A 144179-nucleotide genomic window follows, 5' to 3' on the forward strand; every position below is an offset into this window, starting at 1 on the left:
ATGGAAGAAGACAGCAAACCATCTCGTGATGCCCAAAGGAGGCTAAATCCCAACATGAAAGAGGTGGTTAGAGCTGAAGTTTTAAAGCTACTCGATGTAGGAATCATCTACCCAATTTCAGATTCTAAGTGGGTGAGCCCTGTGCAAGTTGTTCCAAAGAAGTCCGGAATCACCGTTGTGAAGAATGAGAAGAATGAGCTAGTTCCTACACGAACTGTCACTGGTTGGAGAGTTTGCATTGATTACAGGAAGTTGAACACATCCACTAGAAAAGATCATTTCCCCTTACCTTTTATTGATCAAATGCTTGAACGTTTATCTGGCCATGCTTACTATTGTTTTCTTGATGGTTTTTCAGGTTATAATCAAATTCCCATTGCTCCGGAAGACCAAGAGAAAACCACATTCACATGCCCATTTGGTACGTTTGCTTATAGAAGGATGCCATTCGGTTTATGCAATGCCCCAGCAACTTTCCAAAGATGCATGATGTCAATCTTTTCAGATATGGTGGAACGATTCATTGAGGTATTTATGGATGATTTTTCAGTTTTTGGTTCCTCTTTTGATAATTGTCTTCACCACTTGTCTCTAGTGCTTAAAAGATGCCAGGAAACAAATCTGATTTTGAATTGGGAGAAGTGTCACTTCATGGTGAGACAAGGCATTGTACTAGGCCATGTGATTTCAAGCAAGGGAATCGAAGTGGATAAAGCCAAGATCGACCTCATCTCAAATCTTCCACCCCCTACCTCTGTTAAAGGAATTAGAAGCTTTCTAGGTCATGCTGGATTCTATAGAAGGTTCATCAAAAATTTCTCAAGCATTACAAGGCCATTGTGTAATCTCCTTGCTAAGGATGCTGTTTTTGAGTTTAATGAAGCTTGCATGGAAGCTTTTTCTACCTTGAAGAGGGAGCTAACTTCAGCCCCTATTATCATAGCTCCGGATTGGTCTTTACCATTTGAAATAATGTGTGATGCCTCTGACTTTGCTATTGGTGCAGTTTTAGGTCAAAAGAAGAACAAGCTGCCCCATGTGATTCATTATGCTAGCCGGACCTTGAATGATGCTCAAATCAACTACTCCACAACAGAGAAGGAGTTGCTTGCTGTGGTTTTTGCTTTAGAAAAATTTCGTTCTTACCTTGTTGGTTCTAAAGTAATTGTTTATTCTGACCATGCAGCCCTTAGATACTTGCTCACTAAGAAGGATGCCAAACCACGCTTGATTAGATGGATTCTCTTGCTGCAAGAATTCGATTTGGAGATTCGAGATAAGAAGGGATGTGAGAATGTGGTAGCTGATCATTTGAGCAGAATTGTGGTTGAAGAAAAAGGAGGAGCTGTGCTACCCTTGAATGAGACTTTCCCTGATGAACAACTATATGCTGCCCAAATCAAAGAGCCATGGTATGCTGATTTTGTTAATTATCTTGCTTGTGGTGTTCTTAGAAATGATCTAACTTCTCAGGATAAGAAGAAGTTCTTTTCCATGGTGAAACATTATGTATGGGATGAACCTTTCTTATTCAAGCATTGCCCGGATCAACTCATCAGAAGATGTGTTCCAGAAGAAGAGCAAGAAAGCATACTTAGGCATAGCCACGAATTGGCCTGTGGAGGTCACTTTGGAGCTAAGAAAACAGCACTTAAAATTCTGCAATCTGGTTTCTTTTGGCCCACTCTATTTAAAGATGCATTTAATTTTTGTGTTAAGTGTGATAGGTGCCAAAGGATGGGGAACATAAGTCGCAGGAATGAAATGCCATTGAATAACATACTTGTTGTGGAGCTCTTCGATGTGTGGGGTATTGATTTCATGGGACCATTCCCATCTTCCTTTGGTTATACTTACATACTTGTTGCTGTTGATTATGTGTCTAAATGGGTGGAAGCCATAGCCACCAAAACCAATGATTATAAGGTGGTGCTGAAGTTCTTGAAGGATAATATTTTCACAAGGTTTGGTACTCCAAGGGCTGTCATTAGTGATGGAGGCAGCCACTTCTGTAACAAGCCATTCGAAGCACTCATGAAGAAGTACAACATCACCCATCGAGTCTCTACACCATATCATCCGCAAACTTCTGGTCAAGTGGAAATAAGCAATAGAGAAATTAAGCACATCCTGGAGAAGGTGGTGAACAATACAAGGAAAGATTGGGCAGCCAAGCTCAATGATGCATTATGGGCTTATAGGACAGCATATAAGACTCCCATTGGAATGAGCCCTTATCGTCTTGTGTTTGGGAAAGCTTGTCACCTGCCAATGGAGCTTGAACACAATGCTTTTTGGGCCATCAAGAAGTTAAATTTTGATCTAGACAAGGCAGGCCATGCAAGAAAGTTTCAGCTGAATGAATTGGAAGAAATTAGACATGAGTCTTATGAGAATGCAAAGCTTTACAAAGAACGAACCAAGAGTTACCATGACAGAAACATTCAACGGAAAGAGTTCTCCAAAGGTATGTCAGTTCTTTTGTTTAACTCACGTTTGCGTCTCTTTCCAGGAAAATTGAAGTCTAGATGGCAAGGCCCATTCACCGTGGTCAATGTTTCTCCCTATGGAGCTGTGGAGATTCAAAACCCTAAAGATGGCTCGACTTTCAAAGTAAATGGACAACGTTTAAAGCCATTCTATGAGGGAGTTTCAGCTGGCATCCAAACTGGCCATGTGGTAGATCAACTTCCCTTCGTACCATCAACTTAGCTGATTGCACAATGTCTTGCCAAGACAGTAACTAAGGCGCTTCTTGGGAGGCAACCCATGTGTTCAAGAAGAAGGTGCTTGGTAGCAATCGACCTAATCGCATCAAGGGGGAGCATTTCAAATCCTTTCTCTTTACTTGTTATTATTTTAAATTTCTGTTTTTTTTTTAATATAAAAATTTAAAAAAAATAAAAAAATTTAAAAATTTTAAAAGATTTTTCATATGAGCTAACTTATGGTAACTCCAGTGAGCACTTCCGTCAATACAGTGTCTAGGAGTTCTTTAGGCGACACCTTCGGTGTCTAAGAAGTTTGGGTTTTAAGCGGGACCATTGTGACCCCTCCAACCTTCCCGGATCCCCTGGCTGTGTTTTCTGAGGCCCTTAACTGGTCATCCATGAGTTGCTTATATATTCATTTTTTTTATTTTTTATTTTTCCTAAACCTTCTTCTAAACTTTTCCCTTTATCATTTGTTTGTTCTCAATCATCTTTTGTATGCTTTCACATTGAGGACAATGTTCAATTTAGGTCTGGGGGGAAGGTTTTCAATTTCAATTTTCTTATCCATTTGTGTTTTCAATTTTCGTTCTCTTGTCACAATTTTTTTTATTTTTTTTTATTTTTATTTATTTTTTATTTTTTTATTTTTTTTAAAGAATGTCATACAATCAATGCTATGGAGCTGCTATTTGAGGTTTTCATATCAGAATTTTGCACTTCACAAAGCTTTTGCTCTTAGAATTCTGGTGGCTAAAGTACCACGCTCAAATTCTTGAAGGAAAATAGTGGAGACTACCCTAGTGAGCTATATCGAGCCTAATTGCTTTCTTGAGAGGGTTTAAAGTGTTCTATTTCTCATCCATACTTATTTTCTTCAATTCACTCTAATTGATCTCATTATTCCATTTTGATTGAATACTAAAGATGATTCTCTTTTGCAGATATCATGTGCTTGCTCTCATTCATGAATGAACTCATTGAAGTGATGCTAGGCTATGTGTGCATAACCATTCTATGTGCTTTCTTTTCACCCTACCTATATGTGTGTTCCATCAACCCTCTTGAAGCCAAACACTTAAAGCCTTTTCTTCTATCACCCTCATCATTTCCCTACCTTTGTATCTCAATCTGAGATACTTGACCTATTGTAGCCATACCCTATAGCTTAGAAATATACCAAGGTGTGCCAAGATAAAGTTTGAAGCAAGGAAGTTGCAGCCATGTACCTAAATAAAGATGATGTGAATCTGTGCAATGAAGTTAATGAAGATGCAGATCAAATCAACGAAGATGAAAGTGTTTCGATTTGATCTAAGTGTGAAAAATAAAGTCTATGCCAGGAGATACCATGAAGTTTGCTGCCATGCCAATCTAAATCAATGATGCCTTGCAGATTAATGAAGCATGCAACCTTGGTATGTTCTTAAGTTATTTGTTTTTCCTTCCAATTCTTCCATTTCCCCTAAACCTTAGCCTTTCATTACAACATTGTGAAAGACCTAGCTGATCTTTGAGGATGTATTCATGGGTGCTGGTAAGTATGTGTGTATCTCTATTCTTAGTATTTAATTCCTTTCATGAGATCTAACCAAATTTGTGCTTCTATTTCATACACTCACTTATGCTTTCTTGAGAGAATTAAAACATAGGTTCTGAGTGATTGAGTGTTATCTGTGAGAATTAGAGTCGAAGCATGTTCTCTATTCAAGGTTTGAGTGTGCTTGCTTTGAAACTGTGTGCCTTTGAGCTATAGCTTCCACTTGTACACACTGATTGATGACCTATCTTGGCAACTCTATGGTGTTGGAGGTATGACTAAAACTTTCTTTCATTTTCATTAGTTGATTTCAAAGTTGTTTTTCTAACCATTTTGTTTTGTAGAGTTAGAAAAACGTTTGTGGGTATCGTATCTGTTAAACCCTCAGGAGACACAACTCCTCCTACTAGGGATGCCTAGAGGTTTAAAGGCTTGTTGCATACGCTCAATGCAATCGAGTTACCTACGAAAGTGGTCTAGTTAACTTCTTGTTTTGTTTTTATCTTTGTTTCTCTTTTGTTTTGCTCGAGGACTAGCAAAATCTAAGTTTGGGGGTGTGTTAAGCTCATAATTTCATACATATACATGCCCAATTTACTTACTTCTTTTGCTTAGTTCCTATAATTCTAAGTTATTTCCCTCCCTTTGTGTGTTTTGTAGGCCAATAGAGCAAGAGAGCATAATTCATGCAATTCAAGCATGTTAAGGCCTAATTTGGATGAATGGAAGAAGAGCTTAAAAGACAAACTCATTTTGGCTACAGCCCCCTGCCAGTCCAGTTCCGTAGGTCATATTGCAAGCTTTGTTTCAGCAACCTACACAGCTCGGATGAGGCAGCATTCTTCATGAAAGTTGTTCCAATGGGTGTGTACTATAACATATCCAAAAGTCAGCCCCATTGGATAAATATGGAGTCTGTTACCTAGCAAACACAGAGCCATGCTCAGGATGGATTTTATCAGCGCGCAAAATGAGTTAGCAATTTGTTTTGGCCTTAACTTCCTCCTCCGACCTTGGATTGGCCCAAATGACATATGGCTGGAAAGAAGACATTCTGAACTTCAATTTCGAGTGCTTAAAGTCCTAATTTGATTAAGAGAAGCCCAAGTTGTAAGCCCTTGAAGTTGCTGGTTATGCTGACCTCAGCATGTGCTGGTTGGATGCTTGGTCATGGTGAGCTAGGTATGAGCTATCATTTCTGGTTGGAAGCTTGGTCATGGTGACATGAAGATGAGCTAGGGCTGCTGGTGGGATCTATTGGTGAAGTGCATCAACCAATTCAGATTTTATAATGCAAGTGTTGTATGCATTAGTGAAGTGCATCAACCAATTCATCTTTTATAATGCAAGTGTTGTATGCATTAGCCATATTGAATTCAGATTTGTCACTCCCCTCTCCCTATAAATACCACATCCATTCCACATTCAAGACACAACAAATCCTGAGATTCACAACCCCCACAATTCACTCCAACCATCCTCAAACACTCTCAAAATCCCAAACACTCCAACAATCACCAAAACAACTCCAGCAAACCTCTCTTCCATTTCCCTACGAATTTCATCTTCCTTAGCCATCACCACTCACTCAAACTCATCCCAAATCACCTCCATATCCTTCATACATCTTTCTAAAAGTGGGGAAGCTCTTGGAGAAGCATTAGAAGTGGAGAAGCACTTGGAGAAGCCTTGGACACCACAAGAACTTCAGAAAAAGGGTTTTTCTACTCTTATTGTATTCATTATGTTTTCTCATTTCTGTTCAAGTCTCTTTTCCATTATGAGTAGCTAAATCCATAACTAGGGCTTCGATGTAACCTAACATGAATATTCTGGGTTTATAAGTTTGGAGTTTCAAGTTTGATTCATGATTCATGTTCTTATTCATTATGCTTATAAGTTAACATGCTTGTTTGAATGATTGATCACCATTAGAACTTGTTTGTTAACTATCTTGGTTTGAATTAAGAGTATACACCATGCTTTAATTCGAATTGAACTATGAATAGGAAGAGTATGTATGGACATTCGACAACAGGGATTAGATACATACTTGGTTGTTTAAAATGTTCTTCTATGCTTAATGGGTTCCTAATGCTTAATTTTAGGTTAGACAACAAATGATCAAATTAGGGAATTAGGAACACAAGGTTAGGACCAAACACCATGGCCTAATCATACTTTAGCTAGAATCAATCTTTGAATCTGAATTAGACTTGTTACTTGAATCTTTATAACCCAGAATTGAATTGTTATGGTGATTCGAATGCCCTAGTCTCAAAATCTGTTTTCCAACTCTTAAAACCACTCTTTGTTACATTTGTTTACTTGTTTTTGTTTGCAATTTCATTTTGCTTCTTTTGTTCAACAATCACAACCACTCTTGTTTTAAATTCTGTTTTAGACATAACCTCCTACTTTCTTGAATTTGGTAATCTAAGTACATAACTAGTTTTAACTTCTCAGTCTTCGTGGGTACGACCTCGTACTTGTCTTGCTATACTACTAATTGCCCCGTACAATTGCGAGTTAACATAATATTAACAACACGGCACCACCTCAGAGAAGTTTGAGGCCGAACCATGGTGGTATGAGGAGTTTGGGAAGATAGGGTTTGGAGGAGCCCGTGTCTGGGCATTTGGTGGTGCAAGGGACAACTCAAGGTTAAGGTCATCAACAAGCATATCTGGGGATGCCATTGATTTTTCTGTCTGGGCTTTTTGATGGTTTTTCTTGAGTTTGCAGGTTGAAATCCAGGATGCTCCTTCTTTCAACCGAGAAGTGGTTTAAATAGCCATATGCTCATAAGGGAGCCGACACCACTTTGCATTTCCTGCGCAATTTGCGGTTGCGTCCGGTTAAAAGGGGAAGCATTTCTACTTTCGCTTTGCTTTCTTTTCCTCCCTGTTTTCTGGTGCATTATGTTTTGATTTCTTTTCAGTTTGTCGTTTTTGTTTTATTTCAGTTGGGGAAGTGTGATTTGTGTCGTTTTCGTTTGTCGCATTCCTTTTATTCCGGTTTGGGGAAGTGCGTTTTGTTTTTCTTCTTTGTCTTTTGCAACTTTCTTTTCTTTTTATTTCCGGAAACGAGAAATTTAAAATTAAAAATAAAATAAAATAAAATAAAATACACGGAAAGGGCAAAGACAACCAGGCACACCACTAATACATTAGAAATTATTCTTTCACAGTGCTCGGTGTCTCGGCCATTGGACCTTTGAGCTTAGCCCTATGGCTATCCTCTTCCGGGGCTTCACGCACAGCCTCTTGGGGCTCATCACTCGAGCTCCCAAAGATCGCACTCTTAGCTTGAGCGTACCTACTCTCGCGATCTGTTTTCTTGCGTTTACCCGGTTGGTCCAGGTCCTCCAGCTGCTTTCTCATGTCATGGGCGTAAACACTTACCATCTTTGAGAGATTTTTGTTCTCTTCCCGCAACGCCTCCAGCTGGTGTCGATTCACCTCCACTATCCTTGCCCTTTCCCTTTTTAAGCTTTTAATAATACTCTGGCATTCTTCCACCATACTTCGCTCCGCCGCCAACTGACCTCTCAGCACCTCCACCTCATGGGACTTCGCAAGTAGGCGATGACCCACACTTGCGACTGTTGCGGTGCTTTGCACGCTTAGTGCCAGAGCATCGCTCACGACCCGGTTGTCATCCCTTGATCCCAGCACCCGTATATCCTTGGGAGTTACTAGATTTCTAGCAACTCCAAGGGCGACATCGTTGTCCAGTAGTATCGAGTCGTTCACTGTCACGTGCCCCCGTGCAGAGGCAAAGTAGGGCATCCACACTGGTGCCACTGCTTGGCCCCGAGTCTGAGTCGGTGGAGCTAGGTTGAGATCCAGCGAGAATGGGTAGGAAGAAGCCATTTGAACTTTCTTTTCTTTTGTTCTTTCTTTCCTCTGTTGTGTGTTTCTACGTTTGTGTGTTTTTCCCCAACTCTTTCTCTTCTTCTTTTATAGAGTTAGTTTTTACGTAACCCTAGCCACTGCGCTTCTGCGTTTTGCGCGGCCCTTACGGCCTATCCCCTTAGGTCACCCCACCTGATCCCCAACCCCTTTAATTACAGTTCCGCCTTTCAGCGTTTTTGAGAAACGAAAGTCGTCACGCCTTCCTATGAAGCCAATAATTCTGGCTTGGGACCGTGAGAGAGACCTCTGCTTGTCGACACGTCTCTCACTTTGTTTCCCGTGACTCACAGGTGTCGAGACTTCAGGGCCCACTTTTTCTATTTTACTGAGTCCTCGCTCTTTGTGCTTCTGACTTGGTTTCTTTGTTTTATTTACTTTCTTCGCTTTTGGGCTTTCGTTTGGGTTGAGCTTTCATTTGGTTTGTGCGTTTCATTGGGTTGGATTTCTGCATGTGTAAGACTGTTGTTAGGGCTTACTGTTTTATTTGTTTCTGTTTGGTTTCGTTTTTGTTTTTGTTTTTGCAACCGTGTTGTAGTTGTTTTTCGTGTTTGTTCCTGTATTTACTTGCTTTATTCCCTTTAATTCTTGTTATAACGTTGTTGATGCCTGAATTCTTTAACATTGAGGACAATGTTTGTTTCTAAGTTTGGGAAGGGATAGCAAGTCTTTTTCGTTTCACTTAAATTCTTACTTTCTTTTATTTTGTTTTCTTTTCTGTTTTGAGTCTTTTTTGTTCTTAAGTCACTTTCCGGACATATATGATGAGATTGTGATGAATGTTTAAATGACTTGATTGAAAATGCTTTTAAAAAAAAAATTAATAATTTGTTATTCACTAAATGGCATCGTTCTAGCATGATATGTTTGAAACCCTCTATGCACTTGCCATTTGTTTCATAATTCTCCAGTTGAGGGACTTGCATGATCCAAAGAATTGTATCAAGCATGAATTAGACTTGTACAACCATATAATGTGAGCTTTGAGCCTTGTGCTTCAATTCATGAGTGTTATACACATATTCTTATTTTTCTTGTCATCTGAGTTGTTGTTTGATCTCATTATTCATTGATTTGGTTGAGCACTTAAAAGTCACTCATTCTTGTGCAATTTGATTACATGACATTTGAGAAATGATATTAAGGCCCTCTTTGGACCGTTTGTGCCTTTCAAGCTAACCCTATGCATGCTTAAGCATGATTTTCCATTGTTAACCACCTTGAGCCTATATGTATGCCTTTTCTTTCAAGTAACCAATTATTACTTCTAGCCTTAGCCTGAAAAACAAGAATTTACCTTTCTAAGGAACTCGTGAGCTTTAATGTAGATGTGTTTTTCATGCTAAGTTTGGGAAGGGTTATTACATTCTAATGAAAAAAAAAAAAGAGTACTTCACTCAAGGGTGAAAGAAAAGAGAAAAGTTGTGGTTAAATGGCAATGGTTTCAAATTCAATTCCATGTTTCTTGGTTGTTCGAATGGAAGGAAGGAGTGTGAATCGTAATTAGTGGAGGTATAAGGCTTTGTGGTCTATTTGATCACCTAAAAAAAATGAGTGAAAATCTCAAGCGTGATGTTTCAAAGCCTTTTAGTCAACGATTATATGCTCTTACATTGTGAGTTTTGTGTGAAATCCAATCGCTAGAAGTATGGAATACACCAACCACTCCAATTAGGAAAGAACTGCCGTTGAACATGAGTTGTCCAATTTCTCACACCTATTGATTTCGGATCGAGCCCCAAACTTGGGCAACATCATAATATGGTGGGAGGAGTCATTTGGTGAGTTTTGAGTGAAATCCAATCGCTAGAAGTATGGAATACACCAACCACTCCAATTAGGAACGAACTGCCGTTGAAATTGAATTGTACAATTTCGAACACCTATTGATTTCGGATCGAGCCCAAAACTTGGGCAACAACATAATATGGTGGGAGGAGTCATTTGGTGAGTTTTGAGTGAAATCCAATCGCTAGAAGTATGGAATACACCAACCACTCCAATTAGGAACGAACTGCCGTTGAACTTGAATTGTCCAATTTCGAACACCTATTGATTTCGGATCGTGCCCAAAACTTGGGCAACATCATAATATGGTGGGAGGAGTCATTTGGTGAGTTTTGAGTGAAATCCAATCGCTGGAAGTATGGAATACACCAACCACTCCAATTAGGAACGAAATGCCGTCGAACTTGAATTGTCCAATTTCTCACACCTATTGATTTCAGATCGAGCCCCAAACTTGGGCAACATCATAATATGGTGGGAGGAGTCATTTGGTGAGTTGTGAGTGAAATCCAATCGCTAGAAGTATGGAATACACCAACCATCCAATTAGGAACGAAATGCCGTTGAACTTGAATTGTCCAATTTCTCACACCTATTGATTTCGGATCGATCCCCAAACTTGGGCAACATCATAATATGGTGGGAGGAGTCATTTGGGGAGTTTTGAGTGAAATCCAATCGTTAGAAGTATGGAATATACCAACCACTCCAATTACAAACGAACTGCCGTTGAACCTGAATCGTCCAATGTGGAACACCTATTGATTTCGTATGGAACCCCAAACTTGTGCAACATCATAATATGATGGGAGGAGTCATTTGGTGAGTTTTGAGTGAAATCCAATCGCTAGAAGTATGGAATACACCAACCACTCCAGTTAGGAACGAACTGCCGTTGAACTTAAATTGTCCAATTTCTCACACCTATTGAGTTCGGATCGAGCCCAAAACTTAGGCAACATCATAATATGGCGGGAGGAGTCATTTGGTGAGTTTTGAGTGAAATCCAATCGCTAGAAGTATGGAATACACCAACCACTCCAATTAGGAACGAACTGTCGTTGAACTTGAATTGTCCAATTTCTCAAACCTATTGATTTCGGATCGAGCCCAAAACTTGGGCAACATCATAATATGGTGGGAGGAGTCATTTGGTGAGTTTTGAGTGAAATCCAATCGCTAGAAGTGTGGAATACACCAACCACTCCAATTAGGAACGAACTGCCGTTGAACTTGAATTGTCCAATTTATCACACCTATTGATTTCGTATGGAACCCCGAACTTGTGCAACATCATAATATGATGGGAGGAGTAATTTGGTGAGTTTTGAGTGAAATCCAATCGGTAGAAGTATGGAATACACCAACCACTCCAATTAGGAACGAACTGCCGTTGAACTTGAATTGTCCAATTTCTCACACCTATTGATTTCGTATGGAACCCTAAACTTGTGCAACATCATAATATGATGGGAGGAGTCATTTGGTGAGTTTTGAGTGAAATCCAATCGCTAGAAGTACGGAATACACCAACCACTCCAGTTAGTTACGAACTGTCGTTGAACTTAAATTGTCCAATTTCTCACACCTATTGAGTTCGGATCGAGCCCAAAACTTGGGCAACATCATAATATGGCGGGAGGAGTCATTTGGTGAGTTTTGAGTGAAATCCAATCTCTAGAAGTATGGAATACACCAACCACTCCAATTAGGAACGAACTGCCGTTGAACTTGAATTGCCCAATTTCTCACACCTATTGATTTCGGATGGAACACCAAACTTGTGCAACATCATAATATGGTGGGAGGAGTCATTTGGTGAGTTTTGAGTGAAATCCAATCGCTAGAAGTATGGAATACACCAACCACTCCAATTCGGAACAAACTGCCGTTGAACTTAAATTGTCCAATTTGGAACACCTATTGATTTTGGATCGAGCCCCAAACTTGGGCAACATCATAATATGGTGGGAGGAGTCATTTGGTGAGTTTTCAGTGAAATCCAATTGCTAGAAGTATGTAATACACCAACCACTCCAATTAGGAACGAACTGCCGTTGAACTTGAATTGTCCAATTTGGAACACCTATTGATTTCGGATCGAGCCCAAAATTTGGGCAACATCATAATATGGTGGGAGGAGTCATTTGGTGAGTTTTGAGTGAAATCCAATCGCTAGAAGTATGGAATACACCAACCACTCCAGTTAGGAACGAACTGCCGTTGAACTTGAATTGTCCAATTTGGAACCCCTATTGATTTCGGATCGAGCCCAAAATTTGGGCAACGTCATAATATGGTGGGAGTAGTCATTTGGTGAGTTTTGAGTGAAATCCAATCGCTAGAAGTATGGAATACACCAACCACTGCAATTAGGAACGAACTGCCGTTGAAATTGAATTGTCCAATTTCTCACACCTATTGATTTCGGATCGACTCCAAAACTTGGGCAACATCATAATATGGTGGGAGGAGTCATTTGGTGAGTTTTGCATGAAATCCAATCGCTAGAAGTATAGAATACACCAACCACTCCAATTTGGAACGAACTTCTCTTGAACTTGAACTGTCCAATTTCTCACACCTATTGATTTCGGACCGAGCCCCAAACTTGGGCAACATCATAATATGGTGGGAGGAGTCATTTGGTCAGTTTTGAGTGAAATCCAATCGTTAGAAGTATGGAATACACCAACCACTCCAATTAGGAACGAATTGCCGTTGAACCTGAATTGTCCAATTTCTCACACCTATTGATATCGGATCGAGCCCAAAACTTGGGCAACATCATAATATGTTGGGAGGAGTCATTTGGTGAGTTCTGAGTGAAATCCAATCGCTAGAAGTATGGAATACACCAACCACTCCAATTAGGAACGAACTGCCGTTGAACTTGAATTGTCCAATTTGGAACACCTATTGATTTCGGATCGAGCCCAAAAGTTGGGCCACATCATAATATGGTGGGAGGAGTCATTTGGTGAGTTTGGAGTGAAATCCAATCGCTAGAAGTATGGAATACACCGACCACTCCAATTAGGAACGAACTGCCGTTGAACTTGAATTGTCCAATTTGGAACAACTATTGATTTCGGATCGAGCCCAAAACTTGGCCAACATCATAATATGGTGGGAGGAGTCATTTGGTGAGTTTTGAGTGAAATCCAATCGCTAGAAATATGGAATACACCAACCACTCCAATTAGGAACGAACTGCCGTTGAACTTGAATTGTCCAATTTGGAAAACCTATTGATTTCGGATCGAGCCCAAAACTTGTGCAACATCATAATATGATTGGCGGAGTCATTTGGTGAGTTTTGAGTGAAATCCAATCGCTAGAAGTATGGAATACACCAACCACTCCAATTAGGAACGAACTGCCGTTGAACTGGAATTGTCCAATTTCTCACACCTATTGATTTCGGATCGGGCCCAAAAGTTGGGCAACATCATAATATGGTGGGAGGACTCATTTGGTGAGTTTTGAGTGAAATCCAATCGCTAGAAGTATGGAATACACCAACCACTCCAATTAGGAACAAACTGCCGTTCAACTTGAATTGTCCAATTTCTCACACCTATTGATTTCGGATGGAACCCCAAACTTGTTGGAAAAAATGGCTCACCTAAAAGGATACAAAGTTTTTGGCGCTCAAAGGATGATTTTGAATCTGCCTAAAAGCGACCGGTCGCTGGACATTTGCGACCGGTCGTTTTGAAGCAGATTCGAAGTCTCGTAAGTAATCGACGAGCGACCGGTCGCTAGTTCTTTGCGACCGGTCGCAGGCACACGAGCGACCGGTCGCTGGACATTTGCGACCGGTCGCTTAGAAGCAGATTCAAAGTCTGGAGGGAAAACTTCTGGCGACCGGTCGCCCATTCCTGACGACCGGTCGCTCCAGTCGTGCTGTGATGCTTTGCTTACGTATTTTCAACTGTCTTTTCAATGGCTATCGCTTTCCACGAGTTTGCAGGTGCTTAATGGATCACTTCTGAGGTAAAAGAGGGTTGACTACCTGCTGGATAGTTGGGAGAGCACTCATGGCTAATTGGTTATCCTATTTTGATTAATCTCCTCTCCATTTTCTGGTTTAATGGAGGTGGCTGAGTGGGATTGTATTACCTACCTAATCTGACCCTTAGTCTAAGTGGTGACTAAAAGGAAAGAACGTGGAGGACAATCAGATATCCTATCTCTTGTCCATTGGCTTGTGTAGGTAATGGGATGAAGTAAGATAACACAAGGGAGAAAGAATGTTGAACTAATGTAGTGGCAAAAGCTGGAAACAAGTTAGAGTTTCTTTTTGAGAGCTTTGTTCAGAAAAACCAAGGGGAGAGCAAGAGAGTTCTCTAAGTGTATCAAGGTGTTGAGCAAAGGTGTGAGAGAAACAGATTGTGAGGGTAGTGTTCTAAGGGGGTTTCCTTTGTAAACCAAAGTTGTAACCTATCTTCATTAGTGAAATTTCTCAAGGTGATCACCAAAGAGGATGTAGGCAATTTGCTGAACCTCTATAAACACTTGTGTCATTTGTGCTTGGTTAATTTCTGTGTGTGTGTGTAAGACTCATCCATCATTGAGTTCTTTGTCCAAAGTCCATCAACAACAAGATCTTAAAAGCGCAGTGAGTTAGTCATTCTAATTCACAACAAAACTTGTGCAACAACATAATATGGTGGGAGGATTTATTTGGTGAGTTTTGAGTGAAATCCAATCGCTAGAAGTATGTAATACACCAACAATTCCAATTAGGAACGAACTGTCGTTGAACTTGAATTGTCCAATTTCTCACACCTATTGATTTCGGATAGAGCCCAAAACTTGGGCAACATCATAATATGGTGGGAGGAGTCATTTGGGGAGTTTTGAGTGAAATCCAATCGCTAGATGTATGGAATACACCAGCCCCTCTAATTAGGAACGAACTGCCGTTGAACTTGAATTGTCCAATTTCTCACACCTATTGATTTCGGATCGAGCCCAAAACTTGGGCAACATCATAATGTGGTGTGGGGACTCATTTGGTGAGTTTTGAGTGAAATCCGAACGCTAGAAGTATGGAATACACCAACCACTCCAGTAAGGAATGAACTGCCGTTGAACTTGAATTGTCCAATTTGGAACACCTATTGATTTCAGATCGAGCCCAAAACTTGGGCAGCATCATAATATGGGGGGAGGAGTCATTTGGTGAGTTTTGAGTGAAATCCAATCGCTAGACGTATGGAATACACCAACCACTCCAGTTAGGAACGAAATGCCGTTGAACTTGAATTGTCCAATTTCGAACACCTATTGATTTCGGATCGAGCCCAAAAATTGGGCAACATCATAATATGGTGGGAGGAGTCATTTGGTGAGTTTTGAGTGAAATCCAATCGCTAGAAGTATGGAATACACCAACCACTCCAATTAGGAACGAACTGCCGTTGAACTTGAATTGTCCAATTTCTCACACCTATTGATTTCGGATCGAGCCCAAAACTTGGGCAAAATCATAATACGGTGGGAGGAGTCATTTGGTGAGTTTTGAGTGAAATCCAATCGCTAGAAGTATGGAATACACCAAGCACTACAATTAGGAACGAATTGCCGTTGAACTTGAATTTTCCAATTTCTCACACCTATTGATTTCGGATCGAGCCCAAAACTTGGGCAACATCATCATATGGAGGGAGGAGTCATTTGGTTTGTTTTGAGTGAAATCCAATCGCTAGAAGTATGGAATACACCAACCACTCCATTTAGGAACGAACTGCCGTTGAACCTGAATTGTCCAATTTCTCACACCTATTGATTTCGGATCGAGCCCCAAACTTGGGCAACATCATAATATGGTGGGAGGAGTCATTTGGTGAGTTTTGAGTGAAGTCCAATCGCTAGAAGTATGGAATACACCAACCACTCCAGTTTGGAACGAACTGCCGTTGAACTTGAATTGTCCAATTTCGAACACCTATTGATTTCGGATCGAGCCCAAAACTTGGGCAACATCATAATATGGTGGGAGGAGTCATTTGGTGAGTTTTGAGTGAAATCCAATCGCTAGAAGTATGGAATACACCAACCACTCCAGTTTGGAACGAACTGCCGTTGAACTTGAATTGTCCAATTTGGAACACCTATTGAATACGGATCGACCCCAAAACTTGGGCAACATCATAATATGGTGGGAGGAGTCATTTGGTGAGTTTTGAGTGAATTCCAATCGCTAGAAGTATGGAATACACCAACCCCTCCAATTAGGAACGAACTGCCGTTGAACTTGAATTGTCCAATTTCTCAAACCTATTAATTTCGGATCGAGCCCAAAACTTGGGCAACATCATAATATGGTGGGAGGAGTCATTTGGTTAGTTTTGAGTGAAATCCAATCGCTAGAAGTATGGAATACACCAACCACTCCATTTAGGAACGAACTGCCGTTGAACCTGAATTGTGCAATTTCTCACACCTGTTGATTTCGGATCGAGCCCCAAACTTGGGCAACATCATAATATGGTGGGACGAGTCATTTGGTGAGTTTTGAGTGAAATCCAATCGCTAGAAGTATGGAATACACCAACCACTCCAATTAGGAACGAACTGTCGTTGAACTTGAATTGTCCAATTTCTCACACCTATTGATTTCGGATCGATCCCAAAACTTGGGCAACATCATAATGTGGTGGGAGGAGTCATTTGGTGAGTTTTGAGTGAAATCCATTCGCTAGAAGTATGGAATACACCAACCACTCCAATTAGGAACGAACTGCCGTTGAACTTGAATTGTGCAATTGGGAACACCTATTGATTTCGGATCGAGCCCAAAACTTGGGAAACATCATAATATGGTGGGAGGACTCATTTGGTGAGTTTTGAGTGAAATCCAATCGCTAGAAGTATGGAATACACCAACCACTGCCATTAGGAACGAACTGCCGTCGAACTTGAATTATCCAATTTTTCACACCTATTGATTTCGGATCGAACCCCAAACTTGTCCAACAACATAATACGGTGGGAGGAGTCATTTGGTGAGTTTTGAGTGAAATCCAATAGCTAGAAGTATGGAATACACCAACCACTCCAATTAGGAACGAACTGCCGTTGAACTTGAATTGTCCAATTTGGAACACCTATTGATTTCGGATCGAGCCCAAAACTTGGGCAACATCATAATATGGTGGGAGGAGTCATTTGGTGAGTTTTGAGTGAAATCCAATCGCTAGAAATATGGAATACACCAACCACTCCAGTTTGGAACGAACTGCCGTTGAACTTGAATTGTCGAATTTGGAACACCAATTGATTTCGGATCGAGCCGATAACCTGGGCAACTTCATAATATGGTGGGAGGAGTCATTTGGTGAGTTTTGAGTGAAATCCAATCGCTAGAAGTATGGAATACACCAACCACTCCAATTAGGAACGAACTGCCGCTGAACTTGAATTGTCCAATTTCTCACACCTATTGATTTTGGATCGAGCCCAAAACTTGGGCAACATCATAATATGGTGGGAAGAGTCCTTTGGTGAGTTTTGAGTGAATTCCAATCGCTAGAAGTATGGAATACACCAACCACTCCAATTAGGAACGAACTGCCGTTGAACTTGAATTGTCCAATTTCTCACACCTATTGATTTCGGATCGAGCCCCTAACTTGGGCGACATCATAATATGGTGGGAGGAGTAATTTGGTGAGTTTTGAGTGAAATCCAATCGCTAGAAGTATGGAATATACCAACCACACCAATTAGGAACGAACTGTCGTTGAACTTGAACTGTCCAATTTGTCACACCTATTGATTTCGGATCGAGCCCAAAACTTGGGCAACATCATAATGTGGTGGGAGGAGTCATTTGGTGAGTTTTGAGTGAAATCCATTCGCTAGAAGTAGGGAATACACCAACCACTCCAATTAGGAACGAACTGCCGTTGAACTTGAATTGTCCAATTTCGAACACCTATTGAATACGGATCGAGCCCAAAATTTGGGCAACATCATAATATGGTGGGAGGAGTCATTTGGTGAGTTTTGAGTGAAATCCAATCCCTAGAAGTATGGAATACACCAACCACTCCAATTAGGAACGAACTGCCGTTGAACTTGAATTGTCCAATTTCTCACACCTATTGATTTCGGATTGAGCCCCTAACTTGGGCGACATCATAACATGGTGGGTGGAGTCATTTGGTGAGTTTTGAGTGAAATCCAATCGCTAGAAGTATGGAATACACCAACCACTCCAATTAGGAACGAACCGCCGTTGAACTTTTATTATCTAATTTGGAACACCTATTGATTTCGGATCGAGCCCAAAACTTGTTCAACATCATAATATGGTGGGAGGAGTCATTTGGTGAGTTTTGAGTGAAATCCAATCGCTAGAAGTACGGAATACACCAACCATTCCAATTAGGAAAAAACTGTCGTTGAAATTGAATTGACCAATTTCGCACACCTATTGATTTCGGATCGAGGCCAAAACTTGGGCAACATCATAATATGGTGGGAGGAGTCATTTGGTGAGTTTTTAGTGAAATCCAATCCCTAGAAGTATGGAATACACCAACCACTCCAATTACGAACGAACTGCCGTTGAACTTGAATTGTCCAATTTCTCACACCTATTGATTTCGGATCGAGCCCCTAACTTGGGCGACATCATAATATGGTCGGAGGAGTCATTTGGTGAGTTTTGAGTGAAATCCAATCGCTAGAAGTATGGAATACACCAACCACTCCAATTAGGAACGAACCGCCGTTGAACTTTTATTGTCCAATTTGGAACACCTATTGATTTCGGATCGAGCCCAAAACTTGTTCAACATCATAATATGGTGGGAGGAGTCATTTGGCGAGTTTTGAGTGAAATCCAATCGCTAGAAGTATGGAATAGACCAACCATTCCAATTAGGAAAAAACTGTCGTTGAAATTGAATTGAGCAATTTCGCACACCTATTGATTTCGGATCGAGCCCAAAACTTGTTCAACATCATAATATGGTGGGAGGAGTCATTTGGTGAGTTTTGAGTGAAATCCAATCGCTAGAAGTACGGAATACACCAACCATTCCAATTAGGAAAAAACTGTCGTTGAAATTGAATTGACCAATTTCGCACACCTATTGATTTCGGATCGAGGCCAAACTTGGGCAACATCATAATATGGTGGGAGGAGTCATTTGGTGAGTTTTTAGTGAAATCCAATCCCTAGAAGTATGGAATACACCAACCACCCCAACTAGTAACGAACTGCCGTTGAATTTGAATTGTCCAATTTCTCACACCTATTGATTTCGGATCGAGCCCCTAACTTGGGCGACATCATAATATGGTGGGAGGAGTCATTTGGTGAGTTTTGAGTGAAATCCAATCGCTAGAAGTATGGAATACACCAACCACTCCGATTAGGAACGAACCGCCGTTGAACTTTTATTGTCCAATTTGGAACACCTATTGATTTCGGATCGAGCCCAAAACTTGTTCAACATCATAATATGGTGGGAGGAGTCATTTGGCGAGTTTTGAGTGAAATCCAATCGCTAGAAGTATGGAATAGACCAACCATTCCAATTAGGAAAAAACTGTCGTTGAAATTGAATTGACCAATTTCGCACACCTATTGATTTCGGATCGAGCCCAATACTTGGGCAACATCATAATATCGTGGGAGGAGTCATTTGGTGAGTTTTGAGTGAAATCCAATCCCTAGAAGTATGGAATACACCAACCACTCCAATTAGGAACAAACTGCCGTTGAACTTGAATTGTCCAATTTCTCACACCTATTGATTTCGGATCGAGCCCCAAACTTGGGCAACATCCTAATATGGTGGGAGGAGTTATTTGGTGAGTTTTGAGTGAAATCCAATCGCTAGAAGTATGGAATACACCAACCACACCAATTAGGAACGAACTGTCGTTGAACTTGAACTGTCCAATTTCTCACACCTATTGATTTCGGATCGAGCCCAAAACTTGGGCAACATCATAATGTGGTGGGAGGAGTCATTTGGTGAGTTTTGAGTGAAATCCATTCGCTAGAAGTAGGGAATACACCAACCACTACAATTAGGAACGAACTGCCGTTGAACTTGAATTGTCCAATTTGGAACACCTATTGAATACGGATCGAGCCCAAAACTTGGGCAACATCATAATATGGTGGGAGGAGTCATTTGGTGTGTTTCGAGTGAAATCGAATCGCTAGAAGTATGGAATACACCAAACACTCCAACTAGGAACGAACTGCCGTTGAACCTGAATTGTCCAATTTGGAACACCTATTGATTTCAGATCGAGCCCAGAACTTGGGCAACGTCATAATATGGTGGGAGGAGTCAATTGGTGAGCTTTGAGTGAAATCCAATCCCTAGAAGTATGGAATACACCAACCACTCCAATTAGGAACGAACTGCCGTTGAAATTGAATTGTCCAATTTCTCACACCTATTGATTTCGGATCGAGCCCCTAACTTGGGCGACATCATAATATCGTGGGAGGAGTCATTTGGTGAGTTTTGAGTGAAATCCAATCGCTAGAAGTATGGAATACACCAACCACTCCAATTAGGAACGAACCGCCGTTGAACTTTTATTGTCCAATTTGGAACACCTATTGATTTCGGATCGAGCCCAAAACTTGTTCAACATCATAATATGGAGGGAGGAGTCATTTGGTGAATTTTGAGTGAAATCCAATCCCTAGAAGTATGGAATACACCAACCATTCCAATTAGTAAAAAACTGTCGTTGAAATTGAATTGACCAATTTCGCACACCTATTGATTTCGGATCGAGCCCAAAACTTGGGCAACATCATAATATGGTGGGAGGAGTCATTTGGTGAGTTTTGAGTGAAATCCAATCCCTAGAAGTATGGAATACACCAACCACTCCAATTAGGAACGAACTGCCGTTGAACTTGAATTGTCCAATTTCTCACACCTATTGATTTCGAATCGAGCCCCTAACTTGGGCGACATCATAATATGGTGGGAGGGGTCATTTGGTGAGTTTTGAGTGAAATCCAATCGCTAGAAGTATGGAATACACCAACCACTCCAATTAGAAACGAACCGCCGTTGAACTTTTATTGTCCAATTTGGAACACCTATTGATTTCGGATCGAGCCCAAAACTTGTTCAACATCATAATATGGTGGGAGGAGTCATTTGGTGAGTTTTGAGTGAAATCCAATCGCTAGAAGTATGGAATACACCAACCATTCCAATTAGGAAAAAACTGTCGTTGAAATTGAATTGACCAATTTCGCACACCTATTGATTTCGGATCGAGCCCAAAACTTGGGCAACATCATAATATGCTGGGAGGAGTCATTTGGTGAGTTTTGAGTGAAATCCAATCGCTAGAATTATGGAATACACCAACCACTCCAATTAGGAACGAACTGCCGTTGAACTTGAATTGTCCAATTTCTCACACCAATTGATTTCGGATCGAGCCCCAAACTTGGGCATCATCATAATATGGTGGGAGGAGTCATTTGGTGAGTTTTGAGTGAAATCCAATCGCTAGAAGTATGGTATACACCAACCACTCCAATTCGGAACGAACTGCCGTTGAAATTGAATTGCCCAATTTGGAACACCTATTGATTTCGGATCGAGCCCACAACTTGGGCAACATCATAATATGGTGGGAGGAGTGATTTGGTGAGTTTTGAGTGAAATACAATTGCTAGAAGTATGGAATACACCAACCACTCCAATTACGAACGAACTGCCGTTGAACTTGAATTGTCCAATTTGGAACACCTATTGATTTCGGATCGAGCCCAAAACCTGGGCAACATCATAATATGGTGGGAGGAGTCATTTGGTGAGTTTTGCGTGAAATTCAATCGCTAGAAGTATGGAATACACCAACCACTCCAATTAGGAACGAACTGCCGTTGAACTTGAATTGTCCAATTTCTCACACCTATTGATTTCGGATCGAGCCCCTAACATGGGCAACATCATAATATGGTGGGAGGAGTCATTTGGTGAGTTTTGAGTGAAATCCAATCGCTAGAAGTATGGAATACACCAAACACTTCAATTAGGAACGAACTGCCGTTGCACTTGAATTGTCCAATTTCTCACACCTATTGATTTCGGATCGGGCCCCTAACGTGGGCAACATCATAATATGGTGGGAGGAGTCATTTGGTGAGTTTTGAGTGAAATCCAATCGCTAGAAGTATGGAATACACCAACCACTCCAATTAGGAACGAACTGCAGTTGAACTTGAATTGTCCAATTTCCCACACCTATTGATTTCGGATCAAACCCCAAACCTGTGCAACATCATAATACTGTGGGAGGAGTCATTTGGTGAGTTTTGAGTTAAATCCAATTGCTAGAAGTGTGGAATACACCAACCACTCCAATTAGGAACGAACTGCCGTTGAACTTGAATTGTCCAATTTGGAACACCTATTAATTTCGGATCGAGCGCCCAAAACTTGGGCAACATCATAATATGGTGGGAGGAGTCATTTGGTGAGTTTTGAGTGAAATCCAATTGTTAGAAGTATGGAATACACCAACCACTCCAATTAGGAACGAACTGCCGTTGAAATTGAATTGTCCAATTTCTCACACCTATTGATTTCGGATCGACTCCAAAACTTGGGCAACATCATAATATGGTGGGAGGAGTCATTTGATGAGTTTTGAGTGAAATCCAATCGTTAGAAGTATGGAATACACCAACCACTCCAATTAGGAACGAACTGCCGTTGAACTTAAATTGTTCAATTTCTGACACCTATTGAGTTGGGATCGAGCCCAAACCTTGGGCAACATCATAATATGGTGGGAGGAGTCCTTTGGTGAGTTTTGAGTGAAATCCAGTCGCTAGAAGTATGGAATACACCAACCACTCCACTTAGGAACGAACTGCCGTTGAACTTGAATTGTCTAATTTCTCACACCTAATGATTTCGGATGGAAACCCAAACTTTGGCAACATCATAATACGGTGGGAGGAGTCATTTGGTGAGTTTTGAGTGAAATCCAATTGCTAGAAGTGTGGAATGCACCAACCACTCCAATTAGGAACGAACTGCCGTTGAACTTGAATTGTCCAATTTCGAACAACCATTGATTTCGTATCGAGACCAAAACTTGGGCAACATCATAATATGGTGGGAGGAGTCATTTGGTGGGGTTTGAGTGAAATCCAATCGCTAGAAGTATGGAATACACCAACCACTCCAATTAGGAACGAACTGCCGGTGAACTTGAATTGTCCAATTTCGAACACCTATTGATTTCGGATCGAGACCAAAACTTGGGCAACATCATAATATGGTGGGAGGAGTCAATTGGGGAGTTTTGAGTGAAATCCAATCGCTAGAAGTGTGGAATACACCAACCACTCCAATTAGGAACGAACTGCCATTAAACTTGAATTGTCCAATTTCTCACAACTATTGATTTCGGATCGACCCCAAAACTTGGGCAACATCATAATATGGTGGGAGGAGACATTTGGTGAGTTTTGAGTGATATCCAATCGCGTGAAGTATGGAATACACCAACCACTCCAATTAGGAAGGAACTGCCCTTGAACTTGAATTGTCCAATGTCTCACACCTATTGATTTCGGATCGAGCCCAAAACCTGGGCAACTTCATAATATGGTGGGAGGAGTCATTTGGTGAGTTTTAAGTGAAATCCAATCGCTAGAAGTATGGAATACACTAACCACTCCAATTAGGAACGAACTGCCGTTGAACTTGAATTGTCCAATTTCTCACACCTATTGATTTCGGATTGAGCCCAAAACTTGGGCAACATCATAATATGGTGGGAGGAGTCATTTGGTGAGTTTTGTGTGAAATCCAATCGCAAGAAGTATGGAATACACCAACCACTCCAATTAGGAACAAATTGCCGTTGAACTTGAATTGTCCAATTTGGAACACCTATTGATTTCGGATCGAGCCCAAAACTTGGGCAACATCATAATATGGTGGGAGGAGTCATTTGGTGAGTTTTGAGTGAAATCCAATCGCTAGAAGTATGGAATACACCAACCACTCCAATTAGGAACGAACTGCCGTTGAACTTGAATTGTCCAATTTGGAATACCTATTGATTTCGGATCGAGCCCAAAACTTGGGCAACATCATAATATGGTGGGAGGAGTTTTTTGGTGAGTTTTGAGTGAAATCCAATCAATAGAAGTATGGAATACACCAACCACTCCAATTAGGAACGAACTGCCGTTGAACTTGAATTGTCCAATTTGAAACACCTATTGATTTCGGATCGAGACCAGAACTTGGGTAACATCATAATATGGTGGGAGGAGTCATTTAGTGAGTTTTGAGTGAAATCCAATCGCTAGAAGTATGGAATACACCAACCACTCCAATTTGGAACGAACTGCTGTTGAACTTGAATTGTCCAATTTATCACACCTATTGATTTCGGATCGAGACCAGAACTTGGGCAACATCATAATATGGTGGGAGGAGTCATTTGGTGAGCTTTGAGTGAAATCCAATCGCTAGAAGTATGGAATACACCAACCACTCCAATTAGGGACGAACTGCCGTTGAACTTGAATTGTCCAATTTGGAACACCTATTGATTTCGGATCGAGCCCAAAACTTGGGCAACATCATAATATGGTGGGAGGAGTCATTTGGTGGGTTTTGAGTGAAATCCAATCGCTAGAAGTACGGAATACACGAACCACTCCAATTAGGAACGAACTGCCGTTGAACTTAAATTGTCCAATTTCTGACACCTATTGAGTTTGGATCGAGCCCAAAACTTGGGCAACATCATAATATGTTGGGAGGTGTCATTTGGTGAGTTTTGAGTGAAATCCAGTCGCTAGAAGTATGGAATACACCAACCACTCCACTTAGGAACGAACTGCCGTTGAACTTGAATTGTTCAATTTCTCACACCTATTGATTTCGGATGGAACCCCAAACTTGGGCAACATCATAATACGGTGGGAGGAGTCATTTGGTGAGTTTTGAGTGAAATCCAATTGCTAGAAGTGTGGAATACACCAACCACTCCAATTAGGAACGAACTGCCGTTGAACTTGAATTGTCCAATTTCGAACAACTATTGATTTCGGATCGAGACCAAAACTTGGGCAACATCATAATATGGTGGGAGGAGTCATTTGGTGAGTTTTGAGTGAAATCCAATCGCTAGAAGTATGGAATACACCAACCATTCCAATTAGGAACAAACTGCCGTTGAACTTGAATTGTCCAATTTGGAACACCTATTGATTTCGGATCGAGGCCAAAACTTGGGCAACATCATAATATGGTGGGACGAGTCATTTAGTGAGTTTTGAGTAAAATCCAATTGCTAGAAGTATGGAATACACCAACCACTCCAATTAGGAACGAACTGCCGTTGAACTTGAATTGTCCAATTTATCACACCTATTGATTTCGGATCGAGACCAGAACTTGGGCAACAACATATATGGTGGGTGGAGTCGTTTGGTGAGTTTTGAGTGAAATCCAATCGCTAGAAGTATGGAATACACCAACCACTCCAATTAGGGACGAACTGCCGTTGAACTTGAATTGTCCAATTTGGAACACCTATTGATTTCGGATCGAGCCCAAAACTTGGGCAACATCATAATATGGTGGGAGGAGTCATTTGGTGAGTTTTGAGTGAAATCCAATCGCTAGAAGTATGGAATACACGAACCACTCCAATTAGGAACGAACTGCCGTTGAACTTGAATTGTCCAATTTGGAACACCTATGGATTTCGGATCGGTCCCAAAACTTGGGCAACATCATAATATGGTGGGAGGAGTCATTTGGTGAGTTTTGAGTGAAATCCAATCGCTAGAAGTATGGAATACACCAACCACTCCAATTAGGAACGAACTGCCGTTAAACTTGAATTGTCCAATTTGGAACACCTATTGATTTCGGATCTAGCCCAAAACTTGGGCAACATCATAATATGATTCGTGGACTCATTTGGTGAGTTGTGAATGAAATCCAATTGCTAGAAGTATGGAATACACCAACCACTCCAATTAGGAATGAACTGCCGTTGAACTTAAATTGTCCAATTTCTCACACCTTTTGAGTTCGGATCGAGCCCAAAACTTGGGCAACATCATAATATGGTGGGAGGAATCATTTGGTGAGTTTTGATTGAAATCCAATCGCTAGAAGTATGGAATACCCCAACCACTCGAATTAGGAACGAACTGCCGTTGAACTTGAATTGTCCAATTTCTCACACCTATTGATTTCGGATCATGCCCAAAACTTGGGCAACATCATCATATGGTGGGAGGAATCATTTGGGGAGTTTTGAGTGAAATCCAATCGCTAGAAGTATGGAATACACCAACCACTCCAATTAGGAACGAACTGTCGTTGAACTTGAATTGTCCAATTTGGAACACCTATTGATTTCGTATCGAGCCCAAAACTTGTGCAACATCATAATATGGTGGGAGGAGTCATTTGGTGAGTTTTGAGTGAAATCCAATCGCTAGAAGTATGGAATACACCAACCACTCCAATTAGGAACGAACTGTCGTTGAACTTGAATTCTTCAATTTCTCACACCTATTGATTTCGGATCGAGCCCAAAGCTTGGGCAACGTCTTAATATGTTGGCAGGAGTCATTTGGTGAGTTTTGAGTGAAATCCAATCGCTCGAAGTATGGAATACACCAACCACTCCAATTAGGAACGAACTGCCGTTGAACTTGAATTGTCCAATTTCTCACACCTATTGATTTCGGATCGAGCCCAAAACTTGGGTAACATCATAATATGGTGGGAGGAGTCATTTGGTGAGTTTTGAGTGAAATCCAATCGCTAGAAGTATGGAATACACCAACCACTCCAACTAGGAACGAACTGCCGTTGAACTTGAATTGTCCAATTTCTCACACAAATTGATTTCGGATCGAACCCAAAACTTGGGCAACATCATAATATGGTGGGAGGAGTCATTTGGTGTGTTTTGAGTGAAATCCAATCGCTAGAAGTACGGAATACACCAACCACACCAATTAGGAACGAACTGCCGTTGAACTTGAATTGTCCAATTTCTCACACCTATTGATTTCGGATCGAGCCCAAAACTTGGGGAACATCCTAATATGGTGGGAGGAGTCATTTGGTGAGTTTTGAGTGCAATCCAATCGCTAGAAGTATGGAATACACCAACCACTCCAATTAGGAACGAACTGCCGTTGAACTTGAATTGTCCAATTTGGAACACCTATTGATTTCGGATCAAGCCCAAAACTTGGGCAACATCATCATATGGTGGGAGGAGTCATTTGGTGAGTATTGAGTGAAATCCAATCGCTAGAAGTATGGAATACACCAACCACTCCAACTAGGAACGAACTGCCGTTGAACGTGAATTGTCCAATTTCTCACACAAATTGATTTCGGATCGAACCCAAAACTTGGGCAACATCATAATATGGTGGGAGGAGTCATTTGGTGAGTTTTGAGTGAAATCCAATCGCTAGAAGTACGGAATACACCAACCACTCCAATTAGGAACGAACTGCCGTTGAACTTGAATTGTCCAATTTCTCACACTTATTGATTTCGGATCGAGCCCAAACTTTGGGCAACATCATAATATGGTGGGAGGAGTCATTTGGTGAGTTTTGAGTGAAATCCAATCGCTAGAAGTATGGAATACACCAACCACTCCAATTAGGAACGAACTGCCGTTGAACTTGAATTGTCCAATTTGGAACACCTATTGATTTCGGATCAAGCCCAAAACTTGGGCAACATCATCATATGGTGGGAGGAGTCATTTGGTGAGTATTGAGTGCAATCCAATCGCTAGAAGTATGGAATACACCAACCACTCCAATTAGGAACGAACTGCCGTTGAACTTGAATTGTCCAATTTCTCACACCTATTGATTTCGGATCGAGCCCAAAACTTGGGCAACATCATAATATGGTGGGAGGAGTCATTTGGTGAGTTTTGAGTGAAATCCCATCGCTAGAAGTATGGAATAAAGCAACCATTCCAATTAGGAACGAACTGCCGTTGAACTTGAATTGTCCAATTTGGAACACCTACTGATTTCGGATCGAGCCCAAAACTTGGGCAACATCATAATATGGTGGGAGGAGACATTTGGTGAGTTTTGAGTGAAATCCAATCGCGTGAAGTATGGAATACACCAACCACTCCAATTAGGAACGTACTGCCGTTGAATTTGAATTTTCCAATTTGGAACACCTATTGATTTCGGATCGAGCCCAAAACTTTTGCAACATCATAATATGGTGGGAGGAGTCATTTGGTGAGTTTTGAGTGAAATCCAATCGCTAGAAGTATGGAATACGCCAACCACTCCAATTAGGAACGAACTGCCGTTGAACTTGAATTGTTCAATTTCTCACACCTATTGATTTCGGATCGAGCCCAAAACTTGGACAACATCATAATATGTTGGCAGGAGTGATTTGGTGAGTTTTGAGTGAAATCCAATCGCTCGAAGTATGGAACACACCAACCACTCAAATTAGGAACGAACTGCCTTTGAACTTGAATTGTCCAATTTCTCACACCTATTGATTTCGGATCGAGCCCCGAACTTGGGCAAGATCATATTATGGTGGGAGGAGTCATTTGGTGAGTTTTGAGGGAAATCCAATCGCTAGAAGTATGGAATACACCAACCACTCCAATTAGGAACGAACTGCCATTAAACTTGAATTGTCCAATTTCGCACAACTATTGATTTCGGATCGACCCCAAAACTTGGGCAAAATCATAATATGGTGGGAGGAGACATTTGGTGAGTTTTGAGTGATATCCAATCGCGTGAAGTATGGAATACACCAACCACTCCAATTAGGAAGGAACTGCCCTTGAACTTGAATTGTCCAATGTCTCACACCTATTGATTTCGGATCGAGCCCAGAACCTGGGCAACTTCATAATATGGTGGGAGGAGTCATTTGGTGAGTTTTGAGTGAAATCCAATCGCTAGAAGTATGGAATACACCAACCACTCCAATTAGGAACGAACTGCCGTTGAACTTGAATTGTCCAATTTCTCACACCTATTGATTTCGGATTGAGCCCAAAACTTGGGCAACATCATAATATGGTGGGAGGAGTCATTTGGTGAGTTTTGTGTGAAATCCAATCGCTAGAAGTATGGAATACACCAACCACTCAATTAAGAACGAACTGCCGTTGAACTTGAATTGTCCAATTTGGAATACCTATTGATTTCGGATCGAGCCCAAAACTTGGGCAACATCATAATATGGTGGGAGGAGTCATTTGGAGAATTTTGAGTGGAATCCAATCGCTAGAAGTATGGAATACACCAACCACTCCAATTCGGGACGAACTGCCGTTGAACTTGAATTGCCAATTTGGAACACCTATTCATTTCGGATGGAGCCCAAAACTTGGGCAACATCATAATATGGTGGGAGGAGTCATTTGGTGAGTTTTGAGAGAAATCCACTCGCTAGAAGTATGGAATACACCAACCACTCCAATTAGGAACGAACTGCCATTAAACTTGAATTGTCCAATTTCTCACAACTATTGATTTCGGATCGAGCCCAAAACATGGGCAACATCATAATATGGTGGGAGGAGTCCTTTGGTGAGTTTTGAGTGAAATCCAATCGCTAGAAGTATGGAATACACCAACCACTCCAATTAGGAACGAACTGCCGTTGAACTTGAATTGTCCAATTTTTCACACCTATTGATTTCGGATCGAGCCCAAAACTTGGGCAACATCATAATATGGTGGGAGGAGTCATTTGGTGAGTTTTGAGTGAAATCCAATCTTTAGAAGTTTGGAATACACCAACCACACCAATTAGGAATGAACTGTCGTTGAAATTGAATTGACCAATTTTTCACACCAATAGATTTGGGATCGAGCCCAAAACTTGGGCAACATCATAATATGGTGGGAGGAGTCATTTGGGGAGTTTTGAGTGGAGTCCAATCGCAAGAAGTATGGAATGCACCAAGCACTCGAATTAGGAACGAACTGCCGTTGAACTTGAATTGTCCAATTTCGAACACCTATTGATTTCGGATTGAGCCCAAAACTTGGGCAACATGATAATATGGTGGGAGGAGTCATTTAGTGAGTTTTGAGTGAAATCCAATCGCTAGAAGAACGGAATACACCAACCACTCCAATTTGGAACGAACTGCCGTTGAACTTGACTTGTCGAATTTCGAACACCTATTGATTTCGGATTGAGCCCAAAACTTGGGCAACATGATAATATGGTGGGAGGAGTCATTTAGTGAGTTTTGAGTGAAATCCAATCGCTAGAAGTACGGAATACACCAACCACTCCATTTTGGAACGAACTGCCGTTGAACTTGAATTGTCCAATTTCTCACACCTATTGATTTCGGATCGAGCCCAAAACTTGGGCAACAACATAATATGGTGGGAGGAGTCATTTGGTGTGTTTTGAGTGAAATCCAATCGCTAGAAGTATGGAATACACCAACCACTCCAATTAGGAACGAACTGCCGTTGAACTTCAATTGTCCAATTTCTCACACCTATTGATTTCGGATGGAACCCCAAACTTGTGCAACATCATAATATGGTGGGAGGAGTCATTTGGTGAGTTTTGAGTGAAATCCAATCGCTAGAAGTATGGAATACACCAACCACTCCAATTAGGAACGAACTGCCGTTGAACTTGAATTGTCCAATTTGGAACACCTATTGATTTCGGATCGAGACCAAAACTTGGGCAACATCGTAATATGGTGGGAGGAGTCATTTAGTGAGTTATGAGTGAAATCCAATCGCTAGAAGTATGGAATACACCAACCACTCCAATTAGGAACGAACCGCCGTTGAACTTGAACTGTCCAATTTCTCACACCTATTGATTTCAGATCGAGCCCAAAACTTGGGCAACATCATAATATGGTGGGAGGAGTCATTTGGTGAGTTTTGAGTGAAATGCCATCGATAGAAGTATGGAATACACCAACCACTCCAATTAGGAACGAACTGCCGTTGAACTTGAATTGTCCAATTTCTCACACCTATTGATTTCGGATCGAGCCCCAAACTTGGGCAACATCATAGTATGGTGGGAGGCGTCATTTGGTGAGTTTTGAGTGAAATCCAATCGCTAGAAGTACGGAATACACCAACCACTCCAATTAGGAATTAACTGCCGTTGAACTTGAATTGTCCAATTTCTCACACCTATTGATTTCAGATCGAGCCCAAAACTTGGGCAACATCATAATATGGTGGGAGGAGTGATTTGGTGAGTTTTGAGTGAAATTCAATCGCTAGAAGTATGGAATACACCAACCACTCCAATTAGGAACGAACTGCGGTTGAACTTGAATTGTCCAATTTCTCACACCTATTGATTTCGCATCGAGCCCAAAACTTGGGCAACATCATAATATGGTGGGGAGGTGTCATTTGGTGAGTTTTGAGTGAAATCCAATCGCTAGAAGTATGGAATACACCAACCACTCCAATTAGAAACGAACTGCCGTTGAACTTGAATTGTCCAATTTCTCACACCTATTGATTTCGGATCGACCCCAAAACTTGGGCAACATCATAATATGGTGGGAGGTGTCATTTGGTGAGTTTTGAGTGAAATCCAATCGCTAGAAGTATGGAATACACCAACCACTCCAATTAGGAACGAACTGCCGTTGAACTTGAATTGTCCAATTTGGAACACCTATTGATTTCGGATCGAGCCAAAAACTTGGGCAACATCATAGTATTGTTGGAGTAGTCATTTGGTGAGTTTTGAGTGAAATCCAATCGCTAGAAGTATGGAATACACCAACCACTCCAACTAGGAATGAACTGCCATTGAACTTGAATTGTCCAATTTCTCACACCTACTGATTTCGGATCGAGCCCAAAGCTTGGGCAACATCATAATATGTTGGGAGGAGTCATTTGGTGAGTTTTCAGGGAAATCCAATCGCTAGAAGTATGGAATACACCAACCACTACAATTAGGAATGAACTGCCGTTGAACTTGAATTGCTCAATTTCTCACACCTATTGATTTCGGATCGAGCCCAAAACTTGGGCAACATCATAATATGGTGGGAGGAGTCATTTGGTGAGTTTTGAGTGAAATCCAATCGCTAGAAGTATGTAATACACCAACCACTCCAAATAGGAACGAACTGCCGTTGAACTTGAATTGTCCAATTTAGAACACCTATTGATTTCGGATCGAGCCCAAAACTTGTGCAACATCATAATATTGTTGGAGTAGTCATTTGGAGAGTTTTTAGTGAAATCCAATCGCTAGAATTATGGAATACACCAACCACTCCAATTAGGAACGAACTGCCGTTGAACTTGAATTGCCCAATTTCTCACACCTATTGATTTCGGATCGAGCCCAAAACTTGGGCAACATCATAATATGTTGGGAGTAGTAATTTGGAAAGTTTTCAGTGAAATCCAATTGCTAGAAGTATGGAATACACCAACCACTCCAATTAGGAACGAACTGCCGTTGAACTTGAATTGTCCAATTTCTCACTCCTAGTGAGTTCGGATCGAGCCCAAAACTTGGGCAACATCATAATATTGTTGGAGTAGTCATTTGGTGAGTTTTGAGTGAAATCCAATCGCTAGAAGTATGGAATACACCAACCACTCCAACTAGGAACGAACTGCCATTGAACTTGAATTGTCCAATTTCTAACACCTATTGATTTCGGATCGAGCCCAAAACTTGGGCAACATCATAATATGGTGGGAGGAGTCATTTGGTGAGTTTTGAGTGAAATTCAATTGCTAGAAGTATGGAATACACCAACCACTCCAATTAGGAACGAACTGCCGTTGAACTTGAATTGTCCAATTTCTCACACCTATTGATTTCGAATCGAGCCCCAAACTTGGGCAACATCGTAATATGGTGGGAGGAGTCATTTGGTGAGTTTTGAGTGAAATCCAATCACTAGAAGTACGGAATACACCAACCACTCCAATTAGGAACGAACTGCCGTTGAACTTGAATTGTCCAATTTCTCACACCTATTGATTTCGGATCGAGCCCCAAACTTGGGCAACATCGTAATATGGTGGGAGGAGTCATTTGGTGAGTTTTGAGTGAAATCCAATCACTAGAAGTACGGAATACACCAACCACTCCAATTAGGAACGAACTGCCGTTGAACTTGAATTGTCCAATTTCTCACACCTATTGATTTCGGATCGAGCCCCAAACTTGGGCAACGTCGTAATATGGTGGGAGGTGTCATTTGGTGAGTTTTGAGTGAAATCCAATCGCTAGAAGTATGGAAAACACCAACCACTCCAAATAGGAACGAACTGCCGTTGAACTTGAATTGTCTAATTTGGAACACCTATTGATTTCGGATCGAACCCAAAACTTGTGCAACATCATAATATTGTTGGAGTAGTCATTTGGTGAGTTTTGAGTGAAATCCAATCGCTAGAAGTATGGAATACACCAACCACTCCAATTAGGAACGAACTGCCGTTGAACTTGAATTGCCCAATTTCTCACACCTATTAATTTCGGATCGAGCCCAAAACTTGGGCAACATCATAATATGTTGGGAGGAGTCATTTGGTGAGTTTTCAGTGAAATCCAATCGCTAGTAGTATGGAATACACCAACCACTCCAATTAGGAACGAACTGCCGTTGAACTTGAATCGTCCAATTTCTCACACCTATTGAGTTCGGATCGAGCCCAAAACTTGGGCAACATCATAATATGGTGGGTGGAGTCATTTGGACAGTTTTCAGTGAAATCCAATCGCTAGAAGTATGGAATACACCAACCACTCCAATTAGGAACGAACTGCCGTTGAACTTGAATTGTCCAATTTGGAACACCTATTGATTTCGGATCGAGCCCCAAACTTGGGCAACATCATAATATGGTGGGTGGAGTCATTTGGACAGTTTTCAGTGAAATCCAATCGCTAGAAGTATGGAATACACCAACCACTCCAATTAGGAACAAACTGCCGTTGAACTTGAATTGTCCAATTTCTCACTCCTAGTGAGTTCGGATCGAGCCCAAAACTTGGGCAACATCATAATATTGTTGGAGTAGTCATTTGGTGAGTTTTGAGTGAAATCCAATCGCTAGAAGTATGGACTACACCAACCACTCCAACTAGGAACGAACTGCCTTTGAACTTGAATTGTCCAATTTCTCACACCTATTGATTTCGGATCGAGCCCAAAACTAGGGCAACATCATAATATGGTGGGAGGAGTCATTTGGTGAGTTTTGAGTGAAATTCAATCGCTAGAAGTATGGAATACACCAACCACTCCAATTAGGAACGAACTGCCGTTGAACTTGAATTGTCCAATTTCTCACACCTATTGATTTCGGATCGAGCCCCAAACTTGGGCAACATCGTAATATGGTGGGAGGAGTCATTTGGTGAGTTTTGATTGAAATCCAATCACTAGAAGTACGGAATACACCAACCACTCCAATTAGGAACGAACTGCCGTTGAACTTGAATTGTCCAATTTCTCACACCTATTGATTTCGGATCGAGCCCCAAACTTGGGCAACATCGTAATATGGTGGGAGGTGTCATTTGGTGAGTTTTGAGTGAAATCCAATCGCTAGAAGTATGGAAAACACCAACCACTCCAAATAGGAACGAACTGCCGTTGAACTTGAATTGTCCAATTTGGAACACCTATTGATTTCGGATCGATCCCAAAACTTGGGCAACATCATAATATGGTGGGAGGAGTCATTTGGACAGTTTTGAGTGAAATCCAATCGCTAGAAGTATGGAATACACCAACCACTACAATTAGGAATGAACTGCCGTTGAACTTGAATTGTCCAATTTCTCACACCTATTGATTTTGGATCGATCCCAAAACTTGGGCAACATCATAATATGGTGGGAGGAGTCATTCAGTCCCCGGCAACGGCGCCAAAATTTGTTGTTAATATTATGTTAACTCGCAATTGTACGGGGCAATTAGTAGTATAGCAAGACAAGTACGAGGTCGTACCCACGAAGACTGAGAAGTTAAAACTAGTTATGTACTTAGATTACCAAATTCAAGAAAGTAGGAGGTTATGTCTAAAACAGAATTTAAAACAAGAGTGGTTGTGATTGTTGAACAAAAGAAGCAAAATGAAATTGCAAACAAAAACAAGTAAACAAATGTAACAAAGAGTGGTTTTAAGAGTTGGAAAACAGATTTTGAGACTAGGGCATTCGAATCACCATAACAATTCAATTCTGGGTTATAAAGATTCAAGTAACAAGTCTAATTCAGATTCAAAGATTGATTCTAGCTAAAGTATGATTAGGCCATGGTGTTTGGTCCTAACCTTGTGTTCCTAATTCCCTAATTTGATCATTTGTTGTCTAACCTAAAATTAAGCATTAGGAACCCATTAAGCATAGAAGAACATTTTAAACAACCAAGTATGTATCTAATCCCTGTTGTCGAATGTCCATACATACTCTTCCTATTCATAGTTCAATTTGAATTAAAGCATGGTGTATACTCTTAATTCAAACCAAGATAGTTAACAAACAAGTTCTAATGGTGATCAATCATTCAAACAAGCATGTTAACTTATAAGCATAATGAATAAGAACATGAATCATGAATCAAACTTGAAACTCCAAACTTATAAACCCAGAATATTCATGTTAGGTTACATCGAAGCCCTAGTTATGGATTTAGCTACTCATAATGGAAAAGAGACTTGAACAGAAATGAGAAAACATAATGAATGCAATAAGAGTAGAAAAACCCTTTTTCTGAAGTTCTTGTGGTGTCCAAGGCTTCTCCAAGTGCTTCTCCACTTCTAATGCTTCTCCAAGAGCTTCCCCACTTCTAGAAAGATGTATGAAGGATATGGAGGTGATTTGGGATGAGTTTGAGTGAGTGGTGATGGCTAAGGAAGATGAAATTCGTAGGGAAATGGAAGAGAAGAAAGCTGGAGTTGTTTTGGTGATTGTTGGAGTGTTTGGGATTGTGAGAGTGTTTGAGGATGGTTGGAGTGAATTGTGGGGGTTGTGAATCTCAGGATTTGTTGTGTCTTGAATGTGGAATGGATGTGGTATTTATAGGGAGAGGGGAGTGATAAATCTGAATTCAATATGGCTAATGCATACAACACTTGCATTATAAAAGATGAATTGGTTGATGCACTTCACTAATGCATACAACACTTGCATTATAAAATCTGAATTGGTTGATGCACTTCTCCAATAAATCCCACCAGCAGCCCTAGCTCATCTTCATGTCACCATGACCAAGCTTCCAACCAGCTACAATAGCTCATGCCTAGCTCACCATGACCAAGCTTCCAACCAGCTCATCCTGAGGTCAGCATGACCAGCAACTTCAAGGGCTTACAACTTGGGCTAGGCTGAATCAAATGAAGACTTTAAGATGTCCATTGTAAAGTTCAGAATGTGTATGATCCAACCACACAAGTATTGGCCCAATCCAAGCTCGGAGGAGGAAGTTAAGGCCAAAACAAATTGCTAACTCATTTTGCTGAAACAAAGCTTGAAATATGACCTACGGAACTGGACTGGCAGGGGGCTGTAGCCAAAATGAGTTTGTCTTTTAAGCTCTTCATCCATTCATCCAAATTAGGCCTTAACATGCTTGAATTGCATGAATTATGCTCTCTTTCTCTATTGGCCTACAAAACACACAAATAGAGGCAAATAACTCAGAATTATAGGAAACTAAGCAAAAGAAGTAAGTAAATTGGGCATGTATATGTATGAAATTATGAGCTTTAACACACCCCCAAACCTAGATTTTGCTAGTCCTCGAGCAAAACAAAAGAAAAACAAAGGTAAAAACAAAACAAGAAGTTAACTAGCCCACTTTCGTAGGTAACTCGATTGCATTGAGCGTATGCAACAAGCCTTTAAACCTCTAGGCATCCCTAGTAGGAGGAGTTGTGTCTCCTGAGGGTTTAACAGATACGATACCCACAAACGTTTTTCTAACTCTACAAAACAAAATGGTTAGAAAAACAACTTTGAAATCAACTAATGAAAATGAAAGAAAGTTTTAGTCATACCTCCAACACCATAGAGTTGCCAAGATAGGTCATCAATCAGTGTGTACAAGTGGAAACTATAGCTCAAAGGCACACAGTTTCAAAGCAAGCACACTCAAACCTTGAATAGAGAACATGCTTCGACTCTAATTCTCACAGATAACACTCAATCACTCAGAACCTATGTTTAATTCTCTCAAGAAAGCATAAGTGAGTGTATGAAATAGAAGCACAAATTTGGTTAGATCTCATGAAAGGAATTAAATACTATGAATAGAGATACACACATACTTACCAGCACCCATGAATACATCCTCAAAGATCAGCTAGGTCTTTCACAAGGTTATAATGAAAGGCTAAGGTTAGGGGAAATGGAAGAATTGGAAGAAAAAAACAAATAACTTAAGAACATACCAAGGTTGCATGCTTCATTAATCTGCAAGGCATCATTGATTTAGATTGGCATGGCAGCAAACTTCATGGTATCACCTGGCATAGACTTTATTTCTCACACTTAGATCATATTGAAACACTTTCATCTTTGTTGATTTGATATGCATCTTCTTTACTTTATTGCACAGATTCACACAAAATTCTTATTTAGGTACATGGCTGCAACTTCCTTGCTTCAAACTTTATGTTGGCAAACCTTGGTATATTTCTAAGTTACTAGGGTATGGCTACAATAGGTTAAGTATCTCAGATTGAGATACAAAGGTAGGGAAATGATGAGGGTGATAGAAGAAAAAGGCTTTAAGTGTTTGGCTTCAAGAGGGCTAATGGAACACACATATGGGTAGGGTGAAAAGAAAGCACATAGAATAGTTATACACACATAGCCTAGCATCACTTCAATGAGTTCATTCATGAATGAGAGCAAGCACATGATATCTGCAAAAGAGAATCATCCTTAGTATTCAATCAAAATGAAATGATGAGATCAATTAGAGTGAATTGAAGAAAATAAGTATGGATGAGAAATAGAACACTTTAAACCCTCTCAAGAAAGCAATTAGGCTCGATATAGCTCACTAGGGTAGTCTCCACTATTTTCCTTCAAGAATTTGAGCATGGTACTTTAGCCACCAGAATTCTAAGAGCAAAAGCTTTGTGAAGTGCGAAATTCTGATATGAAAACCTCAAATAGCAGCTCCATAGCATTGATTGTATGACATTCTTTAAAAAAAATAAAAAATAAAAAAAAGTGACAAGAGAACGAAAATTGAAAACACAAATGGATAAGAAAATTGAAATTGAAAACCTTCCCCCCAGACCTGAATTGAACATTGTCCTCAATGTGAAAGCATACAAAAGATGATTGAGAACAAACAAATGATAAAGGGAAAAGTTTAGAAGAAGGTTTAGGAAAAATAAAAATAAAAAAATAAAAAAAAAGAATATATAAGCAACTCACGGATGACCAGTTAAGGGCCTCAGAAAACACAGCCAGGGGATCCGGGAAGGTTGGAGGGGTCACAATGGTCCCGCTTAAAACCCAAACTTCTTAGACACCGAAGGTGTCGCCTAAAGAACTCCTAGACACTGTATTGACGGAGGTGCTCACTGGGGTTACCAAAAGTTAGCTTATATGAAATTTTTTTTTATTTTATTTAAATTTATTTATTTATAAAAAGGAACAGAAACTTAAAATGACTAAAATAAAAACAAAACAAGTAAAGAGAAAGGATTGAAATGCTTCCCCTTGATGCAATTAGGTCAATTGCTACCAAGCACCTTCTTCTTGAACACATGGGTTGCCTCCCAAGAAGCGCCTTAGTTACTGTCTTGGCAAGACATTGTGCAATCAGCTAAGTTGATGGTACGAAGGGAAGTTGATCTACCACATGGCCAGTTTGGATGCCAGTTGAAACTCCCTCATAGAATGGCTTTAAACGTTGTCCATTTACTTTGAAAGTCGAGCCATCTTTAGGGTTTTGAATCTCCACAGCTCCATAGGGAGAAACATTGACCACGGTGAATGGGCCTTGCCATCTAGACTTCAATTTTCCTGGAAAGAGACGCAAACGTGAGTTAAACAAAAGAACTGACATACCTTTGGAGAACTCTTTCCGTTGAATGTTTCTGTCATGGTAACTCTTGGTTCGTTCTTTGTAAAGCTTTGCATTCTCATAAGACTCATGTCTAATTTCTTCCAATTCATTGAGCTGAAACTTTCTTGCATGGCCTGCCTTGTCTAGATCAAAATTCAACTTCTTGATGGCCCAAAAAGCATTGTGTTCAAGCTCCATTGGCAGGTGACAAGCTTTCCCAAACACAAGACGATAAGGGCTCATTCCAATGGGAGTCTTATATGCAGTCCTATAAGCCCATAATGCATCATTGAGCTTGGCTGCCCAATCTTTCCTTGTATTGTTCACCACCTTCTCCAGGATGTGCTTAATTTCTCTATTGCTTATTTCCACTTGACCAGAAGTTTGCGGATGATATGGTGTAGAGACTCGATGGGTGATGTTGTACTTTTTCATGAGTGCTTCGAATGGCTTGTTACAGAAGTGGCTGCCTCCATCACTAATGACAGCCCTTGGAGTACCAAACCTTGTGAAAATATTATCCTTCAAGAACTTCAGCACCACCTTATAATCATTGGTTTTGGTGGCTATGGCTTCCACCCATTTAGACACATAATCAACAGCAACAAGTATGTAAGTATAACCAAAGGAAGATGGGAATGGTCCCATGAAATCAATACCCCACACATCGAAGAGCTCCACAACAAGTATGTTATTCAATGGCATTTCATTCCTGCGACTTATGTTCCCCATCCTTTGGCACCTATCACACTTAACACAAAAATTAAACGCATCTTTGAATAGAGTGGGCCAAAAGAAACCAGATTGCAGAATTTTAAGTGCTGTTTTCTTAGCTCCAAAGTGACCTCCACAAGCCAATTCGTGGCTATGCCTAAGTATGCTTTCTTGCTCTTCTTCTGGAACACATCTTCTGATGAGTTGATTGATCGGTTCATAATTGTATATTATTTCTTACCCTTCTAGCTTATGATTTGGTTATGTTTTTGAGTTAAACTTGTGCTTTTAATCCTTTTTGTGTTTATCTTTCAGTTAATTGAGCTTTAGGTAACAATGATGGCTTTGGAGAACATAATTCATGCAATTCAAGCATGTTAAGGCCTAATTTGGATGAATTGATGAAGAGCTTAAAGACAAATTCATTATGGCTACAGCCCCCTGCCAGTCCAGTTCCGTAGGTCATATTGAAAGCTTTGTTTCAGCAACCTACATAGCTCGGATGAGGCCACATTCTTCATGAAAGTTGCTCCAATTGGTGTGTACTATAACATATCCAAAATTCAGCCCCATTGGATAAATCTGGAGTCCGTTACCTAGCAAACACAGAACCATGCTCAGGATGGATCTTATCAGCGCGGAAAATGAGTTAGCAATTTGTTTCGGCCTTAACTTCTTCCTCCGACCTTGGATTGGCCCAAATAACATATGGCTGGAAAGAAGACATTCTGAACTTCAATTTAGAGTGCTTAAAGTCCTAATTTGATTAAGAGAAGCCCAAGTTGTAAGCCCTTGAAGTTGCTGGTCATGCTGACCTCAGCATGTGCTGGTTGGATGCTTGGTCATGGTGAGCTAGGTATGAGCTATCATTTCTGGTTGGAAGCTTGGTCATGGTGACATGAAGATGAGCTAGGGCTGCTGGTGGGATTTAGTGGTGAAGTGCATCAACCAATTCAAGATTTTCTAATACAAGTGCATCACCCATTTCAGATTTTCTAATACAAGTGCATCAACCATTTCAGATTTTATAATTCAAGTGTTGTATGCATTAGTCTTATTGAATTCTGATTTTCACTTCCCCTAGGCCTATAAATAGGGAAGTTCTCTAAGCTTGTAATAACACCCCAAGGGGGGGGAGCTCTCAAACACTTCTCTAGAGCTCCCTTCCCTTCTCTCCCTCAAATTCTCTTAGTTTCCCTTTGTAGTTCTCAATTGTTGTAATAAGATCATTCTATTAAATTTTCTTTGTACTAAATATCAAACACTTTTCCTTTCTCTTCTTCTAATTCTCTAAAGCTTTCAAACACATGTTCTTCCAAAATCCTCAAAGTTCTCAAACATCTCTCTACTTCCCTTCTCTTCCAAAAGTCTCCATGTCTCAAACACTTCACAAACACATTTCTCTTCCTTCCCTAAGTTCTCAAATTCTCCAAGTTCACAAACATCCTCCAAGTTCTCAACCACTCTCTTCCAAATTCTCAAAGTTCCGAAACACTCTCTTCCAAAATCCACAAAGCTCTCAAAACACCTCTCTACTTTCTTCTCCAAATCCTCCAAGTTCTCAAACACTCTCTTCCAAATTCCCCATGTCTTAAACACATTCCCTTCCAAAATCCTCAAAGCTCTCAAACACATGTTCTTCCAAAATTCTCTAAAGTTCCCAAACACTTTCTTCTCCCTCCTCAAAGTTCTCAAACACTTCCTTTCTTCCTCAAAGTTCTCTTAGTTTCCTTAATGTTTTCTTAGTTGTAATTTATTTTTCTTTGTTATGTAAATTCTTTTCTTAAGTTTTCAAGTTGAATTAGTTTCCAAGTTTCAATTATGGTTTTTGTTCTTATTCATTATGCTTATAAGTTAATATGCTAGTTTGAATGATTGATCACCATTTAGGCTTGCATGTTAGCTATCTTGGTTTGAATTAAGAGTATACACCATGCTTTAATTCGAATTGAACTATGAATAGGAAGAGTATGTATGGACATTCGACAACAGGGATTAGATACATACTTGGTTGTTTAAAATGTTCTTCTATGCTTAATGGGTTCCTAATGCTTAATTTTAGGTTAGACAACAAATGATCAAATTAGGGAATTAGGAACACAAGGTTATGACCACACACCATGGCTTAATCATACTTTAGCTAGAATCAATCCATTAATCTAAATTGAACTTGGGAACTTATTTGCTTGAGTTACTTATTTCTTTCTTCCTTGTTTTATGTTCTTTGTTTTTGTTTCTATTTTGTGTAGGGAAACTAAATTGGATCATTCAATCACCAATCCCTGTGGAATCGACCTCGCACTTACATATGCTATACTACCAACGGTTCGTGCACTTGCGAGTATCACAAGTTGAGGATGCAGCTTAATCCATTTTGGTGGAGCTAAATCTACGCAACATTGATCTGGGCAATGCTTGAATAAGAAAGGTTCATCCCAGACATAATGTTTCACCATGGAAAAGAACTTCTTCTTATCCTGAGAAGTTAGATCATTTCTAAGAACACCACAAGCAAGATAATTAACAAAATCAGCATACCATGGCTCTTTGACTTGGGCAGCATATAGTTGTTCATCAGGGAAAGTCTCATTCAAGGGTAGCATAGCTGCTCCTTTTTCTTCAACCACAATTCTGCTCAAATGATCAGCTACCACATTCTCACATCCCTTCTTATCTCGAATCTCCAAATCGAATTCTTGCAGCAAGAGAATCCATCTAATCAAGCGTGGTTTGGCATCCTTCTTAGTGAGCAAGTATCTAAGAGCTGCATGGTCAGAATAAACAATTACTTTAGAACCAACAAGGTAAGAACGAAATTTTTCTAAAGCAAAAACCACAGCAAGCAACTCCTTCTCTGTTGTGGAGTAGTTGATTTGAGCATCATTCAAGGTCCGGCTAGCATAATGAATCACATGGGGCAGCTTGTTCTTCTTTTGACCTAAAACTGCACCAATAGCAAAGTCAGAGGCATCACACATTATTTCAAATGGTAAAGACCAATCCGGAGCTATGATAATAGGGGCTGAAGTTAGCTCCCTCTTCAAGGTAGTAAAAGCTTCCATGCAAGCTTCATTAAACTTAAAAACAGCATCCTTAGCAAGGAGATTACACAATGGCCTTGTAATGCTTGAGAAATTTTTGATGAACCTTCTATAGAATCCAACATGACCTAGAAAGCTTCTAATTCCTTTAACAGAGGTAGGGGGTGGAAGATTTGAGATGAGGTCGATCTTGGCTTTATCCACTTCGATTCCCTTGCTTGAAATCACATGGCCTAGTACAATGCCTTGTCTCACCATGAAGTGACACTTCTCCCAATTCAAAATCAGATTTGTTTCCTGGCATCTTTTAAGCACTAGAGACAAGTGGTGAAGACAATTATCAAAAGAGGAACCAAAAACTGAAAAATCATCCATAAATACCTCAATGAATCGTTCCACCATATCTGAAAAGATTGACATCATGCATCTTTGGAAAGTTGCTGGGGCATTGCACAAACCGAATGGCATCCTTCTATAAGCAAACGTACCAAATGGGCATGTGAATGTGGTTTTCTCTTGGTCTTCCGGAGCAATGGGAATTTGATTATAACCTGAAAAACCATCAAGAAAACAATAGTAAGCATGGCCAGATAAACGTTCAAGCATTTGATCAATAAAAGGCAAGGGGAAATGATCTTTTCTAGTGGATGTGTTCAACTTCCTGTAATCAATGCAAACTCTCCAACCAGTGACAGTTCGTGTAGGAACTAGCTCATTCTTCTCATTCTTCACAACGGTGATTCCGGACTTCTTTGGAACAACTTGCACAGGGCTCACCCACTTAGAATCTGAAATTGGGTAGATGATTCCTACATCGAGTAGCTTTAAAACTTCAGCTCTAACCACCTCTTTCATGTTGGGATTTAGCCTCCTTTGGGCATCACGGGAGGGTTTGCTGTCTTCTTCCATTAAAATCCGGTGCATGCACATGCTTGGACTAATTCCTTTGATGTCTGCTATGGTCCACCCAATGGCTGTTTTATGCTCTTTTAGAACTTTAATTAAGCTCTCTTCTTCATGTGAGGAGAGACCTGCAGCAATTATAACAGGGAGAGTTTCGTTAGCACCCAAATATGTATATTTAAGATTATTGGGAAGAGGTTTAAGTTCTAGCTTTGGTGGGATGACAATGGATGGCTCCAATTTCGTGGATGATGGTCCAAGAGGCTCAATTGGTGGCCTAAAGGATGGTGGGTATGGCGGAAACACTTCTCAGGCAGCCACCACTTCTTGGAACTCCGGTTCACAAAGATCTTCCTCTTCTTGTGTTAAGACAGCTTCTAGAGCATCATTAGACTTTCTCTGCAAAATTATGGAAGAAACCTCATGATCCACAACATCAATTGAAAAGCAAGAATCAAGAGAGATAGAAGGTTGAGATAGAGCATTAAGCATTTTAAATTCAACAGTTTCACCCAAAACAGTCATGGAGAGGGTGCTATCTTTCACTTTGATGATTGTGTCTGCAGTGGCCATGAATGGCCTGCCTAGGAGAATGGGATCAACACGATCTCCATTTGGATTGTCTTCCATGTCCATCACTACAAAATCAGCAGGGAGAATTAGTGTATTAACTTGAACTAGAATATCTTCTACAATACCTTTTGGATATTTTATAGAATGATCAGCTAGTTCAAGTCGCATTGAAGTCTTCTTCATCCCTTCTAAGCCAAGCTCTTGATAAACTGAATATGGCAAAACATTGATGCTTGCTCCCAAGTCCAACATGGCTCTTCCAACCTTCTTGCCTCCAATGTTAATGGGAATGTCAAAGCTGCCAGGATCATCTAGTTTTGGTGGAAGCTTCCTTTGCAACACAGCACTTACATTCTGGTCGAGCTTTACTCCTTCATTTGGAGCGAAATTGAGCTTGTGAGTTTTCAAGTCCTTGATGAATTTTCCATATGCAGGAATCTGTTCAATAAGATCAAGCAAAGGCAAATTGATATTAACTTTACTCAAAATATCATAGCCTTATCTTGCTTTGCTTTCTTAAGACGGCCTGGAAATGGAATCTGTGGAACATATGGAGCGGGTGGCACGTATCTATCTTCTTGAAGATGTGGTGGCACAAATTTGTCATCTCTTTTATGCAATTGGAATTGATCGGATTTCTGAGAATCTGATTTGGCCTTAGGAGCAGATTGAGAAGTTTTGAGTTGTTCTCCTTCCGTGGCCATGGTCTCCTCCTCTTCATCTTCTACAATCACAACATCATTTGAAAGATTAGAATCATCTTTATTATCAATGATCTTACCTGATCTGAGCACATGAATGGCCTTGGCTTCTGGGTTCTTTGGATTGATCTCAGTTTGGCTTGGCCATTTCCCAGGCACTCTTTGAGTTATTTCAGCAGCTATTTGGCCTAATTGGACTTCCAATTTGGAGATGGCAGCTTGTGTAGTTTGCTGAAAATTGGATTGGTTGATTGCCATCTGCTTCACTATATCTTCCAATGATGATGATGATTGTTGTGGCCTTTGGAATGAAGGGGGATTTGCTTGATTCTGGGTATTTCTCCATGAAAAGTTTGGATGATTCCTCCAACCTGGATTATAACTTTGAGAGTATGGATCATTTCTTGGACCTTGGTTGTAGGAATTTACCAACTTAGCTTGTTCTTGCACAAATTCTGGATATCCAGCCCCAAGTGGACAAGCTGTGGTAGCATGGTCATGAGATTCACAAATGCTACACACTTCCTTCGGAGGGCTTCTTGAGTTTAATGCAAGAAGAGCATCTAGCTTTTGTTCCAGTTTTGAAATCTGCATACTAGAAGCATCATTAGAACCACTAATAACACGTTTACCTCTTGTATCCGTATGTTGGGTCTCCATTGCTATCTCCTCAAAGAGTTCGTACGTTTCTTCTGGAGTTTTGGTTTTAAAAGAACCACCTGCAAAATTGGTGACTATATTATGACTAGAAGGAGTTAGTCCTTTATAAAACATACGCATTTGAAGCTTCAATGGAATCCCATGATGAGGACATTGGTTGAGCAGCCCATTGAATCTCTCCCATGCTTCACAAAACGATTCATCATCTTGCTGTGCAAATAACAAGATCTTGTCCCTAAGCATGTCGGTCTTTTGCGTGGAGAAGTATTTTTCCAGGAACTTCTTTTGAATGGCAGACCATGTAGTGAGTGAACCAGGCTTCAAAGAATTCAACCAATACTTCGCCTTATCCTTTAAAGTGTATGGAAACACTCTCATTCGAAGTTGATCTTCTGTCACACCTGTCAAGGGAAAAGAACTCACAACATTAAAAATATCCTTTATATGAGTTAATGGATCTTCATTAGGTAAACCATAAAAGGAAGGCAACATATTAAGATGAGAAGATTTAAGCTCATAGTTTCGAGCTACAGTGGGCAGCGAAATGCTTGAAGGAGATGCTGGAATTGTTGGGATATCAAGTTCTCCCATGAACTCAATGGCAGCCATCATTTCTTCTTCTTCTTGGTCTGAACTTGCTTCCGAATTTGAAGGTGAAGAACCAGGAAGTTCAGTGTGGAGAGCAAGACTTGTAAATGTAGCAAGAGCTTGCTCTTTTGCAGTTGACAACTCCCATTCTAGACGATTCTGAATTTCAGAGGTCACTCGTCTGGGTTGCAATGATGGTCCTGCGTTCAAAGATCTAGAACGTTGGAACGAAGACCTCACTTGTTCAAGTAATGGCTTTTTAGACATAAACTACCTGAAACAGAAAATTAGATTAATTAGAAACACTAAAAAGAATAGGGTAACCTTGGGCACATAACCAGGGAAGAACTTTCGTTCAGTCCCCGGCAACGGCGCCAAAATTTGTTGTTAATATTATGTTAACTCGCAATTGTACGGGGCAATTAGTAGTATAGCAAGACAAGTACGAGGTCGTACCCACGAAGACTGAGAAGTTAAAACTAGTTATGTACTTAGATTACCAAATTCAAGAAAGTAGGAGGTTATGTCTAAAACAGAATTTAAAACAAGAGTGGTTGTGATTGTTGAACAAAAGAAGCAAAATGAAATTGCAAACAAAAACAAGTAAACAAATGTAACAAAGAGTGGTTTTAAGAGTTGGAAAACAGATTTTGAGACTAGGGCATTCGAATCACCATAACAATTCAATTCTGGGTTATAAAGATTCAAGTAACAAGTCTAATTCAGATTCAAAGATTGATTCTAGCTAAAGTATGATTAGGCCATGGTGTTTGGTCCTAACCTTGTGTTCCTAATTCCCTAATTTGATCATTTGTTGTCTAACCTAAAATTAAGCATTAGGAACCCATTAAGCATAGAAGAACATTTTAAACAACCAAGTATGTATCTAATCCCTGTTGTCGAATGTCCATACATACTCTTCCTATTCATAGTTCAATTTGAATTAAAGCATGGTGTATACTCTTAATTCAAACCAAGATAGTTAACAAACAAGTTCTAATGGTGATCAATCATTCAAACAAGCATGTTAACTTATAAGCATAATGAATAAGAACATGAATCATGAATCAAACTTGAAACTCCAAACTTATAAACCCAGAATATTCATGTTAGGTTACATCGAAGCCCTAGTTATGGATTTAGCTACTCATAATGGAAAAGAGACTTGAACAGAAATGAGAAAACATAATGAATGCAATAAGAGTAGAAAAACCCTTTTTCTGAAGTTCTTGTGGTGTCCAAGGCTTCTCCAAGTGCTTCTCCACTTCTAATGCTTCTCCAAGAGCTTCCCCACTTCTAGAAAGATGTATGAAGGATATGGAGGTGATTTGGGATGAGTTTGAGTGAGTGGTGATGGCTAAGGAAGATGAAATTCGTAGGGAAATGGAAGAGAAGAAAGCTGGAGTTGTTTTGGTGATTGTTGGAGTGTTTGGGATTGTGAGAGTGTTTGAGGATGGTTGGAGTGAATTGTGGGGGTTGTGAATCTCAGGATTTGTTGTGTCTTGAATGTGGAATGGATGTGGTATTTATAGGGAGAGGGGAGTGATAAATCTGAATTCAATATGGCTAATGCATACAACACTTGCATTATAAAAGATGAATTGGTTGATGCACTTCACTAATGCATACAACACTTGCATTATAAAATCTGAATTGGTTGATGCACTTCTCCAATAAATCCCACCAGCAGCCCTAGCTCATCTTCATGTCACCATGACCAAGCTTCCAACCAGCTACAATAGCTCATGCCTAGCTCACCATGACCAAGCTTCCAACCAGCTCATCCTGAGGTCAGCATGACCAGCAACTTCAAGGGCTTACAACTTGGGCTAGGCTGAATCAAATGAAGACTTTAAGATGTCCATTGTAAAGTTCAGAATGTGTATGATCCAACCACACAAGTATTGGCCCAATCCAAGCTCGGAGAAGGAAGTTAAGGCCAAAACAAATTGCTAACTCATTTTGCGCGCTGATAAAATCCATCCTGAGCATGGCTCTGTGTTTGCTAGGTAACAGACTCCATATTTATCCAATGGGGCTGAATTTTGGATATGTTATAGTACACACCCATTGGAACAACTTTCATGAAGAATGCTGCCTCATCCGAGCTGTGTAGGTTGCTGAAACAAAGCATGAAATATGACCTACGGAACTGGACTGGCAGGGGGCTGTAACCAAAATGAGTTTGTCTTTTAAGCTCTTCATCCATTCATCCAAATTAGGCCTTAACATGCTTGAATTGCATGAATTATGCTCTCTTGCTCTATTGGCCTACAAAACACACAAATAGAGGCAAATAACTCAGAATTATAGGAAACTAAGCAAAAGAAGTAAGTAAATTGGGCATGTATATGTATGAAATTATGAGCTTTAACAGTAGTATGGAATACACCAACCACTCCAATTAGGAACGAACTGCCGTTGAAATTGAATTGTCCAATTTCTCACACCTATTGATTTCGGATCGAGCCCAAAACCTGGGCAACATCATAATATTGTGGAAGGAGTCATTTCGTGAGTTTTGAGTGAAATACAATCGCAAGAAACATGGAATACACCAACCACTCCAATAAGTTACGAACTACCGTTGAACTTAAATTACTCAATTTTTCACACCTATTGATTTCGGATCGAGCCCAAAACTTGGGCAACATCGTAATATGTTGGGAGGAGTCATTTGGTGAGTTTTGAGTGAAATCCAATCGCTAGAAGTATGGAATACACCAACCACTCCAATTAGGAACGAACTGCCGTTGAACTTGAATTCCCAAATTGCTCACACCTATTGATTTCGGATGGAACCCCAAACTTGTGCAACATCATAAAATGGTGGGCGGAGTCATTTGGTGAGTTTTGAGTGAAATCCAATCGCTAGAAGTATGGAATACACCAACCACTTCAATTAGGAACGAACTGCCGTTGAACTTAAATTGTCTAATTTCTCACACCTATTGATTTCGGATCGAGCCCAAAATTTGGGCAACATCATAATATCTTGGGAGGAGTCATTCGGTGAGTTTTCAGTGAAATCAAATCGCTAGAAGTATGGAATACGCCAACCACTCCAATTAGGAACGAACTACCGTTGAACTTGAATTGTAAAATTTCTCACACCTCTTGATTTTGGATCGAGCCCAAAACTTGGGCAACATCATAATATGGTGGGAGGAGTCATTTGGTGAGTTTTGAGTGAAATCCAATCGCTAGAAGTATGGAATACACCAACCACTCCAATTAGGAACGAACTGCAGTTGAACTTGAATTGTCCAATTTGGAACACCTATTGATTTCGGATCAAGCCCAAAACTTGGGCAACATCATAATATGGTGGGGGAAGTCATTTGGTGGGTTTTGAGTGAAATCCAATCGCTAGAAGTATGGAATACACCAACCACTCGAATTAGGAACGAACTGCCGTTGAACTTGAATTGTCCAATTTGGAACAACTATTGATTTCGAATCGAGACCAAAACTTGGGCAACATCATAATATGGTGGGAGGAGTCATTTAGTGAGTTTTGAGTGAAATCCAATCGGTAGAAGTATGGAATACACCAACCACTCCAATTTGGAACGAACTGCCGTTGAACATGAATTGTCCAATTTCTAACACCTATTGAGGTCGGATCGACCCCAAAACTTGGGCAACATCATAATATGGTGGGAGGAGTCATTTGGTGAGTTTTGAGTGAAATCCAATCGCTAGAAGTATGGAATACACCAACCACTCCAATTAGGAACGAACTGCCGTTGAACTTGACTTGTCCAATTTCTCACACCTATTGAGTTCGGATCGAGCCCAAAACTTGGGCAACATCATAATATGGTGGGGGTGAGTCTTGAGTGAAATGCAATCGCTAGAAGTGTGGAATACACCAACCACTCCAATTAGGAACGAACTGCCGTTGAAATTGAATTGTCCAATTTCTCACACCTATTGATTTCGGATCGAGCCCAAAACCTGGGCAACATCATAATATTGTGGAAGGAGTCATTTCGTGAGTTTTGAGTGAAATACAATCGCAAGAAACATGGAATACACCAACCACTCCAATAAGTTACGAACTACCGTTGAACTTAAATTACTCAATTTTTCACACCTATTGATTTCGGATCGAGCCCAAAACTTGGGCAACATCGTAATATGTTGGGAGGAGTCATTTGGTGAGTTTTGAGTGAAATCCAATCGCTAGAAGTATGGAATACACCAACCACTCCAATTAGGAACGAACTGCCGTTGAACTTGAATTCCCAAATTGCTCACACCTATTGATTTCGGATGGAACCCCAAACTTGTGCAACATCATAAAATGGTGGGCGGAGTCATTTGGTGAGTTTTGAGTGAAATCCAATCGCTAGAAGTATGGAATACACCAACCACTTCAATTAGGAACGAACTGCCGTTGAACTTAAATTGTCTAATTTCTCACACCTATTGATTTCGGATCGAGCCCAAAATTTGGGCAACATCATAATATCTTGGGAGGAGTCATTCGGTGAGTTTTCAGTGAAATCAAATCGCTAGAAGTATGGAATACGCCAACCACTCCAATTAGGAACGAACTACCGTTGAACTTGAATTGTAAAATTTCTCACACCTCTTGATTTTGGATCGAGCCCAAAACTTGGGCAACATCATAATATGGTGGGAGGAGTCATTTGGTGAGTTTTGAGTGAAATCCAATCGCTAGAAGTATGGAATACACCAACCACTCCAATTAGGAACGAACTGCAGTTGAACTTGAATTGTCCAATTTGGAACACCTATTGATTTCGGATCAAGCCCAAAACTTGGGCAACATCATAATATGGTGGGGGAAGTCATTTGGTGGGTTTTGAGTGAAATCCAATCGCTAGAAGTATGGAATACACCAACCACTCGAATTAGGAACGAACTGCCGTTGAACTTGAATTGTCCAATTTGGAACAACTATTGATTTCGAATCGAGACCAAAACTTGGGCAACATCATAATATGGTGGGAGGAGTCATTTAGTGAGTTTTGAGTGAAATCCAATCGGTAGAAGTATGGAATACACCAACCACTCCAATTTGGAACGAACTGCCGTTGAACATGAATTGTCCAATTTCTAACACCTATTGAGGTCGGATCGACCCCAAAACTTGGGCAACATCATAATATGGTGGGAGGAGTCATTTGGTGAGTTTTGAGTGAAATCCAATCGCTAGAAGTATGGAATACACCAACCACTCCAATTAGGAACGAACTGCCGTTGAACTTGACTTGTCCAATTTCTCACACCTATTGAGTTCGGATCGAGCCCAAAACTTGGGCAACATCATAATATGGTGGGGGTGAGTCTTGAGTGAAATGCAATCGCTAGAAGTGTGGAATACACCAACCACTCCAATTAGGAACGAACTGCCGTTGAACTTGAATTGTCCAATTTCTCACACCTATTGATTTCGGATCGAGCCCAAAACTTGGGCAACATCATAATGTGGTGGGAGGAGTCATTTGGTGAGTTTTGAGTGAAATCCAAACGCTAGAAGTATGGAATACACCAACCACTCCAATTAGGAACGAACTGCCGTTGAACTTGAATTGTCCAATTTCTCACACCTATTGAGGTCGGATCGACCCCAAAACTTGGGCAACATCATAATATGGTGGGAGGAGTCATTTGGTGAGTTTTGAGTGAAATCCAATCGCTAGAAGTATGGAATACACCAACCACTCCAATTAGGAACGAACTGCCGTTGAACTTGACTTGTCCAATTTCTCACACCTATTGAGTTCGGATCGAGCCCAAAACTTGGGCAACATCATAATATGGTGGGGGTGAGCCTTGAGTGAAATGCAATCGCTAGAAGTGTGGAATACACCAACCACTCCAATTAGGAACGAACTGCCGTTGAACTTGAATTGTCCAATTTCTCACACCTATTGATTTCGGATCGAGCCCAAACCTTGGGCAACATCATAATGTGGTGGGAGGAGTCATTTGGTGAGTTTTGAGTGAAATCCAAACGCTAGAAGTATGGAATACACCAACCACTCCAATTAGGAACGAACTGCCGTTGAACTTGAATTGTCCAATTTCTCACACCTATTGATTTCGGATCGAGCCCCAAACTTGGGCAACATCATAATATGGTGGGAGGAGTCATTTGGTGAGTTTTGTGTGAAATCCAATCGCTAGAAGTATGGAATACACCAACCACTCCAATTAGGAACGAATTGCCGTTGAACTTGAATTGTCCAATTTCTCACACCTATTGATTTCGGATCGAGCCCAAAACTTGGGCAACATCATAATATGGTGGGACTGAGTTTTGAGTGAAATCCAATCGCTAGTAGTATGGAATACACCAACCACTCCAATTAGGAACGAACTGCCGTTGAAATTGAATTGTCCAATTTCTCACACCTATTGATTTCGGATCGAGCCCAAAACTTGGGCAACATCATAATATGGTGGGAGGAGTCATTTGGTGAGTTTTGATTCAAATCCAATTGCTAGAAGTATGGAATACACCAACCACTCCAATTAGGAACGAACCGCCGTTGAACTTGAATTGTCCAATTTGGAACACCTATTGGTTTCGGATCGAGCCCCAAACTTGGGCAACATCATAATATGGTGGGAGTAGTCATTTGGTGAGTTTTGAGTGAAATCCAATCGCTAGAAGTATGGAATACTCCAACCACTCCAATTAGGAACGAACTGCCGTTGAACTTGAATTGTCCAATTTGGAACACCTATTGGTTTCGGATCGAGCCCCAAACTTGGGCAACATCATCATATGGTGGCAGGAGTCATTTGGTGAGTTTTGAGTGAAATCCAATCGCTAGAAGTACGGAATACACCAACCACCCCAATTAGGAACGAACTGCCGTTGAACATGAATTGTCCAATTTCTCACACCTATTGATTTCGGACCGAGCCCCAAACTTGGGCAACATCATAATATGGTGGGAGGAGTCATTTGGTGAGTTTTGAGTGAAATCCAATCGCTAGAAGTATGGAATACACCAACCACTCCAATTAGGAACGAACTGCCGTTGAACTTGAATTGTCCAATTTCTCACACCTATTGATTTCGGATCGAGCCCAAAACATGGGCAACATCATAAAATGGTGGGAGGTGTCATTTGGTGAGTTTTGAGTGAAATCCAATCGCTAGAAGTATGGAATACACCAACCGCTCCAATTAGGAACGAACTGCCGTTGAACTCGAATTGTCCAATTTCTCACACCTATTGATTTCGGATCGAGCCCAAAACTTGGGCAACATCATAATATGGTGGGAGTAGTCATTTGGTGAGTTTCGAGTGAAATCCAATCGCTAGAGGTATGGAATACACCAACCACACCAATTAGGAACGAACTGCCGTTGAACTTGAATTGTCCAATTTCTCACACCAATTGATTTCGGACCAAGCCCAAAACTTGGGCAACATCATAACAAGGTGGGAGGAGTCATTTGGTGAGTTTTGAGTGAAATCCAATCGCTAGACGTATGGAATACACCAACCACTCCCATTAGGAACGAATTGTCGTTGAACTTGAATTGTCCAAATTCTCACAACTATTGATTTCGGATCGAGCCCAAAACTTTGGCAACATCATAATATGGTGGGAGGAGTCATATGGTGAGTTTTGTGTGAAATCCAACCGCTAGAAGTATGGAATACACCAACAACTCCAATTAGGAAAGAACTGCCGTTGAACTTGAATTGTCCAATTTCTCACACCTATTGATTTCGGATCGAGCCCAAAACTTGGGCAACAACATAATATGGTGGGAGGAGTCATTTGGTGAGTTTTGAGTGAAATCCAATCGCTAGAAGTATGGAATACACCAACAACTCCAATTAGGAACGAACTGTCGTTGAACTTGAATTGTCCAATTTCTAACACCTATTGATTTCGGATCGAGCCCAAAACTTGGGCAACATCATAATATGGTGGGAGGAGTCATTTGGTGAGTTTTGAGTGAAATGCAATCGCTAGAAGTATGGAATACACCAACCACTCCAATGAGGAAAGAACTGCCGTTGAACTTGAATTGTCCATTTTGGAACACCTATTCATTTCGGATCGAGCCCAAAACTTGGGCAACATCATAATATGGTGGGAGGAGTCATTGGTGAGTTTTGTGTGAAATCCAATCGCTAGAAGTATGGAATACACCAACCACTGCAAGTAGGAACGAATTGCCGTTGAAATTGAATTGTCCAATTTGAACACCTATTGATTTTGGATCGAGCCCAAAAGTTGTGCAACATCAGAATACGGTGGGAGGAGTCATTTGGTGAGTTTTGAGTGAAATCCAATCGCTAGAAGTATGGAATACACCAACCACTCCCCTTAGGAACGAACTGCCGTTGAACTTGTGTTGTCCAATTTCTCACACCTATTGATTTCTTATCGAGCCCAAAACTTGGGCAACATCATAATATGGTGGGAGGAGTCATTGGTGAGTTTTGAGTGAAATCCAATCGCTAGAAGTATGGAATACACCAACCACTCCAAGTAGGAACGAACCGCCGTTGAACTTGTATTGTCCAATTTCGAACACCTATTGAGTTCGGATCGAGCCCAAAACTTGGGCAACATCATAACATGGTGGGTGGAGTCCTTTGGTGAGTTTTGAGTGAAATCCAATCGCTGGAAGTATGGAATACACCAACCACTCCAATTAGGAACGAACTGCCGTTGAACTTGAATTGTCCAATTTCTCACACCTATTGATTTCGGATCGTGCCCCTAACTTGGGCAACATCATAATATGGTGGGAGGAGTCATTTGGTGAGTTTTGAGTGAAATCCAATCGCTACAAGTATGGAATACACCAAACACTTCAATTTGGAACGAACTGCCGTTGAACTTGAATTGTCCAATTTCTAACACCTATTGAGGTCGGATCGACCCCAAAACTTGGGCAACATCATAATATGGTGGGAGGAGTCATTTGGTGAGTTTTGAGTGAAATCCAATCGCTAGAAGTATGGAATACACCAACCACTCCAATTAGGAATGAACTGCCGTTGAACTTGAATTGTCCAATTTGGAACACCTATTGATTTCGGATCGAGCCCAAAACTTGGGCAACGTCATAATATGGTGGGGGGAGTCATTTGGTGAGTTTTGAGTGAAATCCAATCGCTAGAAGTATGGAATACACCAACCACTCCAATTAGGAACGAACTGCCGTTGAACTTGAATTGTCCAATTTGGAACACCTATTGATTTCGGATCGAGCCCAAAACTTGGGCAACATCATAATATGGCGGGAGGAGTCATTTGGTGAGTTTTGAGTGAAATCCAATCGCTAGAAGTATGGAATACACCAACCACTCCAATTAGGAACGAACTGCCGTTGAACTTAAATTGTTCAATTTCTCACACCTATGGATTTCGGATCGAGCCCAAAACTTGGGCAACATCATAATATTTGGGGAGGAGTCATTTGGTGAGTTTTGAGTGAAACCCAATCGCTAGAAGTGTGGAATACACCAACCATTTCAATTAGGAACGAACTGCCGTTGAACTTGAATTGTCCAATTTCCCACACCTATTGATTTCGGATCGAGCCCAAAACTTGGGCAACATCATAATATGGTGGGAGGAGTCATTTGGTGAGTTTTGAGTGAAATCCAATCGCTAGAAGTATGGAATACACCAACCACTCCAATTAGGAACGAACTGCCGTTGAACTTGAATTGTCCAATTTGGAACACCTATTGATTTCGGATCGAGACCAAAACTTGGGCAACATCATAATATGGTGGGAGGAGTCATTTCGTGAGTTTTGAGTGAAATCCAATCGCTAGAAGTATGGAATACACAAACCACTCCAATTAGGAACGAACTGCCGTTGAACTTGAATTGTCCAATTTGGAACACCTATTGATTTCGGATGGAGCCCAAAACTTGGGCAACATCATAATATGGTGGGAGGAGTCATTTGGTGAGTTTTGAGTGAAATCCAATCGCTAGAAGTATGGAATACACCAACCACTCCAATTAGGAACGCGCTGCCGTTGAACTTGAATTGTCCAATTTGGAACACCTACTGATTTCGGATCGAGCCCAAATTTGGTTAACATCATAATATGGTGGGAGGAGTCATTTGGTGAGTTTTGAGTGAAATCCGATCGCTAGAAGTATGGAATACACCAACCACACCAATTAGGAACGAACTGCCGTTGAACTTGAATTGTCCAATTTGGAACACCTATTGATTTCGGATCGAGACCAAAACTTGGTCAACATCATAATATGGTGGGAGGATTCATTTAGTGAGTTTTGAGTGATATCCAATCGCTAGAAGTATGGAATACACCAACCACTCCAATTAGGAACGAACTGCCGTTGAACCTGAATTGTCCAATTTCTCACACCTATTGATTTCGTATGGAACCCCAAACTTGTGCAACATCATAATATGGTGGAAGGAGTCATTTGGTGAGTTTTGAGTGAAATCCAATCGCTAGAAGTACGGAATACACCAACCACTCCAATTAGGAACGAACTGCCGTTGAACTTGAATGGTACAATATCTCACACCTATTGATTTCGGATCGAGCCCAAAACCTGGGCAACATCATAATATGGTGGGAGGAGTCATTTGGTTAGTTTTGAGTGAAATCCAATCGCTAGAAGTACGGAATACACCTACAACTCCAATTAGGAACGAACTGCCATTGAACTTAAATTGTCCAATTTCTCACACCTATTGAGTTCGGATCGAGCCCAAAACTTGGGCAACGTCGTAATATGGTGGGAGGAGTCATTCGATGAGTTTTGAGTGAAATCCAATCGCTAGAAGTACAGAATACACCAACAACTCCAATTAGGAACGAACTGCCATTGAACTGAAATTGTCCAATTTCTCAAACCTATTGAGTTCGGATCGAGCCCAAAACTTGGGCAACATCATAATATGGTGGGAGGAGTCATTTGGTGAGTTTTGAGTGAAATCCAATCGCTAGAAGTATGGAATACACCAACTACTCCAATTAGGAATGAACTGCCGTTGAACTTGAATTGTCCAATTTGGAACACCTATTGATTTCGGATCGTGACCAAAACTTGGGTAACATCATAATATGGTGGGAGGAGTCATTTAGTGAGTTTTGAGTGAAATCCAATCGCTAGAAGTATGGAAAACACCAACCACTCCAATTAGGAACGAATTGCCGTTGAACTTGAATTGTCCAATTTCTCACACCTATTGATTTCGGATCGAGCCCAAAACTTGGGCAACATCATAATATGGTTGGGGGAGTCATTTGGTGAGTTTTGAGTGAAATCCAATCGCTAGAAGTATGGAATACACGAACCACTCCAATTAGGAACGAACTGCCGTTGAACTTGAATTGTCCAATTTGGAACACCTATTGATTTCGGATCGCGACCAAAACTTGGGCAACATCATAATATGGTGGGAGGTTTCATTTAGTGAGTTTTGAGTGAAATCCAATCGCTAGAAGTATGGAATACACCAACCACTCCAATTAGGAACGAACTGCCGTTGAACTTGAATTGTCCAATTTCTCACACCTATTGATTTCGGATCGAGCCCCAAACTTGGGCAACATCGTAATATGGTGGGAGGAGTCATTTGGTGAGTTTTGAGTGAAATCCAATCACTAGAAGTACGGAATACACCAACCAATCCAATTAGGAACGAACTGCCGTTGAACTTGAATTGTCCAATTTCTCACACCTATTGATTTCGTTTCGAGCCCAAAACTTGGGCAACATCATAATATGGTGGGAGGAGTCATTTGGTGAGTTTTGAGTGAAATCCAATCGCTAGAAGTATGGAATAAACCAACCACGCCAATTAGGAACGAACTGCCGTTGAACTTGAATTGTCCAATTTGGAACACCTATTGATTTCGGATCGAGACCAAAACTTGGGCAACATCATAATATGGTGGGAGGAGTCATTTGGTGAGTTTTGAGTGAAATCCAATCGCTACAAGTATGGAATACACCAACCACTCCAATTAGGAACGAACTGCCTTTGAACTTGAGTTGTCCAATTTGGAACACCTATTGATTTCGGATCGAGCCCAAAACTTGGGCAACATCATAATGTGGTGGGAGGAGTCATTTGGTGAGTTTTAAGTGAAATCCAATCGCGAGAAGTATGGAATACACCAACCACTCCAATTAGGAACGAACTGCCGTTGAACTTGAATTGTCCAATTTCTCACACCTATTGATTTCGGATCGAGCCCAAAACTTGGGCAACATCATAATATGGCGGGAGGAGTCATTTGGTGAGTTTTGAGTGAAATCCAATCGCTAGAAGTATGGAATACACCAACCACTCCAATTAGGAACGAACTGCCGTTGAACTTGAATTGTCCAATTTGGAACACCTATTGATTTCGGATCGAGCCCAAAACTTGGGCAACATCATAATATGGTGGGAGGAGTCATTTGGTGAGTTTTGAGTGAAATCCAATCACTAGAAGTCTGGAATACAACAACCACTCCAATTAGGAATGAACTGCCGTTGAACTTGAATTGTCCAATTTGGAACACCTATTGATTTCGGATCGAGCGTAAAACTTGGGCAACATCATATTATGGTGGGAGGAGTCATTTGGTGAGTTTTGAGGGAAATCCAATCACTAGAAGTCTGGAATACAACAACCACTCCAATTTGGAATGAACTGCCGTTGAACTTGAATTGTCCAATTTTGAACACCTATTGATTTCGGATCGAGCGCAAAACTTGGGCAACATCATAATATGGTGGGAGGAGTCATTTGGTGAGTTTTGAGGGAAATCCAATCACTAGAAGTCTGGAATACAACAACCACTCCAATTAGGAATGAACTGCCGTTGAACTTGAATTGTCCAATTTGGAACACCTATTGATTTCGGATCGAGCGCAAAACTTGGGCAACATCATAATATGGTGGGAGGAGTCATTTGGTGAGTTTTGAGGGAAATCCAATCATTAGAAGTCTGGAATACAACAACCACTCCAATTAGGAATGAACTGCCGTTGAACTTGAATTGTTCAATTTCTCACACCTATTGATTTCGGATCGAGCCCAAAACTTGGGCAACAGCATAATATGGTGGGATGAGTCATTTGGTGAGTTTTGAGTGAAATCCAATCGCTAGAAGTACGGAATACACCAACCACTCCAATTAGGAACGAACTGCCGTTGAACTTTAATTGTCCAATTTGGAACACCTATTGATTTCGGATCGAGCCCCTAACTTGGGCAACATCATAATATGGTGGGAGGAGTCCTTTGGCGAGTTTTGAGTGAAATCCAATCGCTAGAAGTATGGAATACACCAACCAATCCAATTAGGAACGAACTGCCGTTGAACCTGAATTGTCCAATTTGGAACACCTATTGATTTCCTACGGAACCCCAAACTTGTGCAACATCATAATATGATGGGAGTAGTCATTTCGGGAGTTTTGAGTGAAATCCAATCGCTAGAAATATGGAATACACCAACCACTCCAATTAGGAACGAACTGCCGTTGAACTTGAATTGTCCAATTTCTCACACCTATTGATTTCGGATCGAGCCCAAAACTTGGGCAACATCATAATATGGTGGGAGGAGTCATTTGGTGAGTTTTGAGTGAAATCCAATCGCAGAAGTATGGAATACACCAACCACTCAAATTAGGAACGAACTGCCGTTGAACTTGAATTGTTCAATTTCTCACACCTATTGATTTCGGATCGAGCCCAAAACTTGGGCAACATCATAATATGGTGGGAGGAGTCATTTAGTGAGTTTTGAGTGAAATCCAATCGCTAGAAGTATGGAATACACCAACCACTCCAATTAGGAACGAACTGCCGTTGAACTTGAATTGTCCAATTTGGAACACCTATTGATTTCGGATCGAGACCAAAACTTGGGCAACATCATAATATGGTGGGAGGAGTCATTTGGTGAGTTTTGAGTGAAATCCAATCGCTAGAAGTATGGAATACACCAACCACTCCAATTAGGAACGAACTGCCTTTGAACTTGAGTTGTCCAATTTGGAACACCTATTGATTTCGGATCGAGCCCAAAACTTGGGCAACATCATAATGTGGTGGGAGGAGTCGTTTGGTGAGTTTTAAGTGAAATCCAATCGCGAGAAGTATGGAATACACCAACCACTCCAATTAGGAACGAACTGCCGTTGAACTTGAATTGTCCAATTTGGAACCCCTATTGATTTCGGATCGAGCCCAAAACTTGGGCAACATCGTAATATGGTGGGAGGACTCATTTGGTGAGTTTTGAGTGAAATCCAATCGCTAGAAGTACGGAATACACCAACCACTCCAATTAGGAACGAACTGCCGTTGAACTTGAATTGTTCAATTTCTCACACCTATTGATTTCGGATCGAGCCCAAAACTTGGGCAACATCATAATATGGTGGGAGGAGTCATTTGGTGAGTTTTGAGTGAAATCCAATCGCTAGAAGTATGGAATACACCAACCACTCCAATTAGGAACGAACTGCCGTTTAACTTGAATTGTCCAATTTCTCACACCTATTGATTTCGGATCGAGCCCAAAACTTGGGCAACATCATAATATGGTGGGAGGAGTCATTTGGTGAGTTTTGAGTGAAACCCAATCGCTAGAAGTGTGGAATACACCAACCATTTCAATTAGGAACGAACTGCCGTTGAACTTGAATTGTCCAATTTCCCACACCTATTGATTTCGGATCGAGCCCAAAACTTGGGCAACATCATAATATGGTGGGAGGAGTCATTTGGTGAGTTTTGAGTGAAATCCAATCACTAGAAGTATGGAATACACCAACCACTCCAATTAGGAACGAACTGCCGTTGAACTTGAATTGTCCAATTTGGAACACCTATTGATTTCGGATCGAGACCAAAACTTGGGCAACATCATAATATGGTGGGAGGAGTCATTTCGTGAGTTTTGAGTGAAATCCAATCGCTAGAAGTATGGAATACACAAACCACTCCAATTAGGAACGAACTGCCGTTGAACTTGAATTGTCCAATTTGGAACACCTATTGATTTCGGATGGAGCCCAAAACTTTGGCAACATCATAATATGGTGGGAGGAGTCTTTTGGTGAGTTTTGAGTGAAATCCAATCGCTAGAAGTATGGAATACACCAACCACTCCAATTAGGAACGAGCTGCCGTTGAACTTGAATTGTCCAATTTGGAACACCTACTGATTTCGGATCGAGCCCAAATTTGGTTAACATCATAATATGGTGGGAGGAGTCATTTGGTGAGTTTTGAGTGAAATCCGATCGCTAGAAGTATGGAATACACCAACCACTCCAATTAGGAACGAACTGCCGTTGAACTTGAATTGTCCAATTTGGAACACCTATTGATTTCGGATCGAGACCAAAACTTGGTCAACATCATAATATGGTGGGAGGATTCATTTAGTGAGTTTTGAGTGAAATCCAATCGCTAGAAGTATGGAATACACCAACCACTCCAATTAGGAACGAACTGCCGTTGAACTTGAATTGTCCAATTTCTCACACCTATTGATTTCGGATCGATCCCCTAACTTGGGCAACATCATAATATGGTGGGAGGAGTCATTTGGTGAGTTTTGAGTGAAATCCAATCGCTAGAAGTGTGGAATACACCAACCACTCCAATTAGGAACGAACTGCCGTTGAACTTGAATTGTCCAATTTGGAACACCTATTGATTTCGGATCGATCCCAAAACTTGGGCAACATCATAATATGGTGGGAGGAGTCATTTGGTGAGTGTTGAGTGAAATCCAATCGCTAGAAGTATGGAATACACCAACCACTCCAATTTGGAACGAACTGCCGTTGAACTTGAATTGTCTAATTTGGAACACCTATTGATTTCGGATCGAGACCAAAACTTGGGCAACATCATAATATGGTGGGAGGAGTCATGCAGTGAGTTTTGAGTGAAATCCAAACGCTAGAAGTATGGAATACACCAACCACTCCAATTTGGAACGAACTGCCGTTGAACTTGAATTGTCCAATTTCTCAAACCTATTGATTTCGGATCGAGCCCAAAACTTGGGCAACATCATAATACGGTGGGAGGAGTCATTTGGTGAGTTTTGAGTGAAACCCAATCGCTAGAAGTACGGAATACACCAACAACTCCAATTAGGAACGAACTGCCATTGAACTTAAATTGTCCAATTTCTCACACCTATTGAGTTCGGATCGAGCCCAAAACTTGGGCAACATCATAATATGGTGGGAGGAGTCATTTGGTGAGTTTTGAGTGAAATCCAATCGCTAGAAGTATGGAATACACCAACCACTCCAATTAGGAACGAACTGCCGTTGAACTTGAATTGTCCAATTTGGAACACCTATTGATTTCGGATCGCGACCAAAAGTTGGGCAACATCATAATATGGTGGGATGAGTCATTTAGTGAGTTTTGAGTGATATCCAATCGCTAGAAGTATGGAATACACCAACCACTCCAATTAGGAACGAACTGCCGTTGAACCTGAATTGTCCAATTTCTCACACCTATTGATTTCGTATGGAACCCCAAACTTGTGCAACATCATAATATGGTGGAAGGAGTCATTTGGTGAGTTTTGAGTGAAATCCAATCGCTAGAAGTATGGAATACACCAACCACTCCAATTAGGAACGAACTGCCGTTGAACTTGAATTGTCCAATATCTCACACCTATTGATTTCGGATCGAGCCCAAAACTTGGGCAACATCGTAATATGGTGGGAGGAGTCATTTGGTGAGTTTTGAGTGAAATCCAATCGCTAGAAGTATGGAATACACCAACCACTCCAATTAGGAACGAACTGCCGTTGAACTTGAATTGTCCAATATCTCACACCTATTGATTTCGGATCGAGCCCAAAACTTGGGCAACATCGTAATATGGTGGGAGGAGTCATTTGGTGAGTTTTGAGTGAAATCCAATCGCTAGAAGTACAGAATACACCTACAACTCCAATTAGGAACGAACTGCCATTGAACTTAAATTGAACAATTTCTCACACCTATTGAGTTCGGATCGAGCCCAAAACTTGGGCAACATCATAATATGGTGGGAGGAGTCATTTGGTGAGTTTTGAGTGAAATCCAATCGCTAGAAGTATGGAATACACCAACCACTCCAATTAGGAACGAACTGCCGTTGAACTTGAATTGTCCAATTTGGAACACCTATTGATTTCGGATCGTGACCAAAACTTGGGCAACATCATAATATGGTGGGAGGAGTCATTTAGTGAGTTTTGAGTGAAATCCAATCGCTAGAAGTATGGAAAACACCAACCACTCCAATTAGGAACGAATTGCCGTTGAACTTGAATTGTCCAATTTCTCACACCTATTGATTTCGGATCGAGCCCAAAACTTGGGCAACATCATAATATGGTGGGAGGAGTCATTTGGTGAGTTTTGAGTGAAATCCAATCGCTAGAAGTATGGAATACACGAACCACTCCAATTAGGAACGAACTGCCGTTGAACTTGAATTGTCCAATTTGGAACACCTATTGATTTCGGATCGCGACCAAAACTTGGGCAACATCATAATATGGTGGGAGGTGTCATTTAGTGAGTTTTGAGTGAAATCCAATCGCTAGAAGTATGGAATACACCAACCACTCCAGTTAGGAACGAACCGCCGTTGAACTTGAATTGTCCAATTTCTCACACCTATTGATTTCGGATCGAGCCCCAAACTTGGGCAACATCATAATATGGTGGGAGGAGTCATTTGGTGAGTTTTGAGTGAAATCCAATCGCTAGAAGTATGGAATACACCAACCACTCGAATTAGGAACGAACTGCCGTTGAACTTGAATTGTCCAATTTCTCACACCTATTGATTTCGTTTCGAGGCCAAAACTTGGGCAACATCATAATATGGTGGGAGGAGTCATTTGGTGAGTTTTGAGTGAAATCCAATCGCTAGAAGTATGGAATACACCAACCACTCCAATTAGGAACGAACTGCCGTTGAACTTGAATTGTCCAATTTGGAACACCTATTGATTTCGGATCGAGACCAAAACTTGGGCAACATCATAATATGCTGGGAGGAGTCATTTGGTGAGTTTTGAGTGAAATCCAATCGCTAGAAGTATGGAATACACCAACCACTCCAATTAGGAACGAACTGCCTTTGAACTTGAGTTGTCCAATTTGGAACACCTATTGATTTCGGATCGAGCCCAAAACTTGGGCAACATCATAATGTGGTGGGAGGAGTCATTTGGTGAGTTTTAAGTGAAATCCAATCGCGAGAAGTATGGAATACACCAACCACTCCAATTAGGAACGAACTGCCGTTGAACTTGAATTGTCCAATTTGGAACACCTATTGATTTCGGATCGAGCCCAAAACTTGGGCAACATCGTAATATGGTGGGAGGACTCATTTGGTGAGTTTTGAGTGAAATCCAATCGCTAGAAGTACGGAATACACCAACCACTCCAATTAGGAACGAACTGCCGTTGAACTTGAATTGTTCAATTTCTCACACCTATTGATTTCGGATCGAGCCCAAAACTGGGGCAACATCATAATATGGTGGGAGGAGTCATTTGGTGAGTTTTGAGTGAAATCCAATCGCTAGAAGTATGGAATACACCAACCACTCCAATTAGGAACGAACAGCCGTTGAACTTGAATTGTCCAATTTGGAACACCTATTGATTTCGGATCGAGACCAAAACTTGGGCAACATCATAATATGGTGGGAGGAGTCATTTGGGGAGTTTTGAGTGAAATCCAATCGCTAGAAGTATGGAATACACCAACCACTCCAATTAGGAACGAACTGCCGTTGAACTTGAATTGTCCAATTTGGAACACCTATTGCTTTCGGATCGCGACCAAAACTTGGGCAACATCATAATATGGTGGGAGGAGTCATTTAGTGAGTTTTGAGTGAAATCCAATCGCTAGAAGTATGGAATACACCAACCACTCCAATTAGGAACGAACTGCTGTTGAACTTGAATTGTCCAATTTCTCACACCTATTGATTTCGGATCGAGCCCAAAACTTGGGCAACATCATAATATGGTGGGAGGAGTCATTTGGAGAGTTTTGAGTGAAATCCAATCGCTAGAAGTATGGAATACACCAACCACTCCAATTAGGAACGAACTGCCGGTGAACTTGAATTGTCCAATTTGGAACACCTATTGATTTCGGATCGAGCCCAAAACTTGGGCAACATCATAATAAGGTGGGAGGAGTCATTTGGTGAGTTTTGAGTGAAATCCAATCGCTAGAAGTATGTAATACACCAGCCACTCCAATTCGGAACGAACTGCCGTTGAACTTGAATTATCCAATTTCTCACACCTATTGATTTCGGATGGAACCCCAAACTTGTGCAACATCATAATATGGTGGGAGGAGTCATTTGGTTAGATTTGAGTGAAATCCAATCGCTAGAAGTGTGGAATACACCAACAACTCCAATTAGGAACGAACTGCCGTTGAACTTAAATTGTCCAATTTCTCACACCTATTGTGTTCGGATCGAGCCCAAAACTTGGGCAACATCATAATATGGTGGGAGGAGTCATTTGGAGAGTTTTGAGTGAAATCCAATCGCTAGAAGTATGGAATACACCAACCACTCCAATTAGGAACGAACTGCCGTTGAACTTGAATTGTCCAATTTGGAACACCTATTGATTTCGGATTGCGACCAAAACTTGGGCAACATCATAATATGGTGGGAGGAGTCATTTAGTGAGTTTTGAGTGAAATCCAATCGCTAGAAGTATGGAATACACCAACCACTCCAATTAGGAACGAACTGCCGTTGAACTTGAATTGTCCAATTTCTCACACCTATTGATTTCGGATCGATCCCAAAACTTGGGCAACATCATAATATGGTGGGAGGAGTCATTTGGTGAGTTTTGAGTGAAATCCAATCGCTAGAAGTATGGAATACACCAACCACTCCAATTAGGAACGAACTGCCGTTGAACTTGAATTGTCCAATTTGGAACACCTATTGATTTCGGATCGAGACCAAAACTTGGGCAACATCATAATATGGTGGGAGGAGTCATTTGGTGAGTTTTGAGTGAAATCCAATCGCTAGAAGTATGGAATACACCAACCACTCCAATTAGGAACGAACTGCCGTTGAACTTGAATTGTCCAATTTGGAACACCTATTGCTTTCGGATCGCGACCAAAACTTGGGCAACATCATAATATGGTGGGAGGAGTCATTTAGTGAGTTTTGAGTGAAATCCAATCGCTAGAAGTATGGAATACACCAACCACTCCAATTAGGAACGAACTGCTGTTGAACTTGAATTGTCCAATTTCTCACACCTATTGATTTCGGATCGAGCCCAAAACTTGGGCAACATCATAATATGGTGGGAGGAGTCATTTGGAGAGTTTTGAGTGAAATCCAATCGCTAGAAGTATGGAATACACCAACCACTCCAATTAGGAACGAACTGCCGGTGAACTTGAATTGTCCAATTTGGAACACCTATTGATTTCGGATCGAGCCCAAAACTTGGGCAACATCATAATAAGGTGGGAGGAGTCATTTGGTGAGTTTTGAGTGAAATCCAATCGCTAGAAGTATGTAATACACCAGCCACTCCAATTCGGAACGAACTGCCGTTGAACTTGAATTATCCAATTTCTCACACCTATTGATTTCGGATGGAACCCCAAACTTGTGCAACATCATAATATGGTGGGAGGAGTCATTTGGTTAGATTTGAGTGAAATCCAATCGCTAGAAGTGTGGAATACACCAACAACTCCAATTAGGAACGAACTGCCGTTGAACTTAAATTGTCCAATTTCTCACACCTATTGTGTTCGGATCGAGCCCAAAACTTGGGCAACATCATAATATGGTGGGAGGAGTCATTTGGAGAGTTTTGAGTGAAATCCAATCGCTAGAAGTATGGAATACACCAACCACTCCAATTAGGAACGAACTGCCGTTGAACTTGAATTGTCCAATTTGGAACACCTATTGATTTCGGATTGCGACCAAAACTTGGGCAACATCATAATATGGTGGGAGGAGTCATTTAGTGAGTTTTGAGTGAAATCCAATCGCTAGAAGTATGGAATACACCAACCACTCCAATTAGGAACGAACTGCCGTTGAACTTGAATTGTCCAATTTCTCACACCTATTGATTTCGGATCGATCCCAAAACTTGGGCAACATCATAATATGGTGGGAGGAGTCATTTGGTGAGTTTTGAGTGAAATCCAATCGCTAGAAGTATGGAATACACCAACCACTCCAATTAGGAACGAACTGCCGTTGAACTTGAATTGTCCAATTTGGAACACCTATTGATTTCGGATCGAGACCAAAACTTGGGCAACATCATAATATGGTGGGAGGAGTCATTTGGTGAGTTTTGAGTGAAATCCAATCGCTAGAAGTATGGAATACACCAACCACTCCAATTAGGAACGAACTGCCGTTGAACTTGAATTGTCCAATTTGGAACACCTATTGCTTTCGGATCGCGACCAAAACTTGGGCAACATCATAATATGGTGGGAGGAGTCATTTAGTGAGTTTTGAGGGAAATCCAATCGCTAGAAGTATGGAATACACCAACCACTCCAATTAGGAACGAACTGCTGTTGAACTTGAATTGTCCAATTTCTCACACCTATTGATTTCGGATCGAGCCCAAAACTTGGGCAACATCATAATATGGTGGGAGGAGTCATTTGGAGAGTTTTGAGTGAAATCCAATCGCTAGAAGTATGGAATACACCAACCACTCCAATTAGGAACGAACTGCCGGTGAACTTGAATTGTCCAATTTGGAACACCTATTGATTTCGGATCGAGCCCAAAACTTGGGCAACATCATAATAAGGTGGGAGGAGTCATTTGGTGAGTTTTGAGTGAAATCCAATCGCTAGAAGTATGTAATACACCAGCCACTCCAATTCGGAACGAACTGCCGTTGAACTTGAATTATCCAATTTCTCACACCTATTGATTTCGGATGGAACCCCAAACTTGTGCAACATCATAATATGGTGGGAGGAGTCATTTGGTGAGTTTTGAGTGAAATCCAATCGCTAGAAGTATGGAATACACCAACAACTCCAATTAGGAACGAACTGCCGGTGAACTTAAATTGTCCAATTTCTCACACCTATTGTGTTCGGATCGAGCCCAAAACTTGGGCAACATCATAATATGGTGGGAGGAGTCATTTGGGGAGTTTTGAGTGAAATCCAATCGCTAGAAGTATGGAATACACCAACCACTCCAATTAGGAACGAACTGCCGTTGAACTTGAATTGTCCAATTTGGAACACCTATTGATTTCGGATCGCGACCAAAACTTGGGCAACATCATAATATGGTGGGAGGAGTCATTTAGTGAGTTTTGAGTGAAATCCAATCGCTAGAAGTATGGAATACACCAACCACTCCAATTAGGAACGAACTGCCGTTGAACTTGAATTGTCCAATTTCTCACACCTATTGATTTCGGATCGAGCCCAAAACTTGGGCAACATCATAATATGGTGGGAGGAGTCATTTGGTGAGTTTTGAGTGAAATCCAATCGCTAGAAGTATGGAATACACCAAGCACTCCAATTAGGAACGAACTGCCGTTGAACTTGAATTGTCCAATTTCTCACACCTATTGATTTCGTTTCGAGCCCAAAACTTGGGCAACATCATAATATGGTGGGAGGAGTCATTTGGTGAGTTTTGAGTGAAATCCAATCGCTAGAAGTATGGAATACACCAACCACTCCAATTAGGAACGAACTGCCGTTGAACTTGAATTGTCCAATTTGGAACACCTATTGATTTCGGATCGAGACCAAAACTTGGGCAACATCATAATATGGTGGGAGGAGTCATTTGGTGAGTTTTGAGTGAAATCCAATCGCTAGAATTATGGAATACACCAACCACTCCAATTAGGAACGAACTGCCGTTGAACTTGAGTTGTCCAATTTGGAACACCTATTGATTTCGGATCGAGCCCAAAACTTGGGCGACATCATAATGTGGTGGGAGGAGTCATTTGGTGAGTTTTGAGTGAAATCCAATCGCGAGAAGTATGGAATACACCAACCACTCCAATTAGGAACGAACTGCCGTTGAACTTGAATTGTCCAATTTGGAACACCTATTGATTTCGGATCGAGACCAAAACTTGGGCAACATCATAATATGGTGGGAGGAGTCATTTGGTGAGTTTTGAGTGAAATCCAATCGCTAGAAGTATGGAATACACCAACCACTCCAATTAGGAACGAACTGCCGTTGAACTTGAGTTGTCCAATTTGGAACACCTATTGATTTCGGATCGAGCCCAAAACTTGGGCAACATCATAATGTGGTGGGAGGAGTCATTTGGTGAGTTTTAAGTGAAATCCAATCGCGAGAAGTATGGAATACACCAACCACTCCAATTAGGAACAAACTGCCGTTGAACTTGAATTGTCCAATTTGGAACACCTATTGATTTCGGATCGAGCCCAAAACTTGGGCAACATCGTAATATGGTAGGAGGACTCATTTGGTGAGTTTTGAGGGAAATCCAATCGCTAGAAGTACGGAATACACCAACCACTCCAATTAGGAACGAACTGCCGTTGAACTTGAATTGTTCAATTTCTCACACCTATTTATTTCGGATCGAGCCCAAAACTTGGGCAACATCATAATATGGTGGGAGGAGTCATTTGGTGAGTTTTGAGTGAAATCCAATCGCTAGAAGTATGGAATACACCAAACACTCCAATTAGGAACGAACTGCCGTTGAACTTGAATTGTCCAATTTCTCACTCCTATTGATTTCGGATCGAACCCCTAACTTTGGCAACATCATAATATGGTGGGAGGAGTCATTTGGTGAGTTTTGAGTGAAATCCAATCGCTAGAAGTATGGAATACACCAATCACTTCAATTAGGAACGAACTGCCGTTGAACTTGAATTGTCCAATTTGGAACACCTATTGATTTCGGATCGAGCCCAAAACTTGGGCAACATCGTAATATGGTGGGAGGAGTCATTTGGTGCGTTTTGAGTGAAATCCAATCGCTAGAAGTATGGAATACACCAACCACTCCAATTAGGAACAAACTATCGTTGAAATTGAATTGACCAATTTCTCACACCTAATGATTTCAGATCGAGCCCAAACCTTGTGCAACATCATAATACGGTGGTAGGAGTCATTTGGTGAGTTTTGAGTGAAATCCAATAGCTAGAAGTGTGGAATACAGCAACCACTCCAATTAGGAACGAACTGCCGTTGAACTTGAATTGTCCAATTTGGAACACCTATTGATTTCGGATCGAGCCCAAAACTTGGGCAACATCATAATATGGTGGGAGAAGTCATTTGGTGATTTTTGAGTGAAATCCAATCGCTAGAAGTATGGAATACACCAACCGCTCCAATAAGGAATGAACTGCCGTTGAACTTGAATTGTCCAATTTGGAACACCTATTGATTTCGGATCGAGCCCAAAACTTGGGCAACATCATAATATGGTGGGTGGAGTCATTTGGCGAGTTTTGACTGAAATCCAATCGCTAGAAGTATGAAATACACCAACCACTCCAGTGAGGAACGAACTGCCGTTGAACTTGAATTGTCCAATTTCTCACACCTATTGATTTCGGATCGAGCCCAAAACTTGGGCAACATCATAATATGGTGGGAGGAGTCATTTGGTGAGTTTTGAGTGAAATCCAATCGCTAGAAGTATGGAATACACCAACCACTCCAATTAGGAACGAACTGCCGTTGAACTTGAATTGTCCAATTTCTCACACCTATTGATTTCGGATCGAGCCCCAAACTTGGGCAACATCATAATATGGTGGGAGGAGTCATTTGGTGAGTTTTGAGGGAAATCCAATCGCTAGAAGTATGGAATACACCAACCACTCCAATTAGGAACGAACTGCCGTTGAACTTGAATTGTGCAATTTGGAACACCTATTGATTTCGGATTGAGCCCAAAACTTGGGCAACATCATAATATGGTGGGAGGAGTCATTTGGTGAGTTTTGAGTGAAATCCAATCGCTAGAAGTATGGAATACACCAACCACTCAATTTTGGAACGAACTGCCGTTGAAATTGAATTGCCCAATTTCTCACACCTATTGATTTCGGATCGACCCCAAAACTTGGGCAACATCATAATATGGTGGATGGAGTCATTTGGTGAGTTTTGTGTGAAATCCAATCGCTAGAATTATGGAATACACCAACCACTCCCATTAGGAACGAACTGCCGTTGAACTTGAATTGTCCAATTTCTCACACCTATTGATTTCGGATCGAACCCCAAACTTGTGCAACATCATATTATGGTGGGAGGAGTCATTTAGTGAGTTTTGGGTGAAATCCAATCGCTAGAAGTATGGAATACACCAACCACTCCAATTCGGAATGAACTGCCGTTGAACTTGAATTGTCCAATTTCTCACACCTATTGACTTCAGATCGAGCCCCAAACTTGGGGAACATCATAATATGGTGGGAGGAGTCATTTGGTGAGTTTTGAGTGAAATCCAATCGCTAGAAGCATGGAATACACCAACCACTCCAATTAGGAACGAACTGCCGTTGAACTTGAATTGTCCAATTTGGAACACCTATTGATTTCGGATCGAGCCCAAAACTTGGGCAACATCATAATATGGTGGGAGGAGTCATTTGGTGCGTTTTGAGTGAAATCCAATCGCTAGAAGTATGGAATACACCAACCACTCCAATTAGGAACGAACTGCCGTTGAACTTGAATTGTCCAATTTGGAACACCTATTGATTTCGGATCGAGCCCAAAACTTGGGCAACATCACAATATGGTGGGAGAAGTCATTTGGTGATTTTTGAGTGAAATCCAATCGGTAGAAGTATGGAATACACCAACCACTCCCATTAGGAACGAACTGCCGTTGAACTTGAATTGTCCAATTTCTCACACCTATTGATTTCGGATCGAACCCCAAACTTGTGCAACATCATATTATGGTGGGAGGAGTCATTTAGTGAGTTTTGGGTGAAATCCAATCGCTAGAAGTATGGAATACACCAACCACTCCAATTCGGAATGAACTGCCGTTGAACTTGAATTGTCCAATTTCTCACACCTATTGACTTCAGATCGAGCCCCAAACTTGGGGAACATCATAATATGGTGGGAGGAGTCATTTGGTGAGTTTTGAGTGAAATCCAATCGCTAGAAGCATGGAATACACCAACCACTCCAATTAGGAACGAACTGCCGTTGAACTTGAATTGTCCAATTTGGAACACCTATTGATTTCGGATCGAGCCCAAAACTTGGGCAACATCATAATATGGTGGGAGGAGTCATTTGGTGCGTTTTGAGTGAAATCCAATCGCTAGAAGTATGGAATACACCAACCACTCCAATTAGGAACGAACTGCCGTTGAACTTGAATTGTCCAATTTGGAACACCTATTGATTTCGGATCGAGCCCAAAACTTGGGCAACATCACAATATGGTGGGAGAAGTCATTTGGTGATTTTTGAGTGAAATCCAATCGGTAGAAGTATGGAATACACCAACCACTCCAATTAGGAACAAACTATCGTTGAAATTGAATTCACTAATTTCTCACACCTATTGATTTAAGATCGAGCCCAAAACTTGTGCAACATCATAATACGGTGGGAGGAGTCATTTGGTGAGTTTTGAGTGAAATCCAATCGCTAGAAGTATGGAATACACCAACCACTCCAATTAGGAACGAACTGCCGTTGAACTTGAATTGTCCAATTTGGAACACCTATTGATTTCGGATCGAGCCCAAAACTTGGGCAACATCACAATATGGTGGGAGAAGTCATTTGGTGATTTTTGAGTGAAATCCAATCGGTAGAAGTATGGAATACACCAACCACTCCCATTAGGAACGAACTGCCGTTGAACTTGAATTGTCCAATTTCTCACACCTATTGAGTTCGGATCGAGCCCAAAACTTGGGCAACATCATAATATGGTGGGAGGAGTCATTTGGTGAGTTTTGAGTGAAATCCAATCGCTAGAAGTATGGAATACACCAACCACTCCCATTAGGAACGAACTGCCGTTGAACTTGAATTGTCCAATTTCTCACACCTATTGATTTCGGATCGAGCCCAAAACTTGGGCAACATCATAATATGGTGGGAGGAGTCATTTGGGGAGTTTTAAGTGAAATCCAATCGCTAGAGGTATGGAATACACCAACCACTCCCATTAGGAACTTACTGCCGTTGAACTTGAATTGTCCAATTTCGAACACCTATTGACTTCAGACCGAGCCCCAAACTTGGGCAACATCATAATATGGTGGGTGGAGTCATTTGGTTAGTTTTGAGTGAAATCCAATTGCTCGAAGTATGGAATACACCAACCACTCCAATTAGTCACGAACTGCCGTTGAACTTGAATTGTCCAATTTCTCACACCTATTGATTTCGGATCGAGCCCCAAACTTGGGCAACATCATAATATGGTGGGAGGAGTCATTTGGTGAGTTTTGAGTGAAATGCAATCGCTAGAAGTATGGAATACACCAACCACTCCAATTAGGAACGAACTGCCGTTGAACTGGAATTGTCCAATTTCTCACACCTATTGATTTCGGATCGAGCCCCAAACTTGGGCAACATCGTAATATGGTGGGAGGAGTCATTTGGTGGGTTTTGAGTGAAATCCAATCACTAGAAGTACGGAATACACCAACCACTCCAATTAGGAACGAACTGCCGTTGAACTTCAATTGTCCAATTTCTCACACCTATTGATTTCGGATCGAGCCCCAAACTTGGGCAACATCGTAATATGGTGGGAGGTGTCATTTGGTGAGTTTTGAGTGAAATCCAACCGCTAGAAGTATGGAATACACCAACCACTCCAATTAGGAACGAACTGCCGTTGAACTTGAATTGTCCAATTTCGAACACCTATTGATTTCGGATCGAGCCCAAAACTTGGGCAACATCATAATATGGTGGGAGGAGTCATTTGGTGAGTTTAGAGTGAAATCCAATCGCTCGAAGTATGGAATAAACCAACCACTCCATTTTGGAACGAACTGCCGTTGAAATTGAATTGCCCAATTTCTCACACCTATTGATTTCGGATCGAGCCCAAAACTTGGGCAACATCGTAATATGGTGGAAGGAGTCATTTGGTGAGTTTTGAGTGAAATCCAATCGCTAGAAGTACGGAATACACCAACCACTCCCATTTGGAACGAACTGCCGTTGAACTTAAATTGTCCAATTTATCACACCTATTGATTTCGGATCGAGTCCAAAACTTGGGTAACATCATAATATGGTGGGAGGAGTCATTTGGTGAGTTTTGAGTGAAATCCAATCGCAAGAAGTATGGAATACACCAACAACTCCAATAAGGAATGAACTGCCGTTGAACTTGAATTGTCCAATTTGGAACACCTATTGATTTCGGATCGAGCCCCAAACTTGGGCAACGTCATAATATGGTGGGAGGAGTCATTTGTTGAGTTTTGAGTGAAATCCAATCGCTAGAAGTATGGAATACACCAACCACTCCAATTAGGAACGAACTGCCGTTGAAATTGAATTGTCCAATTTCTCACACCTATTGATTTCGGATCGAGCCCAAAACTTGGGCAACATCATTATATGGTGGGAGGAGTCATTTGGTGAGTTTTAAGTGAAATCCAATCGCTAGAGGTATGGAACACACCAACCACTCCCATTAGGAACTTACTGCCGTTGAACTTGAATTGTCCAATTTCGAACACCTATTGACTTCAAACCGAGCCCCAAACTTGGGCAACATCATAATATGGTGGGTGGAGTCATTTGGTGAGTTTTGAGTGAAATCCAATCGTTAGAAGTATGGAATGCACCAACCACTCCAATTAGGAACGAACTGCCGTTGAACTTGAATTGTCCTATTTCTCACACCTATTGATTTCGGATGGAGCCCCAAACTTGGGCAACATCGTAATATGGTGGGAGGAGTCATTTGGTGAGTTTTGAGTGAAATCCAATCACTAGAAGTAGGGAATACACCAACCACTCCAATTAGGAACGAACTGCCGTTGAACTCGAATTGTCCAATTTCTCACACCTATTGATTTCGGATCGAGCCCAAAACTTGGGCAACATCATAATATGGCGGGAGGAGTCATTTGGTGAGTTTTGAGCGAAATCCAATCGCTAGAAGTATGGAATATACCAACCACTCCAATTAGGAACGAACTGCCGTTGAACTTGAATTGTCCAATTTCTCGCACCTATTGATTTCGGATCGAGCCCAACACTTGGGCAACATCATAATATGGTGGGAGGAGTCATTTGGTGAGTTTTGAGTGAAATCCAATCGCTAGAAGTATGGAATACACCAACCACTCCATTTAGGAACGAACTGCCGTTGAACTTGAATTGCTCAATTTCTCACACCTATGGATTTCGGATCGAGCCCAAAACTTGGGCAACATCATCATATGTTGGGAGGAGTCATTTGGTGAGTTTTCAGTGAAATCGAATCGCTAGAAGTATGGAATACACCAACCACTACAATTAGGAACGAACTGCCGTTGAACTTGAATTGCTCAATTTCTCACACCTATTGACTTCGGATCGAGCCCAAAACTTGGGCAACATCATAATATGTTGGGAAGAGTCAATTGGTGAGTTTTCAGTGAAATCCAATCGCTAGAAGTATGGAATACACCAACCACTCCAATTAGGAACGAACAGCCGTTGAACTTAAATTGTCCAATTTCTCACACCTATTGATTTCGGATCGAGCCCAAAACTTGGGCAACATCATAATATGGTGGGAGGAGTCATTTGGTGAGTTTTGAGTGAAATTCAATCGCTAGAAGTATGGAATACACCAACCACTCCAATTAGGAACGAACTGCCGTTGAACTTGAATTGTCCAATTTGGAACACCTATTGATTTCGGATCAAGCCCAAAACTTGGGCAACATCAAAATATTGTTGGAGTAGTCATTTGGTGAGTTTTGAGTGAAATCCAATCGCTAGAAGTACGGAATACACAAACCACTCCCATTAGGAACGAACTGCTGTTGAAATTGAATTGTCCAATTTCTCACACCTATTGATTTCGGATCGAGCCCAAAACTTGGGCAACACCATAATATGGTGGGAGGAGTCATTTGGTGAGTTTTGAGTGAAATCCAATCGCTAGAAGTACGGAATACACCAACCACTCCAATTAGGAACGAACTGCCGTTGAACTTGAATTGTCCAATTTCTCACACCTATTGATTTGAGATCGAGCCCAAAACATGGGCAACATCATAATATGGTGGGAGGACTCATTTGGTGAGTTTTGAGGGAAATCCAATCGCTAGAGGTATGGAATACACCAACCACTCCAATTAGGAACGAACTTTCGTTGAACTTGAATTGTCCAATTTGGAACACCTATTGATTTCGGATCGAGCCCAAAACTAGGGTAACATCATAATATGGTGGGAGGGGTCGTTGGGTGAGTTTTGAGTGAAATCCAATCGCTAGAAGTATGGAATACACCAACCACACCAATTAGGAACGAACTGCCGTTGAACTTGAATTGTCCAATTTGGAACACCTATTGGTTTCGGATCGAGCCCCAAACTTGGGCAACATCATCATATTGTGGCAGGAGTCATTTGGTGAGTTTTGAGTGAAATCCAATCGCTAGAAGTATGGAATACACCAACCACCCCAATTAGGAACGAACTGCCGTTGAACTTGAATTGTCCAATTTCTTACACCTATTGATTTAGGACCGAGCCCCAAACATGGGCAACATCATAATATGGTGGGAGGAGTCATTTGGTGAGTTTTGAGTGAAATCCAATCGCTAGAAGTATGGAATACACCAACCACTCCAATTAGGAACGAACTGCCGTTGAACTTGAATTGTCTAATTTCTCACCCCCAATTGATTTCGGACCGAGCCCAAAACTTGGGCAACATCATAATAAGGTGGGAGGAGTCATTTGGTGAGTTTTGAGTGAAATCCAATAACTAGACGTATGGAATACACCAACCACTCCCATTAGGAACGAATTGTCGTTGAACTTGAATTGTCCAAATTCTCACAACTATTGATTTCGGATCGAGCCCAAAACTTGGGCAACATCATAATATGGTGGGAGGAGTCATTTGGTGAGTTTTGTGTGAAATCCAATCGCTAGAAGTATGGAATACACCAACAACTCCAATTAGGAACGAACTGCCGTTGAACTTGAATTGTCCAATTTCTCACACCTATTGATTTCGGATCGAGCCCAAAACTTGGGCAACAACATAATATGGTGGGAGGAGTCATTTGGTGAGTTTTGAGTGAAATCCAATCGCTAGAAGTATGGAATACACAAACAACTCCAATTAGGAACGAACTGCCGTTGAACTTGAATTGTCCAATTTGTAACACCTATTGATTTCGGATCGAGCCCAAAACTTGGGCAACATCATAATATGGTGGGAGGAGTCATTTGGTGAGTTTTGAGTGAAATCCAATCGCTAGAAGTATGGAATACACCAACCACTCGAATTAGGAACGAACTACCGTTGAACTTGAATTGTCCAATTTGAAACACCTATTGATTTCGTATCGAGCCCAAAACATGGGCAACATCATAATATGGTGGGAGGAGTCATTTGGTGAGTTTTGAGTGAAATCCAATCGCTAGAAGTGTGGAATACACCAACCACTCCAATTAGGAACTAACTGCCGTTGAACTTGAATTGTCCAATTTCGAACACCTATTGATTTCGGATCGAGCCAAAAACTTGGGTAAGATCATAATATGGTGGGAGGAGTCTTTTGGTGAGTTTTGAGTGAAATCCAATCGCTAGAAGTATGGAATACACTAACCACTCCAATTAGGAACGAACTGCTGTTGAACTTGAATTGTGCAATTTCTCACACCTATTGATTTCGGATCGAACCCCAAACTTGTGCAACATCATAATATGGTGGGAGGAGTCATTTGGTGAGTTTTGAGTGAAATCCGATCGCTAGAAGTATGTAATACACCAACCACTCCAATTAGGAACGAACTGCCGTTGAACTTGAATTGTCAAATTTGGAACACCTATTCATTTCGGATCGAGCCCAAAACTTGGGCAACGTCATAATACGGTGGGAGGAGTCATTTGGTGAGTTTTGAGTGAAATCCAATGGCCACACCAACCACACTAATTAGGAACGAACTGCCGTCGAACTTGAATTGTCCAATTTCTCACACCTATTGATTTCGGATCGAGCCCAAAACTTGGGCAACATCATAATATGGTGGGAGGAGTCATTTGGTGAGTTTTGAGTGAAATCCAATCGCTAGAAGTGTGGAATACACCAACCACTCCAATTAGGAACGAACTGTCGTTGAAATTGAATTGACCAATTTCTCACACCTATTGATTTCGGATCGAGCCCAAAACTTGGGCAACATCATAATATGGTGGGACGAGTCATTTGGTGAGTTTTGAGTGAAATCCAATCGCAAGAAGTATGGAATACACCAACCACTCCAATTAGGAACGAACTGCCGTTGAACTTGAATTGTCCAATTTCGAACACCTATTGATTTCGGATCGAGCCCAAAACATGGGCAACATCATAATATGGTGGGAGGAGTCATTTGATAAGTTTTGAGTGGAATCCAATCGCTAGAAGTATGGAATACACCAACCACTCCAATTTGGAACGAACTGCCGTTGAACTTGAATTGTCCAATTTGGAACACCTATTGATTTCGGATCGAGCCCAAAACTTGGGCAACATCATAATATGGTTGGAGGAGTCATTGTGTGAGTTTTGAGTGAAATCCAATCGCTAGAAGTATGGAATACACGAACCACTCCAATTAGGAACGAACTGCCGTTGAACTTGAATTGTCCAATTTCTCACACCTATTGATTTCGGATCGAGCCCAAAACTTGGGCAACATCATAATATGGTGGGAGGAGTCATTTGGTGAGTTTTGAGTGAAATCCAATCGCTAGAAGTATGGAATACACCAACCACTCCAATTAGGAACGAACTGCCGTTGAACTTGAATTGTCCGATTTCTCAAACCTATTGATTTCGGATCGAGTCCAAAACTCCAATCGGTAGAAGTATGGAATACACCAACCACCCCAATTTCGAACGAACTGCCATTGAACATGAATTGTCCACTTTCTAACACCTATTGATTTCGGATGGAACCCCAAACTTGTGCAACATCATAATATGGTGGGAGGAGTCATTTTGTGAGTTTTGAGTGAAATCCAATCGCCAGAAATATGGAATACACCAACCACTCCAATTAGGAACGAACTGCCGTTGAACTTAAATTGTCCAATTTCTCACAACTATTGAGGTCGGATCGACCCCAAAACTTGGGCAACATCATAACATGGTGGGAGGAGTCATTTGGTGAGTTTTGAGTGAAATCCAATCGCTAGAAGTATGGAATACACCAACAACTCCAATTAGGAACGAACTGCCGTTGAACTTGAATTGTCCAATTTCTCACACCTATTGATTTCGGATGGAACCCCAAACTTGTGCAACGTCATAATATGGTGGGAGGAGTCATTTGATGAGTTTTGAGTGAAATCCAAGATCTAGAAGTATGGAATACACCAACCACACCAATTAGGAACGAACTGCCGGTGAACTTAAATTGTCCAATTTCTCACACCTACTGAGTTCGGATGGAACCCCAAACTTGTGCAACATCATAATATGGTGGGAGGAGTCATTTGGTGAGTTTTGAGTGAAATCCAATCGCTAGAAGTATGGAATACACCAACCACTCCAATTAGGAACGAACTGCCGTTAAACTTGAATTGTTCAATTTCTCACACCTATTGATTTCGGATGGAACCCCACACTTGTGCAACATCATAATATGGTGGGAGGAGTCATTTGGTGAGTTTTGAGTGAAATCCAAGATCTAGAAGTATGGAATACACCAACCACACCAATTAGGAACGAACTGCCGGTGAAGTTAAATTGTCCAATTTCTCACACCTATTGAGTTCGGATGGAACCCCAAACTTCTGCAACATCATAATATGGTGGGAGGAGTCATTTAGTGAGGTTTGAGTGAAATCCAATCGCTAGAAGTATGGAATACACCAACCACTCCAATTAGGAACGAACTGCCGTTGAACTTGAATTGTCCAATTTGGAACACCTATTGATTTCGGATCAAGCCCAAAACTTGGGCAACATCATAATATGGTGGGAGGAGTCATTTAGTGAGTTTTGAGTGAAATCCAATCGCTAGAAGTATGGAATACACCAACCACTCCAATTAGGAACGAACTGCCGTTGAACTTGAATTGTCCAATTTCTCACACCTATTGATATCGGATCGAGCCCAAAACTTGGGCAACATCATAATATGGTGGAAGGAGTCATTTGGTGAGTTTTGAGTGAAATCCAATCGCTTGATGTATGGAATACACCAAACCCTCCAATTAGGAACGAACTGCCGTTGAACTTAAATTGTCCAATTTCTCACACCTATTGAGTTCGGATCGGGCCCAAAACTTGGGCAACATCATAATACGGTGGGAGGTGTCACCTGGTCAGTTTTGAGTGAAATCCAATCGCTAGAAGTATGGAATACACCAACCACTCCAATTAGGAACGAACTGCCGTTGAACTTGAATTGTCCAATTTCTCACACCTATTGATTTCGGATGGAACCCCACACTTGTGCAACATCATAATATGGTGGGAGGAGTCATTTGGTGAGTTTTGAGTGAAATCCAATTGCTAGAAGTATGGAATACACCAACCACTCCATTTAGGAACGAACTGCCGTTGAACTTGAATTGCTCAATTTCTCACACCTATTGAGTTCGGATCGAGCCCAAAACTTGGGCAACATCATAATATGGTGGGAGGAGTCATTCGGTGAGTTTTGAGTGAAATCCAATCGCTAGAAGTATGGAATACACCAACCACTCCAATTTGGAACGAACTGCCGTTGAACTTGAATTGTTCAATTTCTCACACCTATTGATTTCGAATCGAGCCCAAAACTTGGGCAACATCATATTACGTTGGGAGGAGTCATTTGGTGAGTTTTCAGTGTAATCCAATCGCTAGAAGTATGGAATACACCAACCACTCCAATTAGGAACGAACTGCCGTTGAACTTAAATTGTCCAATTTCTCACACCTATTGAGTTCGGATCGAGCCCAAAACTTGGGCAACATCATAATACGTTGGGAGGAGTCATTTGGTGAGTTTTCAGTGTAATCCAATCGCTAGAAGTATGGAATACACCAACCACTCCAATTAGGAACGAACTGCCGTTGAACTTGAATTGTCCAATTTGGAACACCTATTGATTTCGGATCGAGCCCAAAACTTGGGCAACATCATAATATGGTGGGAGGAGTCATTTGGTAAGTTTTGAGTGAAATCCAATCGCTAGAAGTATGGAATACACTAACCACTCCCATTAGGAACCAACTGCCATTGAACTTGAACTGTGCAATTTCTCACACCTATTGATTTCGGATCGAACCCCAAACTTGTGCAACATCATAATATGGTGGGAGGAGGCATTTGGTGAGTTTTGAGTGAAATCCAATCGCTAGAAGTATGGAATACACCAACCACTCCAATTATGAACGAACTGCCGTTGAACTTGAATTGTCCAATTTGGAACACCTATGGATTTCGGATCGAGCCCAAAACTTGGGTAACATCATAATATGGTGGGAGGAGTCATTTGGTGAGTTTTGAGTGAAATCCAATCGCTAGAAGTATGGAATACACCAACCACTCCAATTAGGAACGAACTGCCGTTGAACTTGAATTGTCCAATTTCGAACACCTACTGATTTCGGATCGAGCCCAAGACTTGGGCAACATCATAATATGGTGGGAGGAGTCATTTGGTGAGTTTTGAGTGAAATCCAATTGCTAGAAGTATGGAATACACCAACCACTCCAATTAGGAACGAACTGCCGTTGAACTTGAATTGTCCAATTTCTCACACCTATTGATTTCGGATCGAGCCCAAAACATGGGCAACATCATAAAATGGTGGGAGGTGTCATTTGGTGAGTTTTGAGTGAAATCCAATCGCTAGAGGTATGGAATACACCAACCGCTCCAATTAGGAACGAACTGCCGTTGAACTCGAATTGTCCAATTTCTCACACCTATTGATTTCGGATCGAGCCCAAAACTTGGGCAACATCATAATATGGTGGGAGGAGTCATTTGGTGAGTTTTGAGTGAAATCCAATCGCTAGTGGTATGGAATACACCAACCACACCAATTAGGAACGAACTGCCGTTGAACTTGAATTGTCCAATTTCTCACACCAATTGATTTCGGACCAAGCCCAAAACTTGTTCAACATCATAACAAGGTGGGAGGAGTCATTTGGTGAGTTTTGAGTGAAATCCAATCGATAGACGTATGGAATACACCAACCACTCCCATTTGGAACGAATTGTCGTTGAACTTGAATTGTCCAAATTCTCACAACTATTGATTTCGGATCGAGCCCAAAACTTGGGCAACAACATAATATGGTGGGAGGAGTCATTTGGTGAGTTTTGAGTGAAATCCAATCGCTAGAAGTATGGAATACACCAACCACTCCAATTAGGAACGAACTGCCGCTTAACATGAATTGTCCAATTTGGAACACCAATTGATTCGGATCGAGCCCAAAACTTGGGCAACATCATAATATGGTGGGAGGAGTCATTTGGTGGGTTTTGAGTGAAATCCAATCGCTAGAAGTATGGAATACACCAACCACTGCAATTAGGAACGAATTGCCGTTGAAATTGAATTGTCCAATTTGGAACACCTATTGATTTCGGATCGAGCCCAAAAGTTGTGCAACATCAGAATACGGTGGGAGGAGTCATTTGGTGAGTTTTGAGTGAAATCCAATCGCTAGAAGTATGGAATACACCAACCACTCCCATTAGGAACGAACTGCCGTTGAACTTGTATTGTCCAATTTCTCACACCTATTGATTTCGGATCGAGCCCAAAACTTGGGCAACGTCATAATATGGTGGGAGGAGTCATTGGTGAGTTTTGAGTGAAATCCAATCGCTAGAAGTATGGAATACACCAACCACTCCCATTAGGAACGAACTGCCGTTGAACTTGTATTGTCCAATTTCTCACACCTATTGATTTCGGATCGAGCCCAAAACTTGGGCAACGTCATAATATGGTGGGAGGAGTCATTGGTGAGTTTTGAGTGAAATCCAATCGCTAGAAGTATGGAATACACCAACCACTCCAATTAGGAACGAACTGCCGTTGAACTTGAATTGTCCAATTTCGAACACCTATTAATTTCGGATCGAGCCCAAAACTTGGGCAACATCATAATCTGGTGGGAGGTGTCATTTGGTGAGTTTTGAGTGAAATCCAATCGCTAGAAGTATGGAATACACCAACCGCACCAATTAGGAACGAACTGCCGTTGAACTCGAATTGTCCAATTTCTCACACCTAATGATTTCGGATCGAGCCCAAAACTTGGGCAACATCATAATATGGTGGGAGGAGTCATTTGGTGAGTTTTGAGTGAAATCCAATCGCTAGAGGTATGGAATACACCAACCACACCAATTAGGAACGAACTGCCGTTGAACTTGAATTGTCCAATTTCTCACACCAATTGATTTCGGACGAAGCCCAAAACTTGGGCAACATCATAACAAGGTGGGAGGAGTCATTTGGTGAGTTTTGAGTGAAATCCAATCGCTAGACGTATGGAATACACCAACCACTCCCATTAGGAACGAATTGTCGTTGAACTTGAATTTTCCAATTTCTCACAACTATTGATTTCGGATTGAACCCCAAACTTGTGCAACATCATAATATGGTGGGAGGAGTCGTTTGATGAGTTTTGAGTAAAATCCAATCGCTAGAAGTATGGAATACACCAACCACTCCAATAAGGAACGAACTGCCGTTGAACTTGAATTGTCCAATTTGGAACACCTATTGATTTCGGATCGAGCCCAAAACATGGGCAACATCATAATATGGTGGGAGGAGTCATTTGGTGAGTTTTGAGTGAAATCCAATCGCCACACCAACCACACCAATTAGGAACGAACTGCCGTCGAACTTGAATTGTCCAATTTCTCACACCTATTGATTTCGGATCGAGCCCAAAACTTGGGCAACATCATAATATGGTTGGACGAGTCATTGTGTCAGTTTTGAGTGAAATCCAATCGCTAGAAGTATGGAATACACAAACCATTCCAGTTAGGAACGAACTGCTGTTGAACTTGAATTGTCCAATTTGGAACACCTATTGATTTCGGATCGAGCAAAAAACTTGGGCAACATCATAATATGGTGGGAGGAGTCATTTGGTGAGCTTTGAGTGAAATCCAATCGCTGGAAGTGTGGAATACACCAACCACTCCAATTAGGAACGAACTGCCGTTGAACATGAATTGTCCAATTTGGAACACCTATTGATTTCGGATCGAGCCCAAAACTTGGGCAACAACATAATTTGGTGGAAGGAGTCATTTGGTGAGTTTAGAGTGAAATCCAATCGCTAGAAGTATGGAATACACCAACCACTGCAATTAGGAACGAACTGCCGTTGAACCTGAATTGTCCAATTTCTCACACCTATTGATTTCGTATGGAACCCCAAACTTGTGCAACATCATAATATGATGGGAGGAGTCATTTCGTGAGTTTTGAGTGAAATCCAATCGCTAGAAGTATGGAATACACCAACCACTCCAATTCGAAACGAACTGCCGTTGAACTTGAATTGTCCAATTTCTCGCACCTATTGATTTCGGACGGATCCCCAAACTTGTGCAAGATCATAATATGGTGGGAGGAGTCATTTGGTGAGTTTTGAGTGAAATCCAATCGCTAGAAGTATGGAATACACCAATCACTCCAATTAGGAACGAACTGCCGTTGAACATGAATTGTCCAATTTCTCACACCTATTGATTACAGATCAAGCCCAAAACTTGGGCAACATCATAATATGGTGGGAGGAGTCATTTGGTGCGTTTTGAGGGAAATCCAATCGCTAGAAATATGGAATACACCAACCACTCCAATTAGGAACGAACTGCCGTTGAACTTGAATTGTCCAATTTGGAACACCTATTGATTTCGGATCGAGCCCAAAACTTGGGCAACATCATGATATGGTGGGAGGAGTCATTTGGTGAGTTTTGATTGAAATTCAATCGCTAGAAGTATGGAATACACCAACCACTCCAATTAGGAACGAACTGCCGTTGAACTTGAATTGTCCAATTTGGAACACCTATTGATTTCGGATCGAACCCAAAACTTGGGCAACATCACAATATGGTGGGAGGAGTCATTTGGTGAGTTTTGAGTGAAATCCAATCGCTAGAAGTGTGGAATACACCAACCACTCCAATTAGGAACGAACTGCCGTTGAACTTGAATTGTCCAATTTGAAACAACTATTGATTTCGGATCGAGCCCAAAACTTGGGAAACTTCATAATATGGTGGGAGGAGTCATTTGGTGTGTTTTGAGTGAAATCCAATCGCTAGAAGTATGGAATACACCAACCACTCCAATTAGGAACGAACTGCCGTTGAACTTGAATTGTCCAATTTGGAACACCTATTGATTTCGGATCGAGCCCAAAACTTGGGCAACATCATAATGTGGTGGGAGGAGTCATTTGGTGAGTTTTGAGTGAAATCCAATAGCTAGAAGTATGGAATAAACCAACCACACCAATTGGGAACGAACTGCCGTTGAACATGAATTATCCAATTTGGAACACCTATTGATTTCGGATCGAGCCCAAAACTTGGGCAACTACATAATTTGGTGGAAGGAGTCATTTGGTGAGTTTAGAGTGAAATCCAATCGCTAGAAGTATGGAATACACCAACCACTGCAATTAGGAACGAACTGCCGTTGAACCTGAATTGTCCAATTTCTCACACCTATTGATTTCGTATGGAACCCCAAACTTGTGCAACATCATAATATGATGGGAGGAGTCATTTCGTGAGTTTTGAGTGAAATCCAATCGCTAGAAGTATGGAATACACCAACCACTCCAATTCGAAACGAACTGCCGTTGAACTTGAATTGTCCAATTTCTCGCACCTATTGATTTCGGACGGATCCCCAAACTTGTGCAAGATCATAATATGGTGGGAGGAGTCATTTGGTGAGTTTTGAGTGAAATCCAGTCGCTAGAAGTATGGAATACACCAATCACTCCAATTAGGAACGAACTGCCGTTGAACATGAATTGTCCAATTTCTCACACCTATTGATTACAGATCAAGCCCAAAACTTGGGCAACATCATAATATGGTGGGAGGAGTCATTTGGTGCGTTTTGAGTGAAATCCAATCGCTAGAAATATGGAATACACCAACCACTCCAATTAGGAACGAACTGCCGTTGAACTTGAATTGTCCAATTTGGAACACCTATTGATTTCGGATCGAGCCCAAAACTTGGGCAACATCATAATATGGTGGGAGGAGTCATTTGGTGAGTTTTGATTGAAATTCAATCGCTAGAAGTATGGAATACACCAACCACTCCAATTAGGAACGAACTGCCGTTGAACTTGAATTGTCCAATTTGGAACACCTATTGATTTCGGATCGAACCCAAAACTTGGGCAACATCACAATATGGTGGGAGGAGTCATTTGGTGAGTTTTGAGTGAAATCCAATCGCTAGAAGTGTGGAATACACCAACCACTCCAATTAGGAACGAACTGCCGTTGAACTTGAATTGTCCAATTTGGAACAACTATTGATTTCGGATCGAGCCCAAAACTTGGGAAACTTCATAATATGGTGGGAGGAGTCATTTGGTGTGTTTTGAGTGAAATCCAATCGCTAGAAGTATGGAATACACCAACCACTCCAATTAGGAACGAACTGCCGTTGAACTTGAATTGTCCAATTTGGAACACCTATTGATTTCGGATCGAGCCCAAAACTTGGGCAACATCATAATGCGGTGGGAGGAGTCATTTGGTGAGTTTTGAGTGAAATCCAATAGCTAGAAGTATGGAATAAACCAACCACACCAATTGGGAACGAACTGCCGTTGAACTTGAAATGTCCAATTTGGAACACCTATTGATTTCGGATCGAACCCAAAACTTGGGCAACATCACAATATGGTGGGAGGAGTCATTTGGTGAGTTTTGAGTGAAATCCAATCGCTAGAAGTATGGAATACACCAACCACTCCAATTAGGAACAAACTGCCGTTGAACTTGAATTGTCCAATTTGGAACACCTATTGATTTCGGATCGAGCACAAAACTTGGGCAACACCATAATATGGTGGGAGGAGTCATTTGGTGAGTTTTGATTGAAATCCAATCGCTAGAAGTATGGAATATACCAACCACTCCAATTAGGAACGAACTGCCGTTGAACTTGAATTGTCCAATTTGGAACACCTATTAATTTCGGATCGAACCCAAAACTTGGGCAACATCACAATATGGTGGGAGGAGTCATTTGGTGAGTTTTGAGTGAAATCCAATCGCTAGAAGTATGGAATACACCAACCACTCCAATTAGGAACAAACTGCCGTTGAACTTGAATTGCCCAATTTGGAACACCTATTGATTTCGGATCTAACCCAAAACTTGGGCAACATCACAATATGGTGGGAGGAGACATTTGGTGAGTTTTGAGTTAAATCGAATCGCTAGAAGTATGGAATACACCAACCACTCCAATTAGGAACGAACTGCCGTTGAACTTGAATTGTCCAATTTCTCACACCTATTGATTTCAGATCGAGCCCAAAACTTGGGCAGCATCATAATATGGTGGGAGGAGTCATTTGGTGAGTTTTGAGTGAAATCCAATCGCTAGAAGTATGGAATACACCAACCACCCCAATTAGGAACGAACTGTCGTTGAACTTGAATTGTCCAATTTCTCACACCTATTGATTTCGTATCGAGCCCAAAACTTGGGCAACATCATAATATGGTGGGAGGAGTCATTTGGTGCGTTTTGAGTGAAATCCAATCGCTAGAAGTACGGAATCCACTACCCACTCCAACTAGGAACGAACTGCCGTTGAACTTGAATTGTCCAATTTGTCACACCTATTGATTTCGGATCGAGCCCAAAACTTGGGCAACATCATAATATGGTGGGAGGAGTCATTTTGTGAGTTTTGAGTGAAATCCAATCGCTAGAAGTATGGAATACACCAATCACTCCAATTAGGAACGAACAGCCGTTGAACTTGAATTGTCCAATTTCTCACACCTATTGATTACAGATCGAGCCCAAAACTTGGGCAACATCATAATATGGTGGGAGGAGTCATTTGGTGCGTTTTGAGTGAAATCCAATCGCTAGAAGTATGGAATACACCAACCACCCCAATTAGGAACGAACTGCCGTTGAACTTGAATTGTCCAATTTGGAACACCTATTGATTTCGGATCGAGCCCAAAACTTGGGCAACATCATAATATGGTGGGAGGAGTCATTTGGCGAGTTTTGAGTGAAATCCAGTCGCTAGAAGTATGGAATACACAAACCACTCCAATTAGGAACGAACTGCCTTTCAACTTGAATTGTCCAATTTGGAACACCTATTGATTTCGGATCGAGACCAAAACTTGGGCAACATCATATTATGGTGGGAGGAGTCATTTGGTGAGTTTTGAATGAAATCCAATCGCTAGAAGTATGGAATACACCAACCACTCCAATTAGGAACGAAATGCCGTTGAACTTGAATTGTCCAATTTCTCACACCTATTGATTTCGGATCGAGCCCAAAACTTGGGCAACATCATAATATGGTGGGAGGAGTCATTTGGTGAGTTTTGAGTGAAATCCAATCGCTAGAAATATGGAATACACCAACCACTCGAAGTAGGAACGAACTGCCGTTGAATTTGAATTGTCAAATTACTCACACCTATTGATTACAGATCGAGCCCAAAACTTGGGCAACATCATAATATGGTGGGAGGAGTCATTTGGTGCGTTTTGAGTGAAATCCAATCGCTAGAAGTATGGAATACACCAACCACTCCAATTAGCAACGAACTGCCGTTGAACTTGAATTGTCCAATTTGGAACACCTATTGATTTTGGATCGAGCCCAAAACTTGGGCAACATCATAATATGGTGGGAGGAGTCATTTGGTGAGTTTTGAGTGAAATCCAACCTCTAGAAGTATGGAATACACCAACCACTCCAATTTGGAACAAACTGCCGTTGAACTTGAATTGTCCAATTTGGAACACCTATTGATTTCGGATCGAGCCCAAAACTTGGGCAACATCATAATATGGTGGGAGGAGTCATTTGGTGAGTTTTGAGTGAAATCCAATCGCTAGAAGTATGGAATACACCAACCACTCCAATTAGGAACGAACTGCCGTTGAACTTGAATTGTCCAATTTCTCACACCTATTGATTACGGATCGAACCCAAAACTTGGGCAACATCCCAACATGGTGGGAGGAGTCATTTGGGGAGTTTTGAGTGAAATCCAATCGCTAGAAGTATGGAATACACCAACCACTCCAATTAGGAACGAACTGCAGTTGAAATTGAATTGTCCAATTTGGAACAACTATTGATTTCGGATCGAGCCCAAAACTTGGGCAACATCATAATATGGCGGGAGGAGTCATTTGGTGAGTTTTGAGTGAAATCCAATCGCTAGAAGTATGGAATACACCAACCACTCCAATTAGGAACGAACCGCCGTTGAACTTGAATTGTCCAATTTGGAACACCTATTGATTTCGGATCGAGCCCAAAACTTGGGCAACATCATAATATGGTGGGAGGAGTCATTTGGTGAGTTTTGAGTGAAATCCAATCGCTAGAAGTATGGAATACACCAACCACTCCAATTAGGAACGAATTGCCGTTGAACTTGAATTGTCCAATTTCTCACACCTATTGATTTCGGATCGAACCCAAAACTTGGGCAACATCCCAACATGGTGGGAGGAGTCATTTGGGGAGTTTTGAGTGAAATCCAATCGCTAGAAGTATGGAATACACCAACCACTCCAATTAGGAACGAACTGCAGTTGAAATTGAATTGTCCAATTTGGAACAACTATTGATTTCGGATCGAGCCCAAAACTTGGGCAACATCATAATATGGCGGGAGGAGTCATTTGGTGAGTTTTGAGTGAAATCCAATCGCTAGAAGTACGGAATACACCAACCACTCCAATTAGGAACGAACTGCCGTTGAACTTGAATTGTCCAATTTCTCACCCCTATTGATTTCGGATCGATCCCCAAACTTGGGCAACATCATAATATGGTCAGAGGAGTCACTTGGTGAATTTTGACTGAAATCCAATCGCTAGAAGTATGGAATACACCAACCACTCCAATTAGGAACGAACTGCCGTTGAACTTGAATTGTCCAATTTCTCACACCTATTGATTTCGGATCGAGCCCAAAACTTGGGCAACATCATAATATGGTGGGAGGAGTCATTTGGTGAGTTTTGAGTGAAATCCAATCGCTAGAAATATGGAATACACCAACCACTCGAAGTAGGAACGAACTGCCGTTGAACTTGAATTGTCCAATTACTCACACCTATTGATTACAGATCAAGCCCAAAACTTGGGCAACATCATAATATGGTGGGAGGAGTCATTTGGTGAGTTTTGAGTGCAATCCAATCGCTAGAAGTATGGAATACACCAACCACTCAAATTAGGAACGAACTGCCGTTGAACTTGAATTGTCCAATTTGGAACACCTATTGATTTCGGATGGAACCCCAAAGTTGTGCAACACCATAATATGGTGGGTGGAGTCATTTGGTGAGTTTTGAGTGAAATCCAATCGCTAGAAGTATGGAATACACCGACAACTCCAATTAGGAACGAACTGCCGTTGAACTTGAATTGTCCAATTTGGAACACCTATTGATTTCGGATCGAGCCCAAAACTTGGGCAACATCATAATATGGTGGGAGGAGTCATTTGGTGAGTTTTGAGTGAAATCCAACCTCTAGAAGTATGGAATACACCAACCACTCCAATTTGGAACAAACTGCCGTTGAACTTGAATTGTCCAATTTGGAACACCTATTTATTTCGGATCGAGCCCAAAACTTGGGCAACATCATAATATGGTGGGAGGAGTCATTTGGTGAGTTTTGAGTGAAATCCAATCGCTAGAAGTATGGAATACACCAACCACTCCAATTAGGAACGAATTGCCGTTGAACTTGAATTGTCCAATTTCTCACACCTATTGATTTCGGATCGAACCCAAAACTTGGGCAACATCCCAACACGGTGGGAGGAGTCATTTGGGGAGTTTTGAGTGAAATCCAATCGCTAGAAGTATGGAATACACCAACCACTCCAATTAGGAACGAATTGCCGTTGAACTTGAATTGTCCAATTTCTCACAACTATTGATTTCGGATCGAGCCCAAAACTTGGGCAACATCATAATATGGCGGGAGGAGTCATTTGGTGAGTTTTGAGTGAAATCCAATCGCTAGAAGTATGGAATACACCAACCACTCCAATTAGGAACGAACCGCCGTTGAACTTGAATTGTCCAATTTGGAACACCTATTGATTTCGGATCGAACCCAAAACTTGGGCAACATCACAATATGGTGGGAGGAGTCATTTGGTGAGTTTTGAGTGAAATCCAATCGCTAGATGCATGGAATACACCGACCACTCCAATTAGGAACGAACTGCCGTTGAACTTGAATTGTCCAATTTCTCACACCTATTGATTTCAGATCGAGCCCAAAACTTGGGCAACAACATAATATGGTGGGCGGGGTCATTTGGTGAGTTTTGAGTGAAATCCAATCGCTAGAAGTATGGAATACACCAACCACTCCAATTAGGAACGAACTGCCGTTGAACTTGAATTGTCCAATTTCTCACACCTATTGATTTCGGATCGAGCCCCAAACTTGGGCAACATCATAATATGGTGGGAGGAGTCATTTGGTGAATTTTGAGTGAAATCCAATCGCTCGAAGTATGGGATACACCAACTACTCCAATTAGGAACGAACTGCCGTTGAACTTGAATTGTCCAATTTCTCACACCTATTGATTTCTGATCGACCCCAAAACTTGGGCAACATCATAATATGGTGGGAGGAGTCATTTGGTGGGTTTTGAGTGAAATCCAATCGCTAGAAGTACGGAATACACCAACCACTCCAATTAGGAACGAACTGCCGTTGAACTTGAATTGTCCAATTTCTCACCCCTATTGATTTCGGATCGATCCCCAAACTTGGGCAACATCATAATATGGTCGGAGGAGTCACTTGGTGAATTTTGACTGAAATCCAATCGCTAGAAGTATGGAATACACCAACCACTCCATTTAGGAACGAACTGCCGTTGAACTTGAATTGTCCAATTTCGGACACCTATAGATTTCGGATCGAGCCCAAAATTTGGGCAACACCATAATATGGTGGGAGGAGTCATTTGGTGAGTTTTGAGTGAAATCCAATCGCTAGAAGTATGGAACACACCAACGACTCCAATTAGGAACGAACTGCCGTTGACCTTGAATTGTCCAATTTGGAACACCTATTGATTTCGTATCGAGCCCAAAACTTGGGCAACATCATAATATGTTGGGAGGAGTCATTTGGTGGGTTTTGAGTGTAATCCAATCGCTAGAAGTACGGAATACACCAACCACTCCAATTAGGAACGAACTGCCGTTGAACTTGAATTGTCCAATTTCTCACCCCAATTGATTTCGGATCGATCCCCAAACTTGGGCAACAACATAATATGGTGGGAGGAGTCACTTGGTGAATTTTGAGTGAAATCCAATCGCTAGAAGTATGGAATACACCAACCACTCCAATTAGGAACGAACTGCCGTTGAACTTGAATTGTCCAATTTCTCACACCTATTGATTTCGGATCGAGCCCAAAACTTGGGCAACAACATAATATGGTGGGAGGAGTCATTTGGTGAGTTTTGAGTGGAATCCAATCGCTAGAAGTATGGAATACACCAACCACTCCAATTAGGAACGAACTGCCGTTGAACTTGAATTGTCCAATTTCGAACACCTATTGATTTCGGACCGAGCCCAAAACTTGGGCAACATCATAATATGGTGGGAGGAGTCACTTGGTGAGTTTTGAGTGAAATCCAATCGCTAGAAGTATGGAATACACCAACCACTCCAATTAGGAACGAACTGCCGTTGAAATTGAATTGACCAATTTCTCACACCTATTGATTTCGGACGGAGCACCAAACTTGGGCAACTTCATAATATGGTGGGAGGAGACACTTGGTGAGTTTTGAGTGAAATCCAATCGCTAGAAGTATGGAATACACCAACGACTCCCATTAGGAACGAACTGCCGTTGAAATGGAATTGTCCAATTTGGAACACCTACTGATTTCGGATCGAGCCCAAAACTTGGGAAACATCATAATATGGTGGGAGGAGTCATTTGGTGGGTTTTGAGTGAAACCCAATCGCTAGAAGTATGGAATACACCAACCACTCCAATTAGGAACGAACTGCCGTTCAAATTGAATTGACCAATTTCTCACACCTATTGATTTCGAACCGAGCCCCAAACTTGGGCAACATCATAATATGGTGGGAGGAGTCATTTGGTGAGTTTTGAGTGAAATCCAATCGCTAGAAGTACGGAATACACCAACCACTCCAATTAGGAACGAACTGCCGTTGAACTTGAATTGTCCAATTTGGAACACCTATTGATTTCGGATTGAGCCCAAAACTTGGGCAACATCATAATATGGTGGGCGGAGTCATTTGGTGAGTTTTGAGTGAAATCCAATCGCTAGAAGTATGGAATACACCAACCACTCCATTTAGGAACGAACTGCCCTTGAAGTTGAATTGTCCAATTTCTCACACCTATTGATTTCAGATCGAGCCCAAAACTTGGGCAGCATCATAACATGGTGGGAGGAGTCATTGGGTGAGTTTTGAGTGAAATCCAATCGCTAGAAGTATGGAATACACCAACCACCCCAATTAGGAACGAACTGTCGTTGAACTTGAATTGTCCAATTTCTCACACCTATTGATTTCGTATCGAGCCCAAAACTTGGGCAACATCATAATATGGTGGGAGGAGTCATTTGGTGCGTTTTGAGTGAAATCTAATCGCTAGAAGTACGGAATACACCAACCACTCCAATTAGGAACGAACTGCCGTTGAACTTGAATTGTCCAATTTCTCACACCTATTGATTTTGGATCGAGCCCAAAACTTGGGCAACATCATAATATGGTGGGAGGAGTCATTTTCTGAGTTTTGAGTGAAATCCAAACGCTAGAAGTGTGGAATACACCAACAAGTCCAATTAGGAACGAACTGCCATTGAACTTAAATTGTCCGATTTCTCACACCTATTGAGTTCGGATCGAGCCCAAAACTTGGCCAACATCATAATATGGTGGGAGGAGTCATTTGGTGAGTTTTGAGTGAAATCCAGTCGCTAGAAGTATGGAATACACAAACCACTCCAATTAGGAACGAACTGCCGTTCAACTTGAATTGTCCAATTTGGAACACCTATTGATTTCGGATCGAGACCAAAACTTGGGCAACATCATATTATGGTGGGAGGAGTCATTTGGTGAGTTTTGAATGAAATCCAATCGCTAGAAGTATGGAATACACCAACCACTCCAATGAGGAACGAACTGCGTTGAACTTTAATTGTCCAATTTCTCACACCTATTGATTTCGGATCGAGCCCAAAACTTGGGCAACATCATAATATGGTGGGAGGAGTCATTTGGTGAGTTTTGAGTGAAATCCAATCGCTAGAAGTATGGAATACACCAACCACTCGAATTAGGAACGAACTGCCGTTGAACTTGAATTGTCCAATTACTCACACCTATTGATTACAGATCGAGCCCAAACTTGTGCAACATCATAATATGGTGGGAGGAGTCATTTGGTGAGTTTTGAGTGAAATCCAATCGCTAGAAGTGTGGAATACACCAACCCTTCCAATTAGGAACGAACTGCCATTGAACTTAAATTGTCCAATTTCTCACACCTATTGAGTTCGGATCGAGCCCAAAACTTGGGCAACATCATAATATGGTGTGAGGAGTCATTTGGTGAGTTTTGAGTGAAATCCAATCGCTAGAAATATGGAATACACCAACCACTCCAATTAGGAACGAACTGCCGTTGAACTTGAATTGTCCAATTTGGAACACCTATGGATTTCGGATCGAGCCCAAAACTTGGGTAACATCATAATATGGTGGGAGGAGTCATTGGGTGAGTTTTGAGTGAAATCCAATCGCTAGAAGTACGGAATACACCAACCACTCCAATTAGGAACGAACTGCCGTTGAAATTGAATTGTCCAATTTCTCACACCTATTGATGTCGGATCGAGCCCAAAACTTGGGCAACATCATAATATGGTGGGAGGAGTCATTTGGTGAGTTTTGAGTGAAATCCAATCGCTAGAAGTATGGAATACACCAACCACTCCAATTAGGAACGAACTGCCGTTGATTTTGAATTGTCCAATTTCTCACACCTATTGATTTCGGATCGAGCCCCTAACTTGGGCAACATCATAATATGGTGGGAGGAGTCATTTGGTGAGTTTTGAGTGAAATCCAATCGCTAGAAGTATGGAATACACCAACCACTTCAATTAGGAACGAACTGCCGTTGAACTTGTATTGTCCAATTTCTCACACCTATTGATTTCGGATCGAGCCCAAAACATAGGCAACATCAAAATATGGTGGGAGGACTCATTTGGTGAGTTTTGAGGGAAATCCAATCGCTACAGGTATGGAATACACCAACCACTCCAATTAGGAACGAACTGCCGTTGAACTTGAATTGTCCAATTTGGAACACCTATTGATTTCGGATCGAGCCCAAAACTTGGGTAACAACATAATATGGTGGGAGGAGTCATTGGGTGAGTTTTGAGTGAAATCCAATCGCTAGAGGTATGGAATACACCAACCACTCCAATTAGGAACGAACTGCCGTTGAAATTGAATTGTCCAATTTCTCACACCTATTGATTTCGGATCGAGCCCAAAACTTGGGCAACATCATAATATGGTGTGAGGAGTCATTTGGTGAGTTTTGAGTGAAATCCAATCACTAGAAGTATGGAACACACCAACCACTCCAATTAGGAACGAACTGCCGTCGAACTCGAATTGTCCAATTTCGAACACCTATTGATTTCGGTTCGAGCCCAAAACTTGGGCAACATCATAACATGGTGGGTGGAGTCCTTGAGTGAGTGTTGAGTGAAATCCAATCGCTGGAAGTATGGAATACACTTACCACTCCAATTAGGAACGAACTGCCGTTGAACTCGAATTGTCCAATTTCGAACACCTATTGATTTCGGTTCGAGCCCAAAACTTGGGCAACATCATAATATGGTGGGTGGAGTCCTTGAGTGAGTGTTGAGTGAAATCCAATCGCTGGAAGTATGGAATACACTTACCACTCCAATTAGGAACGAACTGCCGTTGAACTTGAATTGTCCAATTTCGAACACCTATTGATTTCGGATCGAGCCCCTAACTTGGGCAACATCATAATATGGTGGGAGGAGTCATTTGGTGAGTTTTGAGTGAAATCCAATCGCTAGAAGTATGGAATACACCAACCACTCCAATTAGGAACGAACTGCCGTTGAACCTGATTTGTCCAATTTGGAACACCTATTGATTTCGTATGGAACCCCAAACTTGTGCAACATCATAATATGATGGGAGGAGTCATTTCGTGAGTTTTGAGTGAAATCCAATCGCTAGAAGTACGGAATACACCAACCACTACAATTAGGAACGAACTGCCGTTGAACTTGAATTGTCCAATTTCTCACACCTATTGATTTCGTATCGAGCCCCTAACTTGGGCAACATCATAATCTGGTGGGAGGAGTCATTTGGTGAGTTTTGAGTGAAATCCAATTGCTAGAAGTATGGAATACACCAACCACTCCAATTAGGAACGAACTGCCGTTGAACTTGAATTGTCCAATTTGGAACACCTATGGATTTCGGATCGAGCCCAAAACTTGGGTAACATCATAATATGGTGGGAGGAGTCATTGTGTGAGTTTTGAGTGAAATCCAATCGCTAGAAGTATGGAATACACCAACCACTCCAATTAGGAACGAACTGCCGTTGAACTCGAATTGTCCAATTTCGAACACCTATTGATTTCGGTTCGAGCCCAAAACTTGGGCAACATCATAACATGGTGGGTGGAGTCCTTGAGTGAGTGTTGAGTGAAATCCAATCGCTGGAAGTATGGAATACACTTACCACTCCAATTAGGAACGAACTGCCGTTGAACTTGAATTGTCCAATTTCGAACACCTATTGATTTCGGATCGAGCCCAAAACTTGGGCAACATCATAATATGGTGGGAAGAGTCATTTGGTGAGTTTTGAGTGAAATCCAATCGCTAGAAGTATGGAATACACCAACCACTCCAATTAGGAACGAACTGCCGTTGAACTTGAATTGACCAATTTGGAACACCTATTGATTTCGGATCGAGACCAAAACTTTTGCAACATCATAATATGGTGGGAGGAGTCATTTAGTGAGTTTTGAGTGAAATCCAATCGCTAGAAGTATGGAATACACCAACCACTCCAATTAGGAACGAACTGCCGTTGAACTTGAATTGTCCAATTTCTCACACCTATTGATTTCGGATCGAGCCCCTAACTTGGGCAACATCATAATATGGTGGGAGGATTCATTTGGTGAGTTTTCAGTGAAATCCAATCGCTAGAAGTATGGAATACACCAACAACTCCAATTAGGAACGAACTGCCATTGAACTTAAATTGTCCAATTTCTCACACCTATTGAGTTCGGATCGAGCCCAAAACTTGGGCAAAATCATAATATGGTGGGAGGAGTCATTTGGTGAGTTTTGAGTGAAATCCAATCGCTAGAAGTTTGGAATACACCAACCACTCCAATTAGGAACGAACTGCCATTGAAATTGAATTGTCCAATTTCTCACACCTATTGATTTCGGATGGAACCCCAAACTTGTGCTACATCATAATATGGTGGGAGGAGTCATTTGGTGAGTTTTGAGTGAAATCCAATCGCTAGAAGTATGGAATACACCAACCACTCCAATTAGGAACGAACTGCCGTTGAACTTCAATTGTCCAATTTCTCACACCTATTGATTTCGGATCGAGCCCAAAACGTGGGCAACATTATAATATGGTGGGACGAGTCGTTTGGTGAGTTTTGAGTGAAATTCAATCGCTAGAAGTATGGAATACACCAACCACTCCAATTAGGAACGAACTGCCGTTGAACTTGAATTGTCCAATTTGGAACACCAATTGATTTCGGATCGAGACCAAAACTTGGGCAACATCATAATATGGTGGGAGGAGTCATTTAGTGAGTTTTGAGTGAAATCCAATCGCTAGAAGTATGGAATACACCAACCACTCCAATTAGGAACGAAATGCCGTTGAATTTGAATTGTCCAATTTGGAACACCTATTGATTTCGGATCGAGACCAAAACTTGGGCAACATCATAATATGGTGGGAGGAGTCATTTAGTGAGTTTTGAGTGAAATCCAATCGCTAGAAGTATGGAATACACCAACCACTCCAATTAGGAACGAACTGCCGTTGAACTTGAATTGTCCAATTTCTCACACCTATTGATTTCGGATCGAGCCCCTAACTTGGGCAACATCATAATATGGTGGGAGGATTCATTTGGTGAGTTTTCAGTGAAATCCAATCGCTAGAAGTATGGAATATACCAACCACTCCAATTAGGAACGAACTGCCATTGAAATTGAATTGTCCAATTTCTCACACCTATTGATTTCGGATGGAACCCCAAACTTGGGCAACATCATAATATGGTGGGAGGAGTCATTTAGTGAGTTTTGAGTGAAATCCAATCGCTAGAAGTGTGGAATACACCAACCACTCCAATTAGGAACGAACTGCCGTTGAACTTGAATTGTCCAATTTGGAACACCTATTGATTTCGGATCGAGACCAAAACTTGGGCAACATCATAATATGGTGGGAGGAGTCATTTAGTGAGTTTTGAGTGAAATCCAATCGCTAGAAGTAGGGAATACACCAACCACTCCAATTAGGAACGAACTGCCGTTGAACTTGAATTGTCCAATTCGGAACACCTATTGATTTCGGATCGAGCCCAAAACTTGGGCAACATCATAATATGGTGGGAGGAGTCATTTGGTGAGTTTTGAATGAAATCCAATCGCTTGAAGTATGGAATACACCAACCACTCCAATTAGGAACGAACTGCCGTTGAACCTGAATTGTCCAATTTCTCACACCTATTGATTTCGTATGGAACCCCAAACTTGTGCAACATCATAATATGATGGGAGGAGTCATTTCGTGAGTTTTGAGTGAAATCCAATCGCTAGAGGTTTGGAATACACCCACCACTCCAATTAGGAACGAACTGCCGTTGAACTTGAATTGTCCAATTTGGAACACCTATTGATTTCGGATCGAGCCCAAAACTTGGGCAACATCGTAATATGGTGGGAGGAGTCATTTGGTGAGTTTTGAGTGAAATCCAATCGCTAGAAGTATGGAATACACCAACCACTACAATTCGGAACGAACTGCCGTTGAACTTGAATTGTTCAATTTGTCACACCTATTGATTTCGGATCGAGCCCAAAACTTGGGCAACAACATAATATGTTGGGAGGAGTCATTTGGTGAGTTTTGAGTGAAATCCAATCGCTAGAAGTATGGAATTGACCCATCACTCCAATTAGGAACGAACTGCCGTTGAACTTGAATTGTCCAATTTCTCACACCTATTGATTTCGGATCGAGCCCAAAACTTGGGCAACATCATAATATGGTGGGAAGAGTCATTTGGTGAGTTTTGAGTGAAATCCAATCGCTAGAAGTATGGAATACACCAACCACTCCAATTAGGAACGAACTGCCGTTGAACTTGAATTGACCAATTTGGAACACCTATTGATTTCGGATCGAGACCAAAACTTTTGCAACATCATAATATGGTGGGAGGAGTCATTTAGTGAGTTTTGAGTGAAATCCAATCGCTAGAAGTATGGAATACACCAACCACTCCAACTTGGAACGAACTACCGTTGAACTTGAATTGTCCAATTTCTCACACCTATTGATTTCGGATTGAGCCCCTAAGTTGGGCAACATCATAATATGGTGGGAGGATTCATTTGGTGAGTTTTCAGTGAAATCCAATCGCTAGAAGTATGGAATACACCAACAACTCCAATTAGGAACGAACTGCCATTGAACTTAAATTGTCCAATTTCTCACACCTATTGAGTTCGGATCGAGCCCAAAACTTGGGCAAAATCATAATATGGTGGGAGGAGTCATTTGGTGAGTTTTGAGTGAAATCCAATCGCTAGAAGTATGGAATACACCAACCACTCCAATTAGGAACGAACTGCCGTTGAACTTCAATTGTCCAATTTCTCACACCTATTGATTTCGGATCGAGCCCAAAACGTGGGCAACATTATAATATGGTGGGACGAGTCATTTGGTGAGTTTTGAGAGAAATTCAATCGCTAGAAGTATGGAATACACCAACCACTCCAAACGAACTGCCGTTGAACTTGAATTGTCCAATTTGGAACACCAATTGATTTCGGATCGAGACCAAAACTTGGGCAACATCATAATATGGTGGGAGGAGTCATTTAGTGAGTTTTGAGTGAAATCCAATCGCTAGAAGTATGGAATACACCAACCACTCCAATTAGGAACGAACTGCCGTTGAATTTGAATTGTCCAATTTGGAACACCTATTGATTTCGGATCGAGACCAAAACTTGGGCAACATCATAATATGGTGGGAGGAGTCATTTAGTGAGTTTTGAGTGAAATCCAATCGCTAGAAGTATGGAATACACCAACCACTCCAATTAGGAACGAACTGCCGTTGAACTTGAATTGTCCAATTTCTCACACCTATTGATTTCGGATCGAGCCCCTAACTTGGGCAACATCGTAATATGGTGGGAGGATTCATTTGGTGAGTTTTCAGTGAAATCCAATCGCTAGAAGTATGGAATACACCAACCACTCCAATTAGGAACGAACTGCCGTTGAAATTGAATTGTCCAATTTCTCACACCTATTGATTTCGGATGGAACCCCAAACTTGGGCAACATCATAATATGGTGGGAGGAGTCATTTAGTGAGTTTTGAGTGAAATCCAATCGCTAGAAGTGTGGAATACACCAACCACTCCAATTAGGAACGAACTGCCGTTGAACTTGAATTGTCCAATTTGGAACACCTATTGATTTCGGATCGAGACCAAAACTTGGGCAACATCATAATATGGTGGGAGGAGTCATTTAGTGAGTTTTGAGTGAAATCCAATCGCTAGAAGTATGGAATACACCAACCACTCCTATTAGGAACGAACTGCCGTTGATTTTGAATTGTCCAATTTCTCACACCTATTGATTTCGGATCGAGCCCCTAACTTGGGCAACATCATAATATGGTGGGAGGAGTCATTTGGTGAGTTTTGAGTGAAATCCAATCGCTAGAAGTATGGAATACACCAACCACTCCAATTAGGAACGAACTGCCGTTGAACTTGAATTGACCAATTTGGAACACCTATTGATTTCGGATCGAGACCAAAACTTGGGCAACATCATAATATGGTGGGAGGAGTCATTTAGTGAGTTTTGAGTGAAATCCAATCGCTAGAAGTATGGAATACACCAACCACTCCAATTAGGAACGAACTGCCGTTGAACTTGAATTGTCCAATTCGGAACACCTATTGATTTCGGATCGAGCCCAAAACTTGGGCAACATCATAATATGGTGGGAGCAGTCATTTGGTGAGTTTTGAATGAAATCCAATCGCTTGAAGTATGGAATACACCAACCACTCCAATTAGGAACGAACTGCCGTTGAACTTGAATTGACCAATTTCTCACACCTATTGATTTCGGATCGAGCCCAAAACATAGGCAACATCAAAATATGGTGGGAGGACTCATTTGGTGAGTTTTGAGGGAAATCCAATCGCTACAGGTATGGAATACACCAACCACTCCAATTAGGAACGAACTGCCGTTGAACTTGAATTGTCCAATTTGGAACACCTATTGATTTCGGATCGAGCCCAAAACTTGGGTAACAACATAATATGGTGGGAGGAGTCATTGGGTGAGTTTTGAGTGAAATCCAATCGCTAGAAGTATGGAATACACCAACCACTCCAATTAGGAACGAACTGCCGTTGAAATTGAATTGTCCAATTTCTCACACCTATTGATTTCGGATCGAGCCCAAAACTTGGGCAAAATCATAATATGGTTGGAGGAGTCATTTGGTGAGTTTTGAGTGAAATCCAATCGCTAGAAGTATGGAATACACCAACCACTCCAATTAGGAACGAACTGCCGTTGAACTCGAATTGTCCAATTTCGAACACCTATTGATTTCGGTTCGAGCCCAAAACTTGGGCAACATCAAAACATGGTGGGTGGAGTCCTTGAGTGAGTGTTGAGTGAAATCCAATCGCTGGAAGTATGGAATACACTTACCACTCCAATTAGGAACGAACTGCTGTTGAACTTGAATTGTCCAATTTCGAACACCTATTGATTTCGGATCGAGCCCAAAACTTGGGCAACAACATAATATGTTGGGAGGAGTCATTTTGGGAGTTTTGAGTGAAATCCAATCGCTAGAAGTATGGAATAGACCCACCACTCCAATTAGGAACGAACTGCCGTTGAACTTGAATTGTCCAATTTCTCACACTTGTTGATTTCGGATCGAGCCCAAAACTTGGGCAACATCATAATATGGTGGGAAGAGTCATTTGGTGAGTTTTGAGTGAAATCCAATCGCTAGAAGTATGGAATACACCAACCACTCCAATTAGGAACGAACTGCCGTTGAACTTGAATTGTCCAATTTGGAACACCTATTGATTTCGGATCGAGACCAAAACTTGGGCAACATCATAATATGTTGGGAGGAGTCATTTGGTGAGTTTTGAGTGAAATCCAATCGCTAGAAGTATGGAATACACTAACCACTCGCATTAGGAACGAACTTCCGTTGATTTTGAATTGTCCAATTTCTCACACCTATTGATTTCGGATCGAGCCCCTAACTTGGGCAACATCATAATATGGTGGGAGGAGTCATTTGGTGAGTTTTGAGTGAAATCCAATCGCGAGAAGTATGGAATACACCAACCATTCCAATTAGGAACGAACTGCCGTTGAACCTGATTTGTCCAATTTGGAACACCTATTGATTTCGTATGGAACCCCAAACTTGTGCAACATCATAATATGGTGGGAGGAGTCATTTAGTGAGTTTTGAGTGAAATCCAATCGCTAGAAGTATGGAATACACCAACCACTCCAATTAGGAACGAACTGCCGTTGATTTTGAATTGTCCAATTTCTCACACCTATTGATTTCGGATCGAGCCCCTAACTTGGGCAACATCATAATATGGTGGGAGGAGTCATTTGGTGAGTTTTGAGTGAAATACAATCGCGAGAAGTATGGAATACACCAACCATTCCAATTAGGAACGAACTGCCGTTGAACCTTATTTGTCCAATTTGGAACACCTATTGATTTCGTATGGAACCCCAAACTTGTGTAACATCATAATATGGTGGGAGGAGTCATTTAGTGAGTTTTGAGTGAAATCCAATCGCTAGAAGTATGGAATACACCAACCACTCCAATTAGGAACGAACTGCCGTTGAACTTGAATTGTCCAATTTGGAACACCTATTGATTTCGGATCGAGACCAAAACTTGGGCAACATCATAATATGTTGGGAGGAGTCATTTGGTGAGTTTTGAGTGAAATCCAATCGCTAGAAGTATGGAATACACTAACCACTCCCATGAGGAACGAACTTCCGTTGATTTTGAATTGTCCAATTTCTCACACCTATTGATTTCGGATCGAGCCCCTAACTTGGGCAACATCATAATATGGTGGGAGGAGTCATTTGGTGAGTTTTGAGTGAAATCCAATCGCGGGAAGTATGGAATACACCAACCATTCCAATTAGGAACGAACTGCCGTTGAACCTGATTTGTCCAATTTGGAACACCTATTGATTTCGTATGGAACCCCAAACTTGTGCAACATCATAATATGGTGGGAGGAGTCATTTAGTGAGTTTTGAGTGAAATCCAATCGCTAGAAGTATGGAATACACCAACCACTCCAATTAGGAACGAGCTGCCGTTGAACTTGACTTGTCCAATTTGGAACACCTATTGATTTCGGATCGAGCCCAAAACTTGGGCAACATCATAATATGGTGGGAGGAGTCATTTGGTGAGTTTTGAGTGAAATCCAAGAGCTAGAAGTATGGAATACACCAACCACTCCAATTAGGAACGAACTGCCGTTGAACTTGAATTGTCCAATTTCTCACACCTATCTATTTCGGATCGAACCCAAAACTTGGGCAACATCATAATATGGTGGGAGGAGTCATTTGGTGAGTTTTGAATGAAATCCAATCGCTAGAAGTATGTAATACACCAACCACTCCAATTAGGAACGAACTGCCGTTGAACTTGAATTGTCCAATTTGGAACACCTATTGATTTCGGATCGAGCCCAAAACTTGGGCAACATCATAATATGGTGGGAGGAGTCATTTGGTGAGTTTTGAGTGAAATCCAATCGCTAGAAGTACGGAATACACCAACCTCTCCAATTAGGAACGAACTGCCGTTGAACTTGAATTGTCCAATTTGGAACACCTATTGATTTCGGATCGAGCCCAAAACTTGGGCAACATCGTAATATGGTGGGAGGAGTCATTTGGTGAGTTTTGAGTGAAATCCAATCGCTAGAAGTACGGAATACACCAACCACTCCAATTAGGAACGAACTGCCGTTGAACTTGAATTGTCCAATTTGGAACACCTATTGATTTCGGATCGAGCCCAAAACTTGGGCAACATCATAATATGGTGGGAGGAGTCATTTGGTGAGTTTTGAGTGAAATCCAATCGCTAGAAGTACGGAATACACCAACCACTCCAATTAGGAACGAACTGCCGTTGAACTTGAATTGTCCAATTTGGAACACCTATTGATTTCGGATCGAGCCCAAAACTTGGGCAACATCATAATGAGGTGGGAGGAGTCATTTGGTGAGTTTTGAGTGAAATCCAATCGCTAGAAGTATGGAATACACCAACCACTCCAATTAGGAACGAACTGCCGTTGAACTTGAATTGTCCAATTTGGAACACCTATTTATTTCGGATCGAGCCCAAAACTTGGGCAACATCATAATATGGTGGGAGGAGTCATTTGGTGAGTTTTGAGTGAAATCCAATCACTAGAAGTCTGGAATACAACAACCACTCCAATTAGGAATGAACTGCCGTTGAACTTGAATTGTCCAATTTGGAACACCTATTGATTTCGGATAGAGCGCAAAACTTGGGCAACATCATAATATGGTGGGAGGAGTCATTTGGTGAGTTTTGAGTGAAATCCAATCACTAGAAGTCTGGAATACAACAACCACTCCAATTAGGAATGAACTGCCGTTGAACTTGAATTGTTCAATTTGGAACACCTATTGATTTCGGATCGAGCGCAAAACTTGGGCAACATCATAATATGGTGGGAGGAGTCATTTGGTGAGTTTTGAGTGAAATCCAATCGCTAGAAGTATGGAATACACCAACCACTCCAATTAGGAACGAACTGCCGTTGAACCTGAATTGTCCAATTCCTCACACCTATTGATTTCGGATCGAGCCCAAAACTTGGGCAACATCATAATATGGTGGGAGGAGTCATTTGGTGAGTTTTGAGTGAAATCCAATCGCTAGAAGTATGTAATACACCAACCACTCCAATTAGGAACGAACTGCCGTTGAACTTGAATTGTCCAATTTGGAACACCTATTGATTTCGGATCAAGCCCAAAACTTGGGCAACATCATAATGTGGTGGGAGGAGTCATTTGGGGAGTTTTAAGTGAAATCCAATCGCGAGAAGTATGGAATACACCAACCACTCCAATTAGGAACGAACTGCCGTTGAACTTGAATTGTCCAATTTGGAACACCTATTGATTTCGGATCGAGCCCAAAACTTGGGCAACATCGTAATATGGTGGGAGGAGTCATTTGGTGAGTTTTGAGTGAAATACAATCGCTAGAAGTATGGAATACACCAACCACTACAATTAGGAACGAACTGCCGTTGAACTTAAATTGTCCAATTTCTCACACCTGTTGATTTCGGATCGAGCCGAAAACTTGGGCAACATCATAATATGGTGGGAGGAGTCATTTGGTGAGTTTTGAGTGAAATCCAATCGCTAGAAGTGTGGAATACACCAACCACTCCAATTAGGAACGAACTGCCGTTGAACTTGAATTGTCCAATTTCTCACACCTATTGATTTCGGATCGAGCCCAAAACTTGGGCAACATCATAATATGGTGGGAGGAGTCATTTGGTGAGTTTTGAGTGAAATCCAATCGCTAGAAGTATGTAATACACCGACCACTCCAATTAGGAACGAACTGCCGTTGAACTTGAATTGTCCAGTTTGGAACACCTATTGATTTCGGATCAAGCCCAAAACTTGGGCAACATCATAATGTGGTGGGAGGAGTCATTTGGTGAGTTTTAAGTGAAATCCAATCGCGAGAAGTATGGAATACACCAACCACTCCAATTAGGAACGAACTGCCGTTGAACTTGAATTGTCCAATTTCGAACACCTATTGATTTCGGATCGAGCCCAAAACTTGGGCAACATCGTAATATGGTGGGAGGAGTCATTTGGTGAGTTTTGAGTGAAATACAATCGCTAGAAGTATGGAATACACCAACCACTCCAATTAGGAACGAACTGCCGTTGAACTTGAATTGTCCAATTTCTCACACCTGTTGATTTCGGATCGAGCCCAAAACTTGAGCAACATCATAATATGGTGGGAGGAGTAATTTGGTGAGTTTTGAGTGAAATCCAATCGCTAGAAGTATGGAATACACCAACCACTCCAATTAGGAACGAACTGCCGTTGAACTTGAATTGTCCAATTTGGAAGACCTATTGATTTCGGATCGAGCCCAAAACTTGGGCAACATCATAATATGGTGGGAGGAGTCATTTGGTGAGTTTTGAGTGAAATCCAATCGCTAGAAGTATGGAATACACCAACCACTCCAATTAGGAATGAACTGCCGTTGAACCTGAATTGTCCAATTTGGAACACCTATTGATTTCGTACGGAACCCCAAACTTGTGCAACATCATAATATGATGGGAGGACTCATTTCGTGAGTTTTGAGTGAAATCCAATCGCTAGAAGTATGGAATACACCAACCACTCCAATTAGGAACGAACTGCCGTTGAACTTGAATTGTTCAATTTCTCAAACCTATTGATTTCGGATCGAGCCCAAAACTTGGGCAACATCATAATATGGTGGGAGGAGTCATTTGGTGAGTTTTGAGTGAAATCCAATCGCTAGAAGTATGGAATACACCAACCACTCCAATTAGGAACGAGCTGCCGTTGAACTTGAATTGTCCAATTTCTCACACCTATTGTGTTCGGATCGAGCCCAAAACTTGGGCAACATCATAATATGGTGGGAGGAGTCATTTGGTGAGTTTTGAGTGAAATCCAATCGCTAGAAGTATGGAATACACCAACCACTCCAATTAGGAACGAACTGCCGTTGAACTTGAATTGTCCAATTTGGAACACCTATTGAATTCGGATCGAGCGTAAAACTTGGGCAACATCACATTATGGTGGGAGGAGTCATTTGGTGAGTTTTGAGGGAAATCCAATCACTAGAAGTCTGGAATACAACAACCACTCCAATTAGGAATGAACTGCCGTTGAACTTGAATTGTCCAATTTTGAACACCTATTGATTTCGGATCGAGCGCAAAACTTGGGCAACATCATAATATGGTGGGAGGAGTCATTTGGTGAGTTTTGAGGGAAATCCAATCACTAAAAGTCTGGAATACAACAACCACTCCAATTAGGAATGAACTGCCGTTGAACTTGAATTGTCCAATTTGGAACACCTATTGATTTCGGATCGAGCGTAAAACTTGGGCAACATCATAATATGGTGGGAGGAGTCATTTGGTGAGTTTTGAGGGAAATCCAATCACTAGAAGTCTGGAATACAACAACCACTCCAATTAGGAATGAACTGCCGTTGAACTTGAATTGTTCAATTTCTCACACCTATTGATTTCGGATCGAGCCCAAAACTTGGGCAACATCATAATATGGTGGGAGGAGTCATTTGGTGAGTTTTGAGTGTAATCCAATCGCTAGAAGTACGGAATACACCAACCACTCCAATTAGGAACGAACTGCCGTTGAACTTGAATTGTCCAATTTCTCACACCTATTGATTTCGGATCGAGCCCCTAACTTGGGCAACATCATAATATGGTGGGAGGAGTCCTTTGGTGAGTTTTTAGTGAAATCCAATCGCTAGAAGTATGGAATACACCAACCACTCCAATTAGGAACGAACTGCCGTTGAACTTGAATTGTCCAATTTGGAACACCTATTGATTTCGGATCGAGACCAAAACTTGGTCAACATCATAATATGGTGGGAGGATTCATTTAGTGAGTTTTGAGTGAAATCCAATCGCTAGAAGTATGGAATACACCAACCACTACAATTAGGAACGAACTGCCGTTGAACTTGAATTGTCCAATTTCTCACACCTATTGATTTCGAAACGAGCCCCTAACTTGGGCAACATCATAATATGTTGGGAGGAGTCATTTGGTGAGTTTTGAGTGAAATCCAATCGCTAGAAGTATGGAATACACCAACCACTCCAATTAGGAACGAACTGCCGTCGAACCTGAATTGTCCAATTTGGAACACCTATTGATTTCGTATGGAACCCCAAACTTGTGCAACATCATAATATGATGGGAGGAGTCATTTCGTGAGTTTTGAGTGAAATCCAATCGCTAGAAGTAAGGAATACACCAACCACTCCAATTAGGAACGAACTGCCGTTGAACTTGAATTGTGCAATTTCTCACACCTATTGATTTTGGATCGAGCCCAAAACTTGGGCAACATCATAATATGGTGGGAGGAGTCATTTCGTTAGTTTTGAGTGAAATCCAATCGCTAGAAGTATGGAATACACCAACCACTCCAATTAGGAACGAACTGCCGTTGAACTTGAATTGTCCAATTTGGAACACCTATTGATTTCGGATCGAGCCCAATACTTGGGCAACATCATAATATGGTGGGAGGAGTCATTTGGTGAGTTTTGAGTGAAATCCAATCGCTAGAAGTATGGAATACACCAACCACTCCAATTAGGAACGAACTGCCGTTGAACTTGAATTGTTCAATTTCTCACACCTATTGATTTCGGATCGAGCCCAAAACTTGGGCAACATCATAATATTTTGGGAGAAGTCATTTGGTGAGTTTTGAGTGAAACCCAATCGCTAGAAGTGTGGAATACACCAACCATTTCAATTAGGAACGAACTGCCGTTGAACTTGAATTGTCCAATTTCCGACACCTATTGATTTCGGATCGAGCCCAAAACTTGGGCAACATCATAATATGGTGGGAGGAGTCATTTGGTGTGTTTTGAGTGAAATCCAATCGCTAGAAGTATGGAATACACCAACAACTCCAATTAGGAACGAACTGCCGTTGAACTTGAATTTTCTAATTTGAAACACCTATTGATTTCGGATCGAGACCAAAACTTGGGCAACATCATAATATGGTGGGAGGAGTCATGCAGTGAGTTTTGAGTGAAATCCAATCGCTAGAAGTATGGAATACACCAACCACTCCAATTTGGAACGAACTGCCGTTGAACTTGAATTGTCCAATTTCTCACACCTATTGATTTCGGATCGAGCCCAAAACTTGGGCAACATCGTAATATGGTGGGAGGAGTCATTTGGTGAGTTTTGAGTGAAATCCAATCGCTAGAAGTACGGAATACACCTACAACTCCAATTAGGAACGAACTGCCATTGAACTTAAATTGTCCAATTTCTCACACCTATTGAGTTCGGATCGAGCCCAAAACTTGGCCAACATCATAATATGGTGGGAGGAGTCATTTGGTGAGTTTTGAGTGAAATCCAATCGCTAGAAGTATGGAATACACCAACCACTCCAATTAGGAACGAACTGCCGTTGAACTTGAATTGTTCAATTTCTCACACCTATTGATTTCGGATCGAGCCCAAAACTTGGGCAACATCATAATATTTTGGGAGGAGTCATTTGGTGAGTTTTGAGTGAAACCCAATCGCTAGAAGTGTGGAATACACCAACCATTTCAATTAGGAACGAACTGCCGTTGAACTTGAATTGTCCAATTTCCGACACCTATTGATTTCGGATCGAGCCCAAAACTTGGGCAACATCATAATATGGTGGGAGGAGTCATTTGGTGTGTTTTGAGTGAAATCCAATCGCTAGAAGTATGGAATACACCAACAACTCCAATTAGGAACGAACTGCCGTTGAACTTGAATTTTCTAATTTGAAACACCTATTGATTTCGGATCGAGACCAAAACTTGGGCAACATCATAATATGGTGGGAGGAGTCATGCAGTGAGTTTTGAGTGAAATCCAATCGCTAGAAGTATGGAATACACCAACCACTCCAATTTGGAACGAACTGCCGTTGAACTTGAATTGTCCAATTTCTCACACCTATTGATTTCGGATCGAGCCCAAAACTTGGGCAACATCGTAATATGGTGGGAGGAGTCATTTGGTGAGTTTTGAGTGAAATCCAATCGCTAGAAGTACGGAATACACCTACAACTCCAATTAGGAACGAACTGCCATTGAACTTAAATTGTCCAATTTCTCACACCTATTGAGTTCGGATCGAGCCCAAAACTTGGCCAACATCATAATATGGTGGGAGGAGTCATTTGGTGAGTTTTGAGTGAAATCCAATCGCTAGAAGTATGGAATACACCAACCACTCCAATTAGGAACGAACTGCCGTTGAACTTGAATTGTCCAATTTGGAACACATATTGATTTCGGATCGCGACCAAAACTTGGGCAACATCAGAATATGGTGGGAGGAGTCATTTAGTGAGTTTTGAGTGAAATCCAATCGCTAGAAGTATGGAATACACCAACCACTCCAATTAGGAACGAACTGCCGTTGAACCTGAATTGTCCAATTTCTCACACCTATTGATTTCGTATGGAACCCCAAACTTGTGCAACATCATAATGTGGTGGGAGGAGTCATTTGGTGAGTTTTGAGTGAAATCCAATCGCTAGAAGTACGGAATACACCAACCACTCCAATTAGGAACGAACTGCCGTTGAACTTGAATTGTGCAATATCTCACACCTATTGATTTCGGATCGAGCCCAAAACTTGGGCAACATCATAATATGGTGGGAGGAGTCATTTGGTGAGTTTTGAGTGAAATCCAATCGCGAGAAGTATGGAATACACCAACCACTCCAATTAGGAACGAACTGCCGTTGAACTTGAATTGTCCAATTTGGAACACCTATTGATTTCGGATCGAGCCCAATACTTGGGCAACATCATAGTATGGTGGGAGGAGTCATTTGGTGAGTTTTGAGTGAAATCCAATCGCTAGAAGTATGGAATACACCAACCACTCCAATTAAGAACGAACTGCCGTTGAACTTGAATTGTTCAATTTCTCACACCTATTGATTTCGGATCGAGCCCAAAACTTGGGCAACATCATAATATTTTGGGAGGAGTCATTTGGTGAGTTTTGAGTGAAATCCAATCGCTAGAAGTATGGAATACACCAACCACTCCAATTAGGAACGAACTGCCGTTGAAAATGAATTGTCCAATTTCTCACACCTATTGATTTCGGATCGAGCCCAAAACTTGGGCAACATCATAATATGGTGGGAGGAGTCATTTGGTCAGTTTTGAGTGAAATCCAATCGCTAGAAGTAAGGAATACACCAACCACTCCAATTAGGAACGACCTGCCGTTGAACTTGAATTGTCAAATTTGGAACACCTATTGATTTCAGATCGAGCCCAAAACTTGGGCAACATCATAATATGGTGGGAGGAGTCATTTGGTGAGTTTTGAGTGAAATCCAATTGCTAGAAGTATGGAATACTCCAACCACTCCAATTAGGAACGAACTGCCGTTGAACTTGAATTGTCCAATTTGGAACACCTATTGGTTTCGGATCGAGCCCCAAACTTGGGCAACATCATCATATGGTGGCAGGAGTCATTTGGTGTGTTTTGAGTGAAATCCAATCGCTAGAAGTACGTAATACACCAACCACCCCAATTAGGAACGAACTGCCGTTGAACATGAATTGTCCAATTTCTCACACCTATTGATTTCGGACCGAGCCCCAAACTTGGGCAACATCATAATATGGTGGGAGGAGTCATTTGGTGGGTTTTGAGTGAAATCCAATCGCTAGAAGTATGGAATACACCAACCACTCCAATTAGGAACGAACTGTCGTTGAACTTGAATTGTCCAATTTCTCACACCTATTGATTTCGGATCGAGCCCAAAACATGGGCAACATCATAAAATGGTGGGAGGTGTCATTTGGTGAGTTTTGAGTGAAATCCAATCGCTAGAAGTATGGAATACACCAACCGCTCCAATTAGGAACGAACTGCCGTTGAACTCGAATTGTCCAATTTCTCACACCTATTGATTTCGGATCGAGCCCAAAACTTGGGCAACATCATAATATGGTGGGAGTAGTCATTTGGTGAGTTTTGAGTGAAATCCAATCGCTAGAGGTATGGAATACACCAACCACACCAATTAGGAACGAACTGCCGTTGAACTTGAATTGTCTAATTTCTCACACCAATTGATTTCGGACCAAGCCCAAAACTTGGGCAACATCATAACAAGGTGGGAGGAGTCATTTGGTGAGTTTTGAGTGAAATCCAATCGCTAGACGTATGGAATACACCAACCACTCCCATTAGGAACGAATTGTCGTTGAACTTGAATTGTCCAAATTCTCACAACTATTGATTTCGGATCGAGCCCAAAACTTTTGGCAACATCATAATCTGGTGGGAGGAGTCATTTGGTGAGTTTTGAGTGAAATCCAATCGCTAGAAGTATGGAATACAACAACAACTCCACTTAGGAACGAACTGTCGTTGAACTTGAATTGTCCAATTTCTAACACCTATTGATTTCGGATCGAGCCCAAAACTTGGGCAACATCATAATATGGTGGGAGGAGTCATTTGGTGGGTTTTGAGTGAAATCCAATCGCTAGAAGTATGGAATACACCAACCACTCCAATGAGGAACGAACTGCCGTTGAACTTGAATTGTCCATTTTGGAACACCTATTCAGTTCGGATCGAGCCCAAAACTTGGGCAACATCATAATATGGTGGGAGGAGTCATTGGTGAGTTTTGTGTGAAATCCAATCGCTAGAAGTATGGAATACACCAACCACTGCAAGTAGGAACGAATTGCCGTTGAAATTGAATTGTCCAATTTGGAACACCTATTGATTTTGGATCGAGCCCAAAAGTTGTGCAACATCAGAATACGGTGGGAGGAGTCATTTGGTGAGTTTTGAGTGAAATCCAATCGCTAGAAGTATGGAATACACCAACCACTCCCATTAGGAACGAACTGCCGTTGAACTTGTATTGTCCAATTTCTCACACCTATTGATTTCGGATCGAGCCCAAAACTTGGGCAACATCATAATATGGTGGGAGGAGTCATTGGTGAGTTTTGAGTGAAATCCAATCGCTAGAAGTATGGAATACACCAACCACTCCAAGTAGGAACGAACCGCCGTTGAACTTGTATTGTCCAATTTCGAACACCTATTGAGTTCGGATCGAGCCCAAAAATTGCGCAACATCATAACATGGTGGGTGGAGTCCTTTGGTGAGTTTTGAGTGAAATCCTATCGCTGGAAGTATGGAATACACCAACCACTCCAATTAGGAACGAACTGCCGTTGAACTTGAATTGTCCAATTTCGAACACCTATTAATTTCGGATCGAGCCCAAAACTTGGGCAACATCATAATATGGTGGGAGGAGTCATTTGGTGAGTTTTGAGGGAAATCCAATCACTAGAAGTCTGGAATACAACAACCACTCCAGTTAGGAATGAACTGCCGTTGAACTTGAATTGTTCAATTTCTCACACCTATTGATTTCGGATCGAGCCCAAAACTTGGGCAACATCATAATATGGTGGGAGGAGTCATTTGGTGAGTTTTGAGTGTAATCCAATCGCTAGAAGTACGGAATACACCAACCACTCCAATTAGGAACGAACTGCCGTTGAACTTGAATTGTCCAATTTCTCACACCTATTGATTTCGGATCGAGCCCCTAACTTGGGCAACATCATAATATGGTGGGAGGAGTCCTTTGGTGAGTTTTTAGTGAAATCCAATCGCTAGAAGTATGGAATACACCAACCACTCCAATAAGGAACGAATTGCCGTTGAGCTTGAATTGTCCAATTTGGAACACCTATTGATTTCGGATCGAGCCCAAAACATGGGCAACATCATAATATGGTGGGAGGAGTCGTTTGGTGAGTTTTGAGTGAAATCCAATCGCCACACCAACCACACCAATTAGGAACGAACTGCCGTCGAACTTGAATTGTCCAATTTCTCACACCTATTGATTTCGAATCGAGCCCAAAAGTTGGGCAACATCATAATATGGTTGGAGGAGTCATTGTGTGAGTTTTGAGTGAAATCCAATCGCTAGAAGTATGGAATACACCAACCACTCCAATTAGGAGCGAACTGCCGTTGAACTTGAATTGTCCAATTTCTCACACCTATTGACTTCGGATCGAGCCCAAAACTTGGGCAACATCATAATATGGTGGGAGGAGTCATTTGGTGAGTTTTGAGTGAAATCCAATAGCTAGAAGTATGGAATACACCAACCACCCCAATTAGGAACGAACTGGCGCTGAAATTGTATTGTCCAATTTCTCAAACCTATTGATTTCGGATCGAGCCCAAAACTTGGGCAACATCATAATATGGTGGGAGGAGTCGTTTGGTGAGTTTTGAGTGACATCCAATCGCTAGAAGTATGGAATACACCAACCACTCCAATTTGGAACGAACTGCCGTTGAACTTGAATTGTCCAATTTCGAACGCCTATTGATTTCGGATCGAGCCCAAAACTTGGGCAACATCATAATATGGTGGGAGGAGTCATTTGGTGAGTTTTGAGTGAAATCCAATCGCTAGAAGTATGGAATACACAAACCACTCCAATTAGGAACGAACTGCCGTTGAACTTGAATTGTCCAATTTGGAAGACCTATTGATTTCGGATCGAGCCCAAAACTTGGGCAACATGATAATATGGTGGGAGGAGTCATTTGGTGAGTTTTGAGTGAAATCCAATCGCTAGAAGTATGGAATACACTAACCACTCCCATTAGGAACGAACTGCCGTTGAACTTGAATTGTGCAATTTCTCACACCTATTGATTTCGGATCGAACCCCAAACTTGTGCAACACCGTAATATGTTGGGAGGAGTCATTTGGTGAGTTTTGAGTGAAATCCAACAGCTAGAAGTATGGAATACACCAACCACTCCAATTAGGAACGAACTGCCGTTGAACTTGAATTGTCCAATTTGGAACACCTATTGATTTCGGATTGAGCCCAAAACTTGGGTAACATCATAATATGGTGGGAGGAGTCATTGGGTGAGTTTTGAGTGAAATCCAATCGCTAGAAGTATGGAATACACCAACCACTCCAAGTAGGAACGAACTGCCGTTGAAATTGAATTGTCCAATTTCTCACACCTATTGATTTTGGATCGAGCCCAAAACTTGGGTAACATCATAATATGGTGGGAGGACTCATTTGGTGAGTTTTGAGGGAAATCCAATCGCTAGAGGTATGGAATACACCAACCACTCCCATTAGGAACGAACTGCCGTTGAACTTGAATTGTCCAATTTCTCACACCTATTGATTTCGGATTGAGCTCAAAACTTGGGCAACATCATAATATGGTGTGAGGAGTCATTTGGTGAGTTTTGAGTGAAATCCAATCGCTAGAAGTATGGAATACACCAACCACTACAATTAGGAACGAACTGCCGTTGAACTTGAATTGTCCAATTTCTCACACCTATTGATTTCGGATCGAGCCCAAAACTTGGGCAACATCATAATATGGTGGGAGGAGTCGTTTGGTGAGTTTTGAGTGAAATCCAATAGCTAGAAGTATGGAATACACCAACCACTCCAATTAGGAACGAACTGCCATTGAACTTGAATTGTCCAATTTCTCACACCTATTGATTTCGGATCGAGCCCAAAACTTGGGCAACATAATAATATGGTGGGAGGACTCATTTGGTGAGTTTTGAGGGAAATCCAATCGCTAGAGGTATGGAATACACCAACCTCTCCAATTAGGAACGAAATGCCGTTGAACTTGAATTGTCCAATTTGGTACACCTATTGATTTCGGATCGAGCCCAAAACTTGGGCAACATCATAATATGGTGGGAGGAGTCATTTGGTGAGTTTTGAGTGAAATCCAGTAGGTAGAAGTATGGAATACACCAACCACTCCGATTAGGAACGAACTGCCGTTGAACTTGAATTGTGCAATTTCTCACACCTATTGATTTCGGATCGAACCCCAAACTTGTGCAACATCATAATATGGTTGGAGGAGTCATTTGGTGAGTTTTGAGTGAAATCCAATCGCTAGAAGTACGGAATACACCTACAACTCCAATTAGGAACGAACTGCCATTGAACTTAAATTGTCCAATTTCTCACACCTATTGAGTTCGGATCGAGCCCAAAACTTGGCCAACATCATAATATGGTGGGAGGAGTCATTTGGTGAGTTTTGAGTGAAATCCAATCGCTAGAAGTATGGAATACACCAACCACTCCAATTAGGAACGAACTGCCGTTGAACTTGAATTGTCCAATTTCTCACACCCATTGACTTCGGATCGAGCCCAAAACTTGGGCAACATCATAATATGGTGGGAGGAGTCATTTGGTGAGTTTTGGGTGAAATCCAATCGCTAGAAGTATGGAATACACCAACCACTCCAATTAGGAATGAACTGCCGTTGAATTTGGATTGTCCAATTTGGAAGACCTATTGACTTCGGATCGGGCCCAAAACTTGGGCAACATCATAATATGGTGGGAGGAGTCATTTGGTGAGTTTTGGGTGAAATCCAATCGCTAGAAGTATGGAATACACCAACCACTCCAATTAGGAATGAATTGCCGTTGAATTTGGATTGTCCAATTTGGAAGACCTATTGATATCGGATCGAGACCAAAACTTGGGCAACACGATAATATGGTGGGAGGAGTCATTTGGTGAGTTTTGAGTGAAATCCAAACGCTAGAAGTATGGAATACACAAACCACTCCAATTAGGAACGAACTGCCGTTGAACTTGAATTGTCCAATTTGGAACACCTATTGATTTCGGATCGAGCCCAAAACTTGGGCAACATCATAATATGGTGGGAGGAGTCATTTGGTGAGTTTTGAGTGAAATCCAATCGCTAGAAGTATGGAATACACCAACCACTCCCGTTAGGAACGAACTGCCGTTGAACTTGAATTGTGCAGTTTCTCACACCTATTCATTTCGGATCGAGCCCAAAACTTGGGCAACATCATAATATGGTGGGAGGGGTCATTTGTTGAGTTTTGAGTGAAATCCAGTTGGTAGAAGTATGGAATACACCAACCACTCCAATTAGGAACGAACTGCCGTTGAACTTGAATTGTGCAATTTCTCACACCTATTGATTTCGGATCGAACCCCAAACTTGTGCAACATCATAATATGGTGGGAGGAGTCATTTGGTGAGTTTTGAGTGAAATCCAATCGCTAGAAGTATGGAATACACCAACCACTCCAATTAGGAACGAACTACCGTTGAACTTGAATTGTCCAATTTGGAACACCTATTGATTTCGGATCGAGCCCAAAACTTGGGCAATATCATAATATGGTGGGAGGAGTCATTTGGTGAGTTTTGAGTGAAATCCAATCGCTAGAAGTATGGAATACACCAACCACTCCAATTCGGAACGAATTGCCGTTGAACTTGAATTGTCCAATTTGGAACACCTATTGATTTCGGATCGTGCCCAAAACTTGGGCAACAACATAATATGGTGGGAGGAGTCATTTGGTGAGTTTTGAGTGAAATCCAATTGCTAGAAGTATGGAATACACCAACCACTCCAATTAGGAACGAACTGCTGTTGAACTTGAATTGTCCAATTTGGAACACCTATTGATTTCGGATCGAGCCCAAAACTTGGGCAACATCATAATATGGTGGGAGGAGTCATTTGGTGAGTTTTGAGTGATATCCAATCGCTAGAAGTATGGAATACACGAACCACTCCAATTAGGAACGAACTGCCGTTGAACTTGAATTGTCCAATTTCTCACACCTATGGATTTCGGATCGAGCCCAAAACTTGGGCAACATCATAATATGGTTTGAGGAGTCATTTGGAGAGTTTTGAGTGAAATCCAATCGCTAAAAGTGTGGAATACACCAACCACTCCAATTAGGAACGAACTGCCGTTGAATTTGAATTGTCCAATTTCTCACACCTATTGATTTCGGATCGATCCCAAAACTTGGGCAACATCATAATATGGTGGGAGGAGTCATTTGGTGAGTTTTGAGTGAAATCCAATCGATAAAAGTATGGAATACACCAACCACTCCAATTAGGAACGAACTGCCGTTGAAATTGAATTGTCCAATTTCTCACACCTATTGATTTCGGATCGAGCCCAAAACTTGGGCAACATCATAATATGGTGGGTGGAGTCATTTGGTGAGTTTTGAGTGAAATCCAATCGCTAGAAGTATGGAATACACCAACCACTCCCGTTAGGAACGAACTGCCGTTGAACTTGAATTGTGCAGTTTCTCACACCTATTGATTTCAGATCGAGCCCAAAACTTGGGCAACATCATAATATGGTTTAAGGAGTCATTTCGTGAGTTTTGAGTGAAATCCAATCGCTAGAAGTATGGAAAACACCAACCACTCCAATTCGGAACGAATTGCCGTTGAACTTGAATTGTCCAATTTGGAACACCTATTGATTTCGGATCGAGCCCAAAACTTGGGCAACAACATAATATGGTGGGAAGAGTCATTTGGTGAGTTTTGAGTGAAATCCAATCGCTAGAAGTATGGAATACACCAACCACTCCAATTAGGAACGAACTGCTGTTGAACTTGGATTGTCCAATTTGGAACACCTATTGATTTCGGATCGAGCCCAAAACTTGGGCAACATCATAATATGGTGGGAGGAGTCATTTGGTGAGTTTTGAGTGAAATCCAATCCCTAGAAGTATGGAATACACGAACCACTCCAATTAGGAACGAACTGCCGTTGAACTTGAATTGTCCAATTTCTCACACCTATTGATTTCGGATCGAGCCCAAAACTTGGGCAACAACATAATATGGTGGGAGGAGTCATTTGGTGAGTTTTGAGTGATATCCAATCGCTAGAAGTATGGAATACACCAACCCTTCCAATTAGGAACGAACTGCCGTTGAACTTGAATTGTCCAATTTGTAACAACTACTGATTTCGGATCGAGCCCAAAACTTGGGAAACAACATAATATGGTGGGAGGAGTCATTTGGAGAGTTTTGAGTGAAATCCAATCGCTAGAAGTATGGAATACACCAACCACTCCAATTGGGAACGAACTGCCGTTGAACTTGAATTGTCCAATTTGGAACACCTATTGATTTCGGATCTAACCCAAAACTTGGGCAACATCACAATATGGTGGGAGGAGTCATTTGGTGAGTTTTGAGTGAAATCCAATCGCTAGAAGTATGGAATACACCAACCACTCCAATTAGGAACAAACTGCCGTTGAACTTGAATTGCCCAATTTGGAACACCTATTGATTTCGGATCGAGCCCAAAACTTGGGCAACATCATAATATGGTGGGAGGAGTCATTTGGTGAGTTTTGAGTGAAATCCAATCGCTAGAAGTAGGGGATACACCAACTACTCCAATTAGGAACGAACTGCCGTTGAACTTGAATTCTCCAATTTCTCACACCTATTGATTTCGGATCGAGCCCAAACCTTGGGCAACATCATAATATGGTGGGAGGAGTCATTTGGAGAGTTTTGAGTGAAATCCAATCGCTAGAAGTAGGGGATACACCAACTACTCCAATTAGGAACGAACTGCCGTTGAACTTGAATTCTCCAATTTCTCACACCTATTGATTTCGGATCGAGCCCAAACCTTGGGCAACATCATAATATGGTGGGAGGAGTCATTTGGTGAGTTTTGAGTGAAATCCAATCACTAGAAGAATGGAATACACCAACCACTCCAATGAGGAACGAACTGCCGTTGAACTTGAATTGTCCAATTTCTCACACCTATTGATTTCGGATCGAGCCCAAAACTTGGGCAACAACATAATTTGGTGGAAGGAGTGGTGAGTTTTGAGTGAATTCCAATCGCTAGAAGTATGGAATACACCAACCACTCCCATTAGGAACGAACTGCCGTTGAACTTGAATTGTCCAATTTCTCACACCTATTGATTTCGGATCGAACCCCAAACTTGTGCAACATCATATTATGGTGGGAGGAGTCGTTTGGTGAGTTTTGAGTGAAATCCAATCGCCAGACGTATGGAATACACCAACCACTCCAATTAGGAACGAACTGCCGTTGAACTTGAATTGTCCAATTTCTCACACCTATTGATTTCGGATCGAGCCCAAAACTTGGGCAACAACATAATATGGTGGGAGGAGTCATTTGGTGAGTTTTGAGTGAAATCCAATCGCTAGAAGTATGGAATACACCAACCCTTCCAATTAGGAACGAACTGCCGTTGAACTTGAATTGTCCAATTTGTAACAACTACTGATTTCGGATCGAGCCCAAAACTTGGGAAACAACATAATATGGTGGGAGGAGTCATTTGGAGAGTTTTGAGTGAAATCCAATCGCTAGAAGTATGGAATACACCAACCACTCCAATTGGGAACGAACTGCCGTTGAACTTGAATTGTCCAATTTGGAACACCTATTGATTTCGGATCTAACCCAAAACTTGGGCAACAACACAATATGGTGGGAGGAGTCATTTGGTGAGTTTTGAGTGAAATCTAATCGCTAGAAGTATGGAATACACCAACCACTCCAATTAGGAACAAACTGCCGTTGAACTTGAATTGCCCAATTTGGAACACCTATTGATTTCGGATCGAGCCCAAAACTTGGGCAACATCATAATATGGTGGGAGGAGTCATTTGGTGAGTTTTGAGTGAAATCCAATCGCTAGAAGTAGGGGATACACCAACTACTCCAATTAGGAACGAACTGCCGTTGAACTTGAATTCTCCAATTTCTCACACCTATTGATTTCGGATCGAGCCCAAACCTTGGGCAACATCATAATATGGTGGGAGGAGTCATTTGGAGAGTTTTGAGTGAAATCCAATCGCTAGAAGTAGGGGATACACCAACTACTCCAATTAGGAACGAACTGCCGTTGAACTTGAATTGTCCAATTTCTCACACCCATTGACTTCGGATCGAGCCCAAAACGTGGGCAACATCATAATATGGTGGGAGGAGTCATTTGGTAAGTTTTGAGTGAAATCCAATCGCTAGGAGTATGGAATACACCAACCACTCCGATTAGGAACGAACTGCCGTTGAACTTGAATTGTCCAATTTCTCACACCTATTGATTTCGGATCGGGCCCCAAACTTGGGCAACATCATAATATGGTGGGAGGAGTCATTTGGTGAGTTTTGAGTGAAATCCAATCGCTAGGAGTATGGAATACACCAACCACTCCGATTAGGAACGAACTGCCGTTGAACTTGAATTGTCCAATTTCTCACACCTATTGATTTCGGATCGGGCCCCAAACTTGGGCAACATCATAATATGGTGGGAGGAGTCATTTGGTGAGTTTTGAGTGAAATCCAATCGCTAGAAGTATGGAATACACTAACCACTCCCATTAGGAACGAACTGCCGTTGAACTTGAATTGTTGAATTTCTCACACCTATTGATTTCGGATCAAGCCCAAAACTTGGGCAACACCATAATATGGTGGTAGGAGTCATTTGGTGAGTTTTAAGTGAAATCCAATCGCGAGAAGTATGGAATACACCAACCACTCCAATTAGGAACGAACTGCCATTGAACTTGAATTGTCCAATTTGGAACACCTATTGATTTCGGATCGAGCCCAAAACTTGGGCAACATCATAATATGATGGGAGGAGTCATTTGGTGAGTTTTGAGTGAAATCCAATCGCTAGAAGTAAGGAATACACCAACCACTCCAGTTAGGAACGAACTGCCGTTGAACTTGAATTGTTCAATTTCTCACACCTATTGATTTCGTAGCGAGCCCAAAACTTGGGCAACATCATAATATGTTGGGAGGAGTCATTCGGTGAGTTTTGAGTGAAATCCAATCGTTAGAAGTGTGGAATACACCAACCATTCCAATTAGGAACGAACTGCCGTTGAACTTGAATTGTCTAATTTCTCACCTACTGATTTCGGATCGAGCCCCTAACTTCGGCAACATCATAATATGGTGGGAGGAGTCATTTGGTGAGTTTTGAGTGAAATCCAATCGCTAGAAGTATGGAATACACCAACCACTCCAATTAGGAACGAACTGCCGTTGAACTTGAATTGTCCAATTTGGAACACCTATTGATTTCGGATCGAGCCCAAAACTTGGGCAACATCATAATATGATGGGAGGAGTCATTTGGTGAGTTTTGAGTGAAATCCAATCGCTAGAAGTAAGGAATACACCAACCACTCCAGTTAGGAACGAACTGCCGTTGAACTTGAATTGTTCAATTTCTCACACCTATTGATTTCGTAGCGAGCCCAAAACTTGGGCAACATCATAATATGTTGGGAGGAGTCATTCGGTGAGTTTTGAGTGAAATCCAATCGTTAGAAGTGTGGAATACACCAACCATTCCAATTAGGAACGAACTGCCGTTGAACTTGAATTGTCTAATTTCTCACCTACTGATTTCGGATCGAGCCCCTAACTTCGGCAACATCATAATATGGTGGGAGGAGTCATTTGGTGAGTTTTGAGTGAAATCCAATCGCTAGAAGTATGGAATACACCAACCACTCCAATTAGGAACGAACTGCCGTTGAACTTGAATTGTCCAATTTGGAACACCTATTGATTTCGGATCGAGCCCAAAACTTGGGCAACATCACAATATGGTGGGAGGAGTCATTTGGTGAGTTTTGAGTGAAATCCAATCGCTAGAAGAATGGAATACACCAACCACCCCAATTAGGAACGAACTGCCGTTGCACTTGAATTGTCCAATTTCTCACACCTATTGATTTCGGATCGAGCCCAAAACTTGGGCAACATCATAATATGGTGGGAGGAGTCATTTGTTTAGTTTTGAGTGAAATCCAATCGCTAGAAGTATGGAATACACCAACCACTCCAATTAGGAACGAACTGCCGTTGAACCTGAATTGTCCAATTGGGAACACCTATTGATTGCGTATGGAACCCCAAACTTGTGCAACATCATAATATGATGGGAGGAGTCATTTCGTGAGTTTTGAGTGAAATCCAATCGCTAGAAGTATGGAATACACCAACCACTCCAATTAGGAACGAACTGCCGTTGAACCTGAATTGTCCAATTTGGAACACCTATTGATTGCGTATGGAACCCCAAACTTGTGCAACATCATAATATGATGGGAGAAGTCATTTCGTGAGTTTTGAGTGAAATCCAATCGCTAGAAGTGTGGAATACACCAACCACTCCAATTAGGAACGAACTGCCGTTGAACTTGAATTGTCCAATTTCTCACACCTATTGATTTCGTATCGAGCCCCTAACTTGGGCAACATCATAATATGGTGGGAGGAGTCATTTGGTGAGTTTTGAGTGAAATCCAATCGCTAGAAGTATGGAATACACCAACCACTCCAATTAGGAACGAACTGCCGTTGAACTTGAATTGTCCAATTTCTCACACCTATTGATTTAGGATCGAGCCCCTAACTTGGGCAACATCATAATATGGTGGGAGGAGTCATTTGGTGAGTTTTGAGTGAAATCCAATCGCTAGAAGTATGGAATACACCAACCACTCCAATTAGGAACGAACTGCCGTTGAACTTGAATTGTCCAATTTCTCACACCTATTGATTTCGGATCGAGCCTCTAACTTGGGCAACATCATAATATGGTGGGAGGAGTCATTTGGTGAGTTTTGAGTGAAATCCAATCGCTAGAAGTATGGAATACACCAACCACTACAATTAGGAACGAACTGCCGTTGAACTTAAATTGTCCAATTTCTCACACATGTTGATTTCGGATCGAGCTGAAAACTTGGGCAACATCATAATATGGTGGGAGGAGTCATTTGGTGAGTTTTGAGTGAAATCCAATCGCTAGAAGTATGGAATACACCAACCACTCCAATTAGGAACGAACTGCCGTTGAACTTGAATTGTCCAATTTCTCACACCTATTGATTTCGGATCGAGCCCAAAACTTGGGCAACATAATAATATGGTGGGAGGAGTCATTTGGTGAGTTTTGAGTGAAATCCAATCGCTAGAAGTATGTAATACACCAACCACTCCAATTAGGAACGAAGTGCCGTTGAACTTGAATTGTCCAATTTGGAACACCTATTGATTTCGGATCGAGCCCAAAACTTGGGCAACATCATAATGTGGTGGGAGGAGTCATTTGGTGAGTTTTAAGTGAAATCCAATCGCGAGAAGTATGGAATACACCAACCACTCCAATTAGGAACGAACTGCCGTAGAACTTGAATTGTCCAATTTGGAACACCTATTGATTTCGGATCGAGCCCAACACATGGGCAACATCGTAATATGGTGGGAGGAGTCAATTGGTGAGTTTTGAGTGAAATACAATCGCTAGAAGTATGGAATACACCAACAACTCCAATTAGGAACGAACTGCCGTTGAACTTGAATTGTTCAATTTCTCACATCTATTGATTTCGGATCGAGCCCAAAACTTGGGCAACATCATAATATGGTGGGAGGAGTCATTTGGTGAGTTTTGAGTGAAATCCAATCGCTAGAAGTATGGAATACACCAACCACACCAATTAGGAACGAACTGCCGTTGAACCTTAATTGTCCAATTCCTCACACCTATTGATTTCGTATGGAACCCCAAACTTGTGCAACATCATAATATGATGGGAGGAGTCATTTCGTGAGTTTTGAGTGAAATCCAATCGCTAGAAGTATGGAATACACCAACCACTACAATTAGGAACGAACTGCCGTTGAACTTAAATTGTCCAATTTCTCACACCTGTTGATTTCGGATCGAGCCGAAAACTTGGGCAACATCATAATATGGTGGGAGGAGTCATTTGGTGAGTTTTGAGTGAAATCCAATCGCTAGAAGAATGGAATACACCAACCACTCCAATTAGGAATGAACTGCCGTTGAACTTGAATTGTCCAATTTGGAACACCTATTGATTTCGGATCGAGCCCAAAACTTGGGCAACATCATAATATGGTGGGAGGAGTCATTTGTTTAGTTTTGAGTGAAATCCAATCGCTAGAAGTATGGAATACACCAACCACTCCAATTAGGAACGAACTGCCGTTGAACCTGAATTGTCCAATTTGGAACACCTATTGATTTCGTATGGAACCCCAAACTTGTGCAACATCATAATATGATGGGAGGAGTCATTTAGTGAGTTTTGAGTGAAATCCAATCGCTAGAAGTATGGAATACACCAACCACTCCAATTAGGAACGAACTGCCGTTGAACCTTAATTGTCCAATTCCTCACACCTATTGATTTTCGTATGGAACCCCAAACTTGTGCAACATCATAATATGATGGGAGGAGTCATTTTGTGAGTTTTGAGTGAAATCCAATCGCTAGAAGTATGGAATACACCAACCACTCCAATTAGGAACGAACTGCCGTTGAACTTGAATTGTCCAATTTGGAACACGTATTGATTACGGATCGAGCCCAAAACTTGGGCAACATCATAATATGGTGGGAGGAGTCATTTGGTGAGTTTTGAGTGAAACCAATCGCTAGAAGTATGGAATACACCAACCACTACAATTAGGAACGAACTGCCGTTGAACTTGAATTGTCCAATTTCTCACACCTATTGATTTCGGATCGAGCCCAAAACTTGGGCAACATCATAATATGGTGGGAGGAGTCATATAGTGAGTTTTGAGTGAAATCCAATCGCAAGAAGTATGTTATACACCAACCACTCCAATTAGGAACGAACTGCCGTTGAACTTAAATTGTCCAATTTCTCACACCTATTGAGTTCGGATCGAGCCCAAAACCTAGGCAACATCATAATATGGTGGGAGGAGTCATGCAGTGAGTTTTGAGTGAAATCCAATCGCTAGAAGTATGGAATACGCCAACCACTCCAATTAGGAACGAACTGCCGTTGAACTTGAATTGTCCAATTTCTCACACCTATTGATTTCGGATCGAGCCCAAAACTTGGGCAACATCATAATATGGTGGGAGGAGTCATTTGGTGAGTTTTGAGTGAAATCCAATCGCTAGAAGTATGGAATACACCAACCACTCCAATTAGGAACGAACTGCCGTTGAACTTGAATTGTCCAATTTGGAACACCTATTCATTTCAGATCGAGCCGAAAACTTGGGCAACATCATAATTTGTTGGGAGGAGTCATTTGGTGAGTTTTGAGTGAAATCCAATCGCTAGAAGTATGGAATACACCAACCACTCCAATTACGAACGAACTGCCGTTGAACTTGAATTGTCCAATTTGAAACACCTATTGATTTCGGATCGAGACCAAATCTTGGGCAACATCATAATATGGTGGGAGGAGTCATTTGGTGAGTTTTGAGTGAAATCCAATCGCTAGAAGTATGGAATACACCAACCACTCCAATTAGGAACGAACTGCCGTTGAACTTGAATTGTCCAATTTCTCACACCTATTGATTTCGGATCGAGCCCCTAACTTGGGCAACATCATAATATGGTGGGAGGAGTCATTTGGTGAGTTTTGAGTGAAATCCAATCGCTACAAGTGTGGAATACACCAAACACTTCAATTAGGAACGAACTGCCGTTGCACTTGAATTGTCCAATTTCTCACACCTAATGATTTCGGATCGAGCCCAAAACTTGGGCAACATCATAATATGGTGGGAGGAGTCATTTGGTGAATTTTGAGTGAAATCCAATCGCTAGAAGTATGGAATACACCAACCACTCCAATTAGGAACGAACTGCCGTTGAACTTGAATTGTCCAATTTGGAACACCTATTGATTTCGGATCGAGCCCAAAACTTGGGCAACATCATAATGTGGTGGGAGGAGTCATTTGGTGAGTTTTAAGTGAAATCCAATCGCGAGAAGTATGGAATACACCAACCACTCCAATTAGGAACGAACTGCCGTTGAACTTGAATTGTCCAATTTGGAACACCTATTGATTTCGGATCGAGACCAAAACTTGGGCAACATCATAATATGGTGGGAGGAGTCATTTGGTGAATTTTGAGTGAAATCCAATCGCTAGAAGTATGGAATACATCAACCACTCCAATTAGGAACGAACTGCCGTTGAACTTGAGTTGTCCAATTTGGAACACCTATTGATTTCGGATCGAGCCCAAAACTTGGGCAACATCATAATGTGGTGGGAGGAGTCATTTGGTGAGTTTTGAGTGAAATCCAATCGCTAGAAGTATGGAATACACCAACCACTCCAATTAGGAACGAACTGCTGTTGAACTTGAATTGTCCAATTTCTCACACCTATTGATTTCGGATCGAGCCCAAAACTTGGGCAACATCATAATATGGTGGGAGGAGTCATTTGGTGAGTTTTGAGTGAAATCCAATCGCTAGAAGTATGGAATACACCAACCAACCCAATTAGGAACGAACTGCCGTTGAACCTGAATTGTCCAATTCCTCACACCTATTGATTTCGTATGGAACCCCAAACTTGTGCAACATCATAATATGATAGGAGGAGTCATTTTGTGAGTTTTTAGTGAAATCCAATCGCTAGAAGTACGGAATACACCAACCACTCCAATTTGGAACGAACTACCGTTGAACTTGAATTGTCCAATTTCTCACACCTATTGATTTCGGATCGAGCCCAAAACTTGGGCAACATCATAATATGGTGGGAGGAGTCACTTGGTGATTTTTGAGTGAAATCCAATCGCTAGAAGTATGTAATACACCAACCACTCCAATTAGGAACGAACTGCCGTTGAACTTGAATTGTCCAATTTGGAACACCTACTGATTTCGGATCAAGCCCAAGACTTGGGCAACATCATAATGTGGTGGGAGGAGTCATTTGGTGAATTTTAAGTGAAATCCAATCGCGAGAAGTATGGAATACACCAACCACTCCAATTAGGAACGAACTGCCGTTGAACTTGAATTGTCCAATTTGGAACACGTATTGATTACGGATCGAGCCCAAAACTTGGGCAACATCATAATATGGTGGGAGGAGTCATTTGGTGAGTTTTGAGTGAAACCAATCGCTAGAAGTATGGAATACACCAACCACTCCAATTAGGAACGAACTGCCGTTGAACTTGAATTGTCCAATTTCTCACACCTATTGATTTCGGATCGAGCCCAAAACTTGGGCAACATCATAATATGGTGGGAGGAGTCATATAGTGAGGTTTGAGTGAAATCCAATCGCTAGAAGTATGTTATACACCAACCACTCCAATTAGGAACGAACTGCCGTTGAACTTAAATTGTCCAATTTCTCACACCTATTGAGTTCGGATCGAGCCCAAAACCTAGGCAACATCATAATATGGTGGGAGGAGTCATGCAGTGAGTTTTGAGTGAAATCCAATCGCTAGAAGTATGGAATACGCCAACCACTCCAATTAGGAACGAACTGCCGTTGAACTTGAATTGTCCAATTTCTCACACCTATTGATTTCGGATCGAGCCCAAAACTTGGGCAACATCATAATATGGTGGGAGGAGTCATTTGGTGAGTTTTGAGTGAAATCCAATCGCTAGAAGTATGGAATACACCAACCACTCCAATTAGGAACGAACTGCCGTTGAACTTGAATTGTCCAATTTGGAACACCTATTCATTTCAGATCGAGCCGAAAACTTGGGCAACATCATAATTTGTTGGGAGGAGTCATTTGGTGAGTTTTGAGTGAAATCCAATCGCTAGAAGTATGGAATACACCAACCACTCCAATTAGGTACGAACTGCCGTTGAACTGGAATTGTCCAATTTCTCACACCTATTGATTTCGGATCGAGCCCAAAACTTGGGCAACATCATAATGTGGTGGGAGGAGTCATTTGGTGAGTTTTGAGTGAAATCCAATCGCTAGAAGTATGGAATACACCAACCACTCCAATTACGAACGAACTGCCGTTGAACTTGAATTGTCCAATTTGAAACACCTATTGATTTCGGATCGAGACCAAATCTTGGGCAACATCATAATATGGTGGGAGGAGTCATTTGGTGAGTTTTGAGTGAAATCCAATCGCTAGAAGTATGGAATACACCAACCACTCCAATTAGGAACGAACTGCCGTTGAACTTGAATTGTCCAATTTCTCACACCTATTGATTTCGGATCGAGCCCCTAACTTGGGCAACATCATAATATGGTGGGAGGAGTCATTTGGTGAGTTTTGAGTGAAATCCAATCGCTACAAGTGTGGAATACACCAAACACTTCAATTAGGAACGAACTGCCGTTGCACTTGAATTGTCCAATTTCTCACACCTAATGATTTCGGATCGAGCCGAAAACTTGGGCAACATCATAATATGGTGGGAGGAGTCATTTGGTGAATTTTGAGTGAAATCCAATCGCTAGAAGTATGGAATACACCAACCACTCCAATTAGGAACGAACTGCCGTTGAACTTGAATTGTCCAATTTGGAACACCTATTGATTTCGGATCGAGCCAAAAATTTGGGCAACATCATAATATGGTGGGAGGAGTCATTTGGTGAGTTTTGAGTGAAATCCAATCACTAGAAGTCTGGAATACAACAACCACTCCAATTAGGAATGAACTGCCGTTGAACTTGAATTGTCCAATTTGGAACACCTATTGATTTCGGATCGAGCGTAAAACTTGGGCAACATCATATTATGGTGGGAGGAGTCATTTGGTGAGTTTTGAGGGAAATCCAATCACTAGAAGTCTGGAATACAACAACCACTCCAATTTGGAATGAACTGCCGTTGAACTTGAATTGTCCAATTTGGAACACCTATTGATTTCGGATCGAGACCAAAACTTGGGCAACATCATAATATGGTGGGAGGAGTCATGCAGTGAGTTTTGAGTGAAATCCAATCCCTAGAAGTATGGAATACACCAACCACTCCAATTTGGAACGAACTGAAGTTGAACTTGAATTGTCCAATTTCTCAAACCTATTGATTTCGGATCGAGCCCAAAACTTGGGGAACATCATAATACGGTGGGAGGAGTCATTTGGTGAGTTTTGAGTGAAATCCAATCGCTAGAAGTACGGAATACACCAACAACTCCAATTAGGAACGAACTGCCATTGAACTTAAATTGTCCAATTTCTCACACCTATTGAGTTCGGATCGACCCCAAAACTTGGGCAACATCATAATATGGTGGGAGGAGTCATTTGGTGAGTTTTGAGTGAAATCCAATCGCTAGAAGTATGGAATACACCAACCACTCCAATTAGGAACGAACTGCCGTTGAACTTGAATTGTCCAATTTGGAACACCTATTGATTTCGGATCGCGACCAAAAGTTGGGCAACATCATAATATGGTGGGAGGAGTCATTTAGTGAGTTTTGAGTGATATCCAATCGCTAGAAGTATGGAATACACCAACCACTCCAATTAGGAACGAACTGCCGTTGAACCTGAATTGTCCAATTTCTCACACCTATTGATTTCGTATGGAACCCCAAACTTGGGCAACATCATAATATGGTGGGAGGAGTCATTTGGGGAGTTTTGAGTGAAATCCAATCGCTAGAAGTATGGAATACACCAACCACTCCAATTAGGAACGAACTGCCGTTGAACTTGAATTGTCCAATTTGGAACACCTATTGATTTCGGATCGCGACCAAAACTTGGGCAACATCATAATATGGTGGGAGGAGTCATTTAGTGAGTTTTGAGTGAATTGTCCAATTCGGAACACCTATTGATTTCGGATCGCGACCAAAACTTGTGCAACATCATAATATGATGGGAGTAGTCATTTCGTGAGTTTTGAGTGAAATCCAATCGCTAGAAATATGGAATACACCAACCACTCCAATTAGGAACGAACTGTCGTTGAACTTGAATTGTCCAATTTCTCACACCTATTGATTTTGGATCGAGCCCAAAACTTGGGCAACATCATAATATGGTGGGAGGAGTCATTTGGTGAGTTTTGAGTGAAATCCAATCGCTAGAAGTATGGAATACACCAACCACTCCAATTAGGAACGAACTGCCGTTGAACTTGAATTGTTCAATTTCTCACACCTATTGATTTCGGATCGAGCCCAAAACTTGGGCAACATCATAATATTTGGGGAGGAGTCATTTGGTGAGTTTTGAGTGAAACCCAATCGCTAGAAGTGTTGAATACACCAACCATTTCAATTAGGAACGAACTGCCGTTGAACTTGAATTGTCCAATTTCCCACACCTATTGATTTCGGATCGAGCCCAAAACTTGGGCAACATCATAATATGGTGGGAGGAGTCACTTGGTGAGTTTTGAGTGAAATCCAATCGCTAGAAGTATGGAATACACCAACCACTCCAATTAGGAACGAACTGCCGTTGAACTTGAATTGTCCAATTTGGAACACCTATTGATTTCGGATCGAGACCAAAACTTGGGCAACATCATAATATGGTGGGAGGAGTCATTTGGTGAGTTTTGAGTGAAATCCAATCGCTAGAAGTATGGAATACACCATCCACTCCAATTAGGAACGAACTGCCTTTGAACTTGAGTTGTCCAATTTGGAACACCTATTGATTTCGGATCGAGCCCAAAACTTGGGCAACGTCATAATGTGGTGGGAGGAGTCATTTGGTGAGTTTTAAGTGAAATCCAATCGCGAGAAGTATGGAATACACCAACCACTCCAATTAGGAACGAACTGCCGTTGAACTTGAATTGTCCAATTTGGAACACCTATTGATTTTGGATCGAGCCCAAAACTTGGGCAACATCGTAATATGGTGGGAGGACTCATTTGGTGAGTTTTGAGTGAAATCCAATCGCTAGAAGTACGGAATACACCAACCACTCCAGTTAGGAACGAACTGCCGTTGAACTTGAATTATTCAATTTCTCACACCTATTGATTTCGGATCGAGCCCAAAACTTGGGCAACATCATAATATATTGGGAGGAGTCATTTGGTGAGTTTTGAGTGAAATCCAATCGCTAGAAGTATGGAATACACCAACCACTCCAATTCGGAACGAACTGCCGTTGAACTTGAATTATCCAATTTCTCACTCCTATTGATTTCAGATCGAACCCCTAACTTTGGCAACATCATAATATGGTGGGAGGAGTCATTTGGTGAGTTTTGAGTGAAATCCAATCGCTAGAAGTATGTAATACACCAACCACTCCAATTCGGAACGAACTGCCGTTGAACTTGAATTATCCAATTTCTCACACCTATTGATTTCGGATGGAACCCCAAACTTGTGCAACATCATAATATGGTGGGAGGAGTCATTTGGTGAGTTTTGAGTGAAATCCAATCGCTAGAAGTATGGAATACACCAACCACTCCAATTAGGAACGAACTGCCGTTGAACTTGAATTATCCAATTTCTCACACCTATTGATTTCGGATGGAACCCCAAACTTGGGCAACATCATAATATGGTGGGAGGAGTCATTTGGTGAGTTTTGAGTGAAATCCAATCGCTAGAAGTATGGAATACCCCAACAACTCCAATTAGGAACGAACTGCCGTTGAACTTAAATTGTCCAATTTCTCACACCTATTGTGTTCGGATCGAGCCCCAAACTTGGGCAACATCATAATATGGTGGGAGGAGTCATTTGGGGAGTTTTGAGTGAAATCCAATCGCTAGAAGTATGGAATACACCAACCACTCCAATTAGGAACGAACTGCCGTTGAACTTGAATTGTCCAATTTGGAACACCTATTGATTTCGGATCGCGACCAAACCTTGGGCAACATCATAATATGGTGGGAGGAGTCATTTAGTGAGTTTTGAGTGAAATCGAATCGCTAGAAGTATGGAATACACCAACCACTCCAATTAGGAACGAACTGCCGTTGAACTTGAATTGTCCAATTTCTCACACCTATTGATTTCGGATCGAGCCCAAAACTTGGGCAACATCATAATATGGTGGGAGGAGTCGTTTGGTGAGTTTTGAGTGAAATCCGATCGCTAGAAGTATGGAATACACCAACCACTCCAATTAGGAACGAACTGCCGTTGAACTTGAATTGTCCAATTTCTCACACCTATTGATTTCGTTTCGAGCCCAAAACTTGGGCAACATCATAATATGGTGGGAGGAGTCATTTGGTGAGTTTTGAGTGAAATCCAATCGCTAGAAGTATGGAATACACCAACCACTCCAGTTAGGAAAGAACTGCCGTTGAACTTGAATTGTCCAATTTGGAACACCTATTGATTTCGGATCGAGACCAAAACTTGGGCAACATCATAATATGGTGGGAGGAGTCATTTGGTGAATTTTGAGTGAAATCCAATCGCTAGAAGTATGGAATACATCAACCACTCCAATTAGGAACGAACTGCCGTTGAACTTGAGTTGTCCAATTTGGAACACCTATTGATTTCGGATCGAGCCCAAAACTTGGGCAACATCATAATGTGGTGGGAGGAGTCATTTGGTGAGTTTTGAGTGAAATCCAATCGCTAGAAGTATGGAATACACCAACCACTCCAATTAGGAACGAACTGCCGTTGAACTTGAATTGTCCAATTTGGAACACCTATTGCTTTCGGATCGCGACCAAAACTTGGGCAACATCATAATATGGTGGGAGGAGTCATTTAGTGAGTTTTGAGTGAAATCCAATCGGTAGAAGTATGGAATACACCAACCACTCCAATTAGGAACGAACTGCTGTTGAACTTGAATTGTCCAATTTCTCACACCTATTGATTTCGGATCGAGCCCAAAACTTGGGCAACATCATAATATGGTGGGAGGAGTCATTAGGTGAGTTTTGAGTGAAATCCAATCGCTAGAAGTATGGAATACACCAACCACTCCAATTAGGAACGAACTGCCGGTGAACTTGAATTGTCCAATTTGGAACACCTATTGATTTCGGATCGAGCCCAAAACTTGGGCAACGTCATAATGTGGTGGGAGGAGTCATTTGGTGAGTTTTAAGTGAAATCCAATCGCGAGAAGTATGGAATACACCAACCACTCCAATTAGGAACGAACTGCTGTTGAACTTGAATTGTCCAATTTCTCACACCTATTGATTTCGGATCGAGCCCAAAACTTGGGCAACATCATAATATGGTGGGAGGAGTCAATTGGTGAGTTTTGAGTGAAATCCAATCGCTAGAAGTATGGAATACACCAACCACTCCAATTAGGAACGAACTGCCGGTGAACTTGAATTGTCCAATTTCTCACACCTATTGATTTCGGATCGAGCCCAAAACTTGGGCAACATCATAATATGGTGGGAGGAGTCATTTGGTGAGTTTTGAGTGAAATCCAATCGCTAGAAGTATGTAATACACCAACCACTCCAATTCGGAACGAACTGCCGTTGAACTTGAATTGTCCAATTTCTCACACCTATTGATTTCGGATGGAACCCCAAACTTGGGCAACATCATACTATGGTGGGAGGAGTCATTTGGTGAGTTTTGAGTGAAATCCAATCGCTAGAAGTATGGAATACACCAACAACTCCAATTAGGAACGAACTGCCGTTGAACTTGAATTGTCCAATTTGGAACACCTATTGATTTCGGATCGAGCCCAAAACTTGGGCAACATCATAATGTGGTGGGAGGAGTCATTTGGTGAGTTTTAAGTGAAATCCAATCGCGAGAAGTATGGAATACACCAACCACTCCAATTAGGAACGAACTGCCGTTGAACTTGAATTGTCCAATTTGGAACACCTATTGATTTCGGATCGAGCCCAAAACTTGGGCAACATCGTAATATGGTGGGAGGACTCATTTGGTGAGTTTTGAGTGAAATCCAATCGCTAGAAGTACGGAATACACCAACCACTCCAATTAGGAACGAACTGCCGTTGAACTTGAATTGTTCAATTTCTCACACCTATTGATTTCGTTTCGAGCCCAAAACTTGGGCAACATCATAATATGGTGGGAGGAGTCATTTGGTGAGTTTTGAGTGAAATCCAATCGCTAGAAGTATGGAATACACCAACCACTCCGATTAGGAACGAACTGCCGTTGAACTTGAATTGTCCAATTTGGAACACCTATTGATTTCGGATCGTGACCAAAACTTGGGCAACATCATAATATGGTGGGAGGAGTCATTTAGTGAGTTTTGAGTGAAATCCAATCGCTAGAAGTATGGAATACACCAACCACTCCAATTAGGAACGAACTGCCGTTGAACTTGAATTGTCCAATTTCTCACACCTATTGATTTCGGATCGAGCCCAAAACTTGGGCAACATCATAATATGGTGGGAGGAGTCATTTGGTGAGTTTTGAGTGAAATCCAATCGCTAGATGTATGGAATACACCAACCACTCGAATTAGGAACGAACTGCCGTTGAACTTGAATAGTCCAATTTCTCACACCTATTGATTTCGTTTCGAGCCCAAAACTTGGGCAACATCATAATATGGTGGGAGGAGTCATTTGGTGAGTTTTGAGTGAAATCCAATCGCTAGAAGTATGGAATACACCAACCACTCCAATTAGGAACGAACTGCCGTTGAACTTGAATTGTCCAATTTGGAACACCTATTGATTTCGGATCGCGACCAAAACTTGGGCAACATCATAATATGGTGGGAGGAGTCATTTAGTGAGTTTTGAGTGAAATCCAATCGCTAGAAGTATGGAATACACCAACCACTCCAATTAGGAACGAACTGCCGTTGAACTTGAATTGTCCAATTTCTCACACCTATTGATTTCGGATCGAGCCCAAAACTTGGGCAACATCATAATATGGTGGGAGGAGTCATTTGGTGAGTTTTGAGTGAAATCCAATCGCTAGATGTATGGAATACACCAACCACTCGAATTAGGAACGAACTGCCGTTGAACTTGAATAGTCCAATTTCTCACACCTATTGATTTCGTTTCGAGCCCAAAACTTGGGCAACATCATAATATGGTGGGAGGAGTCATTTGGTGAGTTTTGAGTGAAATCCAATCGCTAGAAGTATGGAATACACCAACCACTCCAATTAGGAACGAACTGCCGTTGAACTTGAATTGTCCAATTTGGAACACCTATTGATTTCGGATCGCGACCAAAACTTGGGCAACATCATAATATGGTGGGAGGAGTCATTTAGTGAGTTTTGAGTGAAATCCAATCGCTAGAAGTATGGAATACACCAACCACTCCAATTAGGAACGAACTGCCGTTGAACTTGAATTGTCCAATTTCTCACACCTATTGATTTCGGATCGAGCCCAAAACTTGGGCAACATCATAATATGGTGGGAGGAGTCATTTGGTGAGTTTTGAGTGAAATCCAATCGCTAGATGTATGGAATACACCAACCACTCCAATTAGGAACGAACTGCCGTTGAACTTGAATAGTCCAATTTCTCACACCTATTGATTTCGTTTCGAGCCCAAAACTTGGGCAACATCATAATATGGTGGGAGGAGTCATTTGGTGAGTTTTGAGTGAAATCCAATCGCTAGAAGTATGGAATACACCAACCACTACAATTAGGAACGAACTGCTGTTGAACTTGAATTGTCCAATTTCTCACACCTATTGATTTCGGATCGAGCCCAAAACTTGGGCAACATCATAATAAGGTGGGAGGAGTCATTTGGTGAGTTTTGAGTGAAATCCAATCGCTAGAAGTATGTAATACACCAACCACTCCAATTCGGAACGAACTGCCGTTGAACTAGAATTGTCCAATTTGGAACACCTATTGATTTCGGATCGCGACCAAAACTTGGGCAACATCATAATATGGTGGGAGGAGTCATTTAGTGAGTTTTGAGTGAAATCCAATCGCTAGAAGTATGGAATACACCAACCACTCCAATTAGGAACGAACTGCCGTTGAACTTGAATTGTCCAATTTCTCACACCTATTGATTTCGGATCGAGCCCAAAACTTGGGCAACATCATAATATGGTGGGAGGAGTCATTTGGTGAGTTTTGAGTGAAATCCAATCGCTAGATGTATGGAATACACCAACCACTCCAATTAGGAACGAACTGCCGTTGAACTTGAATAGTCCAATTTCTCACACCTATTGATTTCGTTTCGAGCCCAAAACTTGGGCAACATCATAATATGGTGGGAGGAGTCATTTGGTGAGTTTTGAGTGAAATCCAATCGCTAGAAGTATGGAATACACCAACCACTACAATTAGGAACGAACTGCTGTTGAACTTGAATTGTCCAATTTCTCACACCTATTGATTTCGGATCGAGCCCAAAACTTGGGCAACATCATAATAAGGTGGGAGGAGTCATTTGGTGAGTTTTGAGTGAAATCCAATCGCTAGAAGTATGTAATACACCAACCACTCCAATTCGGAACGAACTGCCGTTGAACTTGAATTGTCCAATTTCTCACACCTATTGATTTCGGATGGAACCCCAAACTTGGGCAACATCATACTATAGTGGGAGGAGTCATTTGGTGAGTTTTGAGTGAAATCCAATCGCTAGAAGTATGGAATACACCAACAACTCCAATTAGGAACGAACTGCCGTTGAACTTAAATTGTCCAATTTCTCACACCTATTGTGTTCGGATCGAGCCCAAAACTTGGGCAACATCATAATATGGTGGGAGGAGTCATTTGGTGCGTTTTGAGTGAAATCCAATCGCTAGAAGTATGGAATACACCAACCACTCCAATTAGGAACAAACTATCGTTGAAATTGAATTGACTAATTTCTCACACCTATTGATTTCAGATCGAGCCCAAACCTTGTGCAACATCATAATACGGTGGGAGGAGTCATTTGGTGAGTTTTGAGTGAAATCCAATCGCTAGAAGTATGGAATACACCAACCACTCCAATTAGGAACGAACTGCCGTTGAATTTGAATTGTCCAATTTGGAACACCAATTGATTTCGGATCGAGCCCAAAACTTGGGCAACATCACAATATGGTGGGAGAAGTCATTTGGTGATTTTTGAGTGAAATCCAATCGCTAGAAGTATGGAATACACCAACCACTCCCATTAGGAACGAACTGCCGTCGAACTTGAATTGTCCAATTTCTCACACCTATTGAGTTCGGATCGAGCCCAAAACTTGGGCAACATCATAATATGGTGGGAGGAGTCATTTGGTGAGTTTTGAGTGAAATCCAATCGCTAGAAGTATGGAATACACCAACCACTCCCATTAGGAACGAACTGCCGTTGAACTTGAATTGTCCAATTTCTCACACCTATTGATTTCGGATCGAGCCCAAAACTTGGGCAACATCATAATATGGTGGGAGGAGTCATTTGGAGAGTTTTAAGTGAAATCCAATCGCTAGAGGTATGGAATACACCAACCACACCCATTAGGAACTTACTGCCGTTGAACTTGAATTGTCCCATTTCGAACACCTATTGACTTCAGACCGAGCCCCAAACTTGGGCAACATCGTAATATGGTGGGTGGAGTCATTTGGTGAGTTTTGAGTGAAATCCAATTGCTAGAAGTATGGAATACACCAACCACTCCAATTAGTAACGAACTGCCGTTGAACTTGAATTGTCCAATTTCTCACACCTATTGATTTCGGATCGAGCCCCAAATTTGGGCAACATCATAATATGGTGGGAGGAGTCATTTGGTGAGTTTTGAGTGAAATGCAATCGCTAGAAGTATGGAATACACCAACCACTCCAATTAGGAACGAACTGCCGTTGAACTGGAGTTGTCCAATTTCTCACACCTATTGATTTCGGATCGAGCCCCAAACTTGGGCAACATCGTAATATGGTGGGAGGAGTCATTTAGTGAGTTTTGAGTGAAATCCAATCACTAGAAGTACGGAATACACCAACCACTCCAATTAGGAACGAACTGCCGTTGAACTTGAATTGTCCAATTTCTCACACCTATTGATTTCGGATCGAGCCCCAAACTTGGGCAACATCGTAATATGGTGGGAGGTGTCATTTGGTGAGTTTTGGGTGAAATCCAACCGCTAGAAGTATGGAATACACCAACCACTCCAATTAGGAACGAACTGCCGTTGAACTTGAATTGTCCAATTTCGAACACCTATTGATTTCGGATCGAGCCCAAAACTTGGGCAACATCATAATATGGTGGGAGTAGTCATTTGGGGAGTTTAGAGTGAAATCCAATCGCTCGAAGTATGGAATACACCAACCACTCCATTTTGGAACGAACTGCCGTTGAAATTGAATTGCCCAATTTCTCAGACCTATTGATTTCGGATCGCGACCAAAACTTGGGCAACATCATAATATGGTGGGAGGAGTCATTTGGTCAGTTTTGAGTGAAATCCAATCGCTAGAAGTATGGAATACACCAACCACTCCAATTAGGAACGAACTGCCGGTGAACTTGAATTGTCCAATTTGGAACACCTATTGATTTCGGATCGAGCCCAAAACTTGGGCAACATCATAATATGGTGGGAGGAGTCATTTGGTGTGTTTTGAGTGAAATCCAATCGCTAAAAGTATGGAATACACCAACCACTCCAGTTACGAACGAACTGCCGTTGAACTTGAATTGTCCAATTTGGAACACCTATTGATTTCGGATCGAGCCCCGAACTTGGGCAACGTCATAATATGGTGGGAGGAGTCATTTGTTGAGTTTTGAGTGAAATCCAATCGCTAGAAGTATGGAATACACCAACCACTCCCATTAGGAACGAACTGCCGTTGAACTTGAATTGTCCAATTTCTCACACCTATTGATTTCAGATCGAGTCCAAAACTTGGGTAACATCATAATATGGTGGGAGGAGTCATTTGTTGAGTTTTGAGTGAAATCCAATCGCTAGAAGTATGGAATACACCAACCACTCCAATTAGGAACGAACTGCCGTTGAAATTGAATTGTCCAATTTCTCACACCTATTGATTTCGGATCGAGCCCAAAACTTGGGCAACATCATAATATGGTGGGAGGAGTCATTTGGTGAGTTTTAAGTGAAATCAAATCGCTAGAGGTATGGAACACACCAACCACTCCCATTAGGAACTTACTGCCGTTGAACTTGAATTGTCCAATTTCGAACACCTATTGACTTCAGACCGAGCCCCAAACTTGGGCAACATCATAATATGGTGGGTGGAGTCATTTGGTGAGTTTTGAGTGAAATCCAATCGTTAGAAGTATGGAATGCACCAACCACTCCAATTAGGAACGAACTGCCGTTGAACTTGAATTGTCCTATTTCTCACACCTATTGATTTCGGATCGAGCCCCAAACTTGGGCAACATCGTAATATGGTGGGAGGAGTCATCTGGTGAGTTTTGAGTGAAATCCAATCACTAGAAGTAGGGAATACACCAACCACTCCAACTAGGAACGAACTGCCGTTGAACTTGAATTGTCCAATTTCTCACACCTATTGATTTCGGATCGAGCCCCAAACTTGGGCAACATCATAATATGGTGGGCGGAGTCATTTGGTGAGTTTTGAGTGAAATGCAATCGTTGGAAGTATGGAATACACCAACCACTCCAATTAGGAACGAACTGCCGTTGAACTTGAATTGTCCAATTTCTCACACCTATTGATTTCGGATCGAGCCCCAAACTTGGGCAACATCGTAATATGGTGGGAGGAGTCATTTGGTGAGGTTTGAGTGAAATCCAATCACTAGAAGTACGGAATTCACCAACCAATCCAATTAGGAACGAACTGCCGTTGAACTTGAATTGTCCAATTTCTCACACCTATTGATTTCGGATCGAGCCCCAAACTTGGGCAACATCGTAATATGGTGGGAGGTGTCATTTGGTGAGTTTTGAGTGAAATCCAACCGCTAGAAGTATGGAATACACCAACCACTCCAATTAGGAACGAACTGCCGTTGAACTTGAATTGTCCAATTTGGAACACATATTGATTTCGGATCGAGCCCAAAACTTGGGCAACATCATAGTATTGTTGGAGTAGTCATTCGGTGAGTTTTGAGTGAAATCCAATCGCTAGAAGTATGGACTACACCAACCACTCCAATTAGGAACGAACTGCCGTTGAACTTAAATTGTCCAATTTGGAAGACCTATTGATTTCGGATCGAGCCCAAAACTTGGGCAACATCATAATGTGGTGGGAGGAGTCATTTGGTGAGTTTTGAGTGAAATCCAATCGCTAGAAGTACGGAATACACCAACCACTCCAATTAGGAACGAACTGCCGTTGAACTTGAATTGTCCAATTTCTCACACCTATTGATTTGAGATCGAGCCCAAAACATGGGCAACATCATAATATGGTGGGAGGACTCATTTGGTGAGTTTTGAGGGAAATCCAATCGCTAGAGGTATGGAATACACCAACCACTCCAATTAGGAACGAACTTTCGTTGAACTTGAATTGTCCAATTTGGAACACCTATTGATTTCGGATCGAGCCCAAAACTAGGGTAACATCATAATATGGTGGGAGGGGTCATTGGGTGAGTTTTGAGTGAAATCCAATCGCTAGAAGTATGGAATACACCAACCACTCCAATTAGGAACGAACTGCCGTTGAACTTGAATGGTCCAATTTGGAACACCTATTGGTTTCGGATCGAGCCCCAAACTTGGGCAACATCATCATATGGTGGCAGGAGTCATTTGGTGAGTTTTGAGTGAAATCCAATCGCTAGAAGTATGGAATACACCAACCACCCCAATTAGGAACGAACTGCCGTTGAACATGAATTGTCCAAATTCTTACACCTATTGATTTAGGACCGAGCCCCAAACTTGGGCAACATCATAATATGGTGGGAGGAGTCATTTGGTGAGTTTTGAGTGAAATCCAATCGCTAGAATTATGGAATACACCAACCACTCCAATTAGGAACGAACTGCCGTTGAACTTGAATTGTCCAATTTCTAACCCCAATTGATTTCGGACCGAGCCCAAAACTTGGGCAACATCATAATAAGGTGGGAGGAGTCATTTGGTGAGTTTTGAGTGAAATCCAATCACTAGACGTATGGAATACACCAACCACTCCCATTAGGAACGAATTGTCCAAATTCTCACAACTATTGATTTCGGATCGAGCCCAAAACTTGGGCAACATCATAATATGGTAGGAGGAGTCATTTGGTGAGTTTTGTGTGAAATCCAATCGCTAGAAGTATGGAATACACCAACAACTCCAATTAGGAACGAATTGCCGTTGAACTTGAATTGTCCAATTTCTCACACCTATTGATTTCGGATCGAGCCCAAAACTTGGGCAACAACATAATATGGTGGGAGGAGTCATTTGGTGAGTTTTGAGTGAAATCCAATCGCTAGAAGTATGGAATACACCAACAACTCCAATTAGGAACGAACTGCCGTTGAACTTGAATTGTCCAATTTGTAACACCTATTGATTTCGGATGGAGCCCAAAACTTGGGCAACATCATAATATGGTGGGAGGAGTCATTTGGTGAGTTTTGAGTGAAATCCAATCGCTAGAAGTATGGAATACACCAACCACTCGAATTAGGAACGAACTACCGTTGAACTTGAATTGTCCAATTTGAAACACCTATTGATTTCGTATCGAGCCCAAAACATGGGCAACATCATAATATGGTGGGAGGAGTCATTTGGTGAGTTTTGAGTGAAATCCAATCGCTAGAAGTGTGGAATACACCAACCACTCCAATTAGGAACTAACTGCCGTTGAACTTGAATTGTCCAATATCGAACACCTATTGATTTCGGATCGAGCCAAAAACTTGGGCAACATCATAATATGGTGGGAGGAGTCTTTTGGTGAGTTTTGAGTGAAATCCAATCGCTAGAAGTATGGAATACACTAACCACTCCAATTAGGAACGAACTGCCGTTGAACTTGAATTGTGCAATTTCTCACACCTATTGATTTCGGATCGAACCCCAAACTTGTGCAACATCATAATATGGTGGGAGGAGTCATTTGGTGAGTTTTGAGTGAAATCCGATCGCTAGAAGTATGTAATACACCAACCAATCCAATTAGGAACGATCTGCCGTTGAACTTGAATTGTCAAATTTGGAACACCTATTCATTTCGGATCGAGCCCAAAACTTGGGCAACGTCATAATACGGTGGGAGGAGTCATTTGGTGAGTTTTGAGTGAAATCCAATCGCCACACCAACCACACTAAT

General features: G+C 41.4%; 1 non-coding gene across 1 annotated transcript; it reads left to right on the forward strand.

Moving 5' to 3' along the window:
• Positions 1 to 45802: 45802 nt before the first annotated feature.
• Positions 45803 to 45909, forward strand: LOC148292285 (small nucleolar RNA R71). The gene has a single exon (XR_015827173.1). It is a non-coding gene; the product is annotated as a small nucleolar RNA R71 (small nucleolar RNA).
• The last annotated feature ends 98270 nt before the right edge of the window (positions 45910 to 144179 follow it).

The sequence above is a fragment of the Prunus avium genome, chromosome 8 (genome assembly GCF_965620075.1).
Source record: "Prunus avium chromosome 8, drPruAviu1.hap1.1, whole genome shotgun sequence".
In the NCBI taxonomy this organism is placed as follows: Eukaryota; Viridiplantae; Streptophyta; class Magnoliopsida; order Rosales; family Rosaceae; genus Prunus; species Prunus avium.